At 38.3% G+C, this 115,033-nt stretch overlaps 4 protein-coding genes and 1 pseudogene across 4 annotated transcripts; 2 read left to right on the top strand and 3 right to left on the bottom strand.

The window, feature by feature from the left end:
• Positions 1-8,874: 8,874 nt before the first annotated feature.
• Positions 8,875-13,970, top strand: LOC139716902 (uncharacterized). Its single transcript, XM_071628425.1, has 2 exons — positions 8,875-8,889; positions 12,134-13,970. Exon 2 carries the CDS (start codon positions 12,145-12,147, stop codon positions 13,810-13,812), a length of 1,668 nt encoding a protein of 555 aa, XP_071484526.1. The 5' UTR covers positions 8,875-8,889; positions 12,134-12,144; the 3' UTR covers positions 13,813-13,970.
• An 8,363-nt stretch (positions 13,971-22,333) lies between these two features.
• Positions 22,334-108,974, top strand: LOC139717001 (carbamoyl-phosphate synthase [ammonia], mitochondrial-like). Its single transcript, XM_071628518.1, has 35 exons — positions 22,334-22,437; positions 30,050-30,218; positions 30,632-30,741; positions 32,185-32,329; positions 32,645-32,791; positions 33,890-34,072; positions 34,950-35,078; positions 36,265-36,371; positions 37,316-37,457; positions 38,032-38,109; positions 39,745-39,942; positions 40,531-40,767; positions 41,773-41,883; positions 42,723-42,851; positions 43,592-43,736; positions 44,937-45,147; positions 45,696-45,894; positions 46,888-47,058; positions 47,587-47,705; positions 47,946-48,087; positions 49,096-49,161; positions 51,417-51,480; positions 52,487-52,668; positions 53,784-53,908; positions 57,112-57,181; positions 58,250-58,317; positions 96,456-96,609; positions 97,523-97,630; positions 98,794-98,883; positions 101,457-101,627; positions 103,578-103,652; positions 104,580-104,738; positions 106,227-106,342; positions 107,452-107,581; positions 108,873-108,974. The coding sequence occupies exons 2-35, from the start codon at positions 30,099-30,101 to the stop codon at positions 108,972-108,974; spliced, it is 4,503 nt and encodes a 1,500-aa protein (XP_071484619.1). The 5' UTR covers positions 22,334-22,437; positions 30,050-30,098.
• On the bottom strand, positions 62,216-63,260 carry LOC139716901 (toll-like receptor 3). Its single transcript, XM_071628424.1, has one exon. The coding sequence runs from the start codon at positions 63,149-63,151 to the stop codon at positions 62,216-62,218; it is 936 nt and encodes a 311-aa protein (XP_071484525.1). The 5' UTR covers positions 63,152-63,260.
• Positions 63,304-64,975, bottom strand: LOC139716953 (uncharacterized). Its single transcript, XM_071628479.1, has 2 exons — positions 63,987-64,975; positions 63,304-63,313 (listed from the first exon to the last, which is right to left on the bottom strand). Exons 1-2 carry the CDS (start codon positions 64,973-64,975, stop codon positions 63,304-63,306), a joined length of 999 nt encoding a protein of 332 aa, XP_071484580.1.
• Positions 70,140-71,399, bottom strand: LOC139716952 (toll-like receptor 4; annotated as a pseudogene).
• Positions 108,975-115,033: the final 6,059 nt, after the last annotated feature.

Genomic DNA, 115,033 nt, shown 5'->3' with positions numbered 1-115,033 from the left:
TGAGTGTTGATAGCTGTGACAGGTTTGTGTGTTAGAGCTAAACTAATCAGAGCACATAAAGCCTGATTTAATTAACCCTTTGTGTGTTTTACATACCAATTTGCCATGGAAACCTCATAGCGTTGTGCACCATGTCCAAAGTCCCTGGCACAAAAAGGGTTATTCTGTTGACACCTGTAGCCAGATTTTAAGCTACCACTTGCTCGTCAAGTCAGTCCCCACTCAAAGCCTTATGCTGCTAAAGATGTGTTGGCTGCCGGAAACTTTTCCTTCTCTTGTCTCAAAGGGAAGTTTTATGGCTTAGTCTAATGGCAAGAGAAGTGACTTTATTCTAGAAACAGGCATCTTGGAGTTCGCATCCCATAAAACGCTTCATGCAAGACTGGTATGTTCATAACTAGTACCATGGTATGCCTCTCCCTTGGCAGTAACCACATCCCAAATGAGGTGGAACCATGTCTTACCTATTGAAAGGGTTATTTTTGTTTGTACATAGAAATTCATTATTCTGTAATTATGACTGAGGCGAAGGGGGACTATCTCCATTTTTATCTTATTTTTATTATTTTAATTTTTTGACATTGTTTGGCAGCATGAGTCAGATTGCATGTGATGATAAATTTACATGAAATTATAGAAAGATGACCAAACAGTGATAAAAAATATTAACAAAAATGACAGAGGACAAGTTCCAGGTCCATTTGGCTACAGATGGCAAAGTCGTGAAAGAGAGAGTGTTTTGTGACCAGAAAAAAAAAACAAAAAACTCAGGCATAGTGAATAGAAAAAGAAAGAAAAGTTGAAATGAAATTGATGGCAGATTTCTCATATTTTTGCTGCCATTGTTTGGCCAACAGAATTGGCTCAGTCTGTTCTAAACCAACAAGTCTCATGTGATAAATGGAAATGTACATGGAAATTTCAGTTTCTGCTAGGTAGTAGCCTTGACACCAGCCTTTTTCCTTTTTAAAATTTTGTTACCCTTTCTTCACTGGACTGTGTATTGAGCATTAACCAACATGTGCAAAGTGTTCCACAGAAATTGGCACCATAGGAGATACAATGCAATGACATCTCTTGTGATCAGAGTATGACCATCAGTTTTGTTTTCAAAATCTCACATTTTTTGTTTCCCCATTATGAATTTAATCATTTATCGTTAGGATGAGCCAAAGAAACATCTCTAGACAGGAATAGATGATGATGGATGGGAAATTGAGGGTTATGTTTCCCTTTTTCTGCTGCTGAACACCCAAAATTATTTAAACTTTGCTGTCTGTTACCAAAAGCCATCTTTCAGCGAGATTTGGGTGGAAATTTAATTTGAATATGCAAAATACAGATCACCCCATTCAATATTCCAGACTCATTACTTTTCATTTCTTTTTTCCATTTTTTTTTTTTTTTTAAAGAACTTGATATCACATGCCTTTTTGCATTATGAAGTCATCATTAGCAATACCGTGTTTAAGCAGTGTGCCCAGAACATTGGAAAACTATAAACCCGACATTGATACCAGACGGTATCAGAATATTTCACCCACAGAGCAGTTCCCCTGCATGGTAGATTGCATCCCTAATTGATTAGGAACCCCTCGGGGATGGTTGTACTTGAAGCAAAAGAGAAGAAAAAAAAAAGAAAAAATGAAGCTTGGAGCTCGCAGGGACAACTCTGTGACGGGGCGATGTTCCTTATTTCTCACTTGCCACATCTGTCCTGAAAAAACTAATAGCAGTTCATCTCTCCAGATACATGTAGGTTTATTTTTTTGCATCACGTCTCAGATGTTGCAGAAATATATATGTACAGATCAGAAAAATTGTAAAGTTTAAGAGGGAGGGGAGGAAAAAAAGAGAGAGTTACAGATGACAGGATTGTAGAAATGTGTACAGAGCATATTATTATTATATGATTTTTTTGGTTGTAGATAGAGAAAAAATGCATTTAATGAGATAATATTTTTATTACCAATCAATTGATTTTTTTGATATGAATATGATGTGTTGTAAAAAAAAAGAGAGTAAAAAAAAGAAGAGAGTGTGACGTAGTTGTTCGCAGTGTGTTCTAAGTTATAGAGATGTGTTGTCGACCCAATCATGTAAAATCACTGGATGGAAAACAGATGGGCAGATAAACGTAGCAAAAGGGTCTAGCTGTTTATTTACTTTACTCTGATATAAGGTTGTGCCTCTTGTAGGAACAGATCACAAGGTAATCAATAGAGTAGAGCTCATTAGAATATGGCAGTCATCCTAAATGATAAATAGCGTTAAATGAGTGAAAGGAATAAAATGACAGATAGTTTTGATTGTGCAGAGCTTATCTCATCAACAGCTAGAAGAGAGACTAACAAGAAAGTAAGAGAATTGTTGTGGATTTGGCAGAATTGATCCTCGTCCGTCTGTCTAGTGGTTGTACTCTTAATTGTAAATCTACCCCATTACCCTCTCTGCGTTTCAGCATTGAAGCCAGCCAAGGAGGTATAAATACGAATCATGACAGAGGTTGATGGTCCATGTAGTTAACAGCCTGACATTTAAAAAAAAAAAAAGATACAAACAAACCAACCCACCAAATCTATCCAATATTGATAAAAGTGGTAAAGCATGGACTCTTTGTAACATAGACAGTGTAGGAAATAGAATGTAAGCATTGAATACAGTTTGTACCTAAAAGAAAGTTTACGTTCCTCTCTAAGAAGGCAGAGCTTGTATGGTATGGTTTTTATCTCTCTTGTACAAGCATGAACTGTCTTTCCAGCAAATGAAGAAGAACACATGCTCTCTGATGATTTCTTAAAGGCACATGGTCCTGGTGGTTTAGTCAAATGCATACGCGGGCGCATGGCGCAAGTTTCCTATAGAAACCTACGCTATCGACTCCTCTTTAGCACTTACGCTGTGACCCATTTCCCCCGAGTCCGAAGAAGTCCGATCCACTGTAGTCAGTGGTCCGATCACAGTTTGGCTCATGATTCGGCTGAGGGGGATGACAGCTTTAGCAAACTTATTTTGTGATGTCATAATGAGAAGCACATATGCACGCACCCTGGCATTACTACAGACTGCGTGATGTGCAGAGAAGACAACGAAGGCAACGTTACCTAGCAACACCCATGTGCTTTACTCTTGATGACAGCTCAACTTTGGCAGTCTTTGTATCAATGCTAACGGTGATTGGTAGTATCATCAACAGCGCCCTCTACACTACCGGGACTATGCGCCTTTAAAGCCCAAGTATTGAGTGTGGAGAGGCCGTATTTATCAAAGCAAATATCAGGAGACAATAGCTGCCCCGCTGAGCCCAGCTCTCAGATTTATGATCATTTCTGTGCAAAATTGCCACTGCGTTTGAGGATGAGCAGGTAAAGAAATCATCTTTTCTTTCTTTGTCTGTTGTGGGGCAGGTTCGTGCGAAAGTGGTGATGCGTGTTGTACAATTAATGTAGCTAATTACGTAAAATTTTTTCCTCTTGTTCTAGCAGTCAGCTGCGAGTGGACACACTTTAGGTCAACAAATTCCTCATACACTTTTAGCTGTAAAGCTCTCTTACAGGACATTGGCCACCTCATTGTATTTAATAGCATCAAAGTTGTATACCTAATGCTACCAACAATATCTTTGGAGCAGTCGTGAGCAAAGGTATTACCCAAGAGTATTATTCTTATGATTATAAATATGTAATTTCTAGCATGTTTATTTTTGTTGTGTTTTGTTTGACACCAACAAATATTGTATTATATCAATTGATTCTTGGTTGTGACTATCCAAAGTTTTTATTGTGTTGTCGTTTCATAGCAGCTCTGAAAGTTGATAGTGGCAGGTGGAAGATCAGTATCATGGGATAGTTAGGTCTTTGTGCGTTTGTTTATTTTTTTCTCATAAGATGCCGCCACCATAAGATTGAAATACCTCAAGTCAGTATAGAGCATAGAAGTGATGGTGTCACAGTCTTTTGATGTAGCTTAGTTCTGGTTCGACACAATATAGTCTTGCACAAGGCTTAGGGCAGTGGGTTGGAACCTGGTATGTGCATGGTTAATAGCAACTGTTAGTGTTCACAGATATTCAGGTTACGTGATGTTGTTTAGAACCCGTTTCCATGGTGATGGATGGCTGTGATGTCATACTCTATAATTATTGTTCAACCCAGGGCGATGGTCAGTATATTATTATCATGCACATGGTGATACTCTGCAAAGATGGGGTGGGGGGGGGGGGGAGCATTGTGGTTCTAATGACTTATTTCAAGTCACTTGAATATGAACGATCTAATCATGAATATGATTACTGTGCGAATGCCTCACAATTTTCTTCAAAACAGTCATGTGTGTTGATAGGGTCTTAAATGCCTCCTTTTTTTTCTTTTCTTTTCTTTTTCTATAAAGAAATTGAACCTTCAGTTTGTAGGCAGATTCTGAACTTGTATGCATGCATGTTCTTTTATTAAAGTGAATTGGCATCTTCTTCATTTAAAGAGTGTGAGAACAATTGTGTTCCTGCATTGCTGAAGCTTTGTGTGATCAATCATTCAGGATTGATATTTCTTCTGTAGAGGACACTAAAGAAAGACTTGTGTACAGGTTTATCTGGTGCCTGATGTTATGGCACGTGATGATTTGTCAAATATGAGACTTTACCAATGTAAATAATGAACAAGAGCAGGTATATTATTGAATCAGATTTATTATTCGGTATGAGTATGTGTATACACCAGTCAGGAATGTGACAAATCAAATTCTCAATAATACTCTTCTTCACAGCTGAAACCTCTCAAACTTCACACCTCATAGAAGTCATATTTGCTTTTCTTACTTTCACCTGTGAAAGATTTTGTCTGTTTGTCTTGGGGTGGGGGGAGTCTGCCTAATTCACAAGGACAGTCAGTGTAAGTGCGAAGGACTGCATGTTCATTCACACACACACTGAGGAACAAAAAGATTCTGTAACTGAAGGTTAATATGTCTAATTGAGGCAGTATCATATGATCCAAATTGACACATATAAATTTCAGTCCCCCCCCCCCCCCCCCCCCCCCAAACAGATATGTCTTTTCTTTTTGATTGCGTTACATGATTATGGCATGTTTAAATCAGACTGGCTCCTACATGTATCTCAGTGATGTGAAAAGGTGAAGTTGTTATACTGGTGTGCCCTTCTTGTTAAACTTGTTGATGATGACACTTCATATAACTACAGCTGCAGCCAAAGTCTGGTTGCAGCTGCTACCCTTTGAAGCACTTCTGATTTTAATGTAATGATTTCTTTTTAGTGTGTCTTCATTGCTAAGCTTTTTGTTTGAGAGTTCAGAGAAAAAGAAAAAAAATTGATTTGCATGATTTAAAATGTAGAAGGCATTGTGGCCACAAGACAACATTGTAAATCAGATGCTATGCATCAGTGTTCAGTGGAAAATGTAATTTTACGTCTTATACCTCATGACTTTGGTGTGCAGCAACTTTTCAACCCCTCTGGAACAAGTTCTATAAGTGAACACATGGTGTCATTTCAACGACATGTCCTTTGAAAAGTCTGTGTTTGTGTACATTTGTTCTGTAGCTCAGTAGGCCCTAGGTCCTCTAAACTAGGACTGTTTGGCAAGTTCTGCTCATCAGATGTCGGAATGCTAGAAGCATGCATCACAGTTAGATTGACTGCATAGATGGTGTGAAGAAGTAAAGCTGTAGGGAATTATCGCGAAGGAGGGTAGGCCGACTGTAAAACACAATATTTTCGTGGCATGAAATTTTCGCACATTGGAGCCGACAGCCTTTTTCGCGGCATGAAAGTTTCGCGAGTTCTCTCTAACATTCAATGCGTATAGTGTAGACAAGAACTTTCACGTGCATTTTAATTTAGCGAATCTTGGCTCTCGCGAAATTCGTGAAATCAAAATGCATGCGAGCATTTCTCGTTTTACATTATATCACCACTGCTGATAGTTGTGCACCCTCATGTGGTCAGAAATTGGGAGCCTTACAATGTTTTTGAAAGTTTGATGGTTTTAACTGAAAATGAATGTGATGGCCGGGGCCCCCTCCCCCTCAGTTTTACTGTTGGAAGTTATAGTAATCACTGTACAATGTACGGTATGTCATTTTGCTGTATGTCGTTTTTGGGAGAAGAAAAAAACCAAACAGTAACAACAGCAGCGGGAGCAACAACAACAGCAACCCCAAAAATGATTTTGAACAGTTTTGTTGTTGTGTACATCACCTGCTAGTATATCAAATCTGCTGGAAAACAACAACAAAAATGAAATGAAAAAATAACCACAACATAAATACATATGACAGTATAGTGTGTTTGAATAGTATTGGTGTGTGACTTTTTTTTTTCCAATTGAACAGACTGAAATTCTCACCACTTGCTTTATATGACACTCACAGGAAGAAAAAAAAAGAGAGTAGAATGAAGTACATTGTATTTTCATACTGCAAGTCATTTTCAAACTCTTTTTTAAATTCAAAACAAGCACCATCCACAGCTTTCTGAAATATTGCACTCCACTGATTTTGTTTCCAGTCTCTTTTTTTTTTCTTCTTTTCTTTTCGTCAAGATCCCCTTTTCAAAGTCAATGTCTTACTTCTTTACTGATATCATCATACAATAATTGAGGGCTACCTACCATCAAAGGTTGTAACAATATGAAGCCAAACATTGCAACTTTTTCCGTGTTCACTGCGTGCTTTGTTATAAAACAAAGCTTATCTTCTCTGGGATTTTTTTTTTCTAAAAAAAAAACAGTTGCAGGTTTTAGTTACCGGTACCTGTAACTCGGTTTAGTCTCACTGAAGAGTGACATCTGATTCATCAATTACTACTAATGCGGAAACTGCCCATTATCATTTTAGTGTATTTTTTGGGTAACACTTCGCCTTTTGCATATGAAAAAAAAAATAGAAATAAAAAACAAATACACCAGTAGAATGTAACAAATGCAGTTGAAGTAAGTACATATAAATCTATGATTTGCATTTCATGTTTGCATGTCTTTGTATGTATATTGTTAGTTTTTATTTAATAAGCATAGTTCATAGATTCCAAGAAAAAGAACAGAGCAAATCTATATCCCAACGTCAGATGGTGAAAGAACAAGGTAACATGGTCACAGACACATTTTGATAACTTTTGCATGACTCAATAGCTTTATCAGTTCCAGATTTTGGATATGCCTTAACGACCTTTTATTACTTTTCATAAACTCACAACTTTCTGTTTGTTCATCATTTCTCCTTCTTTGAACAACATCCAACAAGTATCTCATCATTTGGGATGTTTTTTGTGAATCCTGCATTAAAGCCATTCATGATTTCTAAGTGAATGCAACAGCTGTAGGTGTAGAAATATATATTATTATTATTGATATTTCTTTTTTGCTGTCTTGATTTATGAGTATTATACATATTAGGACTTCTACGAGTTGGAGTCATTGAAAAGTCATGTTGCTCTTCAATAAGGTGTGCTATTGCTACACAGTTGCATATAGCAATTCAAGACATAACGTGATTTTCTGTCTCATAACCTGGTTGAACCTGACATTAGTCCCTGCTTTGTGTATATTGTTTCTCTATCATGTAAATGTTTCCATCCAATGTATGTCTGAGTGTAAAGATATATACGAAAAAAGCTTGTTTTATCGTCATGTACACTGTAATTAGTAGCAACATTGGAGAAATTACATTTTATAAAGTTATTTTATTATTTGTCAGTTGTAGATCAAAAGGAAAACTAACAAGCCAATATTGTGGTGTTTGTATTGAAGTTTTTACTTTTATTGAACCATGTACACAAAATAAACATTTTATCGAGTGATGAAAATAGATGAATCCCTTTGTCTCTTGTGCTACTTTCTTGCTGTCAGTGTTCTAAACTTCACATTTCTGATAATTTCAAAAGAAATCATGTGTCAAAATCCACAGAATAATATGTGTAACATATGATGGCTCATGTTCTGAACACATATTGATTTCATTCTCCTGTGTTTCTGTGTTGATTTAAAAGAAACGTGTGTGTAATATACTACTACATTAATCTGGATTTCCTTTATTCACAATTGGAAACTCATAACATTTAATAATATAAAACTAACTGAATCAATCACATTTGATCAATGGTAGGCCTGCTGTATAGAATAAGATAAAATCTACTAAGTAAATCTGTCACAGTAATCACAGGAAAAAAAAAATCTTTTTTAAAGGAATTTTTTTTTGGTAAAAGATTTGAGATTTACATTTTGGATATCACATTCATAGACTATGATTTATGAATCTATTTTTTTTTTTTTTTTGAGTGTTGTACAAAAACATTTTAATGATTATACACATAGAGAATGTACAGTAGAAAATACATGTACATGTAGTTCCCAAACATAGATTGCATGGATAAGTAGGATATAGAGAGGAGGTATGCAGATGATATTGTTATAGAAATTTATACGATTGCACACGTTTTGGTAGATGACAGCCAACATAATTTTTATCATTACACCATTCGTCGCATATTATATATCATACATGTTGCGTTCACCAGCAGGCATGATATTCTGTGAATTTGAATCTGATTTCAGATTTAATTTTTTTTTTTCTCAAGTGTGTACACAATTTGCTCTTGTCATGTATCAAAATCACCTCAAAATTTTCATTTTCGATTTTTTCAAAAAACCTCAATATGATCCCTGGCTCAGATAGTGTTTTTTTTTGTCAGATTCCCGCCTTAGATGAACCCCACCCCCAGATGTGCATGCTTGCGCAAGCGCAGAATGAGATGCGCACGCGTTGCCAGTTTTGCAGCCATCTTGGCTGCTTATGTTGCACGATACGTTAGTTGTAAGGAAGGACCGATGTGGAAAAAACTGCTTCACCATTGACGAAACAAGCTCCTTCCAGGTACTGTGTCATTTTTAATCTACTATATTGTTATTTATTAGATCCCAATGATATTCACAAATAATCCGTGTATGCTAAGAGTTGTACATTGACATCAAAATGATACTGCATGAGCGGCAACGCAAGATTAGAAGTTGCCGTTCGTTGCCGGTTAGATTTTACTCAAGAAATTGCACAGATTCGTTATAAATATTGCAATTGGTTCATCATTTGGTTATATTGTTATTGTGATAGATGGATCTCAGCGACATGCAGCGAAATAATCGCATCTCTCTGATGAAATAAGCATATATTTTGAAATAAATATAAGTGCCCCTTATTATTGTAGTCCCGCTCGTTGATATTGACGTAGTGCTGATGCGCGTACGCGTGACCGTGCTGTGTTGCAGTGTTGGTCAAACACTCGGCCCAGAACGATTTAATGATTTGCTGATTATCAGGGGCGGATCCAGGAATTCCGAAAAAAAATGGGGGGGGGGGGGGGGGGGGGCGTCAAAAACATTTCTGGTGCCAGTTCTGGGTTTTATCGGCTGACAAGCGGGGAAAAAATGCTTCAACACCACAGAGTAGAGACTCCAACCCCAAGGCCAACAAGCACCTTCTGATCTGGAGATTCTCCCGCCCGAAACCCCTAGCAAACGGGAGACTGCAAGTTCATGTGTGCAAAGCTCGAAGTTCCTAGGGTTTTAGATGTTCTCTGGTGCTATCTAAGGGTTATTTTGTCAACATATGATAGCAATAAGTAAGAAATCCTTTCCACCGGGAGACACAGAGCCAGGGCGGGGGAAATCAAATCTCAAACGGGAGAACGGGAGATTTTGCAAAAATGGGCTTTCGGCGGGAGATCTCCCGTCGAAAAAGGGAGAGTTGGAGTCTCTGACACCATTTCAGAGGTCAGTCACCTGGTCACCCCAGTGCTCCAAAAAAGAAAGAAAGAAAAACACTTGAGCGCAATTTTCTGTTGCCATAATTCATAAATACAATCGACTGACAATATGAATTCTTCACAAATTAAAGGGGGAGGGGGTCGCCCGGTCGCACCCCCTTTTCTTTTCTTTTCTTTGTATTTCTTTTGTTTTTTAATTTAAAAAAGGGCAAGGGGAGGGTGGGGTGGCGCCCGGGCTGGGGTGCCCCCCCCCCCCCCCCCCTTTGTGTCCGCTTTAAATATGCCAAGTTATGGCTCATTATGAACATTAGATCCTCCATTGCATTGAATCGGGGTGCAAGAAAAGAAAAGGAAACAAAACAAAACTGAATTAAGGTTGCTGACTATACAACTGTATATCGATGCTGGGGTGACAAGACCTTGTATCTGCACTTTTGGTTAAAATGACGTTTTTGGATTAATGATCAAATAATAATGGGTTAAGTGATGTCCTGTCCAAATCCAAACTGTCTTACTCCAAAAATGAAGCCACCACAGCATGTCTAAGGAAAGGCTATCCCATTCCCCACAGTGCTTTGGCCGCCATGTTTTTTGCTCTCCTGAACATTTGACATTTTGTAGATACGAGGTCTTGTCGCCCAGCGACGATATGTGGATCTAACAACTTGATGCAGATTAATTTAGTACCCGTATATCAAATGAACATATAGACCCTCTATGCATGCATTGCCTAGATACAACTTGTACCAGTATATATTATTTAGGACTTTAGAGTCTAAATCTACCGCGGTTAGGCAATAGACAGACTTTTTCCTACTTAGTCATTGATCATCAATACCAGTAGGGGAAGTGTGGGAGAGTTGAGCCACTTTTTACATTTAGTGATATTGTTCAATAACTATACCCGGTACACAATTTATGGATTATTCGTTCGCTAGTATATACTACAACTATTCAGGCATAATATGATAGCCCAATAAGACACCTAGCACAAACAACTTGGGGGTGATACTTCAACAAAAATATTTTGTAAAATGGCTCAAGTCTCCCTTGATGTGGTGAGAGTTGAGCCACGGGGTTGGGAGAGTTGAGCCACTATGCTATAGGCCCTACATATCATATTAAGAAGTTCAGGCTTATAAAAGAAATGACTATGGAAACCTATCTAAGGAAAGATGGTGTAATGGTAACAGAGGGGGCGGGGCATCTGTTTGACTTACGGGTCATCGGATGGATAATGTGGATGTTGTTGGGGTCCACCTACGATCACATGATCAGGATTTCTAGATGCATTCTGATTGGATTTGCGTAAGAAGTCAACTGTTGGTGTTAGGAAGAAGAAACCGCCTGTAGGGCGTCACCCCTGGCGAGAACACCACATACCTTTCCAATATTCCTCACCTCATCCAATTGCAGACCAGTTTCTTTGACCAAAAAATGACACTCATTGAGCCACTTGAAGGGAGGGTTGAGCCACTTGAGGGCTGAGCCATTGGAATACAGGGTTTAGCCATGGCACAACTCTCCCTCGACACGTTGGCACAACTCTCCCCACAGTCGCCTTTTAAACTAACCCTCAAAACCTATGAAAGTGACCACACCAAACATGTTGAAATTTGCCCTAAGAAACAAATGATATACAGACTATCTGCTAATCAAACTGATTTGCACTTATCCTCTACCATAGGTGTGAGAGAAAACCACATATCTGACAAGTGGACATTCACTTTTGGTGACCAAAAATGGTTTTTCTTTGACTATTTTGTCATGCTTCGTCCAATGTCGCTGCCTCATACACTGGTATATAGTTAATCATAGGCATGAACAAGAAATGGCAGCAGCTGACTGCTATCAGTCATTATGAAGATGTGAGGTGGCCTGGATCAACTCTCCCAGTGGCTCAACTCTCCCACACTTCCCCTACATCAATATATATTTTTTTTTAATTCACCACCATTATTGTATCATTCGAAAGGGATCAAGAAACAGCTTAATTAGCAGTAGATATAAAAGAATGTAGAATTTTTTAATTGACTGTTAAACTGTCTTTTATTATTCAATATAATTAGTATTATTGTTTTTATTTATTTATTTTTATTTTTTACACTGGACCCTCTATTGTCATATTTGCAACCTTGACGGTGCTGTCATGAACCCTGACCTGATGACTCCAAATTACACAATAAAGAATCAAATGATTAAAATATGAATGTATTAATTATACTTTCAGCCCTGGCTTGAGAAGATACTGTAATGAATATGAACTGTGTCACAACCAAACTGATATTAGATTCAATCTCTTAATCTTGGATATACCAAGTCTAGGCAATTATATTGCATGTTGTCTTTCAATTTCAGTCTATTTCAGGATGGCAGATGATGAAGGCAGCCAAGTTGTGGCGGCAATTATGCAACTGGACAGTTCGGCCAAACCACAGCCAGTAGAGACCAAAGTTTTGAGTGAGGCCAATGAAGAGGCCACTCCAATGCCTGCAGCAGTGCAGCCAGTGGAAAACCAGGCCGGAGAAACAGAGGCTGGAACCTCAAATGGTGATGCAGCAGATCTAACAGCGTCTGTGAGAGTCTCGGAGATTGAAGAGCTTGGAGATGGTGAGAATATCAACGTAGATGGAGAGGTGCCTGAGGTCCTTAATGAGGAAGTAGAGTCTGTCTTGAAAACCATTCAGATCTTTGAGTTTAGTGGCGATGACCTGGTGCAAAAGGACCACATCGAGTTCCACGAGTTAGGCGGAGGAACAGACGACGAAGAGGATCTGGCATCCCTCAGTGAAAGTGACCTCACAGATGATTTTGACGAGGATATGCCATATCGCTGTAAGTTCTGCAAGAAAGCCTTTGGCTACAAGAGCAACCTGGTGCGGCACGAAAAGACTCACTCAAATGAAAAGCCGTATGTCTGCATGCATTGCGGAAAAGCATTTGCGCTGCAGTCATACTTGGTACAACATGAGCGTGTGCATCAGACAAACAAGGACAAGCCCTTCATCTGTTACCAGTGTGGAAAGTGCTACAGCGATCGATGGATGCTGCGGAAGCACGAGCAGTCGCATGCTGACTCAACTCAAGATGAACCGGGTGTATACAAGTGCAACTTTTGTGACCGCACATTTGAGCGAATCCGAAATGTCAGGCGGCATGAGAGAGTTCATAAGGGACAGACGGAGAGTAACACGTACAAGTGCAAGGTGTGCTCGAAGGAGTTTGCCACACTTAGCAACTTTAAGCGACACCAGAGCACTCATTCAGAGGAGAAACCATATACTTGCACGCGGTGTAATAAGTCGTTCACACTGATGCACTATCTCAAGCAGCACTTCAAAACGCACATTGACGACAAGGACAAGGTGAAACATATGTGCTCATTCTGTGGCAAAGTTTTCAGCGAAAACTGGTATCTGCGCAAGCACGAACAGACACATATGGATGACCCTGAATTCAAGTGCAAGTTCTGTAACAAGGTTTTCTCATGCATCAGTAACTTCAAGCGGCATGCCCGTGTCCACTCGGGTGAGAAACCGTTTGTCTGTCAATACTGTGGACGGGCCTTCTCTGAAAGTGGCACTCTCCGTCGGCACGAGAGAACTCACACCGGGAACAAGCCGTTTGTTTGCCAGTATTGTGGCCGTGGCTTTACGGTCAGCCATGCCATGAAGCGGCACGAGCGCACACACTTCGAGGAGAAGCCATACCGCTGCCAGATATGCGATCGCTCGTACACGGACAACAGCGCACTCCAGCGGCACGAGAGGACGCACCAGGATGAAAGGAAAGAGACCTTGGTGACAACGACAGCCCTCCAAGACCCCAGTGACATACTTCCGATCACTCAGGTTGTCCGTATTGTCCAAATGTCCAGCGGTCAAGAGGGGCAGGAACAGTCGTCAGGACAGGCAACACAGATACCAGAATACCAGGTCATTGAGCAAGTCTACCAAACAGCCCCTGGGGGCATTGTGCCCATCTCAGTACAGACAGTCTATGATGCAGGAGTTACAAATTATCTTCCCGCCCAATGAAATACATTAAATGAAATATAATGGTAGTCGTATAGCCCTCATTTTTCAATTCATTCTTCACTTGCAGGTACATTGTATATAAATTCTTCCGATGGCTTTTGCTTCTTTGAAGAAGTTTGTGTGGTTCAAATAGGCCTATAACACATGCACTTTAGGAAAATGGGGAAATTTAATTCAAATATAATATGATATATCCCAGACCACCCAATGGTCTTGTGAACTCTCAGTGTATGTTCCCCCTCCCCCCTTTTTTTTGTTGGAGCAAATTTGAGTTGGCTGGCCCGCACATTAACAACATGAGTGCAACCTGAAACTCCATTTGATATTTTTTTTAGTGGTTTTGATGTGATTCTTTTTTTTTTGTGGATGTAAACATGATCCATACTGAAAAATTTGATTTATGTGCATGATTTTTTTTTTTTTTTTTTTTTTTTTTTTTTTTTTGCATTTGACTGAGTAGGAGGAATTTTGCATGATTTTAATTCCCAGAAATCAAGTCATTTTATAGTGGTACATATTACAAGCAAAAATATTTGCATGCTTTTATTTGTGCGGTAGCTTCTGGTTGTGCTCAATGCACAGAAATTTCAATACCATGACAATTTCCACTTTTACAGTACTTAGTCTGCAGTGCTCAGTGCTCATTCATTATCAATGCTGTCCTTTTTGTATCAACACATCAGAAGCATGCACATCTTCTTTGATTAACTGATACTTGATGGGAGTGGTGTGCATTTCTTTTGTTTGTTTCTCTTTCTCTTTTATATCAGACTCACCATTGTCTTATGCATGTACTGAAGTGAAAAAAAAAAAGATTAAAGAGAACTACAGCCATGTATCTTTGGGTATTTTGACATCACTGGTTGTCATTTTGTAGATGGAATGAACAAATTGGATGTATGAATTGTAATACCTACATGGCTTGATATGAATGTATTATTAAATGCTTTAACATCACATCATAAAAAAACATACAAATTCTATTCATATGCCAAGTATTCTTGTACCATCATATCTCCCAATTTCTTCTCTCCCCCCCCCCCCCCCCCCCCCCCCCCTTCATGCGGTGGGTTTAAAAACAGGGATATTGACCAGGAACTCGCTGCTCATTAAAAGTTAATAGCAGAGCAATCATGTTTGGTCTTTTTTTTTTCAAAAGGTTTGTACTGCATTTAATTAATGCTGGTTCTAGATGGGCAGAATAGTTGTTGCATGCGTGCCTTGTTCACTTTGCTCAGAGGAATTTGGTTTAAAGGGACAGTTTCCATTGACGTGTGATACCTTGGTAGTATTTGAATAAAATAGTGCTTTATTTAAATGAAATAGTACAAAACTTGCTACACGTAGTACTGTATTTGAATTTAATTTTACTTGAAATTGACGGCATCCCCAGCATTATTTTTTTCAAAATACTTCCACATACACGGAGTGTATGAGGTGGTATAGGAATTGTGAAGCAGTTGAAGTCGAATTTGATGGACATTATGGCATTGAGGTGTAGATGTGGAGACCTGACTTTTGTATTTGCCATGGTAACCACAATTTTACCAAACCCTTGTGAAATGTATTACTTCCACAGCATCCAGACAATCAAGGTCAAATTTAGTTCATTTGTATGTACAATCTATAGGTGTAGATGTGCGAGACACCATTGTCTTGGTGTCATAAATAAGCAAGACTATAGCAACTACACATCTTTGTATCAAACTGATGGTGTGTATCAAACCCTGGTTCAATTCTTTTTCATAGGAGTCTGAGCTGCTGGAGCAAGGGTATTCTAATCACCTTCATTGATAATTCTGTTGGTTGTTGTTGTTTTTTTTTTTGGGGGGGGGGGGGGGGGCGGGGGGAGGTTCATTTTTTTTTCTTCTTATGTTCATGAAACAAATAAAGTCAAAGCTACTTTATTATCAAGTGTTTGAGTGAAACTTCACAGAGAGCATAGAGTAGACATATTGTCAGTAAGTCTTGCTATGTGACAGCTGAACAAAATCTTGCAGTAGTTGTTCTGGGCCCTGTTTTATGAAGAGTTAAAATTGATTATAATGTTGATTTCAACTGTAAGTCTATGGCAGTCTGTGTGGTAAGGAAATTTAAAATCCATTTATCTTTTGATAAAACATGGCCCTGACCATATAACTGGGATATTTGTTGTGTGGCTGTCCTTTTCTTGTTTGTACAGCACTTATTTCTTGAATTGTTAATTAAAAGAAAAGAAAAAGAAAAGCGTTCATGGTCTTAGAGTATTTTGACAACACTTTATCAATGAACGAGCAGTTGGAATTAGAAACCAAACAATTACATTTTGTTCTTTAGAAACATGTCATTAAACCTCACTGAATGTGTTAGATCTCTGACATAGCATTATTTGTTTTTCTGAAAAATAATGCAAAACAAGTGAACAAATCTGGTGATAGGCAATCTTTTGTTTGTTTGTATTGTTTGTTGTTGTTTTTGCACACCGGTTCTTTTGAGTAGAAAATTCTTAGAAGTTTTCTTACTATACCTTAGATATTAAAGTGACAAAGGTTTTTTGTTGCTCATGTGATATAGAGCATTCATACAGATATGAGGCTATTGTTTGAATTTGATCATAAAAGAGTAATTTTCCTTCAGGTAGAATCTTCTTTAAATTGTTGGCTGTCTTCAAAATGATCAGATGTCACTTTGAGTTAATGAAGCAATGCTCTGGAGAGACAGGAATGTCCTTTACCAGGAGTAGTGAAGTCACATGGATAGTGATGTAATATATTCATTCATTTGCTTGATTTTATTTATTGGGTATGAGCTTCAAATTCAGAGATACACATAATACACCACTAAATTCGTGTATCAATAAAACACATAGAGATCAATGATTTTTCACTTGAGGTCTATTTTTCTGTGTTGATCCATCTCAGTTGAAGAGCTTGAGGATAAACAATGAGTCCTAGAATTGTTGATGATGTTGTCCACTGTAGTAATTTAGAGGAATGCCATTCAAGATTGAATGTTTACACCCTAAAGGGATGGTATAGTATTGGTTCAGGTGAGGATTCAGCTTTTATCTTTTGGCGAGACATACCTTGAAACAACTTTATGAAATGTTATAGAGTCATACAATTCTGAGAGAAATTCAAATTTTGTTTGATGAAAATCAGATTTGAAATGCCTGAGATGTCAAAAAAAAAAGTGTTCCTAATGAGGATTGCTTTATTTTGGATATCTCAGCCATTTCAATGTCAAATGGTTTTCAAGATAAAATGGTTATGGTGTGCTGCTGCTGATGTTTCAGTGTTATATTAAAATCATAATAAAAGTGATGATGATGTTAAGGGCTATGGTGCCAGAAGTTTAAAATGTAACCTGGAAACAATAGTGTACCAGGGAAAATCGGGACATAGAAGTAACTTTCACAGACTCAGATTATAATGATGCTGGATTGACCACCGCACTATCACTACTACATTAATGGAATAAAAATATTTTCAGTTTTAGAATGTTAGTTGTCATATACAGTATATAGCATTATTCAGAATATTAATCATTTAAAAGCCAATTTCAACAATGATATGTGTACAGTTGTAATTACTGTTATAATATATGAAAAGTTTGAATGCCCCCCCCCCCAAAAAAAAAAAGAAGATGAATGCCAAAGTGTGTGTTTTTTTTTTAAAGAAGGCCATCATCAAACAGAAAAAATCACATCTTTTTTAATGATACTGCAACTGTGACACAAATATTTTTGGAGATATTAATATTTTTATTACACTTTTGACTTTTTTCTCTTTTTTTTCAGTAGCTTCAGATATCTCAAGTTGATAATAATGTGTTGATCGGTTTTTGCTTAAACAAAACAAAACAAAAAATGTCACTGTCGCTCAAGAATGACACGAACAGAGAGAGGACGAGACATCATAAATTTACGTGGAGCACACGGAAGAATGTACCATTGTGAGACAGAAGAGGGCAGTCTTACAAACACTTGCAATTTAACTTGAGCATCTTGCAGTCTTGTCACTTTGAAAACGAGTGAAGTGCGTGCCCCATCTGAGAGAGAAAGAAGGGAGGGAGAGAAGGTCTTAGGAAGGTTTGTCAAAATGAACGAATTACGAACTTGCTGATATCGAAATGAGAGTTTTACTCACACCGTATAGAGATATCTCTATGATGGCACACACAGTCAGGAAGATACCGATCGACATATTGCACACCTGCAAATTCACGCGACCAGCAGTGGTGTCATGTACACCAAATTAGTTATAAAAGCAATAAATAACAATGATGAGAAGGATCAATGAATGGATATGGGCCCTGCTAAAAGAGAAATCATGTGAAAATCATGGTGGACTGTTTGCTCATAGATCAGTGTTTAAAAAAATAAATAATGTATTCATTTCGTGTCCAACCGATCATTCGAACGAATTTTACGTGCCGTTAACTTTAAACATTCCTATACCTCTAATTCTTTTCATTATGCTGATCATGCTGACGGTCCTAATTATTATTGAATTGCCTTTGATGACAATCCCGGATATAAAGGCTTACACCAAGTGAAGACTTTGTTCGCAAAAACCGATAAGTCCATTTTTGAAGATTTCGAAGTACAGTCTCTGTCATAAAGTACAAAATAATACCTTTAAATGATATATTGGTCACTACATATAAAGATACATTTTTGAAGTTATGGTCAAAAGAAAAAAAAATTTCTTATCATTCTCTTTATTTTTCTTGACCTTTAATCGCAAATATCTCCATTTGGCAATTATGGACTTATCGGTTTTTGCGAACAAACTCTTCAAGTATTACGTCATTTAAGTCTAAGCGGAAATCGTTTCTGTGAAAAAATTAAGGAAAAATAAAAATCTGCCCCAAGAATAAGAGACAGATATTCCCTATAGACTGATACAAAAATGACAAAAATCGAAAAAGAAATAAGGAAGATATGACATTTTGAAATTTCAAATTTTTCCGGAAAACATTTCTTGAACATCAGTCCTTTCAAATGAGCGAGTTGATAATGTCAAACCCTCACAATTTTCCATGTAGGGCCTGTGATATAAATTATATGAGATTCTGAAAAAAAAAATTATTTTTAACTAATACAAGTAAAACCATTTTACCATATACGGAGATGTATCAGAGTTAACATTTGGTCTTTTTATTTTGGGTTGTTCTAAGACAAGTTTTATACAATACAACTGAAATATGAGATTTTTGTCATTTCTGTATAAGAAATAAATAAGAAATTGTGAGAGCATGACATCGTCAACTTGCTGATTTGCATACTAATAAGAACTGGTCAAGAAAAGTTTTCCGAAAAAATATGAAATTTTAAAATGTCATATTTTTCTTTATTTCTTCTCCATTTCTTTTTGTCATTTTTGTATCGTTCTGTAGGGAATATTTTTTTTTCACTTTCTTTGGAAATGTATTTATTTTTGGAGTGCATTTCCTCTTTAAATTCCTGTATACCGCGGGTCTTCAGGAAACAACTGTATCAGCCTTAAAATTTGCAGTCATCCAAACCTTTTTACTTTATTACTTTGATTCACACACGTCGTCCAACGCAAGTCTTGATGCAATCCAGAGCTTGAATTTATAGTTTTGTGAGAGGATATGTTACTTTTCGTACAATTTCCTTTCCCAGCCCAAAATGGACCTCTTCAAACTCAACGTACTCCTTCTCATACAATAGCACCCTTACCCTTTCCTTGCTGTAAGAAGGCGACCTTGATAACGGCTTTGGTGTTTATAAGTTTTGTTGTCAATTTGTTGCATGTCCCTGTATACGTTTCTCTGCCCGTGCATCCAGGGAGGTTACCTTATTATCATATTTTTAGGGGAATGCATATTACAAGCTCTCCTTTTTAGCTTCCCCTCCATTTTCAATTAACATTTCCAACATTTTTCAGAAAATATCATGCATCTATATAGGCTCCACAATTCGTTGTGAGTTTATATTATAACTCGATATAGTTATGTAGAATATGTTTCTTGTTGTATACTTATTATTCTTTGTTGAAATGAAAATAAATAAAGGAAAGGCAGTCTTTCATTTCCGCACAGAACATAACATGCGGTGAGGGGAGGGGGGAGGGGGCACCCCCGTCCCCCACACACATTGGGCTCTCTAATAGGCCCTATTGAAAAACAACGAAGTTGGAGAAAAAAAAAACTGTAATAAAAAAAGAACAACACGGGATGCCGCTCCGAGGTTTAAGTCCTTAAAGAGAAAATCTACCGTTAAAATTAATCAACTTTAAAAGAAAGAGAAAAATATTCCCTAATTTTAATGTACGGAACAATACAAAATGACAAAAATCAGATAAGAGATAAGGAAGGTTATGACATTTTTTTTAAAAACACTTGCTGACCAGTCCTTATGAATATTCAAATAAGCGAGTCGATGATGTCATACCCTCTCAATTTATCATGTAGGCCCCCTATGTTATGATTGTACATGAAATTCGGAAAAGTGTTATTTCTAGCAAGTAAAGCATGTTTTCATACAAATACAGAATGTCAGTGTTAACATTTATTCGTTTTTATTTTGGGTGATGGCTTTTTAGGCAATTTTTATATCTATACAGCTGAAATATGAGATTTTTGTCATTTCTGTATATAAAGTGCAAAAAGAAATCGTGAGAGAATGAATTTGCCAACTTGTTGATATGAATATTCTGGTCAAGAAATGTTTTCCGAAAAATGTGAAATTTCAATGTGTCACATCTTCCTTATTTCTTATCCGATATTTGTCGTTTTTTATCATTCTGTAAGGAATATTTTTTTTCTACCTTTTGAAGTTCATTTATGCCTAATTTGGGGGTGGATTTCCTCTTTAAGAGAGCCGGGGGGGGGGGGGGGCGGACAGGCAAAATAGGACTCATTACGATGACAAAATGTTGTTAATGCCCATTAGAAATTACATCATATACATTATGATTATAGATGCCCGGGTTATCAAGAGTCCTGCTGGGGAAGACAGAAATGACAGAAACAGACAGAAGTAAGGATAGATCACGGAGCAGGGGCGGATCCAGGAATTTCGTTTAGAGGGGGCGCCTTTACAAAATTAGAGAGAATGCACCTCCCCCTTTTAATAGTTCTTTAAAAATAAAGAGGGAATCCGCCACTGCGGATGAAAGAGTCATTCATAACGATTGTCAGAGAACTTCAGGGGGGTGTTTCATCAAAGTTTGTCAGTGCTGACAGTTTCAGCAAAGTTCTTGGTTTTGATAGGATGAGATGCTCTGGTCACTGATTGTTACTATGGTGATTGTCGGCGCTGACAACTTTTAGCGCTGACAAACGTTGATGAACAAGACACGTTAGGGAGTATGGGAGAAAGGGAGAAGAATCAGAAGAGAGAAATAAATCAAGTCGAGAACAACGGGAAGCCCAGACGATATTCATAATTTCACATTATGATGGGGGTATGATATCGACAGCTCCATATTAGGTTTGTTGAATTTATTGTGGCCTCGGGGAAGAGAAACCCAATACACAATGTACCCTGAAAACCCCAAAACAATTATACGGATAATGACATTGAGGCTCACATAGGCCTATTACAGATTAATGTAGCAATGTAATTCCTTTCCCGCCTGCTCAACAAGTTCACCTCTCCTTTCGAGCTTTCTTCTTTTGTTCTGCTTCCTTCAGCCCACATAGCACTCATGCAATCTTATGGTGAATTAAGCTGCCATGTCACCGACCTTGTTCATTGTGATTTAAACATTTTGAAAAACGTTCTATTCCGGTCTTCCTCTTAAACTTTGTAGGCTTACCCAGTATACAATTAGCAAGTTATATGGGCCTATAATAGTTGTTCAAAGAATAGGCCTATGGAAATGTAACAATGAATTGTTAAAGTCTGAAAATCATCTCGTAGGTCACCGTGAAAGCGGAGTGTGGGGATCAGGGGGCATTTCATGAAGCTTTTTGTCAGATATTTTGTCTGACAAATTGTTAAAAGCTACTGAAATCCTTGCATCTGATTGGCTTAGAGCAAATTTGTCCGACGAAGAAATTTGCTCTCAGCCCCCCCCCCCCCCCCCCCCCCCCGGCCACGCCACAGAACACCCAATAAAGCCAATCGCATGATGCAATACATCCGATCCTCGATTGCCGTATTCAATGCATGATGCAAGATCACGCCCCTGGATGGAGAAAGAAAAAGGAGGAAAAAATAGATAAAGAAAGAAAAAAAAATCGAACCACAAACGTGCAAACACGTGGTAGTAATTCATCACATTGTAGACATGAACATTTCAATGTCTGTTGAATCTACTGACTCTTTTCGGTAGAGAAGGAAATTGATTCTGCACGAGCAATATTCGATATGCTTCGATTATGTAGCTCTCGTCAGCTGTTTTCGGAAAAACGCAAGAGTTTCAGGAGTGAGCTGAAATTTAGTGTAGACCCTATTTAAATTGTAACTTTTTCCTTCGTTTATTTTCGGTTCAATCGATTATCTATCGGGTCATTGATCGTGCAGTTATGCAGGATAGAAATTTGTTTTGAAATATCAACCGGCTAACCAAGGGATGTGGATGCAGTGAGCTTCATGCTGAAAAGATCAAGAAGCACCCCTTCAATCTAATTTGTGTATACACCTGTGATGCTTTCCTGCCCTTTCTGACCGTAAGTATTAGATAATGAGGGATACCGAGAACGCTTGATGCATTTTCATAGGTCTAGTTTTAGACTTCACACGGACACAGACTCGCTTCGCGGCCCCGTGCCGGGCAGCAGCATTTGACCCGGCCCCGTGTGTCGCGATAAAGGGCGTTCGTCGGGGTAGGCGATGCAATAGGTGCCTAGTGCCCGAGCACACAGAGCAGCTGTCATGCTCCGATGACCCGTGGCCGTGCGTCGTGGTCGTGCTTGATGCGTGACACCCTCGTTGCGAGAACCTGACTCAATCGACATGCTTGGCCGGGGCCTGAGACTCCCTTGAGCTATGTTTTTGTTTGTTTGTTTGTTTGTTTGTTTGTTCCTTTTTTTAAAGATAACGGTAACACCAAGGAATTGCAATGCTGTGTGTCGTCTATACTAAAACGCTGTTACACAGCCCAGTCAGTTGCTGTAAAAAAGCTCTGCACGGCGTCTGCCTGGTCGGGCTATGTACACTTGTCTGTATGATGTTTCGTCAAGACTAAAGAGTCTTTTCAGGAGCCGACTGCACTGACCGGTTAAGCCAAAACAGGGTTTTGTAGTAGGATGTTAATAAATCGTAGATAATAAATCCTTCTACTCACCATTTGTTTTTTCCATATTAAACACAAGAAGATACTCTGCACTTCGGAGCTGAGCCTGGACTCTGGAGTCGATGATGTTGCAGGAATTGGTCCTCCAATTGGAAGTTCAGTTTATTGCATTTCTCCCGTTTAGCAAATAGGGTCTACACAAGATTAAAAAACGCGACACAAAATATGATTCCAGTAAATATTAAAGGTGAATTAGCACAATGGTGAATGCTCTACTGGACTGCGAAATTAGAGATGGAAAGAGAGATAGATAGATTGAGAAGGAGAGAGGGAAGTTCGCGAGTCCAATGTTTGATGATGAAGTTTGGCAAGTTAACAATACTAATTTACAACTTGACATTTCCGTGCTTTCACATTAAAAGCTGGTCAAGAAGTGTAACGTTAGTGAGTGTGAAAAGTGGAATTTTTTGAATGAGTAGTGTTACAGGCGTGTGAAACTTCTACAAGATGTGGAGCGAAGGAAGAAGGGGATTGGTTGGAAAGGGTGTCCATCTTGCGTTGCCATGGTGACTTGAGGTGAAGTTACATTTGCGAGAAATTTTGGATAGATATAGATCTAGGTGTGTATGAGTGCTTGCTATACAGTGGGCCTGAGTGGTCGTAAAATTGTGCTTATAAATCTAAATATTACATTGTAGTGTGACCATGAGCGGATATGGTCGGAGAGTCGGTAGAGAAAATGAGAGTATGACTCATTGTGCTGCTACAGGGTGTTGGACATCAGTTCATTATTCCTGACAATCCAGGAAGGGTTTAGGGGCCAAAGAAGTTTGAAATTATGATGTAGGTGTCCTCTCCTCTCCACTGAAGTCATAATACTGCAAATAGTCATCATCATACATATTGTACATAGGCCTAGGGGATATGTAGTCTGAGACACACCAGTGGGGTCGTAGATTTAACATTAGATTTACTGTAACATATTACATTGTTAGATCCCCCCCCCCCCCCCCCCCCCCCCGTATAACTGGTATTTCTTATCAATGCAAGCTGCCATTGACCACAACACCATCAAAAATTCCACCACCTGCTACTTGTATATTATACTATGAGAAACCTAGATCAAATGCTTTTGCACACGGTCAAACCTTGGTGCGGATGCCGATTGATAGACATACATCTTCTTGAAGAACTTGGTGCACTTCTGTTTGTTTTTTTCCTTTTCACTTTGCAGTACCACTAGTAATACCATAAAGTAATAAGGCTTAGTATAAGTATGTAGAAATCTACCACATCTACAGTACAACCTGTATCTATCAAATTTTTAGGTGGTGTATACAGCCCACGTTGTAACCACGAGTGTCGTACCGTTTACCATCACAATCATTTGATATGCTAGATGCATGGCCCGACAATTTGCTGGATACAGCAGCACGTCAACAAGCGATGACAATGTATTTTATATCACATTTTACAATCATGAATACACTTGACTTGGTTTATCTCACATTCTAGAGACAACATTATTTTCTCAAAATGGTTTCTTCTCTATTCTGATTGTTGTTGTTTTTCCTTGTTTTTCTAGTCTTGTCACAGCCTTATTTATTTAAGAGTCGATGATATACAATGTGTTAGTCCATGGCTCCAAGGGTGCGTTTGAACGCTCTAGCGAACCAAAGCGAACTGAACTAAAGCGTACCGTACCGAACTGTGCCAGTTTTGGAGCGTTCGAGCGCTCTGTGGAGAAAGTGTACCTCACAAGTTATTTTTAGAAAAGGTCACACATTTTTTGGAAGAATGTCATCCACCTGGCGCTTGAACTACTTGCACCTGTCCCGAACAAAAGGAATGATGTTTTTGCATTGTGACGTGTGCACATGATACGCGCATGCTTTACAGCGAACTTTTGGTACGCTTTGGTACGCTTTTGGAGCACATCTTGAAGTGGATGGCTTTAGGACCGTTCGAGCACTCCTCTGGCGTGGATACGGTACGGTACAGTTCGCTTTAGGAGAGCGCTCGAATGCACCCCAAGTCAGACCAGGGAGGTACACCTACAGAAGCCATTTAAACAAGACTGATGGATTTTGAGATCTTGTAGACACTAAACAAGTCATGAACTCCTTAAGACCTGAGTGTAACTTTAGTTAACACCAACAGCCTCGTTATCACTGTATGAGATTTAACATAATCTTGTTGTTTCTACTAACTGTGATTAGATTTGGGTTGTTGATAAGATCTGACCTGCCAAACATGACATCTGCTGGGTAGAGACATCGTAAACCAATATATGACTCACTTGTCAACAAACATTTGTGACCCGCTGCAACAAAAGGATCCTAAAGTCGCTGACGGGTAAGCCGAGCATGGCCCAGAAAAATGCTATTTTCAGGCCTTTCCTTTGATCATTTAGCTTTGAAATTTCGGCAGATGATAGAAGATACATTAGACTACAAAATTGTGTAAAACAGAAATCTGAACGTTTTGACAGATTTTGGCGATCTGACTTCAAAGTCGATTTTCTCGGCTCACCCGTCAGCGACTTTAGGATCCTTTTGTTGTAGCGGGTCACATTTAATCATGATAGTACTTTATGTGTTCAGGTAGATAAGGTTTTTGATTGTTTAAACCAAGTCCAAATCAGAAACTGTCGTACAATATTGAATATACAGTAAACCCTTTTCAAGTTGATTTCAGTCATTCCCATGAAGGGAGCAATAAGCATTTCCTCACAGGGAATAATTTTCTTGGTATCGCATCGCAATTTGCTATGCATTTTTACACCACTGCTACACAAACTAACTTTTGTGTACAGCAGTTTTCTTACATAGAAGTGTACAGGATATCACTGAAGATATTTTTCATCAGCTGAAATTACTAATCAAATTTGAGTTTATTATTCCCTGCCTCATTTGGAATGGACAAATTTATTATTGTCATCATTATTAATTTATTTGTTTGTTACCTTGTTTGTTTTTTAAGAACATGCATTTCTCATTGTCATAACCATGTGATTCCAGATTTTAAATTACTCTTAAAGGGTTCACTTCATATGAATTATGGAAAGAGTTCCTTAATACGTATCCCGTACTAGTAATTTTGCCATGCCACGGTACTCTACACTACCCTACCTTTGTTAGCTTACGCACAGATACATGCACACATGTACATGTATGTATGCACATTTGACAAGTGACAGGAACAGCATGCATCTGTGTGAAAGCTAACAAGGGTAGGGTATGTAGAGTGGTATGGCAAAATTAGTGGGGGCTTGTACATAAGGAATTCTTGCTGAAATAGTTTCAATTCCTATGAACAAGATACTGATAAATAAAAACTCTCTTATAGTGAGATAAAACACTTCTGTCAGCTAAGAACAAAGAGGACATAGTTAAGATGGCCCCTATGTTGGGAAGAATACTTTCACACATTGTATCTTAAAGGGAAGGTATAGTATTGGTGGAGATGAAGATTGTGCTTTGAACTTTATCCGAGATACCGAGAAACCGCTTATGAAATAGTACAGAGCATACCGGTACTGCACTGGTACTAAGAGGAATTCAGAGTTTATTTGATGAAAATTGGCTTTGGAAAGGCTGAGACGTCCAAAACAAAGTAAAACAAAGTGATCTAATAAAATACTTGACTGAAGAACAATGTGTTTTTCAGCAGTCACATGGCACAACAAATGCAGTATTTACTGTGCGGCACATCGTCGAAAAGGCAAAAGAAAGAAACGTTGCACTTCACTGGAACTTTGTAGATTTCAAGGCTGCATTTAACACCTTCATGAGAGAAGCCTTTTAGAAATGTCTGCGCTCCACTGGTGCAGAAAAGGTAATGATAGACCTTGTAGAATTGCAAACATAATAAACAAACAGAATGCTCCGTCATTGTCAACAGGAAGTTCTGGTTTAAAGTTACGATGGGAGTTAGACAAGGATGTCTCCTTTTCCCCAGCCTCTTCAACTTGTTTCTTAAATATGCTATGAGAGACTCCCAAATTAAGACAGTGGAATCCGCATCTATAGGTAATATGTGTAATAATCTAATACCAGATGACACCACACTGATGGACCTTGTCTATTAAACGCTGCAAGTGTCAACAAACAAACTGGATGAGGCATGCAGCAGATGGGGAGTGAAAATCAAGCTCAGCAAATGCAAAGTTGTGTTGCAAGACAAATGTCATAGATCCCTGAATGGGGTAGTTGTCGACAAAGTAGTGACTTCTTGGGCAGTAACATCCCTTCAGTGATAAATGATGTGAAACGTCATGGCAGATAAGCTGCCTGGGCATTCGGCAAGCTGAAAAGTACGGTATGGACCAGCCAGATAATCCCCAGATCACTCAGAGTGAGAATGTACAAAGCACTCATCCTCCGTATTGCCATCTATGGTGCTGAGTCTTAGACACTACGCCAAGCTCAGCAACATCAATTAGACGCCTTCAAAATGAGCTGCCTACGAGAAATCCTTGGTGTAAGACTCATCGACAACATACAAAATGTAAGAAATGAGGAAATTAGGCAGAGGCTTCATCTTACCAACACCATCTGCGATGAAGAATCCATAAGGTGACTGAAGTGGTTTGGCCATGTAGACCGTTCCGTATGCTCTCACATAGAGGATCCCATTCCAAGCCTTGAAGAGTGACTTTCTTTAAAGAAAGAAAAAAAAAATGCCTGGACGTCCTCCAGCCCACTGACGAGACCAAATTGAAAGTGACTTGTGCATTCCCCTGAAGGAGGCTAAACATCAAGCCCAGGGAAGACCAAACTCGAAAAAGATCACTCATAGGAGAGCAAAGGGACACACCTTCCTGTGTAACTAAATAAGTCAAGATAGTGGAATAGAAATCCAGTTTTTACAGTGATGCTGTTATGCCCTTTAGTGTACAGTTTTGGAAAAGAGACTTTCCATTACATACCTTCCACTAAATTTGACCTGCAGTTGCATAAATTCAGCAGCAATAACGGAACTCTTGCCCAGTTATGAGTTTGCCTTGAACAATGCTGAAAAATGAGCCCATTAAAGAAGAACATTAGCAAATGACTTAATAAAAATTTTTACTGTGTATTTCTTTGTTACTCTTTCACAGCCTATGAACCATGTCCAGGTACAAATTGTATATGAGGGATTCATTTTAATCGTAATTAAAGTGAATCCCTCATTAAACAATTTTTTACTGTATATTTCTGTGTTACTCATTTACAACCAATGAACCATTTCCAGGTATGAGGGAGTCATTTTAATTGTGTAATTAAAATGAATTCCTAATATGAGGACATGGTTCCTTGGTTGTGAAAGAGCAACAAAGAAATACACATTAAAAAAAATGTTTATTTAGTCATTTGCTAATATTTATATATGTTACAAGAGTGCAGAGAGAAATAGAAAATGGAAGAAAATCTTCAAAAAGCTGAAGTTTGTATGAATTGCAGGTTTCCTAGGAAATATGAGTTCTAAGGAGATCAGAAATTTATTAGTGGAAAATTGAGCAAAGAAAATGGGATTCCATCAAGATCAGAAATGGTAGGATTTGTAATGGGTACTACCAGCTATTACAAAGAAATCTTTACCATCTCGACAAAATATATTTTGTGTTTCAATAAGCACCCACTTTCATAATATGTAGCCTCCTGGATATATGTATTAAGCATTTGTAATAACAAAACTTGAGTCGTTATTTGTGTTTTTTTTTCTTTTTCCTAATCTACATGGTAATATTTTTTGCATTAAGCAAAAATAACTTACTGGTTATTGCAGGAAATTTCTTCTCCTAATGAACGGAAAAAAATGCAAGACTTATACCCGCCCATGCTATGTGTATGTATTTTTTATTATTCCTATTATGCATGTGCAAAGCAAGACTTACTTGCATAGGATGGGGTGTCCCTCTGAGTTACCCTCCTTCATTTCTTCCTCCCTTAGAACTGGCATTCAGCCTCCTGTAGTGATAATCTAAGGCCAACTTGAGTATGGTCCTTCCATCATGTAGGTGGGCAGCCAAGTGGCCCTTGTTTTGTGAAGCCATTTTCCCCCGTGCAATTATCAAGAGAATATTAGAACTTGGATTGGCTACCATTTAGTAGAGAATCTAATCAGTTTCTCACTGTGACAGTTACCTCATATTTTTTGTTTTGTTTGTTTTTTTGGTTTTTTTTGTTGAGCTGTAACTGTTACTGTGCTTTGTTTTGTTTTCCACTTGGCACACACCTTGGAGCGTTGTCTGTGCCAATAAGCACAGGGGTCTTGTTGTTGAATAGAGATTACCTGATCCCCCTAATCCCTATTGTGTCGCTATGGCCTTCATGTTGAACTGAGGCAGATCGTTACAGCCCAGTGTGCTTGCTAGTCTTGTACAAATGTATCTATTGTAAGTCAAGTTTGACTGGATTATTGAATGCTGCTGAAAAACCTTGGCAAGTTAAGCTGCCGGTATCAAAATGCCTAGGTACATGGGCAGGGCTGCCAACTCTCACGCATTGAGCATGAGACTCACGCAATTCAACCAATTTTGACTGTCTCACTCTGATAAACGAAATCTCACGCTAAACCCCCAAAATGGAATGTACATGACTACAAAAATAAATCTCTAAATTCTCTGATATTCCGAATATCGATATGCCCAAGCCCAAAATTTCGAGATTTTCCCGCATGGGTGTAAAGCTTAACCAATAATAATCGTTTTCGGTTCGCGCGCAAAGACAAGCTGGGTGGGGGGTGTCCTACATGAAACCAATCCAGCAGGAACTATAATATATACCTTTTGTGTTCATTTTTGATCATAGCAAACCTTTGTCATGAGTAGTTGTTGACATTTAAAAAGTGCCATTGATCTTCTTATTAATGTCTAATGATGATAAAAGCAAACAGAATTGAAGGGTGTGAATGTCATTAGATACTTCCCACATCATATGGATTAGGACGCAGCCATTATCAACAGTTGGCAAAAGGCAATTATTTCATTGTAGCAGCTTCAGTGTCATTGCAAATTGAATTAGATATGTGGAATGAACCCATTTTCTTTTCACGTTCGACAGAAACTTGGGACTATCTATGAGCCGCTGTTGATCTGCAAAAGTTCTTGGTATGGCTCATCTCACAGCAGTATCGGGTCTCCTGAAGAAGACCTGGTCCCTCCCCCGGTACCTCGCTCACAAGTCCAGATTTCTGTCAACAAGCTCCAACTTGCAAGCAGAGAAAAAGAAGGTACATTTATATGCTAGAGGGCAATTCTTTTTGTCTGGTCAAATGAATGAAAATGGTTCTTTTAAATCAATAAGTAAATACTTTTGTCACTAACTGATCATCTTTGCTAAACATTGTATCTGTACAATTACAAAATTGTATTTGAAGCATGCTATTCATCATACCCTTTTCTTTATAAATGATGAACAGGAAACAGGAAACAAAAAACAACCAATCAGTTATATGTAAGTAGTTGCCATGGTAACTACGGTTACAGTCACGTAACTGTATACATCTGTATTAGATGGGGCCGTCTGACTTGACAGAATACTGATACTAGTACTTTGCTGGGTAAGAACTCATTGTATTGTAAACATTGGCATTGTGATTACCAATGTACTAATGCATGGTTTGAACTTTTTTTTTTTCCGCAGCCCACTACAGCACACTTAATTCTTCAGGATGGAACAAAATTCACTGGTTACTCCTTTGGACACCAGAAGTCTACTGCTGGTGAACTGGTCTTCAACACAGGTCTTGTTGGGTAAGGTTCTAAAATTTTGTCATTTGTAGCGTCAAGTGAAGACACAGACACACACACAAAACCCAGCCCACATTTTCTACGTACAATAAATGATGCAGCTGCTACTATACAGTATGTCCCCAAAAAAATTACAACGGGGCCCTCCGCAATGATATCTTTAAAAATAGTTCATCAATCTGAATACAAATTCAGGGTATGAAACTATAACTCATTGCCCACATCTTACAGAAAACCCCACTCGACTTGCTTCAGTGGTCAAAGAGAAATACAGAATTTTGTAGAGGATGTCGGGAATCTCTTCTGTCCAAGTTCTGTCTATTATTCACACACAAGATCATCGAAATGCTAAACTCTAAAGAATCCGATTCATGACATGCTTTACAACAATCCACATTCATTTTCTCTGTGACCGCTGAACCAAATCGAATGGGGATTTCTGCAAAATAGAGCTAAAATGTTATATTTTAAGACCCTGAAGTAGCATTTTAAAAAATTAATCATATTGGGCATTATCAATGTGAATATCTGATTGTAATTTTTTTGGGTGACCTTCTGCAGTAAGTCGCCCCCAAAATTACAATCAGATTTTTGAATTGATAACACCTCATATTTTATGATCAACCTGTCTAAGTGCTACTTCAGGGTCTTAAAATATAACATCTTAGCTCTATTTTGCAGAAAACTCCATTCAATTTGGTGAATCTGTTGCAGAAAAATGTGGATTGTTGTAAAGCATGTCATGAGTCTGATTCTTCCAATTTTAGCAATTCAATGCTCTTGTGTGTGAATAATAGACAGAATTTGGACAGAAGAGATTCCCGACATCCTCTACAAAATTCCGTATTTTTCTTTGACCACTGAAGCAAATCGAATGGGGTTTTTATGTAAGATGTGGGCAATGAGTTATAGTTTCATACCCTGAATTTGTATTTAGATTGATGAACTATTTTTAAAGATATCATTGCGGAGGGCCCCATTGTAATTTTTTTTTGGACATACTGTATTCCATATTCATAAGATATATATAATTGTATCGGGTGTGTGATAGATATGATTATATTGCCTAAGGGATGTAACTGTATTGGAAAGTACTACAAAAATACAGTTGTGAAGGAAAGCCTGATATCATGATCAGCCAGCCTTAAAGCCTACTCCCCAAAGAAACAAATTTACCAAAACTTTGCTTTATATTCTTGCTGTATATCATATGTGATATAATCAAGAAGATGTACAAGATTTACCACTTTTTTTCTCTTTTTTCTGGTCCAGAGGTATGAATTGAGTAAGACATCTTATCCAGGAATTAACGCTTAGATTACTCAATTTGGATGTTTTGTGCTTTAAAGTCAAAATCTTTTTTGTTTATTCTGAGAATACGAAAATACTCCTCACAACATCTTTTCCTTTTAGATGATTCTCCATTTGTTCCCCATTTCTACTCAGGTACCCAGAGTCTTTGACTGACCCAAGCTACAGAGGTCAGATCTTGACCTTGACCTTTCCGATTGTCGGCAACTATGGCGTCCCCGACACCCATGCAATTGACGAACACGGTCTGATGAAGTTTGTGGAGTCCGAAAAGATACAGGTTCGTTTAGAGCAGACAGTAAAGACAGATGTCTGAATAATAAGGGCAATTTGTCAATCAGTTGCGAGTGTTGTGTGCCCGTAGACCAGAAGAAATGCCACATATCTTAGAGCAGTCCTATATTGTTGGGGGCAAGCTTTGCATTCATGTTGGGATCAGAGATAATGTTTTTTTTTGTGTGTGGATGTGTTGTAAAATTCATGAATGACACTCAGCTGGTGAAATATGGGAAAAACAAGCACAAAATATATTCCATATACAGGCTCCATAATGAAATAAAGGAACAATTTACTCCTATTTCCTTTTTGGCAATAGGTGTCAGGACTCTTGGTCCAGGACTACTCCTACAACTACAGCCACTGGAACTCGGTCAAGTCCCTGTCCGAGTGGCTGCAGGAAGAGGAGGTCCCCGCCCTCTTTGGCATTGATACCCGCATGCTGACCAAGAGAGTCAGGGACAAGGTGAGATTCTCTTTCCCACCAGGGCTGGTGGAACACCCAGCTAATATCTCGAACCCTTCATTAGGTGAGATTCTCTTTCCCACCATGGCTGGTGCAACACCCAGCTAACATCTCAAACCCTTCACTAGGTTAGATTCTCTTTCCCACCGCGGTTGATGGCACACACAGCCAGCTTCTCAAACCTTTCACTAGGTGTGATTTTCTTTTCCCACCGTGGCTGGTGGAACACCCAGCAAACATCTCAAACCTTTCACGAGGCGAGATTCTCTTTTCCCACCGTGGCTGGTGGAATACTGAGCCAGCATCTCAAACCCTTCACTATGCTGTGTTATTATTTGGCTGGCTTTACACCCTCTCTGTGCTTTTCTTCAGTGATCTTGAGCTGATTTCTGCAGATGGATGCCAGTATTTATGAACCTCATGATTTGTTTTGTATTGCAGCAAGCCCTTGTGTAGGATTATCACATTGTTTCACATGACTTGATCCGTATAGTGTAAATCACGTCCAAGTGGTGGGGCAAATGTCAGCTACATCCATGAAGGGTAAAGAAAACTAAAATGACAGGTTAAGAGTTCAAACTTTTATGCTACGTGCAAGAGAGAGCAAGGCAAGGTTCATATGTACGCACATGTGTACAACTATCACAAGCACTGCAAAGGGTCTGTTAACTTATTAAATTTTGAAAAAGATGCAAATGTAGGAGGCTTTGATGTTTATAGTATGTACAAAATTTAATGAAGCAAGTATATAGACATAGTACGATAAATTTTGGTCAGATTGGAAGAATTGGTTAGTAGCTGGTTGAGAAATATTATGCCTTACATGTATTGTAGTTCCCAACAGACTTTATGTTGAGAGTTAGATGCAGATTTGGTGCAAATTTGCTTCTACTGTAGATAATTTTATCTGTGTGTGTGTGTGATTGCACCCACTCACAATATTGCTGAGTAGCCGGAAAGTTTATGGTAGATACATTTCGTTTGTGTACTTCTTTTCCATAAATATTGATTGAAACTGGTTTAGGAAAAGCATGCACATCTCAAGAGGTGATTCATACATCCCTCCCGACAAACCTCTCGGCTTGTTTGAATTCTTAGGGTACAATCTTGTGTAAGATTGAGTTTGAGGGTGACCCTGTAGAGTTCGATGACCCCAACCAAAGGAACCTGATGGCGGAGGTGTCGACCAAAGAGGTGAAGATCTATGGCAAAGGGAACCCATACAAAGTGGTGACGGTGGACTGTGGCATCAAGCATAACATCATTCGCAGTCTCATTCAGGTGGGTACATTAAAAAAACAAAACACTGTTTTACCCACACATCAAAGTGTAAATTAATGATCACTGTTGATGTTTATAACAAGACTCCCGTGTTCTCTGAAGATTTCCATGGTGGTAGAATGGCCTGCTTTTCCAAATGAATCTTTGTGTGGTGAGTGGTTTCACTGTGCACTATGTATTACGTAGATGTGGAGTGTGGCCCGAAAAAGGACAAACTCAATCTCAATGTTTCTGTCAAGTATGTTCCTGCTGTCCTCGAGATCATGAGTTTGAGTGTGGTCCTGAAAAAGGACCACACTCGCATCGAAGAAATGATACAGTGTGTAGAGTGAAACTACTTGTATTCACCACTTAATTGATTGTCTGGGAAAAGCAGGTCCAAGAGATCTGAGGGTGGCTGCCTGTTTCTGTTAAAGTTGCCTTGTTGCACCATTCAAACCTCATGACCCACAGAGATATTAAAACGGCTTACAGTTTCTGAGAGTTACTAATCTAGCAGCGGAGTTCTGCAGCAGCTGGAGGCAGTGTCTTTGGTAATCATGTACATTTCCCCAAGATTGCACACGCTAACCACTGACTACTGGTATATGCCTGGTAAGCAAAACAGGTGGGATGTCATACCAGACTATTGTAAAACCAGAAATGTTTGTGCACATTGTGATTTTGCAAATTTTGTGAGAACCAAGATTCGCAAAATTAAGATGCACACAAAGGTTATTGTCTACACTCTAATATTGATTCCAAATTGCAAAAATATGCTGTGGAAAAAGGCAGTCGGCTCCATTTCCTGAAAATTTCATACTGCAAATATTTCTTGCTTATACTGTATATGACTCAAATAAGTAAATGTGCAGTTGCTATGTTTTTTCTTTGTTAGAGGGGAGCAGAAGTTCACTTGGTTCCATGGGATCATGACTTCAATCAGATGGAGTATGATGGCCTCTTTATCTCCAATGGACCAGGAGACCCCGCTCTGGCTAAGACCACCATAGAAAACCTGCAGAAGGTGAGTAGACTGTGCTGTGATATGAATAAAACTGTCTAACATGATGGCGGGATTGTGTGTCATTGGTCAAGCTTTTTGTGCTGAGGATACATTAGAGGGGTATTGCAGATGATTTTCATAATTTCACATCATGTAGTGCATTAATCGACAGCTCCATGCACAGATTTGTGGAATTCTTCTCGGTCTTTGAGCAGAGAAACCAATACTCTGAAAAATCTTAAACAATTACTCTGAACAGTGTTGATGAATTAAGATCCTCACATTCTTCACAAATGTACCAGTGTAATTCCATTACCTTACCGCTTGATTGACAAGATCACCTGTGTAGAATGTATGCATACCTTCTTCTTTTGTTCTGTTTCCTTGAGCCCCAACTCATGCATTCTAATGGTGAGGCTGCCATGTCATCATACTTACTCATTTAAATTTGTTTTAAATTTTAATACATTCTTATTCCTCATCCCAATCACTATAAATTCTGAAACTCTGTACTCGGGTATAAGTAATTTATCCTTGTTCAAATGTGAAAATCTGAAAATTATCTGGAGGTCTCCTTTAACCTTTGTGTGCCATAGATGGAGCGTAGCCTAGTTTGCCAAACCTTTTTTTTTGTTTTTTGGTCAGCACTCGGTTTAAAATCTCTCCAAACATAACCTCCGAACACTACCTAGTCGTAAAGTTAGCCAGCTACAAAGAAGTAACTCTGGTGTATCGATATACCTCAGTCCAACAGGAAGGCCATGGTGGCACAGTAGGGGTAGGTAATCTCTGTTCATTGATGATCAGTTTCCAGACACACGTGTTCGTATTCACAAAGTCACTCCAGCGTGCATGTCAGTTGATAATAAAAGTACATTAAGTGTTATGGTCAGCAAAATCGCTCACAATTTGCTGGCATAGAACACTCTGGATTTGTATTACTCAGAGTTTAGCAGTTTCTGCCATCCACTACTTTATGAATGCAGATAGCTTTTGGAACTCCTGCCAGGAATTTTCTTTGGACATCCGATGGTCAGACCGAGAAAAGGTATTTGCCGCATCCATGGTCAGCTCTGGTATCTCATAGGAGATGCCCCTCACCCCCCCCCCCCAACCCCCCCCCCCCCCCAACCCCCCGTTACTTGGTCTGAGATGCTGACACCTGCTGCTGTATGTCACATAAATCCTTTGTCATCTTCACTGGCAGGTTCTGGCTCAAGACAACCCCAATCCTCTGTTTGGTATCTGCATGGGGAACCAGCTCACTGGTTTGGCTGCTGGTGCCTCATCCTACAAACTCCCGCTGGGCAATCGGTGAGTGTTTTTTGAAGCAGAGTGCCACTCCTGGTTTGCTGACTTTGATAAAGTAGTATTATTACCTGTACCAAGGGAGGAGGTTATGTTTTCATCAGTGTTAGTTTGTTGGTTTGTCCATGTGCAAAATAACTCAAAAAAGTTGTCAACGGATTTTGATGAAACTTACAGGAAAAGTTGAGAATGACACAAGGAACAGATTTCATTCATTCATTCATTTTCATTCATTCATTCATTTTCATTCCTTCATTCATTCATTCAGTGGGGTCAATGAAGTTGGAACTACAATCTGCACATTTTTTAGGTTTGCACATATGCGCACTAAAGTTCGTGCTCTAGTTTCTGCCTGGGTGAGGCGCACAGCACAGCTGGAAGTTGATGATGTAACAGAAGGCTTCTATATTGGGAAATCAGGCAATTTTTCAGCATGCATACGTGTGGGTTGAAATCACTGATCTCTATGGAAGAACAAGATATGCGGTTGAAATGATCTGCTTGGCGAAGGTCTGCACTCTTAGAGTACTTTTCTAGTTTGAGTATATTTTATTAGTTGTTTGTTTTAAAAGAGTATAAGCAGTAGTTCTACTTTTTCACAAAATATTATTGTAAATTTCGTAATGATAGTTGGGGTGAATGGGTATCATGGGAGATTCTACATGATGATTCTCACTACTGTTGTGCAGGAATTGATTGTCAGTTGTTGTTTCTGCATATGTCACCCGTTTCTATACTAAATTTTCTGTGAGGCAAATGCGTCACTTCTTTAAATCATAATTGTTGACACATAATGTATGTATGATGTTGATGACATCTTCAGACAAGTTATATTTCTGAAGTGCTATGTGCATACTACGCTTGCTGCAGTTGCACTATTCCTCAAAGAGTGCCCTTCATTTCAGTAGTATGTATCTCCTTTAAATACTTGTGTGCTTGGTACTCTACAGGGGACACAATCAGCCGGTCATCAATATGCTGAATGGACAGGCCTTCATCACATCTCAGAACCACGGGTTTGCCATCAACAGTGACCAGCTGCCTCCAGAGTGGTCACCAGTTTTCATCAATGCCAACGACAAGACAAATGAGGTGAGACTAAGAGGCTGTTTACGGGCCTACTCGTTCAGTAGAGGCTTAGCGCTTTGATGATATTGAAATGCATCATGTCATTTACAACAATGTCTCTTGTAAAAGGCACACTTTTTTATTTAAAAATTTATTGATTTATTGATTAACTGATTGGTTCGTTCCTTCATTCGTCTGTCCGTTCGTTCGTTCGTTTGTTCGTTCGTTCATTTGTTTGTTCATTTGTTTGTTCGTTCGTTCATTCATTCATTTATTTATTCTTTTTTTCTTTTTTTTTTTGGTTGCAATACTCGTATTTTGGAGTTGGCTTTATTAGGACCCAGCATAAGTGCTACCTTTCCCTTCATGGGGGGGGGGGGGATCTAGTTAGACTGGTTGCTATGACCAATTTGAGATCTACAAGCTGCTGAATGTAGGCAGAAAAAGAAAGATTCCATGGGAAATTAGCAAGCTGTCCAGTGCATTCAGGAAAAGAGAAAAAAAAAAGAAACAAAATGATGAACCAAACCAGTGAAGTCTACATCTTTTCTCTGTCTACCGACATCAACCACTTGTTATCTCCTTTCTGTACTTAAAGGGCATCATGCATGCATCAAAACCGTTCTTCACAGCCCAGTTTCACCCAGAGCATCGCGGAGGTCCGACAGACACTGAGGTAAGAATCTGTCAGCTCTGTCTCCACTAAATTTCTGTTTGATGTCCTCACTTGAAGAACACCTTATTGCTTTTTAGCTTTTAGAAGGAATTTTAAGTTTCCACAACCTAATGGAAAGAATATGACCAATAATGGTATTCACAACTGCAAAATTTTCATGTACTAAATATCTGACGGTCTTGTCATTTTCCCTTCATTTTAATATGTTTGCATTGACACAACAGAAGTAATATAAACACAATTGTATACCATGTGCTAGCCTGTGTAAAAAGGTCAATATACATGTACATTTGGATCGCAGGGACTTTTTAACCCGTTGAAGACTAGTCCCGAGTATACTTGGCCAGGGGTCTATTGTAGCCAAATCGGCCCTTCCTCAGTGAGTTAACCCTAACTGCACTGGGGGGGGGGGGGGGGGGGGGCCTCGGAGCCGCCCCCCCCTCGACATTTCGCACGATTACTCTGCAACACGCAATGCTCTCGCCGCGATGCTCCATGACTTTTTTCTTTTGAGTTTCCCGCACATTTTGACACCAAATTTGTGACGCCTGGGGGTACGGTTCTGAAGTTACATGACTTTTTGTACATGCACGTGAGGCCAAAAATGGCTGAAAAATGTGATTTTGTGTACAAAGTCAATGCAAATTGAGTTTTTTCACATGGTTCATATAAATATGCTTATTTTTACTCTCAATGGCTAAAATTAGTTTGTTTTAGGAGTATTATGCTTCAAAAAGTGTCTGTGACAAATTTTGTTACAAAAAACAACAAAAACAAAAGGTCGAAAAAACAAAGAAATACATAAGAAATTCATGAAACAATAAAATAAATAAGAAATTAATTTTGATACCGAATTTTTTTTCAAGTACATTTGCTAAGAATGCCACAAAGATAAATTATATAAAAAATGAGCACTTTTGGAGCTTTATTTACTGATTTAGATGAAAGATTCTGATTTCTTGCATAAATTATCATAATTAATCACAATAAAATAAAAGAAGTCTATTTTGGAAAATTTAAAGACACGATCTTGTAGATTACATCGCACACTACCATTGTGCAAAGTTCCGCGGCGATCGCGCGATCCACGGCCGAGATTTTAGGGGGGCCCTTGAGGCCCCCCCCAGTCTTTCGAGCTACCAAAATAGCCCAGTCTTTTTAGGGTTAAGGTTAATGTTGAATGCATGACCAAGAGGCAGTGTTAAAGGCAGGCTGTTTGGAATACATTAGTAATCACATTTTCAGCCCCATCCTGCAGGCATCTTTGAAGGATAGCCTGCATCATACTGACAAATATTATGCAAATGATAAATGGTCATGAGTGTGATGGTACAAGATTTCGTATGAGGTGAAGATGGAGGAGCTCTATTCAACAAGGCAAAGCCGAGTTGAATAGTGCAACTCTTCTTTCACCGAGTCTGAAATCTTGTTCCATTGCAAGAGTAAAGACTTTTAACTGAATATCACGTGGTAGGTAATTGACCAATCAAATAGCTGCATTCTTTTTAGGTGTTGTATAATGTACTTTGGTTTCATATACTAAGCAATTCTACAGTGGTCAGTCTCATGTCTTTAACATATACGTTGGATCGTAATTAACACTTGTTCATGCCCCTCATTTAACTCTATCCACAGTTTTTGTTTGACACCTTCATGGACATGGTGCGTAGTGGAAAGAAAATGAAGAACATCAAGGAAGTGATGAGTCCAGCCGTAAAGAAGGTCGAGAGAGTGGACGTCTCCAAAGTGCTTGTCCTGGGGTCGGGTGGACTGTCCATTGGACAGGCCGGAGAGTTTGATTACTCGGGCTCTCAAGCCATCAAGGCCCTGAAGGTGAGTTTTGTGGGATGAGGAGAGAAGAAATTTGGTAATCTGAGGGGCAGAACCAGTCATTAAAACCAAGGGAAACTGCATTTTGTGCTTCAAGGGAAATGGAATTTAATTAAAAAGGTTCATGTGCATCGAGTTAATGCAGCAAAATTAGTAGATCACATCAGTGAAGTTTGAGTCAAGCTCAAGTCTTTCAGATGGAGTCTTGATTAGCTGGTCCTACTTATGTTTGCCTATGAATCCAGTCAACTTACAATGTAACACACTAAACTCACTCAACTTTATACTCAACTCATTTAACTTAACCCAACACTCTTGACTCATCTCGGGTCAGCTCACTAAACTCAATGCAGCTTAATGTGCTCAACTCGACACTCGCATCTCCATTCATATCAACTCAATTGAACCCAACACTCGACTCAACTCGAGTGAACTCACTGAACCTCCTCAGATGGAAAATGAACAAACAAACTTAACCTTACATGCTTATCGTGGCTCAACTCAATTCAATTTGATTCAACTCAACTCGACTCAACTCAACTCAACTCAGCTCAACTCAGCTCAATTCAATTCAACATTCTTTGCCCACAGGAAGAGAACATTCAGACTGTGCTGATGAACCCAAACATTGCCTCAGTCCAGACCAACGAATATGGCGAGAAGCAGGCAGACAATGTGTACTTTGTCCCGATCACACCTGAGTTTGTCACCGACGTCATCAAGCGTGAAAAGCCAGATGGAATCCTCCTCTCCATGGGAGGCCAAACAGCCCTCAATTGTGGGGTGGAGCTCTACAAGAGGGGTGTGCTGCAGGAATATGGGGTCCAGGTAATTGTTACCTCAGCCAAGGAAGGAGGTTATGTTTTCATCAGCGTTTGTTTGTTTGCTTGTTTGTGTGAAAAATAACTCCAAAAGTTGCAAATGGATTTGGATGAAACTTATGTGAAAGGTTGAGAATGACACTAGAAATGGATGATGAAATTTTTGTAGTGATTTGGAAATTTTTATGGATTTTATGAATGATTTTTGATGTTTTGGCAGGTAAGGTCAATCAACGTGAGAGATCAAGCTGCACATGTATGAGGTTTGAATATGTGCACTAAATTGCGCGCTTTGCTCCTGCGAGGCGCCACGCCGCTGGAAGCAGATGACTAACAAAAGGCTTCTACATGTACACTGGGGAAATTGGGCAATTTTCAGCATGCATATGTATGAGTGGAAATTACTGATCTCATTTGGAAATCAAGACCAGTAGTGGAAATGAGCTGCTTGGCAGAGGTCTGCACTCTCAGAGTGCTTATCTAGTTTAAAATGATCTGAAACTGTTTTCCCTGCAATACCATCAAGACATTTCTGTTTATTGTCACATTCTGTCTGTTGTGTGATATCATCGTCCCCTGGACGGTGATCAAATCGTGCTGCGCCAGTATCACTACACTTATTGTTTCCTAAAATCCTTGCTCATGAGTGGCAAAATGGCGTTAGGCTGGGGTTTAAACTAGGGTCATGATTGGTCAAACAAGGCCAGTCTTCAGTGCTGTGGTGTGCACTGTGACTAGTGCCAGCTATTCAAATGTGTGCGCTTGTGTAATGCGTAATGTACACTGTATGGCAATAATTATTTAGTGTGAGACATGATGCAGGCATACATGTATCTGTATGCATGTTGTTCAGTGAAGAAGTACATCAGTTTTCACCATTAGAAATGTACAGGTAGGCAGTTGTGTGGTGCAAATTTAAGAACCTATGAAAATGTTTGTGATCCATTCAATGTGAAAATAACAATGTTTACATTAAGTCAAAGGAATGCCTCATTTGAAATCCCTCCATCAGGTACTCGGTACTCCCATAGAATCCATTATGGCCACAGAGGACAGGCAGACATTCAATGACAAACTCATGGAAATCAATGAAAAGATTGCTCCCAGCGTTGCTGTGGAAACGGTGAGTGTGAACAGAGCTTTCATCAATCTTTGTAATGATTCTGAAAGGAGGTCATGCCAAATCAGGTTTTTTTTCTACCTTTTCTAATTTCTTTATTCTGTGCCATTGATGATTGCATGCTTTTAGTTTATATTGATTTCAGCATACCAGCAAATATTTGGTAAATTATGTTTTACATGTTGTAATTATGTCTTGATGCCATAGTCTCCTTTTCAGACAATATGAATGTATGTACACAATGACATTAACGAGCTCCATATTAGAAGAGAGCCACTTTTCACATGCTACTCTGTAGGGTAGATGCTTTTCTGCACAGTATCCAGAAAGGTCAAATGTAGTGCTAAAGAGTTAATCAATTTCCACTCCCACTACTACACGACAACATCCAAAGTATTCATTCAAGTGTCACTTGTAATGCTGTTTTAATCATGTTTCATGTTCTATACCACTTGACTTTACACTCAATATTGCCGTTTTGTTCTTCTTATAAAAATTTCTCTGATTCAGTTATTATATTGCCCATTGAGATTGATGAATTAAAGATAGGACAGTATTGATAATGAATCATTATTGAGTGCAGAAACTATGCATATATATTCTTCTGCGCTGCGAGAACTTTGTAATGTTGTCTTGCTGCACTGTCCTAAATAATTTACATTGATGAATATTGAATGAATATCAAATCCACAAGACATATCAATCTACTATCCTAATTTTCTTAACAGAAGAAATAAATAAGATGTGCATTAGTCATCTTCAGTGTTTTGTGTGGGTAAATGATGCATATTCTAAAGTATGGGCTCTTTTTGTCCTGTGCTGTGCCAACACATGTGATGCAGGTGCCTGATGCAGTTGCCGCGGCAGAAAAGATTGGCTACCCTGTGATGGTGAGGGCAGCATACGCACTCGGAGGCCTGGGGTCAGGGGTTGCAGAGAATGAGGCAAAACTGCTGGACATAGCACGGCAGGTGAGAAACACTCAGTTTACTGCAGGGTAGGCAGTCTGGCTAACTATGATGTGTGCTTCTTTTGTAGAAGAGGAATTTGAAGTAATTCTGGAAATTGCTTTTAATTCAATAAATGAAGACTTTTATCTCAAATGAGCTAACTCCATTCATGTTAAGTTCAGACATTTGTGATTAAAAACTGCTAAAAAAACAATGAAAATCCTCAACTCTTGTGTAACATCCTCAAAAGCCAGCAACATGTTGTGCAACATCCTCAAGAATTTGCGCCAGCTCAAAATAAAATGTATTCAAATATGCGAAAAACATGTGCAAAGCATTAGGGACATCAAACTACCTGGTACTAAGATATATGTGTGCAAAATAAGATAGAGAATATTGAATGTAAGCAGCACAAAGGTACACTGTACATCAGCTGCGAAATATTGCGTACCATGTGCTCATGATGTGCGCACATACAATTTCTGCAATATTCTCAAATTCTGAGCTTGCAACATGTTCAAATATCAAGTTGTGGACCACCCTGATCATTATGATTTTTTTTCTCTTTTAATTAATTAATTAATTTATTTATTTTTTAATTTTTATTTATTTATGTATTTATTTATTTACTTATTTATTTATTTATTTATTTATTTATTTTTTTTTTGGGGGGGGGGAGGTGGTGATTGTTCGTAGATTTGGTGTCCTTTCTTCATGGTCATGAGGTGATGTTACCATGGATGCTATCCTTTCCTATGCAGGGTCTGGCGCTGTCCAATCAGCTGCTAATTGAGAAGTCGCTGCTGGGATGGAAAGAGGTGGAGTATGAGGTGGTCCGAGACGCGGCTGACAACTGTGTGACGGTTTGCAACATGGAGAACTTTGACCCCCTTGGAGTACACACAGGTAAAGGGAGGGGGGTGTCAAGATATGAAAAAACAGCATTAGGAGAGTCAACTTTCTTTTCCTGACATTGTAAATCATTAGGTATGGAAGCTCTAGGGTTAAGATACTCTCTGGTATTATCTTATTCATATTTTAAACATCATTGACAAAACTGAATTTATGCAAGAGAAAGCCAAATTTTAAGTGAGAGAAAATATGTCTTGATCTGGAAACAAAAAGCTAGTGCGGGAGAAATTCAAACTCATTTGGGAGAGTTGGAGATTTTGAGAAAAAGACCTCAAATTGAGAGATTTCCTACCAAAAGTGGGATACTGTATACGCCAATATTTTCGCATACAGATATTTTCGCGAATCATGGTATCAGTGGCATTTTCGCGTGTTGTTAAATTCGCGACTGATAGTAGTAGTAGGGTCTACTGCCAAGCCTGAGAAACACGTTCAAACACTTGCCAACGTACTCGTAATGTTTTTCCATTTGCATTGTGACTTCCAAAAAATATGAAAATAGAAGCGACAGAGTAGAAAATTTATAAAATGAAACAATTACGGCATTCACAAGTACTCAGTACCTACCAAATGTTGCAACAAATAGATAACAAAGTTTCAGAGCTGCGCTAGCGCCAGCGAAAGTTTTACATGCATACTATATACACGGCCCTGTCGCTGTACACGTAGTGTCGCGCTAGCTACACCTAGCTGCGCATGGCGTCTGCACAGCCCTGCGCACATGGCGTCTGGTCGGGCTACATGTATCCCTAGGCCTCACCCGTGTACCCAACCACGTCGAGCCGGTGTTCGTTCGCGTAGGGTAACGTAGCACAGAGATTGCACACTTTAATGCACGTTTAGCATCGTACTGCACTTCCACAATCGGTTGCACCCAAAGAGGTTTTTGTAGAACCTCTTTGGTCGCACCGTAGCGTACGTACTAGTAATATAGTATGTGTACGTACTAGCCGATGTAATTCAGCCGTGTTCTGGTCCGGCCAGGGTTGGATGCATTTTGTCATCAATTTGCACATAAGGTATGACGGGGTAATATTTTCGCGTGTCTTTAATTTCGCGATCAGCCCGAAGCTCGCGAAATTCGCGAAAATAAAACCCTCGCGAAAATAACGGCGTATACAGTAGTTGTAGTCTTTGAGTGTGGTCATACCTTTGACCATGCCCCTCCCCGCTTCCTCCTCTCCCCAATACCAGGTGATTCCATCGTTGTGGCCCCCAGTCAGACTCTCTCCAACCAGGAGTACCACCTTCTGCGCACCACCGCCATCAAGTGTGTGCGCCATCTCGGCATCGTCGGGGAGTGCAACATCCAGTACGCCCTCCACCCGTCCTCCCTGGAATACTGCATCATCGAGGTCAACGCTCGCCTCTCACGGAGCTCTGCCCTGGCTTCCAAGGCAACGGGGTGAGTTCTCTTAGGGGGAGAGTTACAGTAAAAGCCATATATTTAGTGAGTGTATTTTTTATGAATCGGGACTTCCCGACGATTTTGCGAGTGGTTAAATTTGCGATCTTGGAGTACAGTAATGAGTGGAAAAATGCATGTGTGCACATCACATTCATGTTGGGATCATAGTCAGTATTTTCGTGTGCCTTTAAATCTGCGAATAGCATGTGACTCATGAGATTCGCAAGAATAAAAACCTTGGAAAATATTCGGTGTATACGGTACCTCCAGCGTAATTTTGTTCTGATTGAAAATAGTGGGGAAAAAAAAAGAAGAGCAAAGATTGAGGAGTAGGAAAACATAAAAAGATACTTTAAAAAAAACATTTAAAACATCATCTTACCTATTATGATTTGAAAATCAATTTGAATTTTTTACTTTTACTGCACCTGCACAGCTCTTTTCGTGAATTGTGGGCAATGCTGTCTACAGTCCCATACATTGAGTTTTATGTTGGAAGCTCTGCATCTCTTTTAATTGCTTGAATGTGCTGCCATCTTTTCCAGATACCCCTTGGCTTTCATAGCAGCCAAGTTGGCACTGGGTGTATCGTTGCCAGATATCAAGAACGCCACCACCCAGTCCACCACGGCCTGCTTCGAGCCCAGCATGGACTACATTGTGACCAAGATCCCCCGCTGGGACCTGGACCGGTTCCACGGCACCTCAAACCAGATTGGCAGTGCCATGAAAAGTGTCGGGGAGGTGTGTGCCTTCATTTGATTTTGATTTCATTTTGTTTCTCTGTTTTTCACCCAAACATATAACATTACAGAGAAATCTTTAAAGGATAATCTTACATTAAAAATGATACTACACATACAAATTCATACAGTATGAATCAATTGTAGTACTTAACATAAACAATAAAATCATGAATGATTACATCAAATTATTACATAGAAATGCAGTATACCACCATCTTAACCAAAAGCTTGACTTTGATGGTAGCCATATCTTTGTTACATCCATATCCACATGGACAAGAGGCCTCTTGCTCTGTCCCTCCCCACCAACTTCCCTCCCCTTCCCTCCCACTCCCCTTCCCTCCCCTCCCCTTCCATCCCCGGCCCCTAAAAAAAGGTAAATTCCAGATAGTGGAGCAATTTGACTTTATTATATATCTCTCTTATTTTTTTTCTCTCTTTCAACTAAGTACCCCATGTGGGAAAAAGCTTTGATGAGACTTCAGAATATTGCATTGGTTTGTGTGACATGGAAGTGAATCCAGCACAGACAGTGCCGATGACTGTCAATATTATTTACTTAGTAGCATATGTTGCTGATGGGATATGAGGTATAGGTGCTTTAAATTCTAGCTGATACTACTGCTCTTTGCCTGATATAGATTATTATGCTGTTGTAATTTCGAATGCTTGCAGATGAAATATTTCTTTTCCTTGTGTTTCTTTTCACTCTGCTGAAAGTGGAATAAAGCAGATAAGATCTAAGTGATTCATTCAAACATTGGCGTTGCAGATAAAGTCTTGATAGCCTTTGCCCCGAAGCATCAATATTTTGTAAGGTGTAATTACTATGCTCTCCTTCAAATGGCCTAGTTTTACAATGCTTACAAGTCAGTGATTCTTGTTAGTCAGTTGCAGATAAAAGTTTACAAGTTTAGAACAATATTCTTTGCTATGCCATATCTTCAAGAAAAACGATGCTAATGTCTCAGCATGAATAATATCTGACTAGGTGATGGCGATTGGACGCACCTTTGAGGAGAGTCTCCAGAAAGCCCTACGGATGATCCACCCGTCTATCGAGGGCTTCAGTCCTAACCTCCCCAATGGCAAATCACTGAAGGGCTCCCTTGAGGATGAGCTTAGGGTGCCCTCAAGCAACCGCATCTACGCTGTTGCCCAGGTAAATGAAAACATTGAAGATAATCACAGTAAAGCCTTATGGAAGAGTCCAGAACTTGTGTATATTATAACATTTTGTTCACACGTTTAGTTGTATTTTTTGTTACAGAAAATAGAAGAAATGCTTCTGTTCTGACCACCCTCAAACCATGAATAGAGCCATTACTCAGTACCTAATCAGTGTAGATGATTTCTTAGGATGTCACTGAGTTCTCAATCATTGGGCTGGGGCAGGGGACTGGTAGAATTTAAAGGAGAGTGAAACCTAAATATCTTTGTCCATTGAGTGAATGCGGCAATATAAGTAGAACACACCAGCAAAGTTTGAGGAAAATCAGACAATCTGCTCAAAAGTTATGAATTTTTAAAGTTTTGATGCAGCGGTAGCTAGATGAGAAGACTATTGTATTTGGAGAAAGAAAATGCAGAAATAAACCAAACTAAACCAAACCAAACCAGAAGATAAACCCAGGCCATTTGACCAAAACATGACTTCCTATGTTTTCAAACTGTCTTTGTTCCTTTCCAGGCCATGAAAGCTGGATTTTCTGTGGACAAGATCCACGACCTGACGGCCATAGACAAGTGGTTCCTCCACAAGCTGGACAGAATCATGCACATCAGCTCCAACCTCCAGAATTTCTCTGTGTGAGTACTGTGTAGATTATCATCAGCTTAGTCTTCTTTCAAGGCTGAGTCAGCTACCATTCCTTTATGATCTTCCCCCAAATCTCTTCTCTTCATAGAAATCTGTAGGTTTTAATAGCCAAGCTAATTCTGATATGTTTATATGTACAGTTGATATTTGTGCCATAGTTGTACCATAGATCCAAACCTAATGTTTACCCCTCCTCCCCCTTCCCTCCTCCTTTTTGTTTTGGTCTCCAGGGAGACAGTGCCCCGTGAAAACCTGGTGGAGGCCAAGGAGGCGGGATTCTCCGACCTCCAGATCGGCAGGAACATCGGGGTCAGCGAGACGGAGGCACGCAAGCTGCGACTGTCTCACGACATCTTCCCCTGGGTGAAGCAGGTGGGGGAGTGAAAACACCTTATTAAGCCTCGTTCGTACACGGGGGTTAATTCGTTTTTGGATCACAATGAGAAAACCAATTTCATTTGAATTTATAAAATGAAAAGAAAAAAAAAGAAGAAAAGTGCTGGATTGATTTTTGCATTGCGATGTGTGTCATGGAAGTTGACAATTTTTTTCTGTTCGTTCACAGAAATTTAATTTTTGCAACAATCAATCATCAAAAATCTTTAACCTCAGTCTGTTGTGTCTGAAGACGAATTGTGTGTGCCGATGTACAGTTAATGTTGCTCTAAATTTGCCAAGCTGCTTTCGTGGCACTCAAATGCAATGATTTCCCCTGTCCCAGACCTGTCTGGAAATTAACAGATAAACCAACCCCAATGTAACAATTACACAGCCCATGATGCATGCTAGTGGGTACATGAACCAAATGTCAATGAAGTCATGACACGAAGTAATATTTGAGGATGCAATGTGCTCATACTGTACTTGAACACACCACTCAGTGGCTTTATGAATGAGAAGACTGCCTTTAATTGCATGCTCATCATAAGGAGTTTAAAGACCCAATAATGGAGGGACAGGAGGAGGTCGTAATGGAAATCAATCCTCAGTCGCTCCCCACCAGGGGTACTTAAAAAAACCACGAATAGTGCAGTCGTGCTATAAGTAGAATAGAATACCCATCAGCATACAATTGTACAAGTGCATCCAAGCATATACTTGTCAATAACATGCAACTTCCATTGAAATTCTTTAGCTGGATGTGTACTACCATGGAGTTTAGTGAAAAAGATGTGCACAATTCATTACTGGTATTCCAAAATATATGCAAGTTTGGTCAACCTTCCCATGGCATAGTATCACCCTGTGAATTTTATCAAGACCTAATAAGAATGGCAAACCTTTGATTAATTTTCCAGTCCTCTTGTCAACAGTCTTGTATGTGTCTGTTGATACAAGGTCAGTAGTCTAAGATGTTTTTAACTGATTCCATCTTGTTAGATTGATACCATGGCAGCGGAATATCCAGCCAAGACCAACTATCTTTACTGCACGTACAATGGCATGGTGAGTATGATTATACAAAAATGGGACAAAATGGCACAATTAGTCTTTTTTTTTTTAAAGTGTAATCATGGTGTTAGCATCATGAAAAATATCTCATTTGTTCCTGTATGGCATAAATACTCCTTTCCAGGAAGTGCAATAAGACATTGTTACAATAAGATCAGATATTGTGAGTTATAAAATGGGTTCAAGAATGTAGCCAATAGGAAGCGCTGAAATGAGTCACGTGTGCTTTGGTTACTCAGTCCCATTGCACTGCGTGTTAAATCCTATTGCCGATCGTCTGTGCGCGCGGCGGCTCCTTTGAATTGCATGCATACACATACGCGCTGTCAATCCTGTAAACAACTTCTAGTTCGGACTGCTGGCCGGCCTTTCTTCCCTTGTGCATAACACATGTGTGGCGTACGTATCATACGTACAGTGTACAGTAGACAAGCGTTGTGTGACCGGACGTGTACATGCAGTCACTTTGAAGGGCAAATCCAACGATTTAGCAGGTTAATTCTCACGCCGTTTTCAGAGTATGTTGTCTAGTAGGCCTATATGAGGAGTCTATATCAAGTCTTTAAGGTAAAGGGTGCATATTCTATGTAAAATAAGTAAGTTTTCATGCGGGAACTTAAGTGTCCGGAAACCCAACCCCCCCATCATACTTATACTGTATGTGCGGGATTTCCGAGTGCGACATGCGTAAATGTTTGGGACAAACATCTTCGGACGTCTTGACCCACAAAGGTACGTGAAAAACGCTGAAAAATGCTGTTAGTTTTCAAATTTTCGACCCATTTTATAAAACAAATGATGCACAGGATTATTTCGTGGCGTTAGTGGAGGCGTATAGCTCACTCTCGGGTATTTACAATGTAGTGCAACATGCACTCGGCTTTGCCTCGTGCATGTTTCACAATTGTAAATACCCTCGAGTGCACTATACGCCTCCACTAATGCACTCTATCCTGTGCATCATTTGTATAATACCTAATAGCGATAATCATGTAGAAATGCACACCTACCGGTTTCTTCGCCGTATGTCGATTGAATGTTGTGCACCTGTTGGAGGTGCTCAAATGAACCATATGAGAGTATTTTTGTGGAATTTGAAAAGTTGAAAAAGGAAAATAAAGAGAGAAATCGGAGTTCGGAATTATGCCACTCGTGAACTGGGCAAAATCGTGAAATCGGCCCCAGTCACCGCAGTGCGCGTGCACCCTTCCGTTAGCAAGCAAGGCTAGGTTAGAGTTAGGGTTTAGGGTTAGGTTAGGGTTGTACAGGTGTATTTATGATTAAATTGGCCATTAGATTAGTTGAGGGACAGTAGGGAGTCGCTCAGAGACTAAAAAGTTGAAGACCGAAGAAAAAAACAGGAGGACAAAAGATGCTATGCTGTGCAGCCTGTGGAAATCGGCCCTGCCACTGTATCAATGTCGTGAAAACACCGTTTGGTGGGGCAGCATTCATGAGTATTATACAGTGGAAGAAAGCCCCTCCGCCGTGCTAATGTACCAATTTCACGAGTACTAGTATGCTGTGAACTACGCATGGGGCCTGGCTGCTGGGCACGTTCGCTGCACTTTTCAGCTGGAATCCGGAATTTTGTACTTCCTTCCTTAATTGACTTTCAAATTCCATGAAACCGTCCGTGGCACTGAAACCGTCTGATAAAGTCCATCTAAGCATGTCTGATAGCCATAAGAAATTTCATGGACAAATCATTTAAGGGAATGGTAGGTATCCGATGGATGTGCATTTCTACATTATTACCAAAATTTGCAGGTCCATTCCTTTAATGTGCTCTTGTATTTAGCCCTGATATAACAAGATATTTATGACATGGAGAAAATTTCAAGCCCGTTACAACAAGGATTCCCATAATATCGTTTGTGCAAAGTATAGAACTCACTAGTTTGAATGCTGTTTACTCCATGTGAATTAATCAAATCGGACAGAACTTCTGAGATCCATGGATAAGATACACATGAATGTTACATGTAGAAAGAAATACAGTATGATTTGTCCCTTATTAGAGATGTTTCTTGTCTTCACAGCAATATGAACGATTGTGACTATTGCAACCATTGCAACCATTGCAACCATTTGACTATGATTATACAAGAAGGGCATTGAATCTCTGTAACCTTTGTACGGTTAGCAATTCAAAGTAATGTATAAATACTTTCTATTTCAAAGTTATCGTAACTTTTTGAAACAGAAGATGTTTTTTCTCCTCATTTTGTCATTTATGACAACTGCAGGAGCATGATCTGTCCTTTGATGACAGAGGAACAATGGTTCTTGGTTGTGGACCGTATCACATTGGTGAGGATGGAATATTAGACCTATCTTCGATGGACTTCATAAATAGAGTTAAAGGGAAATGAAACCCCAATATATGTGGATTGCGTGAATGCAGCAATATTAAAAGAACATGTCAGCGATAGTTTGAGGACAATCGGACAATCCATTCGAAAGTAACTGAATTTTCAAAGGTTCAATGCAGCCGTCCCTAGATGAAAAGACCACTACACTTCATAACGTTATGAATATATGAATGATATAAAGTAAACAAAGAAAATTCAACATAGTTTTGCTTTTCTAGCATGATGAAAGAGCACTTGACTTACCTCTGTCAGAAAGCAGGTGGAATAATGTTATCCTCAAAATACAGTGCATGTCAGTAACAAGTTGATGGTATGTGTGCTTTTCTTATAAAAAACAAACACTAGTTTTAATTTTCTTTCAGTGTTGTACATACATTACAAATATGTATTGTCATGAACTGTATTAATATAGTCTTCTCATCCAGCGATGGCTGCACAGAAACTTGAAAATTAAACTTGATAATTAGAGGCTCCCAAGGGCTTGTAACTTCAAGCTAGCTGCTGCATTAATGGAATTATAGTTTATTCAAATTCATGAAATTCTTCCGTTGAGACGTTTTCATTGCAACTGATTGACGAATTGCCCTACATCGGCATAAATAAGCACTGAATTGATCAGCGTTTTAGTGGTAGCCGTAATACGCTCATGATTTTTTGTCATTGCTACTACTAAAAAACACATATCAGTTCAGTACTTATTTATATTGATGTAGGGCAATTTGTCAATCAGTTGCAATTGTAGTTTAATGGCTAACTTAAAATAAGTAAAACAGTCATAAACAGGAAATCTATTGGTAAAAAGTACAAGCGCAAATTGACTATGAGGGCAGTAGTCATGGTGAACGAAGACCTATAAACTGTGCTGCAATGATATGCAAGAAAAAAAAGGGATATAGGTACCCGATCTCATTCCACCTCCCGTTCCCCACTGTACGTCTATCCAGGGAGTAGTGTTGAGTTTGACTGGTGTGCCGTGTCCAGCATACGGTCGCTGCGTGAGATGGGACGCAAGACGGTGATGGTCAACCATAACCCAGAAACGGTCAGCACGGACTTTGACGAGTGTGACCGGCTCTACTTCGATGAGCTGTCCCGAGAAAGAGTACTGGACATCTATCAGCACGAGGTATTAAAAACAACTGCAGCTGACAGTGAAGTCTTTATTTAAAGGGTGTGTACAGTTCTGGTAGAGGTGAGGTTTTAGCTTTTAACGTTTTGCGAGATATTCAGAAACCACTCTATGAGATGTCAAAGAGCATGCAATTCTAAGGGGTATCAAAAGTTTATTTGATGAAAATCAGTTTTGAAATGGCTAAGATATCCAAAAAGAAGGTGAAACAAAGAGATCCTAATAAAAGGCGTGGCCTGTCGCCTTTTATTATTATCACTTTTTTGGATATGTTAGCCATTTGAAAACCAAGTTTCATCAAATAAACGTTGAATCCTCCTTAAAATTGCTTGCGCTTTCATATTTCATAAGAGGTTTCTCATTATCTCACTTAAGAATGTTCAAAACATGAATCCCCACCTCAACCAGTACTGTACAGTCCCTTTAAGGGCTGTTTTGATATGCACTACTGCATAAAGTAATAATGGTTACAGTAATTTCATTTATCCATTCATTAGTTCTTGGTAGCATATCTCCACCACATTCTCAAAATGTTTTATATATAACTTATATCTGCTCTTTTCTTTAATCAATTTTCACCAGCGGCATACTTTTTCTACTCCCTTAGATCATTCCAATGATGTTGCTTTTTCCTGGGGCACAAATGCTAAACCCTACAACAATAACATCCTTGGGTCCTACTTGGTACCCATTAACTCGCCTTGCTAGTGAGGATTCATTGCAGACAGAGTGTCCCGTATCCGGGCAATAACCCCCAGAGGGCAATTACCCCCTGGCTAAATACTGGTTAGTGGTAACGTTAGAGTAAAGATTAGGGTTATGGTTAGGGTTAGGTTTAGGGTTAGGAGTAGGAGTTAGGGTTAGGATTAGGTTCAGGTTTAGGATTAGGATTAGGATTAGTATTAGGGCCAGGGGAAGGGGAAGGGTCCAAGGTAATTGCTCTAGACCCAGAGTGTCCTGCTCTTTTTATGCAAGTGCTGTGTTAGAGACTTGAACCCAGGACTTCTGAATTGATAACATGACATGCAAACTACTGTACTACAGCACCATCAAATAGCACAGCATTTGCTCTTCACCTGATGCCTCTTGATATTCACTTGTATACTCTGCAGGGCTGCACCGGTATGATCATCTCCGTTGGCGGACAGATCCCAAACAATCTTGCCCTGCCGCTCTACAACGACGGTGTGAACATCCTCGGGACCAGCCCCCTGCAGATCCATGCTGCTGAGGAGAGGTAGGAGGGGTTGCCATGGCAATGATGATGATGCAGATGGTGATGATGGTGGTGGTGATGTTAGCAGAGTATTTGAATGGTAGTTGTGATGGTGATAGTGATTGTAATAGTGAGGAGTTTGGTGGAGGTAACTGAAAAATGTCTTCAGTATGAGGAAGTACAGATTATGGTGATTATGATGGTGATGGCAGTGATGTCAATCAGTGTTGGCAGTACTGGTGATAACAGTGATGATGATTCTAATGTCTGAGGATTAGATGTTATGAATGTCTTTCAGTGTTGTTAGTCATGATTGTACCGATGGAATGAATGTGAAGTCAATGATAAGGGTGTAATTTGTGATGCAATTGTTATTCAGCAGTGATTATTAACGACAGTAATATCGATGATGGTTGTATTTATTGTGCAAATTGATAATGAAGATGCCAACAGTGAGGACTAACATGATGAGTACATGTGTGTGCTGAAAATGATAACAATAAGTGTGGTGATGCCATTGTATTGGGATGATATTGCTTCTTCTTCAAAATGTCATTTTGTGATAAAATTGATAATGAGAATGGTCAGTTTATAAGCTATTGATGAAAGCCAATGAGATGATAATCACTTGATGGCAGTTAATATGATTTCTGTGATACTGACTTTGGTTGTGATGATGATGGTGGTTTTGTTTATATTTAGGCCTTTGTTAGATAATTTAATGATTATGTTTTTATGACAATGATGCCAATGACAATGTGTCAGTGTAGCACTTCGTAGCAGATGGTACATTCACCCATATTCATGTTTTCAAGTGTTGCTTGGAGGATTGGAAGATAATGACAGTCATCAGGCCAACTGACAATTTCACAGTGTTCCCGGAATGATGATAGCAATTTTAAGGATGGTTGTTGTGCAATTTGTGAATGGAAACAAAAGTACGTTATCATCCATCAATTGTAGTTTGTTTAAGTATAGATATACAGGAGACATAATGATTAGATATTAAACTATTATTGATAGCAAAAGTGGAAAAGAATTGTCCTATTCCAAGACGGTCTTTGTTTTTTGTTCTATGAGCTCAGCCGTGATGAATCAAGTATCTACATATCCACAAAAATCATTGTGTTGAAACATCCGTCCTTATTCTGAGCTGAGCTTGGGTTAAATCTATAAAAATGAAAAAAAAAGAAATCTTGCCAAGCAGAACAGCAGTAATGACCTTGTTTAGGGCACCCTTCCTATAAAAAATGGCAACATATATTTGAAAAAGTTACTGATGAAACGATAACTGTATATGACATATATTAAGCAAGTTGGGATTTCCAGACAGTTTCGCGAGTGGTTAAATTTGCGTTTGTGGAGTTTAGTCTGAATGTAGAAATGTATGCTTACATGTCACATTCATGCCGTGATAAGAATAAATATTTTCGCATGTTTTTAATTTCGTGAATAACATGGTACTAGCGAAATTTGTGAAAAATTAAAACCTTGTGAAATATTTGGCATATACAGTACATCTTTTGTAATACCCTGACAGGAATAGACTTTTTGCAGATTATGTATTGTATGTATATTGTACATGTGGAAATAATCTTTAATTCCGCCAGTGTGTTGAACCAATGTGTTTCCAGTTCAAGGTGTAGACTTTGTTGATGTGTTCTTCTAATGCATTCACTGCTCCCTCCGTCTATGCTGCAGTTCTTTTCTCTCCCTTGTGGTGTTACATTTTGTATTTCTCATTTCGTGTAAGTCTTTGTCATTTTCTCTGGTGTATGTCTGCATGTATCTTCCAATCGATGTATTTGTGTGTCTTCGTGTGTCTGCATTTTGTAGGATGAGAGTGGAGTTTCCTTGAACACTATGCTGCCCTACTTTGGCAAAAGGAAGCAAGTGACATACCATCCGAATTTGAGTTATTGATGTTTTCATAATTCACATAATGAGCTCTTCTTCCAGGCCAAATTTCATGCAGAAACACTCATCCTACTAAGAGATATGTTAGATAAGACATCATGATAGTCCATTGACGTCAGTGTAAATGACAGACACATTTTGCTCTTTTATGAGAAACGTCACTTTTGTCTCTTGCTTCCTTTTGCCAAAGTAGGGCATTATGGCTTAGTGGCAACTTGACGCCCTTATCATTCTTGCCCAACGATATGTCTACTTATCTGTCACTTATCCTTCATACTTTCACTTTCAGTCCTTCCTTGTCTCTCCTCATTCCTCCTCTACATGTACATCTGCCCATTATGATATGGAGATCAGGCGATTTTCTTTTATTGCTCCTCACCTATGGAGCTTTCTCCCATCAATCCTCTGTGAAATGGACAATCTTGAGCATGTCAAAGCTTCATTCAAGACTCACATTTTTTTGCCAGACATTTCATTGCTTTTAAAAGCCCCATTTTAGCAGAGCCTTTCAAACTAGAGTTACTGGGACAATGCCCAAGTGGTGTCCGGGTAATCTTTTTTACCCTGCCTGTTAAACGGTCCTGCAGAATGTTGCTTGGACATTGTCACAGTTACTTTTGCCAAATTTTACCCTAACCAGCTCGGGTAATGTGCTAAAATGGTCCCTGCAAAATGTTGCTCTGACATCGTCACAATTACTTTTGCCAAATTCTACCCTAACCAGCTCGGGTAATTAAATTACACCGACAACCCTTCTTTTAGAATGCTCGTGCGGTAAAACATTCCTTTGATATACTCAATACACGTGTGCAACAGTCGAAACAGAATGACACACCACTCGCCGATCACATGCATGGATTGTAACCACACCCCCTTTGCTCATGAACGGGTAGGTTGTTACGGATACCTACCCAGAGAAGGTTTTCAGTGTGTGTCTGTTGATACGATAGCCCTCGCTCTCTCCTGCAGTTTTATTTCCCGAAGCAAGAAATTTTGTTTCCCGGACGTTGTTACGACGCTGTCAGAGTAAAGTCTGTTAAAACAGGGCCTAAGTCTCTATTTTGTTTTAAAGATAATAAACAAAACAAAACAGATATGATAATGATGAGGTATAAAAGTTCTGAATCATCATTATCATCATCATCTACTTGTATCTTTCTCCTCTTCTTTAACTATGACTTTATCACTATGACTATTTCTGTTCTACCCCTGTTGTCTCTACACTTCCCTCTCTAAACATTATCTTTGTCTTTTGCTTTATTTGTCTTTCTCCCTTGGTCACTCTGTCTCTTTTTCTCTTTTCCAAGGTCTATCTTCTCAGCCATCCTCGATGACTTGAATGTCGACCAAGCCCCGTGGAGAGCTTTGGCCTCACTCGTGAGTAGCTCTTTACAAACCAACCACACATTCAAGACAAATGATTGCTTTTGTATCAAACCACTAGCAAAATGCAGTGGATTCTCGTTATGATGAAGTCCTCGGGACTGGCAATTTTCTTTCGTTACATTGAAATTTCACTGTAACCAAACATATAAACAATAAAGAACAAAGAGCGGATAATGTTGCTGCCTGAATTTTTACTTCGTTGTAACCAGAATTTTGTTATTTGTAACAGTGTTGGTTATAACGGGATTGCACTGTAGCAGTTGTGGAATGTTTGCATCTATTTTTAACAGTGTGAAAGACTGAATCATATGAAATCTGTTTGTGTACCATATGGGTGAGACATGTTAATCATTGCAGGCTGTAGGCACTTCTTCATTAAGACACATTAATGTTCATTAAAACCACAATATGATATGATTAGTGGGTTAATGATATTTGGGAATGTGAGGTCATTTTTTTGGTAGTTGTGTAAGCCACACTGTGTTGGTGGTGTCAAGTACAAATGTTGAGCTTTTTATGTCATATTACAGCTACGGTGTACACCAAGCCTCCCAGGAGATGTGTCTTTTATATGTCATCAATCTTTCATGCTATTCTTTTTTTTTTTCACTTTTCTGCAGAGTCTTGTCCCCCCCAAAAAGAGTAATGCTTTTAAAAGGTGACAAGTGTGAACTTTTAGGGGGTTTCTTGGGTTCTATCATATATCTGATTGTAATGGGACTTCTTCCATTCAGTATACACTAAAGTCAATTTTAACAGCGCAGTTATGTTTACTTCAATGTCTTCCACTTTCTCAGGGTTGCATGGTATGATATGACCTACATGCAAATATTTTGTTATTGTGAGCTCATGTTGGAGACCACTCCCCATCTGCTCGTAGTTAGGCATAAAGAAATATCAGGTTGTGATTTCAATAAAGTATTTCTACCCCATTTTTTTTTGCTCGCCCAGCAACACTATTTAGTGGCTGTATGCAGCTGATGGCTGCTATGGACAGGTGACCACTAAAGACAGGTTTGACTGTACATTTACTTCTCTCATATTTTTTTTACCCCCCAGGATGAGGCACTGGAGTTTGCTGCCAGTGTGGGTTACCCATGCCTCCTTCGGCCTTCATTTGTCCTCAGGTGAGAAAACACCACTGATGGTGTGTTTGTTGATTGTGAGTTTGATGCAGGTGCTGGTGCTGGCGCTGCTGTTGGTGTTGATGTTATCTCCCCACCATTTTTCCCACCTTCGTCTCCTGAAAAAAAGAATATACATGCGTATATATTATGTATATTTACCGCTTGCTGACTATTGCTAGCTACCTGGCATAAACCATGAGGGGTCGGCATCTTTCACCCGTTTTCTTGTGCGAGTAGGTTGGTGGACCATTTCAAGTAGTAAGTACCCTGCTCTTTGCGATGAATGACTGAAGTGGGATCTTTTATTTGTAACTCACACGCTGGACCTTCTTTTAATGTCCTATCCAAGGGATGGAGTGTTATGCTTCTACTAGCGGCAACAGTGTGATTACATACAACACTGCTCAGCCAGACTGAGTCATTATACCCCCGCATACACAAAGTGTATGTGAGAAAGTGTTGCCATGGTAACCACAATTTTCCCCAAACCTTGTGAAGTGAACTACTTCCACAGTGTTTAAGCATGCGGTATGCGGTATGCAAACTCCTCCTACAGTTTTGAAGCGATTTTGATGAAACTTAGGATACATGATGACATTGAGGTGTAGATGTGCAAGACGTTTTTTTTTTGCGATTGTCGGAGAAAGTGTTGCCATGGTAACCACAATTTTCTCAAAACCTCATTGAGTGAACTACCACAGTATTTAAGCAATTTATTTCAAATTTGGTGTGTATAATGATCTACAGGTGTAGTTATGCAAGACACACTTTGTGTTTGTACCTGACAAGGCATTGCCATGGTGAGAGTATATTTTTTTGAAAATCGTGTGGCATGAACTACTTCCACAATTGTGAAGCCATCAAACTCGCAAGGTACTCACAAGGTACTACACACACACACACACACACCCACACACACACACACAAACACCCACACACACACACACATACACACAATCAAACCCTGGTTCAATGTTTTTTTCATAGTAGTCTGGGTTGTGAGAGTGGGGGTTATTAATCACCTTTAGTGGTATTTCTAGTTTAGATTGGAAGGCAGACGCACTACCCGTACTGATTATTAAAGCTAAATCGCCGCCCTTCCTGAGAAGAGGGAAACTGCTACTGACATCCAGCTCCAACTCTCGATCAAGTTGATGGAGGAAGTACTGATCACTGCCTTCTATTGCTTGTCACCTTGTGTACCACGGCAAGTTTCGCGGGCTGTTGGCCTCAAATTGCATGACATGAAAGTGACTGTGACCAGGCCGAGGCGAACAGGAATGAAGATACAAGACTCGCTGATTCATTTCTTACGACGATAAAGAAACAGGATTTAGAATAATCTCATTGTCATTAATCTGGTATTTATAGAACAAGGTACATGTGTAATGTGCATGAAATTAGCATGATAAGAGTGCAATGTTAAGATTTGATTCCATACAGATCAGCCTTGGGTGCTTGGATATATATAAGTTCACCTTATAGTGTGGCCTGTAGTCCTTGAACTTCTTTGTTGAACATATAAGTAGAAAACGGAGTCTCTAACCTCCAACCCTCTAGAAAATTGGAAACTTATCTCACAGAGCTCTTATCAATGTTTCCTACCATGACATAAAAACATTGCATTCTAGAAAAATCCGTCATTGTATTCCTTTCAAATGAAGAAAATGCACTTAGTGCGAGTATTCACATGCTACACTAAACATTCATTCTCACAACCTTCTTTTCACAATTACAGCTTGTAAACATAGGAAATGTAGATAGATTAATGCAAATGCAAGTAAAAATCATGGAAAATTACTTTATATAGAATTAACCCTAACTGCACTGGGGGGGGGGGGGGGCTGGGAGCCCCCCCCCCCCTCCATACTTTTGGCGATTGCATCGCAACCGCTGGGAATTTCGGATTCTCGCTTCATGACTTTTTCCCCTGAAGTCTTGCGCACATTTTGATACCACATTTGTCCATATCGGACCTACCTAGGGGGTGTTATGGGCCAATTAGTATGCGCATGTCATTAAAACGGCTAATCGCTGCATATACAGTATTTGTGTACAGTTACATACTGTCAATAGACCATGGCTTGCATTACTAATATAAATTTTGCTCAGGAATTGGTTTTCCACTTGGTTCATGCTTCTATATTGTTCTGAAATAAATTGGGCAAAGTTTAGAAACAATGATATACATAAGGAATATAAAACAATAGAAAACATAAGAAATAAAAACAATACAAAACATAACAACAAAGTTTTTTTTCTTGTTTTTTTTTTCTCTCTCTGATTTATTTAACATTTAGGAAACATTATTCTTCATTATTACACAGTTTTCATGTAATTTTGTACTTATTTTGGCTGAAATTATGAAAATATCCCTCAATGCATAAAATACGCATTATGAATAATTAATTAGCTAATTATGCAAAAAAAAATTGCATAATTGATTAAAATAAATTACACCGTCAGATTCAGCACGTGAAGATCTATCAGCATGCAAATTTTCAAGTTCATCGGACATTGCGTTTCCGAGATCATCTCCCAGGCCCCCCAGTATTTTCATGGAGCCAAATAGCCCAGTACAGTAAGGGTTAAGTGTATCAAAGAATAGACTCTCAAAACTGAGCAATTGAATTTCAAGATAATAATGTAGAATTACAAATAATCAAAAACTTACTGGTACTTACATGTATAGTGTATCTCTAAACAGTGAACAAAGTGAATCACAGGATTATATTCATTTACAACTACATCAAAGAACATTTACTCAAAAGTGAGCAAAGTGAATTAAAGGACTTTGTAGAATTACTAGTACATACAAGATTATATACATATGCAAGTATATGGAAGAAGAATTACTCAAAAATGAACAAATTGAATTACAAGATTATATACATTTGCAAATACATCAAAGAACATGTACTCAAAAATGAACAAAGTCATTTACAAGATAAGTATACATTTACAAGACAGTACATGTACAATTTACAAGCACAAGATTATATAGAATTACAAGTTCATGGTAGAAAAGTTACTCAAAAGTGAACAAAGTGAATTACAGGATTATGTAGAATTACAAGTACACTATAAAAAAAAAAAAACTATTACTCAAGAGGTAACAAGGTGAGTTAGAGGATTATGCAGAATTATGTGTACAAAGAATCATCTGTCAAAAATGATCTAAGTATGATACACAAGATGGCTCATAAAATGACATGTTATACAAACATTTCAAGATTTTTACACAATAAGATATAAATGTGAAGGAAATTAAAGACAATGCCATTAACCCTATTCAACTGGGCTATTTGAGACCAAGTTTTTACTGAGGGAGGGGGGAGGGGAATCAATTTGACCCCTATTCAGATTTTGTATATACAACTTTACACTGTTAAAGCAAATGAAGATGACAAAAATTAGATGACAGAACAACAAGTAAGAGCAAAACTGTATGTAATCAGGAAATAAGTCCCACCTCCATCCTCCCCACCCCACCCCCAAGAAAAATTAGCTTAAATTGTTGAAAACGCCAGGAAAGTCTCTGGATTTGTAGAATTGTGAGAGCATAACAGAATCAAGTTATACGGAACAAAGTACATGCCTTGTATAAGTAATGGACTGTAGAGCAAGCATCCAGTAGTATTTCTTCTTTTGTAGTATAAAAAAGAAAGAAAAACAAAGAAATGATTTCAAAGTTATGCAAATGTTAGAAGTAAAACTGACATGATTTTTTTTTTTTTTTGGTCTGTAGGGTAATATGTTTGTAAGTTTATTAATGTTTACTGTTTAGTTAAAAGCATACATGTATTTAGATATCCTTTTGTTGTATAGTTCAAACTAGAATAAGTGATACAACTTTGTGAAAGCAAGAGACCACAACATTTTGATTCGTTGGTTCCAGCTAGACTGGTAAAGCATGATTGATCTGTTGATTTGACCGCATGCACTTCTCAAAATAAGCCCAGAACAAGTCTTGCCCATCATGGTCCTCAGTCCAGACCAGGTTAGGCCTGTCTCTGCTCAGAAAGAGTCTTACCAGGTATGGCAGCCGCTCATCTGGTATGTCCTCCAAAAATACCAGGATGACTTTGTCAAGTCCTGTTTCATTGACATGCTCCAGAGCCACTCTGACCTTGGTGATGAACCAGGCATTATCAGCACAGCGGTTGCTAAGCAAGAGAACAGTCTTGTAGCTGTTCTCGATGATGTGGTGGACAGCATCAATGTAGTACATTGTAGCCCTGAAAGCTTCGTCGCCATATGCAACCCGTTGGAGATGGGGCATCCTCTCTTCCAATGCAGGTTTCAGGACATCATGAACCCAGTCGTCATCATCGCCCTGGTACATGATGTTGAGCTGATACTCATAGTCATCTGCCTGTAGGTCTTCTTCCTCTTGTTGGTTATAACCCAAGACAAAAAGCTTTAGCAGGAAGATCTTGTAGTTCAGCCACCAGCGTTTCCTGTAAATCACAACTCCCAGGATGGTAACTATGACACCAGCAAAGATGAGACCAGATATGAGTGGTGTGTCAATTCTACAAAAGTCACTTGGATGAAATGCTTCAAGTGGAAGATTCACAAGTTGTTTGAAGGAAGATTCCGAGCATAGGGTTTCATTACTGGGGGAGGTATCAATGTTGGTTGTTTGGAGCCAGTTTTGGAACCACGCCAAACTGCAGTCACAAATTAATGGGTTGGTGGATATATCAAGGCGGATAAGGGTCTCTGGGAAATATGTGTTTGCAGAAATCGTAGTGATCTGATTTACATGAAGGAATAACTTTGTGAGATTTGGTGTGTCAGTAAGGAGATTTCTATCAAACAGAGTTAGCATATTCACCTGCAGAAGCAATCGCTGTAAGCTTCTCAGTTGTTCAAAAGAATGTGGATGGATTTTCTTGATTTGGTTTGAATATAGCCTTAGTTCTTTTAAGAGTAATAAACTAGAGAATATTCCTTGTGTCAAAACTGAGATTTTGCACTTGCTTAGGTCAAGCTTTGCAAGTTTATGCAATGGTTTGAACACCCAAGGGAACTCATGCAAGTTTGCTAAGTTATTTCCCCAAAGACTGAGGAATGTTAGTGATTCCAACCCAGAGAAGACAGTCAAATGTTGATGCACACTCACCAAGTCTGTGATACTCAACTTTGCTTTTGACATAATTAGTGTTCTCATTGATCTTGCATTTGTGAACTGACGCAGTGGTGGGAGGATATAAATCCGTGTCATCCTCAAGTTTAGATAGTGAAGGTTTCTCAAACTTGCAAAGGCACCGTTCAGAGTGAGGTACACTTGAAATGAAAGATCGATAGCTTCTAAAGAAGTAAGCCTGATAAATGTGTCTTTCTCTATGGTATGGATGTGGTTTCCTGCCAAGATTATTTCACGCAAACTAAGCAATCCTGCAAACGTGTTATTATTTAATGACGGTAACATATTGGTTTTCATGTCCAGTTTGCGTAAGGAATCAAGATCCCATGGTCCTGTGATGTTGTTTATGCCATTTGAAAAAAGGTCCAAAGATTTAAGAGAGGGAGTGCCATGAAATACACGGGGGTTTAAAGCTGTAATGCCATTTTTGGACAACAGGAGAGTTTTCAAATTCTTGGTACAGGCAAATGCACCAAGAGGCAAGTGTGAAAGGTGGTTCTTTTCCAGACTTAAGTACATAAGTGAACTCAATCCACAGAATGAAGCATTTGTGATTGAGACTAACCTGTTGCTCTCAAGGTCCAAGAAACGCAGGTTCTTAAACCCCCAAAATGCATTGCTCTGGATTTGAGAGAGTTTGTTTAACTGGAGACTGATTGCTTCTAAACTGGGGAAGTCTGCATGCTGGCCTGTGTTTGTGAGGGGTTGTAAGGTATAAATGTTTGCATTTTTAATCCATATTTGAGTGATGTTATAATTCCCCATGAAAGCTTTCATGTCAAACTTGAGGAGATTAGTATTGTTCAGATTGATGTGTTTTAGGTGGTGAAAATGGGAGAAGAGTTCTTGGGGAAGTGCAGAGAGTTTGTTGTCGGTCAGGTTAAGCTCGTTGATGGAACAGTCTCGGAGTGTGGCAAAACTCTCATTGTGAAGATGCACGATCTTGTTGTGGGTGAGATCAAGAAGTGATAGGTGGTGACAGGAAGAGAACTGAGTGAAGCTGATGTTTGTGATTAGGTTGTGGCTGAGGGAGATGTTCCTCAAAGCTTTAATGGACCCAAGAGCATTGTTTGGAATCTCGATCAGTCTGTTGTAGGACAGATCGAGGATTGAGAGATGGACATTGTTATGAAAAAGGGCATCTGGAAGTCGACTGATGTTGTTGTAACTCAGATCAAGCACTCGTAAGTCTAGGAGCAGCTCAAACGAATTTTCCTTGATCTGATTCAGAGCATTCCTTTGCAAGAGCAGGCTTTGGATCTTCTCATATGCAACAAATGAAGCATTTGTGATGATCACAATTTTGTTGTATGATAAGTCAAGCTTGATGAGGTTATCTGGAAGATTCTGAGGGACATCGGAGAGGTTGAGGTGAGAGCAATGCGCTTGAATTGAGCCTCCTGACTCTGAGAAGGTACACGTGGAAGGAGATTGTACCCAGTGGCCAGCAATACGTGACAAAGTCATCAGCACACTAAAAAACATGGCAAGAGTACCTCCAGCCATCATGATTTCCAGCTGAATCAGCACACACTGATTTTGATTCTGATACTGTAGTCTGGGCCACACACAAAATTAACTGCATTAAGGTCAACAAAACACTGTAATAGACAAAAGTTTCCGTGAGATCTTCTTGTAAGCTTGATTCATTTGTCCTCCATTTTCTCTGCTGGTTCCATGAGCTCTCTGAATAGTGTGGCGAGGGAACAAAAACAAAAACATCATAAGTACGCACTGTAGACATAACTTCCAAATTCTTATAAGTCAGAAACTGGACCTGAAACTTATGTCAGTAGATGTTCCATCAATTAACAATTGGCTTCCTATGGCATCCTTCCGATGAAGGCATGTCCTTAATGTATAAAGTTGCTGGAAAGGGTTGGGGGGGGGGGGGGGGGGGGGCTCAATGACAATCTATCAACATGCGTGGGACCGGGCAATCCGAGAAATTCAGAGTCATCTATCATGCATTGAAAGCACATCAGTGCATGAAATTCCTGCACAACTTTACATAAAAGGACTATTCTGCCAGTGGAAGGATGCAAGCAGCAGCTGATTGTTAATCAGCAAAACGTTGTGTAACATAAGTTTCAAGTCCAGTTTCTGAGTTATAAGAATTTGAAGGTTACACTTTGACTGGATGAATAGTAGTCTACATTAATTAGTTCACACACTACATACAATTGCGTACATCCAGAAAGGTAGCATTGGTTATATGTTGTAACTATCCTCCCAAACACGTATTCAACAATTCTTGTAATAGGTATTTGGAAAGATAAATATATTTGTTTGAAAAGTCAATGCATCTCAATTCCCCAGCATTGCATTTTAGGGATAATGAGCTTTACCTGAATTATAGTACTTACCTTTTTGTGATCTCTGTTGTCTGACCTTGTCATTCACAGCGACTTGACATTTAAGCTCCAGAATAAATAATGTCTCAAAAATCTACAATTTTCATTAAAACCAGTTATTTGAATGCCAGCTCTCATAAGAGAATCTCTTATACACCACTGTATCATATGTGATAACTTCCAGTAAGTTCTAGTCTCTGAAGTACGCAAATTTTGGGCAACACATGATTATTAGTATGAAAGTTTTATTTCTTTAGCCTAGTGTGCAACGACATTATGAAATAATTCATGCATGAAACTAACCTCTGACTCGTCCCTCAAAGTGCTAAAACCAAGGATGAGATCTCCAGTATCCTCTTGAAATAAACTGATTTTGACCTCAAGACAATCTCATTGTCGGGAGTAGTACAAAACTCAGCTCTGTGGTGGGATGGACACAAGCTGGCGCTATATCGGTGAAAGACCTGGCCAAGTTGATGCATTGTTTACAAATTTATACATATCAGTCAGTATAAATATTCAGTCTGTTATGTCATGACTGTCAGTAGCTTCATGGTTTTATGAAGAAATGTTGAATGCACATGTTAGTCATTAATACGTGATATGAAATTGAAAGAAAAAAAAAGTGTACATTTTCAATTAATGTCGCAGAGATGTGATAAAATGGAGAAGCGTAGACAGCGTTCGCCAATCATGTCGTTCTGATGTGCAAAATGAAGAGGCTGTGTGCCATGTGCCAAAAGTCTCACATTGCCCAGATTTGGTGTGCTGAATACTGTATACCTTTTATGCCATATATATTTAGTAAGTCTAAATTTTCGCGAATCAGAACTTCCCGACGATTTCACCAGTGGTTAAATTCGCGATCCTGGAGTCCTGTACCGAATGGAGAAATGTATACACTTACACTGTATGTCACATTCATAGCTTGATCAGAGTCAATATTTTTATGTGTCTTTAATTTCACGAATAGCATCTGACTCGCGAAATTTGCGAAAAATAAAAACCTCGCAAAATATTCAGTGTATACAGTATGTAGCAGAGTGGGACAAAAATGAAGTCTCTTGACATTGTGATGGGAAACTGAAACAGTGGGATCAAAGAGAATGATAGAAACTACATAATTTTAATAAAGTAGCTGCTAGTCCAGTAGATGAAAATTCCACAAAATTAACTTTCCTAGCAAATTATGAAAGAGCACTTGACTAAGCGGACTAAGTACAAATTTGTAGGTAAATCTTACAGAAATTTTGACCTCTGTGATATTACCTCTAATATAATAACTTCACACTCGCCCACCATGTTTCTCACTCATCCTCTCTCTCTCTCTCTCTCTTTCTCTCTCACACACACACACACACACACACACATATGCAGAGTCACAGCGTACACATTTTCACAGTCTTCATAGTAGATACACACACACAGACATGCATACATGCAGTGTGTTATATGATCGATTGTGGATGAGTACTCTGTGTTGAGATTGGGTTGGCAGACGGCTCCTCCATTTTGACACAGCAATTCGAAGGAGCGCACCCTCTAGTGTTATAAAGTATACAGTTTGTCTGTGATCAACCCACTCGACAACAGCCTATTTAAAGAAGCAATTTCCCATGTTCAATTCTTACACTTTCGGTTTTCTCTACCACTCCTTTTTTTTTTAGCTGAATTAATGAATTTTCTCTAGTTTGTAATTGCACTTGTACCACAAGCCACATGCCAGAAGGACCACTGCTCTGATGTCAGCCTAAGAAGCAAATCATAGAATGTTTCCAAAATATTTCCTTGTCCCATTGTCCTTTGTTGCTCGTACACATAGCTGTGAATATCCCATACCAATTTTTCTTCAGTGAAAGGTTTCTCTGTCTCTCTTCCTTTGGCATATATGCAGTAAATATATTTTGTACTAATCCACAACTTTTTTCTTTTCCAGCATCAGTGAATGGTGTATTTTTCATATTCATGTGCTTTTTTTTTTAAATCATGTGGGATTATATTTTGTATTGATCACATTTATGTTCACTTGTGCATCAACTCATGTACACTTTTTGTGATACTGAAGAGGTTTTTTGCACAGATTGATATTATTTTCTTTAGATAGTTTTGAATACACATGTCTTGTTTAATCCTTCATATACTGTACATACACATGTATTTTTGCAAGAAGTAAATGTATCGATGGAAATGGGTTAAAATCGTATAGTACTTTACTAAAAGACTTTTTTTTTTCAACACTATAAGAGTAGCATGCATACAGAAGAAATCCACTTTGCGTGATATTATTCCAGATAAGTATACAAATTTAAAGTTTTGATATGTCGTCATTCTATGCCACGCAGGCATTTTGAAAATTAAATATGATATTGATGATTAAAATGTAATTAATTTGATTGCTTTTATCTCTTCTCTTTATTGCATTGCTTTAAAATTTCATCAATTTTCAGCAATTTCCTTTCAAAACATGGACTATAAAGTACAAACACGGTAGTACACAGTATGGCTATTTCTTTTTCACATTGAATTACAATTCAAAATATGTAAATTTCACTGTTTCACTGTGCGTCAGAAGTAGTCCTCCAGCATACAGTATTACATGTACATGTACAATGTTTATAATCTCCTAATCCCAAAACACAACATTACTGAACTGACAGGACCAGTAAATACTGCTAAAAACAAACATCATACATAATGGTGAACACTGAACAAGTAATATTAATAGTTTCTTAAAAAATCAATGTCGGTAAAGACAATTAATGAAACACTTAAAGAAATGTCCTCATGGAGTTGATGAGATTGAGAGCTGCCAGACAGTGGCATGATTAACAGCAATCTCAGAAGCTTCTTGCTGTCTTCAGCAAAACTGCATGTTTCTTGTCAAAATTTGAAGAAACTAAAACTTTGAACTATGAGGTTGCTCAGAATACGAATCACAGGATTTGGCAATCAAAATCCATTCGTGGGTACGTACTGGGCCAACAAGGACAAGTTGGATCAGCAGAAAAAAAAAATGGGTTGGTGTGAAGCCATGATGATAATGATGGATGATAATTATCATTATTATTGCAATTGTAGATTTATATTCCTCAGTTTTACAGGATTATACTTAATTGTGTATACCAATACACTCAAAATAAGTGAGAAAATTGATTATGAACTGAATCTGAAATGGAATTCTGATGATACCAGAAAGTCTTAATGTAAAAATTATGATAGCAAACTGCATAGTTCTAAATATATACAATTGCAAATGAATTGATGCATTATATCTTACAAAATAAAGTACAAACACATGTCTAGAAGTGCATGAATATATTCATCATTTTGTGTGCCTTGCAATGGTTGGTAGTTAATATTTCCATGGGTCTACTACACACATAGGCATTCATCACTCATTTACCTGTTGAGAACGCTCTGATTTTGCTACAACATGCCTTTCCCATGGACACTTGCACGAGTAGTCTTCAATGGGTTAATTCATTAACTATGCTCCTGTTTCTATCAAAAGTATCACAATCACATTTCAAACATTCTGTACAGCTTTGCTGTCACTATTACTGCCGACAACCAGCCTGGATTTAAAAACAAACAAACAACAAAACAAAACAAAACAAAACAGGAAGGTGCTTTGAAAAATCTAAAAACTACTTCCCTAGAACATACTTTTAAATCCCGAAACATGCAAGTACAATTGTAGTATATGATGGGGAATCATTGCTCAAGCAATTTTATTTGCAAAATGCAGTACTTTACAAATGTTTTGGCAGGTGAACTGTCATTCTAATTTTTTTTCTAAGTTTTTGCACATTGTTTCAGAGTTATCATGGACAGTAATAATAGACAACATGTACGTGTATGTCTTACCATTAAGCAATGTTACATGTGTGTCCACAAGTGTCCACTTCAGCAACTGTTATTTTTGTGACACAAAATTTTTCATGTTTTGGAGTTTGCTGCTCACCATTAGTGGTGTATATTCAAGGGCAGATGAGTTTGAGAAGTCACCTCAACCATAAGGAATTGTGTGTTGTTTTTTTAGTGACCATGCATGATTACACAATCATCATTGTTTAAACATCTGAATGTACTTATTAAGAAGTCAGATGTAAAAATGATTTGACTGATTGGTTGAATGCTTATTATTTTCTTCTCTAAATAATGTATCTTGTCTGATTAATAGTATTTTGTCTTTTGTTACTGAAGCTTTACATTTAATTACCAGAAAAGATTCCTTTGTTGTAGTGGTCAAATCAAAATGATCAATATAATAATAGTAGCAAGAGGCCAATTTTTTTTTGATTTTCTTATCTGAGTTAGATTGGAAGAGCATGATTGATCTGTGGATTTGACCGCATGCACTTCTCAAAGTAGGCCCAGAACAAATCCTGACCGTCATGGTCCTCAGTCCAGAGCAGGTTAGGCCTGTCTCTACTCAGAAAGAGTCTTACCAGGTATGGCAGCCGCTCATCTGATATGTCCTCCAAAAATACCAGGATGACTTTGTCAAGTCCTGTTTCATTCACATGCTCCAGAGCCACTCTGACCTTGGTGATGAATTAGGCATCATCAGCACAGTGGTTGCTAAGCAGCAGGACAGTCTTGTAGCTGTTGTCGATGATGTGGTAGACAGCGTCAATGTAATACATTGTAGCCCTGAAAGCTTCATCGCCATAGGCAACCCGTTGGAGATGAGGCATCCTGTCTTCCAATGCGGGTTTCAGGACTCCATGAACCCAGTCATCATCATCATCATGGCACATGATGTTGAGCTGATACTCATAGTCATCTGCCTGTAGGTCTTCTTCTTGTTGGTTATAACCCAAGACAAAAAGCTTTAGCAGGAAGATCTTGTAGTTCAGCCACCAGCGTTTCCTGTAAATCACGAGTCCCAGGACAGTAATTGTGACACCAGCAAAAATGAGTCCAGAGATGAGAGGTGTGTTGATTCCACAAAAGTCGCCTGGATGGAATGCTTCAAGTGGAAGGTTCACAAGTTGTTTGAAAGAAGTCTGTGAACACAGGGTTTCATTTCCTGGAGAGGTGTCAACATTGGTCATTTGGAGCCAGTTTCGGAACCATGCCAAGCTGCAGTCACAAGTTAAAGGATTCTGGGAGATATCAAGACGCACAAGGGTGTCAGGGATATATGTGTTTGCAGAAATTGTAGAGAGATGATTTTTGTGAAGGTACAAATGTGTGAAATTTGGTGTGTCAGTGAGTAGATTTTTGTCGAGCAGAGCTAACAAATTTACTTGCAGAAGAAGTTCCTGTAGGGTTCCCAGTCGTTCAAAAGACTTTGGATAGATTGTCTGGATCTGGTTTGAATATAGCTGTAGTCGTCTTAGGGATGATAAATGAGTGAAAATGCCTGGAGTTAAAATGGCGATTTGGCATTTGCTTAAGTCAAGACATTCAAGTTCTTGTAATGGTTTGAACACCCAAGGGAACTTGTGTAGATTTGCCAAGTTATTGCTCCATAGAATGAGGGATTTTAGTGATACCAACCCAGAGAAGACAGTTGAATTTTGATGCACACTTACCAAGTCTGTGATGCTGAACTTGGCATCTGACATGATTAGTTTTTTCACAGAGCTTGCATTTGTGAACTGACCCAATGAGGGAAGGAGAATGGTTGTTTTATCGAAGTTTAGATAATTGAGGTTTCTCAATTTTGCAAAGGCACCATTTAGTGTAAGGTACCTTTGATAAGACAGATTGATAGATTTCAAAGCAGTGAGCCTGGTAAATGTATCTTCAGCAATATGGTTGATTTTGTTTCCTCGCAAGATAACTTCACGCAAGCGGGGCATTCCTGCAAATGCATGTGCATTCAAAGATGGTAATTGGTTGCTTTCCATGCTCAATGAGTGCAATGAACCAAGATCCCATGGTCCCGCAATGTTTTCTATACTGTTTGAGAAAAGGTTCAAGACTTGTAGAGAGGGAATGCCATGAAATACAAGTGGGTCCAAACTGGTAATCCCATTTTTGGCCAGCAAGAGTTTCTGTAGCTTCTTTGTACAGGCGAACGCACGAAGAGGCAATTGTGAAAGTTTATTCCTATCCAAATTCAAGTAGATGAGCAAATTTAGTCCACAGAAGGAATCATTAGTGATCGAGATTAACCTGTTGCTCTCAAGGTCCAAATAACGAAGGTTGCGAAAGCCCCAAAATGCATTGCTTTGTATCTGAGAGAGTCTGTTTAGCCTCAGATTAATGCCTGTCACACGAGGAAAGTCCAGATGTTGGCCCTTTTGTGTGAGGGGAGAAATAGTGTGAATGTTTGCACTTGTTAGCCACATTTGCTTGATGCTTGCCAAAGATGTGAAATTGTGTTGTTGGTGAGATTAATTTGCTCTAGTCGCCGGCAGGAAGAGAACTGAGCAAAACTGATGTTTGTGATCAGGTTGTGTCTGAGGAAGATGTACTTCAAGGCTCTAATGGACCCAAGAGCATTGTTCGGGATTTCTGTCAATCCATTATGGGATAGATCAAGGAGGGAGAGATGGCGATTCTGATGAAAGAGAGCATCTGGGAGTCGACTGATGTTGTTGGAACTCAAATCAAGCACTCTCAAGTCTTGAAGTGGATCAAAAGATCTCCCCTCGATCACTTTTAGGATATTCCACTGCAAGAGCAGGATTTCAATCTTTCCGTATGAAGCGAATGAAACATTGGTGATGGTTGCAATGTTGTTGTATGATAAGTCAAGCTTGTTGAGGTTGTCTGGAAGATTCTGAGGGACAGCGGAGAGATTGAGGTGAGAGCAGTCTGCTTGCAGTGAGCCATCCAGTCCGGAGATAGAACACATGAGAGGAGATGGAGTTGGTGATTGCTGCCAGTGGCCCGCACAACATGATAAAGTCATCAGCACATTCAAGAGCGGGAGAACAGTACTTCCAGCCATTTTGGTTTGCAGCGAACTGATCCACTGTATATTTGCAATGCTGTGTACACTCTTTTATGTCTATTGGAACATTCTATATGACTGCATTCATGAGCATTCCTTTGTGCAAACCTTTCGATTCTATTCTTTTGTACTGCTCCTTTTCAAACAAAGGTACTGCCCATATCAAATTTTGTTTCCGTTGGTGACTGATGGATGGAAAGAAAGGTGCAGTCATGTGTTGTGCACTTCCCATACATCTGCTTGTCATTTTTCTGCAGTAATGGATCTGTAATTTCTCAATCATATGTTGACATTTATCAATTTACTGCCATCTGAAAGATATTGTTGAAATGTGTTTATTGAAGGATAGAATAACATATGTTCCTAATGGTCATGAATATACTTGAAACATAACAAGGCAAAACAGAGCAAAAACTGACATTTAAAGAAAATAAAAATAATAAAGTGCGGTCACTCAAACCTGTGAAAATATTGTAACGGCGACCTATATTTGTCAAAGATGGGCAGAATATAATTCCAATTCTGTAAATGTCCCAAAATAAAGTCCCGCTATATGTTAAAGTTCATTGTCGAAGGATGCCGAGGGACACATAGAAATTACTGGTGTCAGGCAGAAATCACGGTCTAAGAAGTTTATTATGGAGAATCACTCGAACACATTTACAAGGATGGATTGTGAGGATGTCTCGACAGGCATGAGAGGTGCGATGCGGTGAAAGACTTAGACTAATTAATACAAAAAGCTAACATGACTGAAGACCGTTTCTGGACTGGTTGACTACTCTCTCACTGTTCAAACACAGGTTTCACTCTTAGCGGACACATTCTCCACTCCATCTCCTCTAGGTCAAATTCTTCTGAGATAAGCACAAAGTCTGTCTTATATACCGCAGTCTATTAACAAGCTCCTCTTGTTCGAGAGAGATAGAGAGGACCAGTCATGAAAGTCACGAGAAAGATGTTTATCACGCTGCGAAGAATATAGGAGAAGGACGTCTTTGAGCGCATAGATGAAGAGCTGAAAGTTATAGGCAAGGAGAGGATAAAAAGACAGGAGAAAGTCAAGATAGGAAGCAAGCACAAAGGGCTGAAGGACAGTGAAAGTCAGGGGGACAAGGAGCAAGATGAAAAGCAGTGAGGGACAAGGGCGAAGGGTTAGGGCGAGGACTCTGAAAGTCAGGGCAAGGTTGAACTGCGGAGAGCAAGGCAAGAGTTCTGAAAGACGAGGCAAAGTCAAGTGAGAAGGGACAAAGCGAAAGTACTGAAGGTGAAAGCAAAGTCAGAGCAAGGGAGGCACAGAATGACATGTGAAGGTCAGAAGAACAAAGAAGATGGGCAAAGAGAGTACTCCGCTGTATGAAAAGCAATTGGGATTGGGCTTGCTAAACTAGTAATTTGCAATAGCGCTAGCGAGACATCCTTTACATAGACTTGTACAATAATCATGGAAACAATGAAAAACAAGTAATGTTATGATATTACATCAAACATCTTAACCAAAATGCGTGACAATATGTACTGACTCACAGGTATCAACTATGAGGTATCGCAGTAATTTCAGCAAATTATTTGGGCCTCCCCCGGGATGACCAGCAAGGCCACAACCTGACCACCCTGCTGTTGTCTAAAAGAGGTTGGTGATATGTTGCCCAGTTTAAGCTCATTAAGCACTATATTAAAGAAAGTGTCACTACAAGGACTTGAACTATAGCATGATTGTGTTGTGAATATGTCGCCCACTTTGTAGCATTAAGCACTATTAAGTGGAAAGTGTCACTATAATGACTTGAAAATACGTAGCATTTCTCATGAATTTTTCTTGTACCATCTAGCCATTTTGCTCATGACTGTGAATGAGGAACTGCTAGTTGGTTATACACCCCCCCCCCCCCCCCCCACAACTCCTTGGGAATTTTCATCAAGGACATTTTATTCTGGAAATACAATGTATGGATCAAAATGATAAACTGCCTGACTTCCCCAATGCAGGACCGAATTTGCAGTCACGACATCCTTCCTCTTCATTCAGCTTTCAGTTTTGAGCAGCCAAGAGAAACACTGTTTTGGGAGTTGTTGGCTTTTTGTGTAAAAGAGGACTTTGATATATTTGTGATTTAAGTCTCAAATATATATCAGCATACATGTACGGTAATAGAGATGTTTCTAGCACTGAAATGTTAGAATGTCATATTCTTAATGTTTCATCATAGAGATGATGTTTTATAGTCTTTTTTTTTCCAAAAAGCTTTTTTTTTTTGAAGAAATAGAAGCAGGTATGCATAAAATTCATTCTATTTCATTGCATGTTATATTTCCCTATCCAAATGAGGTACAAGATTACAGTGCACTCCCATTACAACGAACACGGTTATAACGAAATTTCGTTATAACGAAGTAAAACTTCTGGTCCCAAAATTAACACCATTAAAGCCTATGGTACAAAATTCGCTTATAACGAACACGGTTATAACGAAATTTTCGTTATAACGAAGTCTTTTCCGAGTGCCACTGACAAAGAAAAACAAAAGAAATGTGCTCCGTTATAACGAAATGCGAATTGCTTTCGAAAATACATAGCAGAAAAAGCATTTACAGTGTCTCTACATGGGCGAATGCTTCACATCACTGTGTGTTCGCTCCTTGTGTCACGTACAGTTTCTGAGGGGAACTTGCATTAAATATTGTAATACAATAATCCCATCCCATTTCACATAGCTTTATAGTGAATGATGAGTATTCAGCAAACAGATGCGTGGTTTCCTTGTTTTTCGTTATATATTGTCTTTGTTCGGTTATAACGAAATTTCGTTATAACGAAAGAAAACTGCCGGTCCCGAGCATTTCGTTATACCGGGAGTGCACTGTATTGCAAAGTAACTTGATGACTTGTACAAGAATGTGAATTGGCATAAAGCATGCACTCAAATACAATTGTGATTGCTGCATTCTTTCACTTCGCATGTATGAAGGTGAACTTTTCCTTTGAGTATCAAGTAATTTTGTAGGTCAATTAGACTCCCTTTTGCTCAATAAAACCACTTTTCTTTCAATTTTTGTGTCACCCACTGTAAGGTTGCTCATTATCAAGCCTAGGTAATTGAACTAGTGATGATTGCTGATACTCAACTCATTTCATCACGTAGAGCAGCCAGTAACACTCTTCAAAGAGCTTAATGATCTAATCATGGTACAAGGTGTATCGCTATACTCATTTTACTAAGTGGTGCATACAGGTGTTGACTATGAACATGAGGAATGTAACCCAATTATTCCATATCAATTTTAAATCTCCACAATTGCATTACACCATTACCAAATCTATGATAGATATTCCAATGAGATCTTTTCTAAGGAAATAAACCACCAGACTTGTTCCCTATGATAACTTGAAAAAGCGTGGCACTGCATACTTAACAAAATTTTCCTTCAGAAGTAAATTAGTGAAATGATATGATACATTTCAGTGCTGAAAATATACTGAAATACTTGGTAATGACTCATTCTCTGACAACTTATACAGCAAACACAAGTTTTACAGTGTGCAGAGATTAAATATTGCTGCAAGGTTAGTAATAAGTTTGTGTGTGTCCCCAAACATTTGTGTCCATGAAATGGAAGAACGAGGAAGTGTAAAACAAGGGAAACTTTCAGAAGTCACGTACAATGTATTTGATTTTTCTTTCAAAGTGGTACAAGTTTCCAATAAATTCAAATAAGAACAGAAAATCTGGCACAGAGTTAGCTGACATGTCACTTAATCATGTCGCAGTTAATCAAAAATGTGCTGGACATATGGTGCTTCAGCTCTGTGCTATTATAGTGTTCTCTTTCAGCAAAATTACCTTCATCTCCTGCAGCAGAACCATTCATAGTATCAGATATTATTAATTAAGCCCAGGTATTGCATTTCCAATCAAATTCACATTCTATTTCTAAGGAACAAAAAATCATTACATTCCATTATTTAAAAGAGAATTTGAAATTCTGACATCTAGGTTGACAAAAAGTGGCACCTAACCATGAAACAGGGCTACTACATGTGTGTTCTCATGTAAAACATTTGCAGATACACATTTTGTCTTTAACCAATAGTCAACCACAGTGCTATCAAGCTTTGGCTGGCCTTAAAAACATCCAAGAGTCAGAGGAATTATTTTGAGAATATCTGAATCATTTTACAGGAACTAAATTCTTCAGAATTACAAGTTATATTGATTGCCTTTCATATTCCACTACTGTAAAAATGCATATTTGATTTGTTTCTGAAAGGGATTTTTCTTTTGATGGGACAATTCCTGATCAGTAAATTTTTATCCTGAATAGAAAGAATTTAACATTTCACAAATACAACAATGAACATTTTATCAAAGTCCAAGAAAATGAATTGGAAGTTTTGACAAATAATTTTCCTTGCAGAGGTTTTTGGACATGATCAGTGGAAAATTTGTGAAGTGATGACATAATCGGCTCATTCATTTTATTCATATCAACTGTTTTACTAATCTAGTATATCTGTACAAAGTTCATAAATTCCTTCTTTTGATCAAATGTGAATAAAATTGCTATTATTCTGCTGGCAATCATCTTTCAATAGAAATAATCATTTTTTTCACTCATTCAAAATTATTGTATTATTCAGTTTTAGAAAGATTTCTGCCGATTAAATGACTGATTATAATGCCTAGATCATTTCCTTCCCCTGTGGACAAGTGACAATGATGTAAAGAATAGCGAGCTTTAGATCTGAAATGCGAATGCTTACAGACGATGCAACCTACCGGGTAGGAAAACAGAAACTGCTGTTTCGCGCATGTGCAGAACACAATTTTATGCCTGGTACCTAGCGTTGTCGTAGCATTCGCGTCATAGGTCTAAAGCGGTCTAAAGCGTGCTAATTATACAATCACAGTTCTAGCATCACCAAAATAAAGCATATCTTTTACAAACAATATTGGTGTGGCAGAGTGGAGTGGAGTGGAGTGGAGTTGCTCTTTACATTTCATAGCACAGCCATAACATAAAAATATACTTTTCACCTGCCATGATGCCTGATTTTCTAGGAAAGTAAACAAGGTGTACTCATTTCCAAGAAGTGGAGGATATGTACAAGGTGGCTGTGTATAGTATGATATACACAAACATTAAAACATGTGAATGTACATGTTGAAATTAGTGTTTAGAAATTAGCATACATGTAGAAATTAATCAATATACTTTATATGTAAAAGTAGAATTCTTCATGTTGTAGAAATTTTTGTTCATTTCACACACCCAGAAGCTAGCACAAATATAAAAGCATGCAATTTTTTTGCACACCTTATATTCCAGTAAGTAGTGTCCCAATTCCTTATAATTAAAACAAGCAAACTTCATCTTTACTATTAGCTGGGTGCAACAAATTCTTTACACAAAAGTATCCACTTCTTACTGTACCAAGAAATACATGATTGACTGAACAATCAAGATATATGTACATGAAAGCAATTTTGTTATAAATATATAAGTCTGAAGTAAAAATAATGATAGCAAAGTCTCTTGATTTGTAGAATAATGAGTGTGATGAATAATTATTGAATTTAGATTTTGAAACTAAAATAGGTACTGTAAAAGTGGTTTCTTTCGCATACAGATACTTTCGCGGTTTCCATCGGTGCCAACTTTTTCGTGTGTGTTTAAATTCGCGGTCTGCAAAATCTGTGAATTCACAGTTGGCAAAAACTGTTTTATTTTGCACATGAACACCCAAACTATAATCCAATTACTCTTTTACTACTTAAGTAGAAATTCAAATTAAATGCAGGTTTACCTAAAATCCCATCTCTCCAGTACTTTATAACATGCTTGTACCTACATTGCCCGGTATTGCTGTGTGTGTGTTGACCATCAATACACTCAATGCGCGGAATCTTTGTGTGTGCATGTGCGCAATAGTGTTGTAACAAGTGGCGAATTGAAAACATTTTTCGTGTGATGTTGAATTCGCGGTTCAACCTCAAAGCACGAAAAGCACGAAAATAAATTCACTGCGAAGGAAACCACTTTTACAGTATTCTGTGTGTTTTTTTAAATAGTTGCTGATTGATACAATATAGTTTCTAAGGATTTTGAAATCCACGCTCTCATTGTCGATACCAAATTACAATAATTGTTGCAACTATGCAGTAGCAAGGGACCTCAACATTCTGATTCTTTCATCCAAGTTAGATTGGAAGAGCATGATTAATCTGTGGATTTGACCGCATGCACTTCTCAAAATAGGCCCAGAACAAGTCTTGACCATCGTGGTCCTCAGTCCAGAGCAGGTTAGGCCTGTCTCTGCTCAGAAAGAGTCTTACCAGGTATGGCAGCCGCTCATCTGGTATGTCCTCCAAAAATACCAGTATGACTTTGTCAAGTCCTGTTTCATTCACATGCTCCAGAGCCACTCTGACCTTGGTGATGAACCAGGCATTATCAGCACAGTGGTTGCTAAGCAAGAGGACAGTCTTGTAGCTGTTCTCGATGATGTGGTGGACAGCATCGATGTAATACATTGTAGCTCTAAAAGCTTCATCACCATAGGCAACCCGTTGAAGATGCGGCATCCTCTCTTCCAGTGCAGGTTGGAGGACACCATGAACCCAGTCATCATCATCATCATGGCACATGATGTTGAGCTGATACTCATAGTCATCTGCCTGTAGGTCTTCTTCCTCTTGTTGCTCATAACCCAAGACAAAAAGCTTTAGCAGGAAGATCTTGTAGTTCAACCACCAGCGTTTCCTGTAAATCACAAGTCCCAGGAAGGTAATTATGACACCAGCAAAGATGAGACCAGATATGAGTGGCGTGTCGATTCCACAAAAGTCACTTGGATGAAATGCTTCAAGTGGAAGATTCACAAGTTGTTTGAAAGAAGTCTGTGAACACATGGTTTGATTACTGGGGGAGGTGTTAACGTTGGTTGTGTAAAGCCAGTTTCGGAACCATGCCAAGCTGCAGTCACAAGTGAAAGGATTCTGGGAGATATCAAGGCGCACAAGAGTCTGTGGCATAAATGTGTTTGCAGAAATTGTAGTGAGATGATTTGTGTGAAGGAACAAATGTGTGAGATTTGGTGTGTCCGTGAATAGATTTTTGTCGAGCAGAGTTAACAAATTTACTTGCAGAAGAAGTTCCTGTAGGGTTCCCAGTCGTTCAAAAGACTTTGGATAGATTGTCTGGATCTGGTTTGAATATAGCTGTAGTCGTCTTAGGGATGATAAATGAGTGAAAATGCCTGGAGTTAAAATGGCGATTTGGCATTTGCTCAAGTCAAGACATTCAAGTTCTTGTAATGGTTTGAACACCCAAGGGAACTTGTGTAGATTTGCCAAGTTATTGCTCCATAGAATGAGGGATTTTAGTGATACCAACCCAGAGAAGACAGTTGAATTTTGATGCACTCTTACCAAGTCCTTGATACTCAACTTGGCATTTGACATGACTAGTGTTTTCACAGAGCTTGCATTTGTGAACTGATGCAGTGATGGAAGGAGAATCCGTGTTTTCTCGAAATTCAGGTAGGTGAGGTTTCTTAGTCTTGTAAAAGCACCATGTAGTGTAAGGTACACTTGATAAGACAGGTCGATATATTTTAGAGAAGTGAACCTGAGAAATGTATCTTCAGCAATGGTATTGATCTGGTTTCCTTTCAAGACAAGTTTATGCAAGCTGGGCATTCCTGCAAATGTGTGTTCACTCAAAGACAGTAGCCTGTTGCTTTCCATGTTCAGCGTATGCAAGGAACTCAAATCCCATGGTCCTTCAATGTTGTCTATATTGTTTGAGAAAAGGTCCAGGACTTGGAGGGAAGGAATGCCATGAAATACAAGGGAGTCCAATACTGCAATTCCATTTTTGGACAGCAAGAGAGTTTGTAGCTTCTTTGTACAGGCAAATGCATGGAGAGGCAAGTGGGATAGTTTATTCCTTGCCAGATCCAAGTAGATGAGTGAATTCAGTCCACAAAATGAGGTATTAGTGATTGACTTTAACCTGTTGCGCTCAAGGTCCAAGTAGCGCAGGTTATTGAACCCAAAAAATGCATTGCTTTGGATTTGCAAGAGTTTGTTTAGCCTTAGACTGATTGCATTCAAATGAGGAAAGTCAAGATTTTGGCCATTATGTGTGAGAGGGTGTAACATGCGAATGTTTGCATTGTTGATCCATATCTGCTTGATGGTATAGTTCCCCATGAAAGCTCTCATGTCAAATGTGAGGAGATTGGTATAGTCCAGATTGAGATATTCCAGATGGCAAAAATTGGAGAAGAGTTCTTCGGGAAGTTGGGAGAGATTGTTGTTGTTCAGTTTGAAGTGTTCGATGGAACAGTCTCCAAGATCATTAAAACTCGCTTGGTGAAGTTGCGTGATCTTGTTGTGGGTGAGATCAATCTGTGAAAGCTGTTTGCAGGAATAGTCCAGTCAAAATACGACAAAAAGTGGGTTAACCCACAACTAATTGCAACAGAAACGATTCCACTTGCATTTGACCCGGAAGAGCTATTAAAATAACGTATTAAAAGTTCCCTAAAATTCGAGTGGTGGATCAGTGTCTAATTTGCATAAATTCAAAATGGCCGCCATACAACCTGTTTATGCCTATATCTCGGGATACGTAACCAATAGAAAGTGAATTCCGGTTTCTAAACCTATGTTTTTTAGGTCAAGGAATACAATTATGTTATCTGTAGCAACTTTCAAGCATCCCTTTATATAGTTTTTGCATATATTTGCATATAATTATATGCAAAATGGCCGCCATATTGCCTGTGCAAGCCACAGAACTCTTACGTAAGAGTTCTGTGGTGCAAGCCCGTATCTTCGTATACCATTAATGAAGTACACTCAGGAATAAGTCGCTATATATCTGGACCTAAAACCCACAAAAAAAATATATTCTAGTGTCTAAACCTATGTTTTTTTTTTTTGGTCAGGGAATACAATTATGATATTAGCAGTAACTTTCAAGCTTTCCTTTATACATTTTTTGCATATATTTGCATTTAATAAATGCAAAATTGCCGCCATAATTCCTCTACAGGCTTATATCTCTATCTGTAAAAGGTACCCAGTGGTGGTGTCTATGGTCTTAATTTTGCTGCTGAAAGTCACTGTTGTAGAAAACGTTCCAATCAGGAATAATTACCTATATTTCACTAAAAATTTGCATATATTTATACATAAATCTATTCAAATTAAGAGTAGCTTATATCCATAAGCTACTCTACAAAAGTTTCATGAGTTTGGACGTTTGTTTAGAGAATGTTCTTGTCATATCAGGGTACCATGTCACTCACTCACTTTCTGAATTAAAGACCCAGGGGTCCAGCCCTCACTGAGTATCTCAAGTTCACCTTCCATCCATTCTTACAGACTTTTACTTGGGAGAGAGGAAATTGGAAGACTTTGGGAACCTCTAGGGCCATATCTACATGCCTTTAGGGACCTCCATGGTCCAGGGAGGCATGATGTTCATATATTCATGACACTAGCAATAAATGCACCTACAGTACTAAGTTTGATGAAAATTTGACCATATATGTTTTCAAAAAGAGGATCAAAAATCAAAAGTGGCCCCAATAATTTGGTCCCAGCCCCAAGGCGTCCGCACCTATAAGTAATATTTAAGGTGCCTTTGGGCATCCTGTGGCCTGGGGTGGAGGGGGGGGGGGGGGGGGGGGGGGTTGGAGTATATATATATATATATATATATATATATAATAGATGACGAAGTATGGTGGTAATGCATTTCAGTTCAACAGTGCTATTTATTCAGACCAAATTTTCGACGGATACATTCGTCTTCCTCAGGATCGACAATGACAATTGTGAAGAAAGACGAATGTTTTCGTCGAAAATTTGGTCTGAATAAATAGCACTGTTGGACTGAAATGCATTACCACCCTAATTCGTCATCTTTTCTGTACTGGTACCAACACATGGATTACAATGAATATATATATATATATATATATATATATATATATATATATACAGTGTATATATATATATATATATATGTATATATATATATATATATATACAGTGTATATATATATATATATATATATATATATATATATATACAGTGTATATATATATATATATATATATACATATATACAATGTGTAATATTTCGAAAACAAGTTTAACTGCGAAAGTAAACTTAAATCTATATGCAATCTCCAAGATATTCAACTTTGTACATTATACCTAGCTCTGTTACACTTGGTTCTACTTTTGTGTGTGTGTGTGCGTGTGTGTGTGTGAGGGTGTATGTGTGTGAGGGGAGGTTTTTTTTTATATAATAGATTCCTTAATTTCGGGGTTCTGGGACCTTTTGGACATGGTGTCTATTTGAAAACCTTGAAAGTCTATCATCCTTGGGATGCTACTTGCCTAGTTTGTTGAAAATCTGTCATTACATGGGTTTTTTAAAGAGAACCTGGAAATGGTTTTTGAAAATGTATGCATGACCGACGACCGGACAGTAGAATATAAATGATGGCTATTTGAAATATTAGCTTGAACCTTTTTTGCTGTCTTGAACCTTTGGCTAAGATGAGTTTAAAATCTAATGGATCAAAGTCACTTGATTTCAAGAAAACTTTCTTTCATTTCCTGTACATTATTTTCATTTTCTAGCTTGTGATAATACAGATACTAAGGTATGTAATGTGATCTCTCAAAATAGAGATCAATGATAAAAGTGAAAAACGAGTATAGCTTACACTCACAGTGTTTTATGTGTTTACCACAAATTCTGGACTAGGATGGTGTGAAATTGCAGTTGATTAATTTAAAGCAAACAGGATCTCGGCTTCATTTCATACTGAAGCGTGGTAAGTCTCACGTTTGTTGCACACTGTGTCGATGTCTTTCGAGAATGCTTCTTATTCCTAGTCACCAATTAGAACAGCATAATCTCACTCCTCACATATTTTAGAAATACAACATTACAAGTGTCTGATATAATATGGCCCGCATCTGACACTGGTATGGGTTGTGTGCAGTCAAATCTGCTTGCCCTGCAACTATACACTGCCAGTTGCTAACATCCTATCTTGCAGTTGCATCAGACTTTCTTCAGGAGTTCCTTAATAGCTGCAGCTTTGTCTGTAGTGATCAGAACATATTTGATTTTTTGATTAAACATCTTCCTCAAATCGTCCCAATTCCAATGATTGTATGTCATTTCCCTTCCACTGTTTAAGTTGAAGAAAAGCTGCTGCCGAGGTGGAGGGAAGGGACCTTTTGGAAGGGTTAGGAACAGAAAATGATGTTATGTATTTTCTTTTTTATCTGACTTAAGACTGCTTTTTCGCCAGCAAAATTGAATTCAGCCTTCATGCTGCTCGCATTTCTAAAAAACAACAACTGTGTGTTGGTGAAAATGTTATTAGTGCGAAGCCTCAATGCAATAGGAAACATTTCTTTTGATAAAGCTGCAGATACAACACGAAAAATGGTAAAAGTAAGACTTATAAGAATTTATATGTGTTGTATGAGCTTGAAGCCAATGAGAAGGATGCTGTTTGTATTGATCGACTGATGGATCCAGAGTACTAGTAATAGAACTGTTAAAGGGACATTCCAGACGATTTTCATAATTTCACATCATGTAGTACATAAATCGACAACTCCATGTATAGATTTGTGGAATTTATTGTGGTTCTTGATCAGAGAAACAATACTTTGAAAGACCTTAAATAGATTACACTGAACAAGGATGATGACATTGGAGGTTCACATATTTCAGAAATGTAGCAGTGTAATTCCATTACAGTACCTCTTGCTTGCGAGTTCACCTGTGTATAATCTATGCATGCCTTCTTCTTTTGTTCTGCTTCCTTCAGTCCCAATTAAAGCATTCTTATGGTGACTCTGCCATGTCATCATCCTTGTTCATTTCAATTTGTTCTAAATTTTGAAAATATTCTTATTCTTCAACCCAGTTATCATAAATTCTGAAACTCTGTCCTCTGTATAACTAATAGTTATTCAAATGTAAAAATCTGAAAGTCATCCAGAGGTCTCCTTTAAGGCATTTCCTTCTTTTTTTCTTTTTCTTTGTATCTGGCTGTAAATCACAATGTTTTACATTTTCAGTGAGTCACTTGGTGAAACCGTGCAAGAATATGACAAAATCTACTTCCATACAAATTATCACGGTCATATGTTGCTCATTGATAAACATGCCTTTACCAAAAGTTTTGCAACAAAGGACACAAGTATCAACTAAACATGGATGTAAATCATCGCAGGTAAGAAAAAAGATGTTTGAAAAAAACCCTGCTGAATGATTTAAGACCAATTTTTGTGTACCGTAAGCACACTTTGAAAGCTATATGAGATATGTCCAAACTCATGAAACTTTTGTAGAGTAGCTTATGGATAATCATGAACTTGATGATATGCCCCCCCCCCCCCCCCTTTGGCAAAAAAAAAAAGAGAGAAGAAATAAAGAATTGCAACATAGACACAAGTAATAAGCAGTAAACATGAGGGCAAATTACAAAACATAATACATTAAATATCATGCAATCATGAAATATTTTAACGATTCCTACTACATAATTTCAGACTTTAATATTTGTGTACCTATTGAGCACACTTTGGAAGATAAGTTGAATTTACAGTTAAATAAAGGTATGTTCTATTCGATGCTACTTACAGTTGTTTTCTGTTTTGAGGCTGTATCTCAAGAAAATGTGAGTACAATGTAATACAATACTTTTGATAAATGCAAGAATAATACACACTAGGAGTAGGATAATCATCAAGGTTTTAAATGGTATTATAACAATTTTCCCTTGATATCTTGGATGAGACATTACAGTACAATTAACGTTCTGCAGCTTGTATTCGTATATCTGAAATCATATTCACAGTAGTAATTTGAATAGATTTATGTATAAATATATGCAAATTTTTAGTGAAATATAGGTAACTATTCCTGAGTGGAACGTATTCTACATCAGTGATTCTCAGCAGTAAAATTAAGACCACAGACACCATCACTAGGTACCTTTTACAGATAGAAATATAAGCCTGTAGTGGCACTACGGCGGTCATTTTGCATTTAATTGAATGCAAATATATGCAAAAACTGTATAAAGGGAAGTTTGAAAGTTACTGCTTATATCATAATTGTATTCCCTGACCTAAAAAACAGCTATAGGTTTAGACACCAGAATCTATTTTCTGCGGGTTTTATGTCCAGATATATAGCGACTTATTCCTGAGTGTACTACATTAATGATATACGAAGATACGGGCTTGCGCAGGCAATATGGCGGCCATTTTGCATGTAATTATATGCAAATATATGCAAAAAATATATAAAAGGATGTTTGAAAGTTGCTATACATAACATAATTGTACTCCTTGACCTAAAAAACATAGGATTAGACACCGGAATTTACTTTCTGTGGGTTATATATCCCCAGATATAGGCATAAATAGGTTGTATGGCGGCCATTTTGAATTTATGCAAATTAGACACTGATCCACCACTCGAATTTTAGGGAACTTTTAATATGTTATTTTGATAGCTCTTCCGGGTCAAATGCAAGTGGAATTGTTTCTGTTGCAATTAGTTGTGGGTCATTTCATATTTTGACTGGACTAGAAGAGAACTGAGTGAAGCTGATGTTTGTGATCAGGTTGTGACTGAGGGAGACGTTCTTCAATGTTCTAATGGAACCAAGAGCATTATTTGGGATCTCGGTCAGTCTGTTTTGAGACAGATCGAGGATTGAGAGACGAAAGTTCTTCTGAAAGAGAGCGTCTGGGAGTCGACTGATGTTGTTGGAACTTAAATCAAGCACTCTCAAGTCTCGAAGTGGATCAAAAGATCTCCCCTCAATCACTTCCAGGGTATTCCACTGCAAGAGCAGGATTTTAATCTTTCCATATGAAGCAAATGAAACATTGGTGATGGTTGCGATGCTGTTGTATGATAAGTCTAGCTTGTTGAGGTTGTCTGGAAGTCTCTGAGGGACAGCAGAGAGGTTGAGGTGAGAGCAGTGTGCTTGTAGTGAGCCATCCAGTCCAGAGGTGGAGCATGTGAGAGGCGATGGAGATGGAGTTTGTTCCAAGATGTCTGCACAACATGACAAAGTCAGCAGCATGCTCAAAAACATGACAACAGTACCTCCAGCCATTGTGGCTTGCAGCAAAGTAATTCACTCTATATAATGCAGTACTGTGTGTGCTCATTTTGTGTCTGCTGGAGCAATCCACGATTTGTGCCCCTGAGTGGGCAAGAGCAGGCAGTTTCCTGTGTTCATTCCTTTCATTTTTTCACTCCATTGTTTCTAAATAGTTTAATGAACTTTATCTAGTTCTAATTGCCAATAGCTACATCCAAGAATTGCTATTACACTTAAATGACTGCTTGAAAGGAAGATGACCGCAAATATGTTTAATGCATGTCCTGATCACCGGCTTTTGTTATTGCAGCCTTCGTTAATTATTGATTGCTCAGTCACGGGTTGATTTCTTTTCTTGTAGTGCTCTCTTTGCAGAGGTTGGTGATATTTGTCCAGTTTGTAGTCTGAAACTCTATATTTAAAATAGTGGGGCTACATAATGTATATCAATAGGTGAAATGAGGGAAGTTTTAATAGCAAGTGCCATTGAATTTCCTTGTCCAATGTTGTCATTTAGCCAATGGCTGGGAAACAGGAATTAATCTCTGTTTGTTAAGGCCTTTAGTCTCCCAAGGAATTTATCATTTAGGTCATTTTCTTCAGGAAAGATGGATCAAAATATAAACTACCTGACTTCCCATTTCAGGACAGAGTCAGAACATCCTTCCGCTTCATTCAGGACTGAGTTTGTGTGCTCAAGACAAACACTGTCTTTGGAAGTTTCTCCATCTGTAAGATGAACTTTGTTCTTCCTGATTTCATAATGTCAAGTCAGTGTACATGTAAGGTATCCTTATGTGACCGATGGCAATGGTTTCAAGCAAAAGTCAGGAATTTTTAATATTTACTTTTTCATCGAATCACATTTGCCCATTTCCTAGGCTTTGCATTGATATTAAACACTTGTATTCTCTGGCACCATAAGTGGTCATATGAAGAGAAATATAGTGCACTTTTTAATTTGTTAACCTGACAAAACTGCAAGAAAATTGGTTTTAAAGATTCACCTCTTGCTTGAAGACAATGTCCAAGCGGCAATGCGAAGTTGGAATCACCCATGCCAATCGAGATTAAACTCTGCCTCTAGCAACCACGGCACCTTCTGATTGGCTCACTGAGAGAGTCAAATTTCCCAGGCACCTTCCTCGGAACTCAGTGAATGAAACCAAAATACACAATGCATTTTGCTCGCGTGACGGATACACTAATTGCACTACTGGATAATGGGGAATGTTCACATGCATTTTAAGTTTGTGAATTTTACCAGAGCCAAGATTCGCGAAATTAAAATGCTCGTGAAAGTTTTTGTCTGCATACACATCACAATGCATGTACTGAAAGCCAAATACGATGGAGTGCACAGTACGCTGACTTGTATTTTATGTTCAGTTACTACATAATTTGTAAATCAGTAGTAGACCTTGTGTGCGATGAATTTGTAAAGTAAACAGTACTACTTGTGCTGGCACCATCTGTTACTGTCACTCAAGATTCCTTTCAAAAGCCTACCGAAATACTAAAAACTTCAAAATGATCTAAAGGAACTAGTACTAGTGCACTGTACTAATAATCAAAATTTTGTACCACATACAATGTACTTAGTATTTATTACCTAATGTGTACACTTGTACCTGCTCGTACCGATGTCTACATTAAAGCAAGCTCAAGCAATTCAGACCAAACAGAGAAAGAAATTTGATTTCTTGATATTCAGTTTGTCATTGCTGATTTATTGTTCATGAATGTCACTGAGCTGTGTCGACTTTGAAGGCTGGGGTGAAGTTTTCTATTGCGTTGATAATCCCAGACTTTACAAAACCACACAGGATCTCATCATGATCTTGAATGTGATTGATTGTTTCCACCATCCAGCAAGCATGGATAGGTTTGAGGTAGCTGAGACATAGATCAACCTTTTCTGTTGTAAGCCCTGGTGGAATGTCATTACCGTCAATATTCTTCATGACATCTGCCACTTCATCAGCTTACCACTGCGTAAAACAGTCTCTCAGCTTTGCGTAGAATTGAGCATTGATTCTGATGTGTAACGATTGTAGCTCATGTGTACACCCCCTTGCACCCACCTGGAACGTTGACAAATTACAAATGTACATGTTGTTCTCCAACATCACATTCTTCACTATCTCTGCACAGTGTGCAGCAAACACATCCAGTATCACCAGACCTTTCTGTTTTTTTGGCAAACCAAGTTCCTCCTTTTCGAAGTGGCTTTATCCATGTAAGGGAGCAGGACCGAATCTAAATTGCTCAAATTCAAGTTGAATTTGTGTATATAATATATACAGTATAATTTTGTATAATTATGAAAATTTTTAATTACCATCAAAGTAGTAATACAATAGTGTCACAGTGCATCTTGTCTGTCCCTTGCCAGCATTTGTTCATTTCAAAAATGAAGAAAAAATGGAAAAATCTGTGATGTTCCAGACTTTTTTATTATTTGAATGGAAACATGCTTCACAGCACAAAAACATAGGCCTGCAGCAGCAGGTGATGTAATATGACTGCAAACATTGGTCCTTTCTAGGAGCTACACTCAATCCTCATGATGTATTTAGATGGCACATGACGTAGAGTTTACTAGCCTAGTATTTCGTACCCATTTTATCATTTGATAATATTGCCAGTGATGCTGATCTTAATATTTTTAGGTATGGATTATTCTAGTTTCTGAAAGGGCCACAAACATGATCATTCAGGACAATGCAGTAAAGCCTGGGTTATAGGGAATGGAAAGTATTATGCGGAGTAATATCCTGTTACCAATATAGTGTAACATGTTAAACGAATGACCAATGATACCTTTGAGATTTACAGCAAGGAAGCATAAAGATTAAAATCAAATTAAGCATAATTTTTTGTTAATACTTCAAGTTTATTCATTTTATACTTTAAGTGAAACATTGACTGAAGTTATTGAGTGCTTGACAGTTCATGTTCTATGTGAAAGATAACATTTTGAAATAAATTAAATACAATCAAAGATAGCTTCTTTTTTGTCATAGCACACCATCAGAATGTGTAATTCCTTTCACACTGACAAATTTTTACTTGCGTACTATCTACATGTCAACAAATAAAGTGTGTACCAATTTCAATATGCTATGGGAGAGAGTACTATGTGGTCATTATAAAATCAACTATAAAAGCATTGGCTGAAACAATACACATTCAGTCTTTAAGCAGGAGTCAGCGACAATGCCATTTAACTTTTGGCCCTAAAAAAGAAAAAGAAAAAGAAAAAAGAACACCCAGAAGTTAAGTGCTTGACCGTTCTTGTTGTGGGTGAAAGGTATAATGAAATGAAATTTTAATTACAAAATAGCTTTTTTTTTTGGTCATAGCTCACCAACAGAATGTCTAATTCCTTTCACACTGACAAATTTCCACATGTACTACCTAGCCTTTACGTTGTCAACAATTATAAAGAAGTGCGTTCCAGTTTCAATAACCTATTTGAGCTAAATGTGTACTGTGTGCTCATAACCTGTAAAAACATTTGCTGATAAATGCATTCAATCTTCAAGCAGGAATCGGCCACAGTGCCATTAAGCTTTTGGCCCTAAAGCAATATTCTTAGAGGATCTATCATAAATAGAAACTTATTTCTTCAGTACTACATGTTATATGTCTCATTTTCATACACCATTGCTGTTAAAGTATACATATGGTTTGATTTGGGAATTTTCTGTAAAGGACAATTCCCGGCCAGTTAGATATTAGTCTGAAAAAGAAGGAATTCAATTTTGTAGGTATAATGGGGGGATTTTTTGAAATCAAAATTACACCAAAATTAGAGAAGTGATGAGAATTGAAATCTTCCTCATTTTTTTTTTAATTTTTGTAAAGTTTTTTTTTTTTTCAGCATAATCAGAGAAAAATTATGAAGTGATGGTATCATCAGCTTGTGCATTTGCATATCAATATTGACTCTATTTTCAAAGAGTAGCAAATTTCTTATAGTCAAAATTTCCTCATTTTTCAAAATCTGATTTTGATGATTTTTTTTTTCAGTTTGCTTGCAAACTGGCTTTTTTTTCATAGAATAAAGTTGTTTGTTTTTTTTAAATTAGAGAATTGTCTTTTCCCTATCTAGTTTAGCATTTTTTTTTTCTGCCAGTGATCCTACAGTTATTTCATGTCCTGTATGGCCAAGAGGAAATGGTGTAAAGAATTTTACAATCACTATTTGCTTTAGTTTATCTCTTTCATAGACCTTACTGGTAAGTGGTGTACAAGAGAGGAGTGGATCTTCTTGTTACATAACGTACTGTATACACCATATATTTCGCGAGTCTAAATTTTCGCGAATCGGGAATACCCGACGAATTCGCGAGTGGTTAAATTTGCGATCGTTGAGTCCTGTACTGAACGGAAAAGTGTACATGCGTAAGTCACATTCACATCTGGATCAGAGTCAGTATTTTCACATGTCTTTAATTTTGCCAATAGCACCTGACCCGCAAAATTCACGAAAATAAAAACCTCGCGAAATATTCGGCATATACAGTAGCCAGAACCTTTAAACCTTTAAAGGTAATTTTATCTTAACTACCATCCCATGATGATGCCTCAACCATTTTTTTTTTTGAAGTGAAGTCAATTAACTTTCAAGAAATGGAGAAAAAGGACATGATGCATTTGACTGCATTGTATATCTAAGACATTTAAACATGGTAATATGAACATACAACAAGGAAGACAGCCTGAAATGAACAAACAACTGTAAACAATCAAGTTGTACAATATGAGAATATTTACAAGATCAAAGAAAGTCTTAAAGAAAATAGATGGTATCAAAGTCTGTAGAATTGTAAAAGTAAACATTTAAGTATGGAAGCATCATATCAAACAAAACAGTAAATGTAAATGTCTAAGAAAACACATATAAGTAATTTGATTAACTTTTTTTTTTTCATAATGTGGGTAATTAATGTTTCCTGAGGGTAATGAAGTCCAGGCTTAGTTTTCAATACTTGAAATTATATATTTCTTCTCTTTTTTTCCCCCAAGAGAATGGATATATTCTTCCTTTAGCACAAGTTTGGTAAATTGTGATCTTGTTTAATGTTGCTGTGTTTGAAATATATATTGTACATATTATATACATATAATGTACAATGAACCTGTGTTAAAGCCTCGATAGTGTAGGGAAACATGCATAGTCCAATTGAATTTACTGCATTTGAAAAGCATGAATAGTGCCCGTTAGCCATGTGTCAATGTTCATACGTGCGTTCGAGGGTACACTCCTCAGTGACAATTGACTACAGTGGATATTCTTGTGCTGTGTGTATACCTCCGTTGAGATCTGTGATAAAGCTTCACGCAATTTGTTATGGGGATTCTCATATACACCTGAACTAGGCCAACCTTCTAACTCCAAATTAAATAATTGTTGAAACTATGCAATTGCAAGAGATCGACCAACACATTTTGATTCTTTGGTCCCAGTTAGATTGGCAGAGCATGATTAATCTGTTGATTTGACCGCATGCACTTCTCAAAATAAGCCCAGAACAAGTCCTGGCCATCGTGGTCCTCAGTCCAGAGCAGGTTAGGCCTGTCTCTGCTCAGAAAGAGTCTTACCAGGTATGGCAGCCGGTCATCTGGTATGTCCTCCAAAAATACCAGGATGACTTTGTCAAGTCCTGTTTCATTCACATGCTCCAGAGCCACTCTGACCTTGGTGATGAACCAGGCATCATCAGCACAGTGGTTGCTAAGCAGCAGGATAGTCTTGTAGCTGTTGTCGATGATGTGGTAGACAGCGTCAATGTAATACATTGTAGCCCTGAAAGCTTCATCGCCATAGGCAACCCGTTGGAGATGAGGCATTCTCTCTTCCAGTGCGGGTCTGAGGACATCATGAACCCAGTCATCATCATCATCATGACACATGATGTTGAGCTGATACTCATAGTCATCTGCCTGTGGGTCTTCTTCTTGTTGCTTGTAACCCACCACAAAAAGTTTTAGCAGGAAGATCTTGTAGTTCAGCCACCAGCGTTTCCTGTAAATCAAAACTCCCAGCAGGAAAACTATGACACTGCCAAGAATTAGTCCGGAGATGAGTGGTGCATTAATTCTGCAAAAGTCACCTGGATGGAATGCCTCAAGTGGGAGATTCACAAGTTGTTTGAATGAAGTCTGTGAACATAAGGTTTCATTACCGGGTGAGGTATCAACATTGGTCACTTGTAGCCAGTTTCGGAACCACGCCAAGCTGCAGTCGCAAGTCAAAGGATTGCCGGAGATGTCGAGGCGCACAAGAGTGTCTGGCATGTAGGTGTTCGCAAAAATTGTAGTGAGATGATTTGTGTGAAGGTACAATCGGGTGAGATTTGGCGTGTCGGTGAGTAGATTTTTGTCAAACAGAGTGAGCATATTCACCTGCAGAAGCAATTCCTCTAAGTATCCCAGGTGTTCAAAAGAATGTGGATGGATTTTTTGGATCTGGTTTGAATATAGCATTAGTCGTGTTAGGGATGATAGATTAGAGAATATCCCTGGTGTCAAAATGGCTATTTGGCATTGGCTTAAGTCAAGTTTTTCAAGTTTTTTCAAGGGTTGGAACACCCAAGGGAAATTGTGCAGATTAGCCAAATTATTTCCCCATAGATTGAGGGATCTCAGTGATACCAACCCATTGAAGACTGTTGAATTTTGATGCACTCTTACCAGGTTCCTGATATTTAATTTTGCATTTGACATGATTAATGTTCTCATAGAGCTTGCATTTGTAAATTGACTCAGTGATGGGAGGAGAGTCCGTGTTTTCTCCAGGTTAAGGTAGTGAAGGTTTCTCAGTCTTGCAAAGGCACCATTTAGAGTGAGGTATGATTGATAAGACAGATCAATAAATTCCAGAGAAGTGAGCCTGGTAAATGTATCTTTTGCAATGCTATTGATCTTGTTTCCTGTCAAGATAACTTTACGCAAGCGGGACATCCCAGCAAATGTGTTTTCATTCAAAGACAGTAACCTGTTGCTTTCCATGTTCAGTGTGTGCAAGGAACTCAGATCCCATGGTCCCGCTGCCTTGTCAATGTTGTTTGAGAAAAGATCCAATGATTGTAGCAAGGGAATGCCATGAAATACTAGGTTGTCTAAAACTGCAATTCGATTTTTGGACAGCAGGAGTTCTGTAAGGTTCTTGGTACAAGTGAATGCATGAGAAGGCAATTGCGAAAGTTGATTTTGTGCCATATTCAAGTAAATGAGCGAATTCAGTCCACAGAAGGATTCATTAGTGATCGAGATTAACCTGTTGCTCTCAAGGTCCAAATAACGAAGGTTGCTAAACCCCCAAAATGCATTGCTCTGGATTTGAGAGAGTCTGTTCAGCCTCAGATTAATGGCCGTCACACGAGGAAAGTCCAGATGTTGGCCCTTTTGCGTGAGGGGAGAAATAGTGTGAATGTTTGCACTTGTTAGCCACATTTGCTTGATGGTATAGTTTCCCATGAATGCTCTCATGTCAAATGTGAGGAGGTTTGTGTTGTTCAGATTGAGGTTTTGCAGGTGGCGAAACTGGGTGAAAAGTTCTTGGGGAAGTGCTGAGAGCTTGTTGTAGCCCAGAGTAAGGTAAAAGATGGAACAGTTTCCCAGAGGAGCAAAACTTTCTTGCCAAAGGTGTGAAATTTTGTTGTTGGTGAGATCAATTTCTTCTAGGTGCTGGCAGGAAGAGAACTGAGCAAAACTGATGTTTGTGATCAGGTTGTGGCTGAGGAAGATGTACTTCAAGGCTCTAATGGACCCAAGAGCGTTGTTTGGGATCTCAGTCAGTCTGTTATGGGAGACATCAAGGAGTGAGAGATGGATATTCTGAAGAAAAAGAGCATCTGGAAGTCGACTGATGTTGTTGGAACTCAAATCAAGCACCCTCAAGTCTTGGAGCTTCTCAAATGATTTCTCTTCGATCCAATTCAGGGCATTCCACTGCAAGAGCAGGGTTTGGACCTTGGGATACACAACAAATGAAGCATTTGTGATGGTCATAATATCGTTGTAAGATAAGTCAAGCTTGTTGAGGTTGTGTGGAAGATTCTGTGGGACAGAAGAGAGGTTGAGGTGAGAGCAGTCTGCTTGTGGTGAAGGATCCAAGCCAGAGGTAGTACATGTGAGAGGAGATGGAGGTGGCGATTGTTCCCAGTGGCCCACACAGCATGATAAAGTCATCAGTGCACTCAAAAGCATGAAAACATTACCTCCAGCCATTGTGGTTTGCAGCAGCAAAATGATTCAATCTGAATTCGCAAGATGGCATGTACTCATGTTACTGTCATTTTTTTTTTTTTTCAGTATTCTGGGTCGGTTCTTAACCCGTTGATGGGTTGGTGTCTATGGTGTCTGAAGCTAAATCAATTTGTCCTCAAAGGATTAAGTAAAGGCAGGCAATTTCCTTCACTTGCTCCTTTCACTTTCCTTTGCATGCTTTGCAAAACTTTATTCACTTTTAGTAACAGTATATGCAGTGGCTACAAATGTGCAGGAAAGAGCGGTATTGTGGTGGGAACCGCTTTTTTTTTTTTTTTTTTTTTTTTTAGGTATTCAGGAAAGGCAGATGGATTCCGGCTTTACCATGACTTCCTATTTAAAGGGATAGTATAGTTTTGGTTGAGACCTAATTTCAGGTTTCAAACATTTTTTTGGGGGGTGAGATAATGAGAAACCTCTTATGAAATGTGAAAGAGCAAGTAATTCTATGAGGAATGCAACATTTATTTGATAACAATTGGTTTTGAAATGGCTGCGATATCAAAAAAAAAAGTTATTCTAATAAAGAGTCGAACCCACACTTTATTACGATCGCTTTGTTTTACTTTGTTTCTTGATGTTTCAGTCATTCCAAACCTGATTTTCATCAAATAAACTTTGAATTCTTCTTAAAATGGTATGTTCTGTACTATATCATAAGTTTTTTCTTGGTATCTCGCAAAAAGTTAAAAGCCCAATTCTCATATCCACCAATACTGAATTATCCCTTTAAGGAGTCAATCAAAGCTATGTCAAGACAAACATTGCCCTTATGACTCCTTAGCCTCAGATATAAAAAAGGGACTGAATTTCATCCATATACATGTCATTTGCATATGATATTTGCAAAAATGTACAATGTAGTGTACCTTATTCATATTTCTTTTGTGGAGTTGTTTTTTATTGTAACTGATTGACATTGCCCATCATCAACATAGATAAGCACCGATTATTCATTGTTGTAGTACTTAGCAGCCATGATTCGAAAAAAAAACAAAAAAACACATGGGCAGTCCTACTCCAGCTGGTCCAAAGTATGCATGTCCAACCCGAGAATGTATGCCCAATATTTTTGTTTTTAAATCACAGCTACAAAATCACTGAAAAATGAGGCATCTGTCAATCAGTTGCAAGAAGTAGATCGTATGTTCTTCATTTTGTTTGCAATACCAGTAATCAGTTTCTCCTTGATATCCACATAGTCAACTTACTTTAAACAGAATAATTACTTGTTATTCAAACCATTATCTGCCCATATGCAGTGGTTCCGCGATGAATGTGGCATACGGTCCAGAGGAGTTGCGCCGATTCCTGGAGGAGGCAACCCTCGTGTCCAGGGAGCACCCGGTGGTCATCACAAAGTTCATCCAGGGGGCCAGGGAGGTTGAGATGGACGCCGTGGCCAGAAATGGCAAGGTCAGTGGTGATGACATGTCCACCAGATTCTCTTTTACGAAATTTCCGGAACGCATCAATTCATGCGTCAGCATTGCAATTTACAGAGATGTGTGTGTATGTGTATGTGTGTTGGTATGTTTCAGATTTACAAATGTAATTTCTTGCCATTTTTTCTCGGTGGAGTAGTGGAAGTGATACATACAATATATATAGGCGTCACTTCACGGCAGTTGGCAATTTTGTGTACTCTCGCTAACTTTCCACAGCTTTGAGCTATAACAACTTATGTAACTTACACCACATGTACTAACCTAAAAATACTGGTCAAGTTCAACTATGGGTGATGTTCTATAAGGTCAAAGGTTAAAGGGTTGATGAACTTTTTCTAGTAAGCACGGTACTCAAAGTATTGTGATTTACTGACAATAACTTTCCACAGATTTGAGCTGTGACCACCAAACTCACACCACAGGTACGTAATCTAAAGATGCCGGTCAAGGGTGAATATTGGTGAATTCTGACGAGGTCTATGGTCAAGTGGTCGATGAACTTTCCATAAGTTATAAGCGCTTTGCACATAGTATTGTGGTGTACTCTCAATAGCTTTCCACAGCTTTGAGCTATGACTACCAAAGTCACACCACAGGTACATCATGTGAAGATTCCAGTCAAGGTCAAATATTGGTGAATTCTGACAAGGTCAAAGGTCAAATGTCAATGAACCTTTCCTGATTTAACCGCCATATATTGTGATGTACTAAATAGCTTTCCACAGCTTTGAGCTATGACCATAAAACTCACACCACAGGTGCAACACCTAAAGATGCCAGTTAAGTTCGAATATTAGGTAAATCAGACAAGGGCAAAGGTCAAAATGTCAATGACCTTACATTGAAAAACACTACATTCCTGGGATGAACTCTTTTGACAGGTGGTTTGCCATGCAGTGACAGAGCACGTGGAGAATGCCGGTGTTCACTCTGGAGATGCCACCCTCATCCTGCCCCCACAGACACTCACCGATCAGCAGCAACAGAAGGTGGGTGGAGTCAGAGTCTTTCTCTCCCTCTCTCTCCTTCTCCCTCTCTTTCTCTATCTCTATCTCTGTCTCTGTCTCTCTCTCTCTCTCTCTCTCTCTCTATCTCTCTTTTTCTTTCTCTATCTCTCATTCTCTGTCTCTATCTCTCTGTCTTATGAGTCTCTCACTGCTATCATCTTTCTATGTGTCTACTTGTGAGTTTATCTAAAAATATTCTGAGGCAGAAACATGATCCGAAAGGGATTTGAGGTATTTTCAGGCGATAGATAAACACACTTTTAAAGCCATTCAAAGGACGATTTAGAACAGTTTTTAGACCATGATCACCGTCTGCAAGTAGATAAACAAAATGCTGTTTTGAAACGTGATTATGTCTCCAAGCCGCCAAGGTCAACTTCCAGCTGTTTCCTGTTACTGAGAAAAAGTATGCCCTATCTGTGTCTTCTACCCATTGTTTGTGCATGCATGATGAAGGCATGTTTGGTAATGCGCAGTTGACCTCTACTTCCCAGGTCGAATGGTGCAAAGCAGCTGTACCGTGACAACACTCAAATTGCGATTATATGATTGTTATATGAATGCGGTACCCCTAGAATCACCCATGTACGTGAACGCCATTCAAACCATGTTTTGAAATGTGATTCTCTCTTGAGTTAGATAAATGTAGCCTTACCCTCTCTATATATATCTTCTTTCTTGAGAGGTTTAGCTTTTGGTGGTGTTTGTTTGTATGTCTTTTTCTGTTGGCAAAATAACTCAAAAAGTCATAAACGGATTTTGATGAAATTTTATACAGGGAAAGTTGATAATGACACCAGGAACAGATGATTAGAATATTTGTTTGTGACCCAGGGCTTTTAAAGAATTTTTGAGGATTGTTTGTCTTTTGGCAAATAGGGTCAATGAACTTGAGAGTTCAAGTTTGGCATACTAGTATTTAAGATTTGTGTACGCACACAAAAGCGCCTTCTCCGCTCAAATCACTGCGCAGCAGGAAGCTGATGTAAAGACTAGGCTTCTCTATCATTGGAAAATTGGGCGATTTTCAGCATGCATATGGATGAGTGTGAAATGAGCTGCTTGGTGGAGGTCTGCACTCTCTTGAGTGTTTTTCTGATTATACAGGTGGTACATTGTTTCTTTTTATTTTCATTTTCATTCAGGTGAGAGAGATGACAGCTAAGATTGCTCAGCGATTCCAGATATCAGGACCATTCAACATCCAGTTCTTGGCCCGCCACAATGACATCAAGGTGGGACTGACTGACAGACTATTGGTTACCTATTAACTTACTGTGAAAGTGGATATATTCATGCGAGTTTTTTTTTGCACAGGGCATTGTAAGATGTATTTTGTGAGTTTTTAATTCCATGGAATCGTAACATTTTAAAGTGGTACATATTACAAGCAGAAATATTCACATGCTTTTATTTTCGTGATAGCTTCGGGTTACGTGAAATGCGTGATACTTTTACAGTGGTGTACAGTAATTACCTAGATACATGTAGGGTATTCTATATACAGTTTGTATACATATTAAAATGGGTTGATGTTGTCAATTAGTCATACATATTCCTTGAGACTAGGGGCCACATGGAATATGACACCAGAACGTACTAGATATTTCACTATTCTGTAAATACAAGAGGGAGGTAATGATTTTACCTTTTAGTGTGGAGATATAGATCTTCTAGATGAATTCTGTAGTGTACTCTTATTGGAACATTTTTTATGTAAACATTTTCAATTCATATTTCAGAAACTTTGGTCTTCTACTCAGTATTTGTGCTCTCCTGGTTTCCTTTCATAAGTGCTCACTAAATTTGAATCTGCTCCTTCCATTTTTAGCATGAAAGCCAAAAAAGCCTGGCCTAATTAGGGTTAATTCAGATTTACAGTCACTCCCCAAATTAACAGACAGTCATGAGAACATGGATAGGCTGTATGCATCTCAACAGCGCAATACCCCCGCTTTATCACATTCATGTGAGAAGATCTTAAATTTCCGAAAGTTTATCTGTGTTTGACCGGTACTGGTAAGTTATGATTTTGTGCTTCTATGGCTTAGAAAGTGTATTGAGAGGGTACTTTGAGATGTGTGTTCCAATTTATTGATGTGAAATTGTGAGCAGTTTAGCGGCAGTGCTGCTTTCTGTCACAATTGTGTGATACAAAAACAGTAACAACAAAAAACATCACAAAACAAGCATTTGCTTTGTAGCAGGTATGAGTTGAACATTTGTTTTATGTCCCTGTGGGCTGGGCATCCAGGGTGCTATTCTCCTATTACGGAACTTAAGCCTATTCATGGAAACAAATGGAAAATGATACTAACTGATCAGCCGATGTTGTTTTCAGGGTTGCTGATTGCTACACATTGTTTAAAAATGATGAAAATGAAACTGTAACAGGATATTTACAACAGGTAACTATTAAAGGAAGTGTGATTTGATGTGGGAAACATGGCATGATAGAATATGAGATACCCATTGCGTATTATGCGGCACAACAGCTGTGATGTGCATACTTTGGGCTTGGTGGTAACAGAGCGAATGTATGAGAATGGTTTTCATGGAAATATGAAGTCTAGGTATAGAGTCTCAAAGTAATGTTAACTATAAACTCGTGAAATGTTACATATGGTGACTTTGGCCATCGAGAATGTCTTAGATACAGGGTATACAGAATATTGTGACCTTGAGGTTTGAAGTACTTGTACGATTTGTGAGAGATTGTAAGTAGCTTCACTACATCTTAGAATTTATGACTTCCCTCCATGGTAAAGTTTCAGTTGAGATGGGACTCCAGCTTTTTTGTAAGATAATGAGAAACCTCTTATGAAATATGGTAGAGCGTACAGTTCTAAGAGAAATTCAAAGTTTATTTGATGAAAATCCATTTTGAAATGACTGTGGTATCCATTTATGACTGTTTATGACTTCCCTCAATGGTATAGTTTCAGTTGAGATGGGACTCCAGCTTTTTAATTTTTTTTTTTGTAAGATAATGAGAAACCACGTATGAAATTTGGTAGAGCATATGGTTCTAAGAGAGATTCGAAGTTTATTTGATGAAAATCCATTTTGACATGGCCAAGATATCCGAAAATAAAGTGGTCCCAATAACCTTAGGTCCTATCTTTTATGAGGACCACTTTGTCTTGGGATATCATCTCAGCCATTTCAAAACCGATTTTCATCAAATAAACTTTGATTTCGTTTTAGAACTAGAATGCTTTTTCATATTTTATACGTTTCTCACACAAAAATATTGAAGCCCCATCTCGACCAAAACTATACCATCCCTTTCAAAACATGATATTGGGTAATTTCAAGTTCGATGCCAGGACTAACACTAGTGTTCAGGTCCCAGAATGTGTTTTCTCCCTCGCCAGTCATCTTTTTTAAGGCATTATTTACCATTTGTAGATGGAACAAAATCCCAGCATTAGTGCTTCAAAATATTTTGAAAATGTGAGTTAGGGATAAGAAACAACCATCGTAAAATTTTGAACTGGTAAAATTGATTTTAAGTACTGTTGAATATACAAAATGTTAGCATTAGTTATCTTAAAAATGTTTCCAGACTAAACTGTTTACAGTTATGGTCTATTGAGAAGAATACAGATACCTATATCTCCATATATTTTAAGCTTGATTGCAAAAATCTTATATGATAGGATCTAGGATGTTTTGTGGTACGACAGACCTACACATATGCATTGAATGTCATATCTTGAAAATCTTTTAAGTCAATGTTCCCAAAGGTAAACAGGACCTTTAAAGCAATGGTGAATCATTCACTTTACCATTAAACCAATCTTAGGTCATCGAGTGCAATCTGCGCGCCTCGCGGTCGTTCCCCTTCGTCTCCAAGACGATCAACTGCGACTTCATCAACGTGGCGACCAAGATCATGATTGGGGAGCACATCGACCCCAGTCTCCTACCGACCCTGGAGAACCCCTTCGTTCCCAAGGGTTATGTGGGAATCAAGGTATGACTCGCAGACTTATAGTTAAAGTAATCTTCTTTCAGTCTTTAATAGATCAGTCGTACAGATTTGCATACACTTATTACTTTCAAACTCCTTTTTCAAGTATGCAAGTATAATCACATGATGAAGGGAAGATTTTTCTGGTTTGAAATGTAACACCACATATCATCCAACTGTGCATCAATAGATCAAGTGAAAATCAAACAATTGAAATAATAGAATTTCTTAAAAACTGGACCTACAACTTGTAAATTTGAAATAAAAAGTAATGAGATTGTAAAGTTTTATATCTGACAGGAAATCCTTATACGTAGTTATGGCATCTAAAAAAACAAATGAATATAGCTTGATGTCATGACCCAGAGACTCCAACTCTCCCGTTTTCGACGGTAGATCTCCCGCCGAAACCCATTTTTGCAAAATCTCCCGTTCTCCCGCTTGAGATTTAATTTCTCCCGCCCTGGCTCTTTGTCTCCCGTTGGAAAGGATTTCTTACTTATTTCTATCGTATGTTGAAAAAATAAGCCTTAGGTAGCACCAGAAAGCATCTAGAACCATAGGAACCTTCGCGCTTCGCACACATCAAGTTGGAGTCTCCCGTTGCTAGGGGTTTCAGGCGGGAGAATCTCCAGATCAGAAGGTGCTTTGGGTTGGAGTCTCTGCATGACCTCACATGACTTCAGTTGACAAACACTTTTCTGGGGTTCATTCCTTGCATCAAATTGTGGTTGTGTTGCCAAAACAGCGAAAATTATTTTCTTGAGTGAAAGGGTTGTAGTTGCTAGATTAAAGACCTCAATCGTGACTTTCATTTTTTTTTTTTTTTTTGCATATGTGTATATGTACAAACTAGTGGACAAGATTTGATTTGATTTGATATGATTTTTGCATCCTTTCCGACAAGCAAACATGGAGAGATACAATGTACAGTGTTTGATATGTAAATGAAGAAGGAATATTACAAAGCATTATCCCACAGCATCATGTAAATCAATTCATGAGTGAAACACTTCATGTCATATAATCTTTAAAGGAAAACAAAAGCAGGGGAGTGATAGAATTACAACTAATGAGAAAGAAATATGTAGAAGACCTTTATATTTTAATGGTTGATCAGCTATTTAAACTTGAAGGAGACCTCATCAGGGGAAATGATATTTAATATATATTATACGGTGTATGATATGGGCGTCTAACCACAAGTATCCAGACATCTAAGGAGATAGGGGAATAGAAAGTGATATAAGTTTGAACATGATCGCAGTCATTGTTCAAATGTGTCCATGCAGCTTGTACGTGATTTGTGTGTGTGTGTGTGTGTGTGTGTATACATATGGTGTCAATGCAAGTTATTTATGTGTGCAGATGGGTGGCTCTGATTGTGTGTATGTGTGTGCTTGTGTGTGTTTATATGCACCTGTAATATTAGCTTATAATTTTTTTTTTAAATGGTGCAAAAATTATTATTATTATTTTTTTTTTTGGTTTCTTGCTCTGAAAAGTAATTATTTTGTGATATGAGGTCTTGTCACCTCGGGGAGGATATAGTACACTGTTTGGTAAAAATGTACCATGTAAAATTCTGTATATGTCTTGTTTTGCCTCTGATTTTGATGAAACTTCAGTCTTTCTGTTCATCTGCTTTTACTCAATTTATTAGAGTAAAAAACATGGTGCAAAATTGTGCTTTACGTACTCAGAGGGAGCAATTTATACACAAAGTCTTTCTCAAGGGTTCTGGCATTACTGTACATTTGTAAATAGTTGTACTTTCACATTATTTTGTTGAGTGTTTGCCAACAAGAAGGGCTTTAATGTGTAAAAGTATTTAGATAGGGGAGACATTGATGCCAGGTACAAATGTACATCTACTAGTACTTAGCATGCTGAAGGGAGATATCAGTGTGATGATATTTTCATTTTCTCCGTACATGTTGATTACTTTTCCAGGCGCCCATGTTCTCCTGGCCAAGGTTGAGGGATGCAGACCCTTTGCTCAGGTGTGAGATGGCCTCAACCGGAGAAGTAAGTCAGATATTTTATATTTCTATTTTCCCCCGCTAATTCAATATTTATTAGAAATCATTCAATTATGTTTGATGCAATATGATATCAATCAATAATGATGCTGTTATTCAAAAGTCTCTCAGTGACTGCTATGAATAGATGAGAAGTTTTTGTTACTGGATGCATTGTCATGAATTGATCAGGAAAGTAATTTCTGGCTTTCAGTTTTTCATTAAATCTCTATGTTCATTATCTTCTCATAGAAAGAGGGGTAGGGGTCTCATTGATATTCTGGATTAGGAAGACATGTAGACACTTAAAAGGAAATCCTTGAATGATGTGCTGGCAAAGTTTCAGAAATTGTTGAACTTTGCTGTCTTAGCTGTGTGATAATGTTCAAATGAGTAATGAAACACTCCAGCATACAAAAGTTTTTAGAATCATACTGTCACTATCAGAGAAATCTTAGGATAAGTTTCAATGTAGCAATGCAGTATTTACTGAATCGTGATTTATTCTAATACTGCTGTGTATGGTATCAACTGACTTTAAAGGTAAATCAGGTCACAGATTGCCCCCCTTTTACAAGCACATACTTGTAGCATCTATTTTTCAACCATAATTTTCCACAATATGAGACTAGAGGGAAAGAGGTTTGCAGTAGCACCCAGTGTATGCAGTCCTTAAAAGGCCTGTTGTTTGTTGTAAAGAAGACTTTAGAAAGAGAAGAGCAAAAGGAGAGAAGCAACATACAATGTAAGGACAGTATAAGGAATGCATATAGTGACAGTATAGGGGCGGCAGTGAGCTGGAGGTTGAAGGTACACTGGTGAAGACGCGAGAAACAACACACAATATCAATCTGTGTTAGCATTTCAATCATTGCCAAGGGGAAAACATTCTGGCTTAGTGCCTGAATAAAATGCCTTTTTTTTTTGTCAACAGGTGGCGTGCTTCGGACCCAACGTCCAGACGGCTTTCCTCAAGGCCCTCCTCTCCACTGGGTTCAAGATCCCAAAGAAGGGTGTTATGATTGGTATCCAAAAGACCTTCCAGGCAGAGTTCCTCCCGACCGCCATGCGCTTTCACCAGATGGGATACGATGTGAGTCAGCAAGTCCTGGATGAGACCTCTGTGGTCATGTGTGACCACCCAGCTCAAAATTCACAAAAAGCCACAGATTAGGATTCTTTTTAATTGACCAAACTGTGTCATTTGAGTTGACTGACTCAAATTTCTTAAGTTTGTCTGACCCAAATCTATTAATTTTGTCTTACTTGGCAGAGTAATTTTTCTCTACCTACTGTCAAAATTTGGCATCTTAAAACAAAATTGTAACTAGTGTATTTTTGAAATGCAAACAGAAGGAAACTGACCAGAATGAGGTATGTTTTTCCAGCAGTTTTTCTGGACTATATATTTTGGGACAGCTACTGTAAAACATGATATATTCGCGTCACGAAATTTTAGCGAATTGGAGCCGACGGCCTTTTTCGTGGCATGAAATTTTTGCAAATTGCCACTGGCGTTCAATGGATAAAGTGCAGACAAAAAATTTCGCATGCATTTTAATTTCGCGAATCTTGGCGCTCGCGAAATTTGCAAAATTAGAATGCACGCGAACATTCCTCATTTCAGTGGTGGAAAACTGATGTTTCTGCACAGCACTTCTGAGTGACCATAATCTTTAAATTCCCTTTTCTCCCTTTTCTCTGAAACTGCACCTCCTCTCTCTTTATTATTTCAATCATTTTTTGTTTTTTTAAATGCCAGGATGGTCCAATTTTAACCATTTTTTGTATCATTTCAAAGCGTAGAGCTTGCTCTTTCAAACTGCATAGAAAAGTTTAAACTCATATTGGTTTCCTTTTTGTGATTTTGAACTGGGCAGTCATATTTTGTTTGTTTGTTTGCTTGTTTTCAAATCTTTTTCGAATCTAGGCAGTCTGATTAGCTGGATACCTGAATTGTTAGAGTATTTTTCATTGACCTCCCTCGTAGTAACATTTGTTGACATTCCTGCTTGCCCCATCATGTGATTAGTAAACCAACTGACCCATCAGTGATATTCTCACAGTTAAATTATTGTGGTGAATGTGAGCATATCCTTGTGTCTGTGAACTTCTATAGGTATATCTTTGCACAGGATGCCTGGCTCAGTAAAACCAGGCATATGATGTGTAAATAGATTTGATATCACCATTTTATACTAGAAGAGCTCATGTTGTAAGACATAGTATGCATGGGCGTATTTTCCATAACTAATAATATAATCTGCTCCCCTTTGACCTTTCACGCAGTAATTCTGCAATGCGAGAAGGTGGGGGGGGGGGGGGGGGGGGGGTGGTGGTGGGGGGGGGGGTTGGGGTTGGCGGAATCTGCCTCCTCCTTGCCATACAGCATAGCCGAAAAGCTCTGCCTAATCAGGGTTAAACCATTCCCAAAGTTTGCAATAAAAATGAGGTGGTAAAAAATGGCTGCCAATTTAAACATTTTTATTCTATTATTTTACAATTCTTATCCAGTGTTGTATGTTATTGATTTGTAAATTTCCTGTCTTATTCCACATGCACATCATCTTCCACCATCCAGTTGTATGCAACAGAAGCAACTGCCGAGTACCTCAATGCTCACAACATCCCGGCAACAACTGTTGGCTGGCCCCTGGTGGATTTGCATGAAGAGAGCGATGCTCCAATGGCCACCAAGTAAGTCTGGCATGGGACTGTGAACAAATGACCTAGGCACAGGCAGGAATGAACAATGGAGTACCCCTGCCTATTGTTGTTGTTGTTGTTTTTATTCCGTCATGTCTTGCAAACAGCAGCAAGTAAAAATGTACAGTGACAGAGGCCCCAACTCTTCCACTTTTGGTGAGAGCTCTACTTTTTTGAGGCCATTTTTGCAAAATCTTCCACTCTCCCTCTTGAGTTTGAATTTCTCCTTCTCTGGCTGTGTGTCTTCCACTTAAGATATGTGGTCTTCTGCGTAAAATTTAGCTTAATTTTCCCGTCCAGCTTTAGTTTTATTAGTGGAAAAATGCCCTAGTTCAGTGTTTAACCCTAAATTCTCAATGCTTGGACGGTCAGAAGCTATTATTAGCAGTGTGCTTGTGTGTGACACTCAAGCACACACTTAAACCTGGCATAAACCCGAAGGATAATTCAGCTTGGGGATGAATGCGAGGGATCACTGAAGTGATGCAGTTTTCTTCTGTTTGCGTTTGTTGCAGCTTTAGTTCTGTCACATACAATGTTCAAACTGAAGGCTGAGAAAGCGCCAGAGTCCCTCTATAACTCTAGAGCTTCAGTGTTCTGAAGTGGGCCGTGGACCCCAACTGCAAGGCATGTCATGCTTCAAACTCGTTATATTGTGCGCTGTGAACCCATGATGTTGTGCACATAAACGTGTGATCAGAGTCTCTAGTTTGCTAGGGGGACCCGGTATGAGAATTTGCAATAGAGATGCTTGGGGTTGGAAACTCTGCACTGAAAATTTGATTTTCATTGTGTTAGTGCAAATTGATGTATTTCAGGTTTGTAAACAAATAAAGTTTATCCTGTATAATAGGGACCATCTACTTCAAATTGCCACTACAACTTTAGTATTAAAAAGAGAGAAAGTATATGTCAGAGATCTTGCACATAATGGTCACCTGTCTATTGTGGTCAGTGGCCTCCTAATTTGTCTCCCATCTGCAATAGTGATTCACTGTGTTTAGCAGGCTGCAGACTCCACATAAAGTCTAGTTGTCTCTCTGCCTGCTAACCTGTCTTTGCTTTATTTCTCTCCCTCTCAAAATGCTTCCCTTTCCCAGATTGATCTACGAGGGCGACATTGATCTTGTGATCAACCTGCCAAATCACAACACAAAGTATGTGAAGGATAACTACCTGATCCGCAGAGCCGCCATCGACTCCGCTGTGCCCCTCATGACCAACTTTGAGGTATGGTTTCAGATTGAGAGGCCATCTAGTGATCTAAGTTAAACTAAACCAAGACATCAAGCAGTACATTGACAGAGAAATCCCTCATTTTAACCCTTAAAAGGGAATGAAGCCCAAATATACATTAAAGGATTGAGTGAATGGAGCAGGATTAATAGAACACATCAGTGAAGTTTGAGGAAAATTGAACCATCTATGAAAAGTTATGAAATGTGAAAGTTTCTGTGCAGTCATCATTGGAAGAGAAGGTATAAAAAGAATATGAGGAAAATTCCATAAAATTTCCTTTTTTTAATGAAAAGTGCACACTTCCTTTACTTGTTTGAATACTTACATATGCTTTGGGTAATATCATTCCCCCTGCTCTTTGAAAGAGCTAAGTCAAGTGCTCATTCATTATGCTAGCAAAGTAGAAATATGTTTAATTTTCTTTTGTACTTTTTTTCCTTTACATTATTATACACTGTACATTGTATATGTACCTGACATCACAAGGTGGTGTAGTCCAGTGATAGCTGCACCAGAATTTAAAAATTCATAAAACTTGAATTAATTCTCCAATTTTCCCTGAATTTCCCTGATATGTTCTACTAATATTGCTGCATTAACCTCAAATTACATATTTAAGCACAGACTCTTGGGTTTTATTCCCCTTTAAAGTCCTATAAACTTGATATCTGGTTTTGCTGCTGTATATTATTTCTGTTTGTTCTTTCTTGATTAATTTTAACTCTTCATTATTAGCATTTCTCCAGAGGGTATGAAATCATTGGCTGAGAACCAGAAGGGCACTATTGCATTCTAGGATTTATTAATAGCATAAATAAAAACAAACAATCAGTTTTCACAAAAAAAAAAGCTACTTTAATCAAAAGTGGGTAGAGTTGTAAGCATTATTTCAAATGTCAGGTAAAATAGCACCTAAGTGGTTTTGAATTCTCACATTTTGACTGAAATACAAAATTATTTAAAATCAACACCATAATTTAGAGGAGATCAAAATTCATTTTGGATTTTAGCTGCCCGATTTGGCCATCAGATTTTTCTTTTGATGGCCTGACATCAGTCTTTAGTAGCCCTGAGCCACCAGAACCCTGCTAGTGCTGAGCTTGTCTTGTACATAAAGCAGTACACATGCAGGGAAAAATAGGTAATACCCACATTCACCTTGTACTGAAACTGATTACTTTCCCTGAGTTTACCATCATTGACTTCAACATAGTTTGCATTCGCACAAGAGAGTAGGGCAAAATTTATACCTGAGTATCTTCATTCTCTTTCAACGTTACAGGTTGTCAAGCTCTTTGCAGAAGCCTTGGATCATGTCGGAAGTCTTGATGCCACTTCGCTTTTCCACTACACCCGCCCTTCTGCCGCTGAAGCACACCATTAAACTTTCTATGTGAATGCCCCATAGGTTTAACAATGGGTTGTGTTCACACCTCATGTACCAGCATTGTTTGACTGTATTCTTAAATAGTACAATGAAATATTTCGAATGAGAAATGGTATATTCCATGTATGTTTCTGGAGTTTTTCTATAAGTATGTGACACCTTGATTTTACAAAAGAGTTAGGAATTAGTATAAAAGCTTGATGGTTTTCACACCACGTTAGAGTAAATGTCTACACACTGAAATCACAAATTTTCAGTGAAAGTTTCGCAAACCATACAAGGAATTACGTAACAGTGATTTCTAAGATGCTGCAACTGAGTCACTGAATACAAGCCGTGTGCAGAGATGCCGAACCTGTCATTTTGTACTTGTAGATTTCATTCATTTTATAGTTTGCTCATACCATATTTATGTTAGATAAGATCAGTCTGCATGTATCCTACAAGGTTGCGCAAAAAAGCTGGCTGTATTCAAACTTATACTGAGAAAACGATTTATCAATACCCTATATATAATATGCATGTGATATTCACAATGGTAAGCAGGTATTCAGTGTGCATTATTCTGTGTAGTCTTGAGGAAGACAACCTGCAATTGTCAGGTGACATATGTCTACCTGATCATGTGACTTCTAGGAGAATGTGTGCAATGCCTTCCATTCATGGCTAAGGGCATTCTAGTGTCCATGGTCATGGTGAAATGTTTGTGTATTAATGCTTCATTCTATAATGGATGGGACTGTAAGGCGACAAGATGATGAAATCATAATGGCTGATGTGAATTATCACATTTAAGTATAGTGTGTCATTCTTCTCACGATATTTGTTCTGAAATAGCATCATGCAGGGTTTATCTAAGAGGAGTGATCTGATATTGGTCTACGTATCTCCCATATGGTTTCTTATAAAGGATTGATGGGGGTTGAGGCTGAGTACATAGATGTGGATTTGTAGTTCAGAGTGAGAAGGTTTGGGACTAGAGGTGCTAGAAATGGACTGGACGGAGAACAATGATGTCAGGAATCTATGCAGAGTCGTCTCTTTTTGTCAAGTGTTCCTTGCCTTTATTAGAGCGTTAAGATAGCTTTAAGTATAACAAATTTCATCTTTGAAAAAGAAGATGAAGAAAAAAAGGCTGAATTTGGTCACCAAAGACTGATGTCTGAAATTATACAATTCTAGTTTCTTCTTGACTGGAACCCCCTCCCTTCCAACCCCCCCCCCCCCCCCCCAAAAAAAAAAAAAAAAAAGCAAGCCCCAAAACAACCAAACAATATATGTTCCTGAGTATCATAATAACATTGCCAAAATTGGTATTGGTATGTGAGACTGAAAAAAAGAAAAGATCACTGTGGAGGCTGTTACATGAATGGTCTTTATGTGTGTGTGTGTGGGTGGGTGTGTATGCATGCATGTGTGGTTATAACAATGTATTTTTATAGCAGTTATAAGATGTAAATATTGGAGGTCAAACTGTTGGTTGCTAACCTATTTCATTGCTCAATCCTTACGTGTATGTCAGTGGTGTACTTTTTGTTTTTGTTTTATCTTTAAAGAAACACAAAGTTTAAGTGAAGTAAACTTTGCTGCCATGTCTCCAATGTTAACTTTGATTTTATCAAAATATTCATTTTCTTTTCTCTTTTTTTTTTCACGGGGGCTCTTCCTTTCAGGTGCTTCTTGCATGAGATGAAAGTCTGATTATAGAATGAATAAAATGAAAGATCAGGAAGCTCTTTGAAAAAAGTGATAAGTATTGTGATACATGTAATGAATTGAAATATGATAATGGGGTAACCACCTGTACATCCATGTTATTTTGGGAAGTTTTTTGTCAGGCAAACAGAACGGGGCAAATGTCCATCTTTCCTCTAGTCGATAAAGCAGTTTATTTTTCACAGTGATGGCTGATATTTAGTAATGGAAACTGATCAGTTCTTGCACGTGCACAGTTGGTTTCTGACGAAATGTTTGATGCCTTGTAAAGACACTGACAGCAAACTGTATTCACAAGTGTTCCCTCGCATTAAAGACAGCTAAAAGATGTACATGTACATGTAAGTCAGCTTTTGTATGTGGAGTGAACTCAGACACTGAACAGAATGGTGAAGTTTCATCATAATTGGATCTGAATTAAGACAGTTATGAAATTTTAAAGTTTCCCCAAAGACTTTAGAAATCCCCGATATCAGTCACAAACGTACATGTAAACTCAAATTGCTTGAAATAAAGATATAATTATTGTTCTGCAAAGTTTCTCATCGAACTATGAATTGATCTTTGCTATTTTTTTTTTAGCCATGAAATCACTGAAAGTAGGATGTATCCTAGCATGGCATACTCTTAATCTTATAATTACTTTGCTACAATAATTTTTAGAGAGTGTAAGAGGTCAGTGTTTCTAAATTATCAACCAAAAGCACAATTTCGATTTTATACATGAAAAAAAAAATGTATGTATGTATGATTGGTAGGCTTGTGAGATGAAGACATAATCACTTTGTCTAATATTTCTGTGTTAGGTGAAAATGTAACAGTTTCCAATTTTGATGAGACTTGAGCCATTCTATCTAATCTGATGTTATCTACTCACCACAGTCAGCTGAAGAAAGGTGTTGAAATCTACTTTAAACTTGAAAGGTAAATGGGAGAAAAATTTGGAGATGTGATGTACAGCATAATGGAAAAGCATATTAGACATTGTACTGTGGTAATTACACTACGATGCAATTCCACAGTGTGATTCAAGTGGCCATCATGGAGTATGAGAATGTAGAATCTTGTTTTTCCTTTCACTTGATTGAATGAGTGGTCGCAACTCCTGTTGAAGAACATTCAAAGCTTGTTTGACGTGTGTGACTTCCCTTTGTTTATTTTCTCCCTATATGCTTGTATGCTTTCTGTTTCTAAGTTTCTTAGGTGTGCTTATGAGTGACTAATTATTGCGGGAAACAGGGTCTGCTTTAACATAGTGTATGTGTATGGGTAAATGTTATGAGATGATTTACATGACAAATTATATAATTAGGAATCTATCTGTAACACTGCAAATCAAAAGCAAAAAAAAAAAGAGTTGAAAAATAAAAGCACTGCTAGTGATGGAGGTAATTTAAATATGTAAGCTGGCTGAAAATGGGCAAAAGCAGACTTTAGATTTTGACTTTATAATAAGCTGTGTATGATTTATCTTGTTTAGGAGATGATTGCTCTGAAGTTGGAGAATAATGTGAATTATTACAAAGATTACAAATTATTACAAAGATTGAACATTTTCTGTGCTTATACTTTATCCACATACTCTAGTTGTCCATAATATAAACAGGATTAAATTATTATAAAATAATAAAGTAAAATTGAGTATCATTTACACATAGTACATATGATATGAACATAAAAGACAAAGTAAACCAATTTGATAAAGATGTCAGTTAATAAAAACAGAAGGGAGGAATTCAGCAGTACATTATCTGGCCACCAACAGTCCTTGCCTAAAACAGTATGTCTCTATACAGGGAAGGTGAAAATTTGTGTCTAGTGTGCATGACAAGGAGGGAAACTGTCCTCCAAAGTTGTAATGTGCAATCCTTACCCATGCCTTGTTGAGCATATCATTCACTTTTCATCTCAAGAGATCAGCAATATATCTAGACACTTTGGAAAAACACGGGCATTTTAAACTGGTAATTTCTAAAGTATGGGTAACAATGAAATTCACTCATACTTAAAATCATTTGTCATTATTTATTGTTATTATTCGTATGGCGGTAATTTTAGTTCATCACTGTATGCCCACATAAATCTTCATTGTATATCTATGGCTATATTTATTTCTACCAGTACATGATATTTGAAATGTCTGTGGATGGTCATTTGTCCAGAGCTCAAATATGAGGATGTTTTGCATTTTCTCTCTCACTCTTTGTAGTATCTCTTTGTGTAGTCGGATGAAAAGAATTTGTAACAGGTCCCTCTTGCCTTCCTTTGCGTCTTGAATGAAGAAACTTGAAAAAGACTTCTTTCATCAGTGAATGAAGTACAAAAAAAAACCAGATTAAAAATTTTAGATTAGCCATATTTTAGTGTTACCAGCCCAGAGAGTATTCACAGATATGGTCACAAACTCTGATACACATGTAAGTTTTACTGAAAAGTTGATGTGTGGATTTTATTTTCTGTGTGTGTGCAAATGACAAATGACAGAGTGCATTTCAACATGTGTGTGAGCAGTCTGTAAGGCCATCAATGCTACAGCTGTTCCTAGGCATAGTTTTGTAAAGAGTTATAATTGATTATATAGTTGATTTTTACCATAAGTCTATGGTAGCCTTTGAGGTAAGGGAATTTACAATCAATTTTATCTTTTGATAAGGCAGGGCCCTGGTGTGATAACATGTTTCTGGTCTCTAAACGAAGTCGTAGTGAGGAGGCCATTCTGTGATGGAAAATTTTACTGTCTTATGTGTTTGTAGTTTGTCAGCTCCTCGAATACATGCATAAATTTAGTCAAATTTGATTGAATTAAAACAAGAACAACCTTGTGAAATTTACTACAATCTACCAGTTTTTCATTTTTTGACAAGGTATTTGAGAATCTAGGTATCATAGACTACTTGGGAACCTCATCATTGCAAGATAGTCTAGCCTGGAAAAATCTTCTTTTTCTAATGAAATTTTTTGTAATCCTGTTCACTACAATGGGACTCCCATTTGTCACAATGATACTGTCATCTTCAACCATAACTTTTTGTTTGAGTATTACCTAGGAAGACAAATAACTTTCTTTTTATCTTTTTTTTCATTGAAAATTGTATAATGATATTGATGCATACAGTATTTAATTATGTAGAAAGAAAACATTTATATGAGTTTTCTTAGCAAACTGTAATTCAGATTATCACAGGGAAAATAATCTTTTCTTTTTAATTCAGTCGTTTGAGATTTGAATTGTTCAACATTCTTGGCACTTCTTTTAATACCCTATGATTCTACTTTTTTTTTTGTCACTCTGATCGGAGATATTTCATCATTTCATGTCATGTTTCTAGTCTCAAAAGACACATTATTCAATATTTCTCAAATGTAAGCATTTATATTCACGGTCAAAATTTGTACAAGCAGTGACAATATAATATGATCATAGTTAGTACACATTTTGTGTTTTTACGTACAGTATCAGGTGTGAGTCAAACGTCTCGACAAATTATGATGTTGCACAATTTGATTGTATTGTTTTCATTCATTTTTATTGTAATGTTTGCAATTTGTTTCAAAGTTATAAGCTGAAATATTTTCTGCCTCTCTTCAGAGGAAAATTGTTTTGTCCTGAAGAGAACAAAGTCTAAAATGTGAGCACATAGTTATAGATGAAGCTTGTTGGTGTGAGTCAAATATCACTATAAAAACAGGAGAAAAAAGAAACAGACTTAAAAAAACAACAAACTAACAAACATTCCATATCAAGGGAAAATTGAATGGATAACTGAATTCTTAGGTTTTGACTGTCGCTATTGTAACAACTATTTTGCTCATCAGTGTGTTTTATATTGTTAATGTGTCACTTTTAATTGAGTATCTTTGTATTCTTGATATCTGAAAGTAACCAGCCTATTAACTGTAACAGCAAAATTGAATTTAACAAGGACAAAATAAGACGTTTTACAAATCTCTAAACTCGGGGACTTTGAATATATTGTACAACAATACCAAGAAATATTTAAGGAAGTTTCATAAGTGTAGATATCTCATAGGTTGATAATTTACACAATGTTGATCTCTCAAGCTGAAGGAGAAACAGGTCATAAAAGCAGATTCAAGTTTTTCCAGACCTTTCTTTTGTTTTCTTAGAATCAAGTGGATGTGCACATTTGGTTGATAGCACTCATCTTTCAATAGAGTAGCTTACTTAATTTGGTGGGGGTATTTTTTTTTTTTTAATTTTGGGTTTGGGGTTTAGGGTTTTTTTGTTTCTGAATATGTACACATTTGTTTTTAATGCACTGTGTGACTTATGTGGCTGATGTGAAATAAAACCATGTTACTTTGTAAATCTTGAGGCT

This window comes from Diadema antillarum, unplaced genomic scaffold (genome assembly GCF_040938485.1).
Source record: "Diadema antillarum isolate AM-2024a unplaced genomic scaffold, OU_Dant_1.0 scf00000071, whole genome shotgun sequence".
Classification (NCBI taxonomy): Eukaryota; Metazoa; Echinodermata; class Echinoidea; order Diadematoida; family Diadematidae; genus Diadema; species Diadema antillarum.
This window is presented reverse-complemented; position numbering and strand designations above follow the sequence as displayed.

Bases quoted from the DNA above. Each gene is read 5' to 3' on its own strand.
- LOC139716902 (XM_071628425.1), top strand. From the start codon at position 12,145: ATGGCAGATGATGAAGGCAGCCAAGTTGTGGCGGCAATTATGCAACTG.
- LOC139717001 (XM_071628518.1), top strand. From the start codon at position 30,099: ATGGCTCATCTCACAGCAGTATCGGGTCTCCTGAAGAAGACCTGGTCC. The intron at 32,330-32,644 runs GTTCGTTTAGAG...TTTTGGCAATAG, and splicing joins TGGAGTCCGAAAAGATACAG to GTGTCAGGACTCTTGGTCCA. The intron at 42,852-43,591 runs GTGAGAAACACT...TTTCCTATGCAG, and splicing joins TGCTGGACATAGCACGGCAG to GGTCTGGCGCTGTCCAATCA.
- LOC139716901 (XM_071628424.1), bottom strand. From the start codon at position 63,151: ATGCTAACTCTGTTTGATAGAAATCTCCTTACTGACACACCAAATCTC.
- LOC139716953 (XM_071628479.1), bottom strand. From the start codon at position 64,975: ATGGCTGGAGGTACTCTTGCCATGTTTTTTAGTGTGCTGATGACTTTG.